Below are 123,956 nucleotides of genomic sequence, written 5' to 3'. Positions count from 1 at the left end.
ACCGTATTAATTAAACAATTCATACAGTTGTGGTTCACAGCTATGCAACAACAGGTACAGTGTCGCATGGAAGCATATTGTTTGAGGGTTTTGTTTACCTTGAGCGAGAATTCTGCCAAGCAAAAAGACTGAAAGCAATTTTCTTGGTGGCAATTCTGCACCTGCAAGCCAGCTGAAATGGTAGGCTATATGTTGTAAAGTTTACGTAATTTTAACTCGTGAAGTGTAATTTTAGCATTTTCAGTGTAAATGGTGAAACACTGACATTCAAACTAAAGAAGAAAAGACTGAAGTCTTAAAGTTTGGTATTTTCAACTGTGTGAGTGTTAATATGAAAGGAACTTGTTTTGAGTATTAAAAAATACAATAGATGGTCTAATATTTTAACACTGCACACTACTGTAGTGTAAAATCAGTGGTTTTAAGTCCATCTCAGTGTAAATGATTTGAATATTTAGTGTGAACCAATATAGACACTTTTGAAGGGTTTAATTCAAGTAGGTGTTAAATTAACACTGACTATTTTTGCTGTATATAGACACACTAAGAATAATACTAAATTGTTTTCCACCATTTATAAAAAATAAAAATAAACCTCCACTTTACATAGTAAAATTACACGATGAAAAAATGATGAATGGATTCCATAGACCGTGTCCTTTCATCATGAAAGGTTGCTGCCTATAGATGTGAAACTTGCTGCCTGGCTGACTTGCCATTATGTTTCATGTATGCTGAAAATGAGTGTGCAAAGCTGAAAAGCGATTTATCTCAGTGTCGTGCACAATCATATTGCTCAATCATAAAGGCTTGGAGCTGTTGGCTGAATATGGGCAAAGATAACATTTGAAAGCATATTTCAACGCCTGCGGTGCTGATGACCCGTGATATGCAAAATGGAACTGCTTTGCTGAATTGATGTGGCTGCAGCCCAGAACGCTCTTCCTCGCAAACACAACCTATGATGAGCTCAGCAAGCTGCAGCTAAACCCTCAATCATGCTCCTAATGGAGTCATTTAAATGGATTTTTCTCTGAATGTTGAGTTTCAAAGAAATATTTGTCTCATAGGCAAACACTTAAGCGAGTGGCGTAAACCTTCAATCATTTTTCCATTACTACGCCAGTACATACAGCCATCAATGTTCCTGTGAGAGACGGTCCCTGCTGCAAAGAAAATTACAACAAATGTAAAGTCATTTTGAGCTATTTAATCTTTACGCAGTCGTTCTTAATCACATCCTGCCCATGCGTTTGATCAAAATAACAGTCTTAGGAAAAACCACGGTAATCATGCATCCATTAGATGGGCCTAGATCTCACAGGTATGCGTTTTTAAAAGCTACCGAATAATTCCCAGGGCATTGAATCGATTGCAACTGGACTGTTCTTGGGAACCAGAAGAGTCCAGTTAAAAAGCAATTACCGGTAAATGACCTGGGTGAATGAGAACATACACAAGCATCACAGATATTATTCCAGGGCAGCTTTTGCCCATTGCAAATGGTGGCGGTCAAATAAACAGTGGTATGTTCAACTACAATTCACCAAAATGGCCAGGCTAAAATAGTATCAGTAGCTTGAATTTAAAAAAAAAAAGGATGCTCTTATCGTTTAAAATCGAACGTAATTAATGCTCCACAAATTGTTTAGAATTTCCCTAGCAAACCATTTGTGAGTAATGAATTAACCCATTATAAGGGTAGCGTTATTGTACAGTGGCGCTGATATTGATATAGAATTCCCATTCACTGCGGTCTAGGATTAATAAGCATCTGCTGTATCTACAACCATACATTGTTTAGCAGCTGGTGTGTTGCTTCGTGTGAAAATATTTCCTTGCCTGAGGAATTTCGTGTTTCTAATTGTGTCTTGTGAAGTTAAGCATGACACACCGTGTGTGAAGCTTGATGTTAATGAGCTCCTCCTATCCCCTGGAGTATGTTTTGACCCACATCAGAATAATTAACATCAAACTCAAATGTCTGTAAGACGGTCCTTTCTGTTCACTGTTTCACTTCACACAAGCAGCATCCCTTTGTGTGTTTGTAAGCATGGGAAGTCCACATTTTATTTGCACATATATTGGTCCATAAACCTTGCTAACAAGTTGTGTTTTCCATTCGTTCTAAGTCCAATCGCCTTGCTGTTAGAAAGGGAGACTTAAAGAGTCCTTATTTCCTATTTTAAATCTCCGCATCTACAAGGACAATGGCGCCCTGCATCCGGTTGCTCTACTCTTGCTGATTGAGTGCACCTAAGGTAGTCACAGTTCCATTAGTGCTGCTTTGTGGTCATTCTTAATGCACAGAGGCGCTCGGGTATGTGTGTTTGTATATACACTACTTATGTTTATGTACAGCTGGGCCTCTGAAATTGGGGGTTAGTGAGATTATGTCTCACATAGTCCTGGCATAAAACTTGATGTCAGCCATGTAGAAGATGTGGTTGATGACTTCTCAAGCCACTCTTTGTGACTGGCTGCACATCTCTTTGGTATATGCAATATTTGATGATGAATTTGTACAAATCGGTAATTATATAACATGACTGGAGCCTCATCTTACAAGAGGCTGACATGTTTTGACGCCATCTTCCTGCTACAGATGCCCAAAGGACAGCTGCATGAACGTAGCTAGCCCTGCTTACAGATAATGTCAAACCCAATGGATCGACCACCGCTTACCTTCCACAGCTGGGGCCGGTAGGTGGTCGTCGCTAATTTCCGTGATTTATGCTCCCACCGCTTGTCGCCCTCTGCTTTGCTCTCAAAAGGTTTCACTAGCTTCTTCTACTGCTATATAAATAAAGATGCCTTGACTTAACTTGTCTGGGCATTTTTGTTAGCCGCTCAATACAGCCTTTGGCTCGGCTAACTCCAACTAGCCGCTGTTGTTAGCTGCTCCGGCTAACTCCAGCTCGCTCGGTCTTACAACATGGGTTCTCCCCGGCTGCCAAGTTGCTGTCGCTCACCAAGATACTCCCTCGCTTATGCCAAATAATAATATTGATGTTAGAATTGAGAAGTGGGGTGTCTCTAAGTCACCGTAGTTTGCCTGTTTCGAAATGCATGCGCTTCGGCTGTACGTATTCTATTATTTGGCAACATCTAGTGGTCAACCATACCTTAAGCTAATGTCCAATCTCGTTCCTGACTTGCAATACAATTAGATATATAAAAGATATTGGGACTAACCTACATGGGCATCAATCGCTAATGCTAAATACTATCTTGTTTGACTTTTCAACAGCGATAAATAAGTCAATGCAGTGCTCTCATACACTCACTATGATCCAACAGTTTTTGCTCGGTCCCGACAGCTATTGGAAGCTGGCTGTGCCGTTTACCTCGCGCCAGCCAAGCATAACAGTGGAAATACAACTTATATGACGGACGAGCGATTGTAGTACTACATTTCTCATGATTCTTAGATGCAAAAGCCTGTCTATCCGGCTACCGAATAGATGTGGATGCGAATGAGAACACAAAGATAAATTTGGAAGAAAATAGGAAGGAATTTAACAGTTAAATTCCCTTTTAATTGGTTTATCGTATGAATTGCCATGACAACTGTGTTGACATACACATGGCAATAATAGTGGGACAAAACAATGAGGTTGGTGAAATCCACCGGGAACTGGGACCCAAGCCTCAAAACTACTCAACTGTCCCAGTCAAAACGGGATGTCTGGTCACCTGAGGCTTAATTGAACACTCCAAATTGTCCGTAGGTATGATTGTGAGTGTGGATGGTTGTTCATCTCTGTGTGCCCTGCGATTGGCTGGCAACCAGTTTAGGGTGTACCCCGCCTACAGCCGAAACCAGCTGGGATAGGCTCCAGCGCCCCCCGTGACCCTTGTGAGGACAAGTGGTTAAGAAGATGGATGAATGGATAAATCATATTAAGTGCCAGAAAGGATTTTGCCAAAAACGAGGCTCGAACCCACTCACAAAATGAACATTGGTTCGAGTGGCGTATGCCGAACCACTACACTGAAATTCCGCACTTCCATCTACCCTATAAATGCCATTTTATCGAACGATTTCTCATTCATTTGTACCAGACGACGTTTGTTTTCTCCAACTATCTCACTAAATTAAATGCTAAAGCTACTATAAAACTTCACTATCTATATATTTTAATTACATGTAAACTGCGCTTAACTGTGCTGTTAGTAGGGAGGTGCGATTTTGGAGGGGTGGGGGGGGGGGTTGTTGTTTCATACTTAGTGTTTGTGTTTTTAGATTTTTGCTTGCGCTTACTTTTTGTTTTGTTTCATATTTTGTGTTTGTGTTTTTTGTTTTGTTTGCGATTACGTTTTGTTGTTTTGGTTCGTATTTTGTATTTGCGATTTTTGATTTGGGGCACAATTATTATGAATACCCTCCAGACAGCATTAACTTGCCCCATATATTTGGATAAATTCACGTAGCATTGCCGTGCATCCATTCATTGAATGGCGCCCGCTGACAAGTATTACCATAGGCAGCATTTACAGTACATACACATACAGTAGACGGCAACACCCTCGTAGTACGTTGATGCAGCAGCCATATTGGATGAGGCAAAGTGAAGCTATTTGTAAAGATGCCTCGTTCACTTTTTTCTTGGAGATGTATCATCAAGCCACTACCTTTAATTGTTTTATCCCATGAATCCCGTGAATACAATTGCCACATCCAATATGGCGGATGCGCTGACATATCGCTTTGAACAAGCCACCCGTTTGAACGGTGTCTGCAGCAGAATGAAAAACAAAAAAAGGAAAGCAAAATCCAACCTCATTTTAGATGCCCAAATGATATGTGGCTCCTTTTTTCAAGTGGCTCTTTACTTGCCGACACTAAAGTAGTATGTCCCTCCTTACTTGCCGTACGTTGGTCGTGTGCGCCAGCGTCCTCTGAACTACATACATGCCACAGTACACGATACCAAACAACAAAACTTCCAGCTTCACTTTGAAAAATTTACGTGACCAACACCAACATTGACTTATTTGTCGCGTATTATTTTTAGTAAGGCTGTGATTGGCTGTTGCAGATAAGACTGGCCATCAATCACACCACTGTTTCTTCATATTTTTTAATGTCTTAGTGATAAACAACTCAATATTAGTATTTTAAAACACAAAATGAGCTACTATGAAGTATAGAATAATAATAAAAAAATTATTTTAGGGATCCATGCCGCACAATCATCTTGGTGGGCGGGCACGGACCCCTATAGCCCGCCCATGGCGACGGGTGTGAGGATTGGTCGTAGAGTTAGCACTCGTTAGTTAGCACTGCGTGGCTTGTTGACCCCAAATATCTGAGGTTGGCTAAGCCGGGAGACATTTAAGGACATTTGTAATCAAATCCATGTGCCTCTCTGCTGTCGAATAAAATGGTTTGACTGATTTACAAAACAGCAGAGAAAACGATACCATTTGATGGCTTGAATCACTCTGAGACAGATGGATGGAGTGATAAAAACTAAACCAAACTGCCAGCAAGGTGCTATGATTTATGAGTAAATTATCTATTTTGTGAAACATGGGAGTGCAATTTCCATATAAATGTGGGGGAAAACAATGCAGCTGAGAAATTGCTATTTATGTGTGCGCTGTGATCTGTGTGGATTTAGAAGATAACAGTAACCAATCATATATACATAAAAACGCTATATGAAGATAAGATTGCATTAAAGTTAAACACACACGCACGCGCACACACACACGGTCCATAATGAGATCATCTGCAATGAAAATTGAGGGCATGAAAGCTGTACAAATGACCAACAACAGCTGTAGTGCTGCATGCAGACATTTGTTCCACTAATCAGTGAGGGGATTGTCAAATGTAGTCGCCTAAAACAGTCTTATGGCATTAATCTGTGTGACCAAACCTCCACCGAAGCATTTCATTTCCACACACAAGTGGATGTGTGTGTTGTTGTCGATCACCTCCTGGACTGGTGCTTACACACACAGTGACAGCTGTCAGTGAATTTAACACATGTGCTACCAGAGAAAAGGGATTACATTTATCCGCAGGATTCCATGAATCATTTGTGGTTTAGACCAGGGGTGTCAAACTCAAATTAGCTCAAGGGCCACATGGAGGAAAATATATTACAAAGCGGGCCGGATCGGTAAAATCATGGTATATAACTTAAAAACAATTGGCGTCAATTACACGCAGATTTTGGCTATTTGTGGGCCAGCCCTCCGTTATGGGGCTCAACTGTAATTATATTCTTTCAAAAAATAACCTAAATGCAAATGGAACACAACAACGCTTTGCCTGTATGAATTCCGGACGTGTTGTAGCTACCTGTTTTGCAAATATATTGTTCCCAGAATGCATTGTGTGGTGCAGTTAATAAAGTTATAAGGACGTTAATTCTTGTCATAGTGTAATGCCTGTTATTGTTGTGTGTGTTTAAGGGTGGGGCCAGTTAAGGGAGGGAGACATTAGGGAGAGGGGAAGCGGCAGTTGAGGAAGTTGGGCTCTGTTAGTCAGTCTGTGGGAGGAGTGCATGAGCGTGAGTTGCGGCTAACAGCAGCTCGTGTTGATTGTGTTTGTTACCGCTGTTATTTTAAATAAAAGGCGATCAGACTGAATCAGCGACTGTGTGCATCCTTGATCACACGTAGGGGCATTACATTTGGTGTCGTTCACCTGGTTTTGCGTGCGAGCATGTTCGGCAACCCACTCAGCACTCGGCAGGAGATAAAGGAGGAAGCCGTGGAGTGCGTGATTGACATGCCTGCATCAAGTTGCACCGAGAGCAGTCGCCATAACGCTGGTATTTCGTGCCTTAGTGAGCCCGCCAAAATCGGTCTGCGTGTTGAGGGGCCCGCCAAAATAGGAAGGCGTGACAATTTGAGTTGGTGGCTGATGCAGCGGGGTGGTCGGAAAAGGCGAAAGCCGTGCAGTTAACGGAGGACGCTACGCCACGAGGAGAGACTTGATTACGGCGCACTGGTGGGAGCGTTGCAAAGGTGGTTCAGAGAGTTTAACTCGAGAGACTCGCTGTGCTGTGAATTTAAGCAGTGTGAATGACAGCCAGGTGAGCCGCTTCGTTGCTTCGTTGTAGCTCTCAGACCGGATGAGCTGCGCATGCACGTCCTTCTCGCTCACCCATCAGCCCTGGGAGAGGCGCTTGATCTCGCCATGGAGAGGGACATTGCATCCAAGGGGGCGCTACAGACATCTGCTTGCCCCGTTTTGGCCACGTCGGTGACAGAGAGGGAGGAGCGCAGACCTGCATGGGGGAGGAGCTTGTGTGTGCAATAAAGACCTGCCCAGCACAACAGGAGGAAGGTAATGATTGGAAAGCACGCCCTGCTGTCTGCGTGGACAACCAGGTTATCTGCTTTGCCGCTGTTCAAAGATGGTGACGCAGCAGGGAAACGAAAAGGGTCCGTGTAGACCGGACTACTCGGACCCCTCCAGTTGTTTACAGGGAAATGCAACTTGGGGACGTTTCCTGCACATCCCTGGTGTACACTGGGTCTTCAGCCACGATTGTGAGTTCTGACGTTGTTCACACCAAGGACGCGAGGCCAGTCAAGGTACACCCCGACAGTCCGTGGGCATCTGCCGTGGTCATGGTGCCCAGGAAAAAAAAGCAACAGATCCCGGTTCTGTGTGGATTACAGGCCACTCAATAAGGTGACCAAGAAGGACTGCTACCCACTCCCGCGGATCGACAAGACGTTGAATCTGGTGTCCGAGTCTGTGTGGTTCTCATCGCTCAACCTGCGCAGTGGTCTACTGGCAGGTCCCCCTCACTGCTGAGTCGAGACCTAAGACGCCGTTCTGCACAGCCAGAGGACACTGGCAGTTTAAGGTCATGAGTTTTGGGCTATGCAATGCACCAGGGACATTTAAGCGACTGATGGACACAGTGTTGGCGAACATTCCAACAACAGAGTTGCTTGGTGTATTTGGACGATGTTCTTGTTCACGGTGGATCTTTCCGGGCCGCGCTAGAGTCTTTGAGGCTGGTGCTAGGAAGAATTGCGGTGGATGGACTGAAACTGCACCCAGAAAAGTGCCACTTCATGCAATGAGAGGTGGAGTTCCTGGGCCACCGAGTGAAGGGTGAGGGCATCAGCACGCTGGAGGAGAAGATCAATGCCATCAAAGACTGGCCAGTCCCGAGAGACCAGAAGCAGCTGAAGAGCTTCCTCGGGCTGGCCTCGTACTACAGGCGGTTTGTGATGGGATTTCCTTGCATTGGGGCACCCCTGTTCCGCCTCCTCCAGGATAACCAAACCTTCCCGTGGGCCTCTGAGGAAGCGTTTTCCAGCCTAATAAGGGCCCTCATGGACACTCCTGTTCTTAACCCGCCGGACCCAGCATTGCCCTTTGTGCTGGATACGGATGCTAGCAACGTCGGCATGGAAGCGGTGCTGTCGCAGGTGTGTCCGCAGGGTGAGTGAGTGGTGGCCTACTTTAGCCGCATTTTCAATAAGAGTGAACAACGCTACTGAGTCACAAGGGGCGAACTGCTGGCAGTTGTCCTACTTGTGCGGCGTGCCCTTCACCATCAGGACAGACCATGCCGCACTGCAGTGGTTGATGTCATTCAAGGAACCAGAAGGCCAAGTGGCACAGTGGCTGGAGGAGCTACAGGCATTCCATTTCACTGTGGTGCATCGGGTTGGGACTCAGCACACCAATGCTGATGCACTTTCTCGGCGGCCATGTGCTATGGACGGCTGTAGTTATTGTGATCGGCGGGATTCCAGAGAGTTGGAGCTGCGTGGAGAGGAGGCTGCGGGGGGAACCACATGTTGCACCCTCGAGGCCGTGAATGTCACAGAGTGGGCTGCCAAGCAGGAAGAGGACCACAATCTCAAACCAGTGCGACAGTGGGTCCAGAGTGGCAGGAGGCCACCCTGGGAGGCCGTGATGGGACTTTCTGTTGGCACCAAGGATCTTTGCGTGTTGCAGCGTGCATGGAAGGAACCAGCCACCGGAGAGGAGAGATGGAAGGTGGTGGTGCACGGAGCTCTCAGAGGCTCTGTGCTGAGAGCATGCCACGGGGGCACTGGTTCAGGACACTTCAGCAGCGCAAAACCCCTCCGACGGCTGCGCCAGGGCTTCTATTCGGGCCAACATCGACGTGATGTGGAGGATTTCTGCCGGCAGTGTGATAAGTGTGCAGCTTACAAGTGGCCCACACACCGCTTCAGCAACCAAGGGTTGGCACACCCATGGGGAGGGTTGCTCTGGACATTGTGGGTCCTTTCCCTGTGACGGACAGAGGGAACTGTTATGTGCTCTGTGCGATGGACTATTTCACAAAATGGCCAAAAGCATACGCACTGCTGGACCAGGAGGCGGAGACAGTAGCGGATCCACTACTGGAGGGCATGTTTGGGACTAAACGGCGATCAGACTGAATCAGCGACTGTGTGCATCCTTGATCACACGTAGGGGCATTACAATATGTATTTGTGTTACCAGTTACTAAATGTGTGTGTCGCTTTTGGGATAGCATTTGATAGTTTTTTTTATCAGAATTGACAAGCCAGATGCTTCATTTATCATTCTGTACACATTTCAAACATTACCGCGATCATAAAGTTATTAAATCCGCTAAGCTTACTTAGATGGCTGCAGAAGTTACACACATCATTCATTTGAGATAGACATACAGGTTGTGTACAAAGATAAACAACAGAAGTCACTTGATGTCAGTCAAGTACATAGAGTCCGTTTATGTCCCGAATTATGTAGACTTCAGATTATTTACGAGCGGCAGGATTCTTGAGGATAATACCGATAGTGACCGCTGGAGGGCACTGTTGTACCGTATAACTTCCAAGGGGCGTCGTTTCCAAAAACACATGGCTGATTCCTGTGGATAGACCAGACCATAAAAGTGGTCTGGGGACTGATAAGCAGTCTTATCACAAGTCTGCTAGCTAAACAGACTTTTAGATCTCGGTAGGCGCTGAGGTATGTGTTTCCTGTGGGTTGTAAAAATGAAATCCAGTCCCTGCTGGAGGGAAATTAAAAGAGTTTTTCCTTTTTGAACTGTCTCTGGTTGGTTTGAGAAAACACAGGGTTAAGGCACGCACACACATTCCCCAGGGGGAAGTGTTTAAAAAGGCAAAAAAATAATTAAAAATGAGGGTGACGGGCAATATTCGTCGTATTTAACACGTTAACACTTCGGCCTATGATTTTATTTATTTATTTATTTATTTTTAAACAAACCATAAAACCGTTAGGTGGTGTGTCAAATAATGACAAAAAAATTTGGCAACATGTAATAATAAAAAAAAAAAATATATATATATACATATAAAATATGAAGTGGGTGGTGTTTTACAATTAGGCTAAGGGGGATTTTCTTCTTCCTTGTGGATGGGAGGGGTTGGGGGGCGCGTTTAACAAAAATAATGAGAAGCACTGATTTAATTATACTAGTTGCAGTGGAAACAGATATTTATATACCTTTATGATCATTAATTGACATCAGGAAAAACATTGAAAAGTGTCTTTTCCAGTAAATAATAGATATTCAGATTGCACTGTCTAATTTTTTCCATGGCGAAAACCTAAAATGTGCTGTGTGGGATTTGAGCACAAGTTAATTTGCTGCTAACAATATTTGAGCAAGAGCAACAAAAGAAAAATGCAGATAGACATCCCTAAAGCATTATAAATACAAGAAAACTTGTTTGCATCACGTACTATCTCCGGAGGTAATGAGAAAAGTGATATGAGATATGCTAAATGGTCCTTTTAATAGTGTGCTTGTGCTTTGGCGCTCTCCATTGAGACAGAAAGAGTGCTGACACACTAGCACGCACACATTCAAATATGCACACACAGTGACACACAAACAAATAACAAGGTGCAAACAAGCAGGACAGAGGTGTTTGTCTCGTCCTGGATATCCCCTGATGGCTTTTCATTTGTGATTTCTCAGGAAGTCCATTACTATTGCAGACGGGCATCGTGCTCCTGCACCACAATCAATACTCTTCCATTAAGGTGATGAACGGTGCGTTTCCCCAACCTTCTCGAGTCAAGACAAATTCTCAGGACCTACTGATCCAAATCCGTCAATGGGTGTATGACAGCACATTAAGCCAGAAGGCCGCATGCAAGCTGAAGAGAGCGAGAGAGAGAGTCATAGATCCGACATGACAATAAAACAGATTTTTTTAATTACACTTTGGAATTTTGTTATGGTAATCTTAAACTCCTGCTCACGTGACAATATAATACTGGGTGTAAACAAATGTAAAGACGCTCACTCACTTAAGGGATGCTCATTAAAACGTGACTTTACTCAAGTCAATTCTTTTCTAAAGTCTCTTAAGGTGATTTGGCAGCAGTTCTTTACTACATCAGGGAAATTGAAAGTCAACCATTAGAAAAGAACAATCAACTTAACTTATGGTTATTGACATATAAAGGGAAGCTCGGGAAATTTAATGCCATGTAAAATCAGTGACTAAGTTACCTCCTAACAGAAAGCATTTCCTTCAGTCTAAGGGCTGTCATGTTGCATTATCACTTGCTATTTGGGGAAAATAACTGTGAGCACACATACTGAGAGGCTCAAGAGTGAACACCCCAAACAACAGCGGCGGTTCAGTCCTGTTCAGCGTCGTGTTAATTTGACTTGTTGCTTTAAAACTTGCTATATTTGCTAATTATGTTCAAGTTTGAGACTAATTGCACACAGTGGAGGCGTAATCTGAACAAGTAATTGAAGGCTGTGCCACGCATGGTTAAATTGGGTTGGTTTCTCCAAGAAGATATAAAGAGAGATTTTGACACATAACAGATCTTTGAAATCAATATTTGATTTGTAAAGCAATAAAATGTGCCCTCGGGCTTTTGTGATGCTGCCTGACTCTGCCTGCTTGCCACACTGTCAATATAAACGAGTGCCAGTGTGGCATATTATGCTGTTATATTACATCCAGTTTCACCCACGCACATTCATAATATTAAATCGTGATTCAAGAGTGCACGTAGCAACATTACATTATGTCATTTGTGACACAGCAGGTGTTCAGTACAATCTAGCAAAATTATTGTAAGTTATTATAATAATAATGCATTGGATTTATATAGCGCTTTTCCATCCAATCAGATACTCAAAGACGCTTTACATTATTCATGCACATACACATCCACCCTGTGGTGGCGGTAAGCTACATAAATAGCCACAGCTGCCCTGGGGCAGGCTGATGGAAGCGTGGCTGCCAGTGTGCGCCTACGGCCCCTCCCACCACCACCAAATATTCGCAACTTCCATACACCAGTGTGAGTAGCATTGGAGGCAATGTGTGTGAAGTGCCTTGCCCAAAGATACAACGACACATGACTTGGGGAGAGCGGGGATCGAACAGCCAACTTTCTGGCTATTGAGCGACAGTCTCTACACCCTGAGCCACGGCCCCCACTATAGAAAATAGAGGCTTGTTATGTATGTTATAATTATTGTATGGCGATGGAAAAGTGATCATCTAGAAAAATATCGGATTGTTGTTGATTCCTCACCACCGTTCAAAAACATTGTTTACTCGCAAAAGTACAAAAACATGTAAGACTCTAATCAGGCATTTATGAGTGATGCTTTTCTGACCAAAGGAACTATACTCCAGAACTAGGAACTTTTTTAGGACGTCTTTTCTAGGACGTTGGCACTCGGCATAAAAACCGGCACGTGCTGACCAGCATCAGATTTCTTGAAATACAAAGTATCTCAAGGCTTGTGTAGCTATACATGCAGCGGAAGGAAATAAGATACATCGACTCCGTTTACTCAAGTAACCTTTGGATACATTGTAGGCTACTTGTCAAAGTAGTTTTAATGCACCATAATTGCTATTTCTACTTGAGTATTTTTGTAAAGAAGAAACTTACATTTAGATATTTACTTTTACTCTGCTACATTGAGCTACATTCTGCTCGCCACCAAATTTATTATTGCATGCACAAGCTATCACTACAAATCAGGTATGACCACATATGACCACACAATTTTCTGCATGTGACTCATTTACATGAACATGGCAGAAATCTATGCTTACCTTAGAGAGAAATGGACGACAAAAAAAAAGAAAATAAAAAAAAAGAAAATAAAAAAAAAGAAAATAAAAAAAAAACTCCGACCCTCGACTCCCCACCCAAAGAAACTCCGCACACTCTACTATAAAGGTAAGATAAAAGCTGATAGGTGCAGTCAGAGTAAAACAGTCAGGGCTCTTCGTACTCATCTGGGCATTGGTGGAGCATGATTGATGTAGAAAAAGCTTTAACATTACCTTTTCAAACGGCACAATGCACCTTTATTACTCTATGGAATCAAATCGGCTCAAATCCCATCAGACTCATTAGAGTTCTGTGTTCATCGCTGTCGAAGGTGCACAATCAAAAAGAGAAAAGCTATCTGCAATGTATGTGCATCACATAAGATAAAGATGCCAATTGTCAGAAGTAAGTTTGTGTTTGACTAATGAAACAAATGTTAGCATTGCTGCTCAATGTGTGTGAATCAAGTGACCTTGGCTTGCAATATTTGAATGAGCATATTATTATGTTTCTTTATTGGTCTATTTGCCATTCCTGCTATTTTGAAATGTAGAACTGACTGTGCTGTGAAATATTGGAGCAACCCAGTCCAGGTCAGAGCGTTTCTGTTTGATTTTATTTTTAACATATGAATCATTTGAGAAATGGCATCCAATGTAACGTTTGCATTCAGAATACCATAAGTGTAAATTCTTGCCAGTAGCTGTGCTTTAATAGTTGGGATGAAACAACAAAACCTGTTTGGCTTGTAGTACTTAACCTTTTACACAGCCAACAAACAGGCTGATTTATGATCGTCTGACATCAGGATAAAAGATTGCACAGCGAACTAATTCATCTTGGCCAGTGTTTGGTGATCTGAATAACAATAACACCCACTCGCACCAACCTTATTAATAAAAGTGTCAAATTGCTGAGTCATGCGACCACTTTGTTGTTTATTATAGGACACAGACATGTAGGTTGATGTTGTACAACTGTGTGCAACATTCTGTTCTGATAGCAGCAGGCAGGCAGGCTTCCCAGAAGTTATAGTCACCTTTTAGACTAAATGCTACAATGATCTCGAGGCTGCAAAAATTGCTTTCTGTCAGAAAATGCGATTCCAGTCGGGGAGACGTCCTTCAGCCGCACACGCGCACACGCACACACACACAATGCAGTACCACTCTACTGCAGTCCACTCATCACTATGAGCAGCATTTGACCATTATAACCGACACAACCGCTCTACATGTTTGTTACGGGGTTATTTTAAGATTGTTTTTGTTTTTGCTTTTTGGGACCAGGGTTCTTTCTTCTCCCATTCTTGCCTTCCAAAACAAGCTTTCTGCAGTGAGCACTTTACATTACTGAGACGCACAAGTGAACAGCAACAAAATTGTTGTGAATGGTCAAGTTCGACAATAATAAACAATTTTGCCGTCTACTGTTTATTCAAGCATCTTCTCTTGGTGGCACAGTGATGGATGGCCAATGAACTGACCTGGAAGAAATAACTTTAATGTGATATATCCAGTTGTGGTGCCACCCCGTGGCTGAGTAGTGACTGTGAGTGTGTACAGTGTTTGTTCTGAACAACAGACCTTGTCACTATTACATCACACGCTTTATTGTTTGTTTGGTTTATTGGCTTGAATAATAGCCTTCTTCTAACAAATTGCCCAAAAATATCTGTACAATAGCCTTTTTATTAGACCATTTATAATTTCATAATTTCATTTTTAATGAGTAGATTAAAGGGGAAGTCAACCCCCCAATTGTTTTTGACAATAATATATTCTTTACAGCCCCACTAGTCTAAATATGGTATTCTGGTTAATATTGCGTTAGTGGAATATGAATTAAGCAGAAAAATCCAGACATTTTTATCCATCTCAAGGGGCGGCCATTTTGCCACTCGCTGTCGCCTGAAGTTGACATCAATGTTGCTCAGGTCTCAGGTAACAACCAATCACAGCGCAGCTTCACAAAACAGGTGAGCTCTGATTGATTGTTGCCTGAGCCCTGAGCAACATTGATGTCATCTTCAGTCGATAGCAAGTGACAAAATGGCCGCCCTCCTGAGATGGATAAAAACGGTAGGATTTTGCTTCATAACTCTTATTCCACAAATGTAATATTAATCAGAATGCCATGTTTATAATAGTGAGGTCACATATAACATAATATTGTCAAGAAATGTTCAAGGTTGACTTCCACTTTAACACCTTAGCTGTTTATAATGGGAACTAGTGATGGGAAAACGAAGCTTCGTGAAGCACTTGTGATTTTTTTGACTCCCCTAGATGGTGCTCTTGGTTTAAATATAAAGGCTAGTGCAAAGGAAATTGATTACATTTCCACTGCATGTTTCAACCAAGAGTGGCATCTAGAGGAGTAAAAAAATATTACAAGTGCTTCATGAAGCTTCAATTTCCCATCACTAATGGGAACTCCTGCAAAACTCTGGCCAATAGTTTTCAGACAGGATTTGGGTTAGATTTTCCCGCCCTCTGTCTGCGGATGTGATGTCATGTGGGTGTTGTGTATGTGAAGAAGGAAAATGCAGTTTAATTTTTCAGCCACAGGTGGCAGTAGCGATTCAAAATTCAATTCTCTGCGTTCAGCAGCTTTAACATGATCACTAAAGGAATGCCTAATTGATTGACTATGTTGCTCAGGGTTACATAGACATGAGCGCTGTGAACTGGATAGCACGCTAGTGTCAACTAGCAGGCTAGCCATTATGTTTTGCTTCGGGTGACCAGATGTCCTAGTTTGGCCGGGACAGTCCCTGTAGCGACTAACCTTGAGTCCTGTAGTCGGCGTGGATGGATGTAGGAGATGTTTTTGGCACGCTCGACAAAGCAAATAAGCCACAAAAAAAAAATTTGCTTCAATGGTTCAATCCAAAAAACGTGACAAATTATGCTGCTAACTTTATAATTGAAATTCTATTTGTGAAATGAATGTGTTTGCGAGTGGTAAAAAAACGCGTGACCTTCCACTCCATCAACCTAATCACCTACACCTGTGCTTAAAAGGATTAGGGAGGGAGGGTGGAGAGGTCCAGGCAGTGCCTACACTGCCACCTGTGGTCATCTACTGCAAATAAAAGGAAAAATATCATGTGTCTCCTACAGTCCCGTCTTTGAGCCATGGGTTCCGCATCGCGGCGCATTTCGCCAACCTCATTGTTTTGTCCCGTCATTATAGCTGTACGTGACAATGGAGCTGGCTGGGTTATTTATTTTATAAAATGTCATAATTTCCTAATTCTTTACATGATGACAGAATTAAAAAATTAAACATTTTATTCCTTTATTCAAGCTCTTTTCGGTGACATTTGTTTAGCTGATATAATAATAATAATAATAATAATAATAATAATAATAATAATAATAATAATAATAATAATAATAATAATAATGTTTTTGGTCCTTTATTCAAGCTCTTTTCGGTGACATTGGTTTGGTTGAAAAATTTATATTTTTGGCATCCATTTTTTTTGCCATGTGTACGTCAACCACACAGCTGTCATAGCTATTCATACGATGAACCCATTAAAATGGAATTTAACGGTTAAATTCCTTCCTATTCACTTGAAAATTCATGTTTGCATTCTCATTTGCATCCGCATCTAGGCGGTAGCGGGAAATCAACATTGACCAGAACTAGAACTACCTCCTGCTTTCACATCTAGGAATCATGGCATCATGCAGTCCAATTTTGCATTTGCCAGAGAACAGTTGGCAGTTACCCTGGTGCCCTGTTCTCGTCAAAGATGACAGCAGTTTCACACTTCTTGTGTGACAGAGAGGAAAGAGAGAGTCTGGGACAGGGAATGTTCTGCTCCTTGCAACATCACAACAGCATGACAAACAAGCAGGAACATACGGGGCACCAAATTCAGTGCAATAATTTGAGATGGGGAGGCCACTGATGTGTGCGATTTTAGTTGTGATAGTTATTCTGGGATAAACAAAAAATGATCTAATTATGTCAATCTTCAAGCTACTTTAGGATGTCATCTTTGCATTGCCACTGAATTAAACAAGACGAGCATTGCATAAACACATGCAGCAGGATGCATGCTCAAACTCAGACAAGTCACTTGGCCAGCCATGTATACTGCAGCCCCGTGTACAATAATGTGTGTAATAATAACAATTGTGTGTATTGTAGGGCTGGGTCTAAAACAATCTAATAATCAATATTGAATCAATTTTCTTTTTCAAGCCGGAAATCGATTCATAAAACCATGAACCGATTATTTTAACATCTACCCCCCCCCCCCAAAAAAAATTCATAAGAAAAGTAGAATTTTAAATGCCATATTTTTTTTGTATCTGACTTTTTTCTTGAAATTTACTGCACATGAATTTAAAAGTATTTTCTTACATTTATGGAAGACCTTACTTATTGTACTTTAAGATAATTCAAAATATAAATTTATATTCAAAATTATTGAATTAGAATTATGAAAATATTTTCATCTCATCTTTGCAGATGTCAATGTTAGGAAATCTAATCAAATTGAACTCTTACAATTGAGACCAACCCTAGTGTATTGTATATAAAAAAGAAAAGAAAAATATTTCAAAAAGGAAAACAAGGTACTACAATTAAAATACAATAATAACAACAACAACAACAACCTAAACAAAGAAGTCCAAAATTTAAAAAAAAAAATCACACTCCACAGCACCAAATCAAACAGTAGGAAAAAGAGTCAGCATGGCATGACATAACATGACAAGACTTGACTTGGACAAGGACTGAGACAGCAAACAATGAACTGACAAAGACAGAAAGAAAAGCAGGAAGTGGCTAATCTGGGCATGATCACATTATTTACATTATTTATTTATTCATCACACAAATGCAGATCTTTAAAATAGATTTTATTTATCAATGTAATTTAACAGTTTTACAACATACAGCTGACAGGACTAACACATTTCAAAGTATTTTGGCCCTAAAGGTTGAAGAAGAAGAAGAACACTCACAGTTAGATAGAGATATGATAGAAGGTACCAGAAGTGCTCTTTTCATCTGTGCATTTCTTCTCAAATCCTACCATGTGACATTTCACACATGGTACAAACACAGAAGTTCACAAACTACACTTGGACCATTTCTTTCAGTAGAGTAGGACCGCTGGATTATTATTATTTTTTGGGAAATGTGTATTCATAATCACTTTTCTCTTGTTGCTTGTATAAAAAAAACAACAACATGTATTTAAAGTGAGATAAACATTGGATACATGGTCAATTAAAGAGACAATGTTGCAAACAGGGTAGTATATTTTTCTTTCTTTCTTTTTTACAGCGTTAGCAACATTTTTGCTGCTCAGTGTGCTTTTTCTATTTTCACAAAGCTAAAATGCAGTGCGGAATTATATTGTAGACACCCCATGCAGAATATACCACAGACTGTGAAATGAAAAATGGGTCCTGAAATCTGTGGAATCATTCTTCACCAAGCAACTACTGCTGTTCTAATTGATCGTGATATAATCATTATTTGGTGTTGGTTTTGCTCAGGTTTTAGCATTTTGAATGTTTGCGATTAGTGTGACAATTAGTAGCCACTGTCTGTAGTGAGCTTTTACCACATGTAACAAATATCAAACAAACAGAAACAAAGTTATGTTGCTGCAACCGCTGTCCATACCCGAACTCGCTCACTGTAAAAACGGACCATTCTTCTGTAGTTCAAGTCTCAATCCAAAGCTTTTTGTTTGGCAATACTCATAAACTATCAGCTGTCTTATCTTGTTTTTTTTCTGAGGATATACTTTTTAAAAATAAACAAAGTAGTGTCATGAAACACGAAATAAACAATGACTCAAATCGGGTGGTGGATTTCGTTCTCTTATTTTAGTACAAAATTGTTCTAAAAGATGGGCTCTATATCATTAGCAGAGTAAGAGTCAAGATTAGAGGTACATTGTCATTGACACTACGTCTGCTCTACATGCAGACTCAGCAGTAAAAGCTAATCCACTACATGCATTTCACGGTACACATGACGTCTACATTAAACAACTAGAAATGACAAATCATACTCGCCCTCCTCACACAAAAGATGAACACACACGCAGTCATTTTTTATAATTATATTTCTATACAAAGGTCAGAAAAGTTGCGGGCCAGCTGAGATGGACAAGGGGTTGATATGTTTTTACTTCTAGCAGCATTAACACAGAAATAATTTGAACTATGAGTAACCCAAACACTGAGAAAAAAATATATATAATTTGAGGAAGTAACACATTTCCACCAACAGATGTTCCATAGAGCACCTGTTTTCAAGGATTCAATTAAAATACACATCAAACGAAATATATAACCTTGACTTTAAGAACTTTAATAAAGGCATCCCTCTTCATTAATAGAATTTTTTTTAGCCTGTTTGTTTCTATCATCCAATAAGCGTCTAAAAGCACGTTTACAAAACCATGTTAGAAAGATATGTGTGCTTCTTTTGTCCAAAGTCTGCGAACATTGGGACCGTTATTGTGCTGTCACTGCTGTGCATGTCAACAGAGGCCCATCTTGTGGATAAAAGGCGCAATTGCACTCTTCGATTCATCACGTGGCAAGCAGACGAGAGGGAAAACAATTTCATTAGCCAATGATTAATCTGGCATGATGGGGTCTTAGGCGTTCACAATTTCATACTTATGGCCTCAAGTGTACACGTTGAATGTCCATGAATAAACAATATTAACTCTGTTTACATTGAAATATACTGTATCAACATTGCATATACATGCTCTTGGTATAGTGTTCTGGCTCTGCAAATAATCTGAATATATGGCAGTTCATTAGCTCACACTCGAGGAAGTAGTTAATTCTCCACCTGTGGACTTTCAGGTGTCCACAAAACAAAGATGGAAATACAGAACAATCACGTGAAACACACTTCCTGGTATTTTCGTTTTGTGCAGGATTGTGACAGGACAAATCTCACATTTCCTTTGAAAAACGTCAACATCAAGTGAAAGGGTAAGGATGAATATATAAGATTCGGATTCAAGTTTTTACTTTTGTACATAATAAACTGTCCTAATGACTGACTACAATATTACAATAGTGAGATGATTAAATTATACTTCTAGTACAAAACTATAATAACTACATTTCACATTTATGATTAAAAAAAAATAGTTGGTGCTGTTCTGGAAACAAGCTGCCTTTTCTTTTCTTTTTTTGCTTGAAAGATCACATCGCAGCCGGAAAACACGACCAACTTGTGCAGAACTGAACACAGAGCACACCACATGGGGTGGACTGCTACAACCAACCACACAAAGTAAGACCAGTTATAAACCAGTGATGCCTTCACTGGCATTGCCACCATTCAAGACTCTCCCTCATGTGCATCCTAAAATTGCATTTGACACAAAAAGGAATGCTGGAAGACTGAGAAAGCGATGTCACTTCTTAATACTTCTGATACTGTTCACAGACACATCCAGTGGGCGTGTGTGTTTATGCGTGTGCTGTCTGATAATATAGAGAATGTTGTCTTTTTCAACAATTTCATTGATACAAATTCTCCCCAAGCAAACCACAAAGTGTTCTCGGAACATGACAATGACCCTGGCATTTCTTTAAAAAAAAGAAAGTACCTTTATGTGCAATCACTGTGTGCTATAATCAATTCAACCAGCAGCTTTAGTACATATTGGAAGCTTGTGTTTGTACTCGGTGTCATTAAAAGAAGCATCCTACATAAGGACACAGTAGGGACTATTCTTTTAAATCAACTTTGTGCGAGGTCACTGCATTGTAAAACGTGTATAACGAATGCCCCAGTGTAAATTAGTGCTTGATATGCTTTCTAGCTGTAGAAATGTGAAATCAGCAGGTCCATAATAAGATGACAGGCGTGCATTTCTGTGCTGCTGCAAGCCCAACACAACCAGTCTTACAATCTACCATACCTTCAACTGCATGAATATGGCATATACATGTTTTTACAAACAAATGTAAGGAAAAACAAACTGAATTATTAAATTATGTGCAACACATTTACAGTCCACGCACACACGCAAACATACAAACTAAATCTTTTGGACAGTGACCCAATTTGTTTGTCTTCTTTTTTGTGCCCTAAAGATAAACACAGATAGCTAACAGAGGTTAGGATGGATATAATAAGCCTTTACAATATGTAAAGGTCTCCCAGCAAAAAAAGGGATCTTCCCCACAGACGACTGTGGGAAAGTGTGGTGCGGATAGTGGAGAAGGGAGGAGAGGGGACAAGGGGGGAGACGGCGTCAGTAGTGGCTGACAGAGCGAGATGCCGTCTATGCACTCGGGTTGGGGCTGTTGTGTGTGTTGGTGGAGCCGTTGCTTCCCTGGATGGTGAGGCTGATGTCATCCTTCCTCTCATTCTCCTCCTCCCGCAGATCCTCCTTCAGCTCGTCCTTCTCCTTGAAGGGCCGAGCCTCCACACTGTCTTCGGAGGCCGTGGGGGCGTAGCGGCCCGTGCGGTGCTCCCGCAGGGCTGGGCCCCACTTTGGGTGCGGCTGGCATGCGTGCTTCAACCGCTGAGCAATAAAGGGAGGAGGACAGGTGGATTAGAAGGGGATTCAATCAATAAGTGTAGTCCAAAGCCATGTCTAAAAAGTATGTATTTCGATGTGCCTTCAGTGACATCTTGGTGACAAGCAACTGAAGGGAAGTCTTCATTCCATCAGGCCATAGCCTTGTCTAATCGAAAACAAGTGTTTTGCCACCATTTTGTGGCTTTCACAGACAATAAGGTCTGCTACACTAAGTTTACAGAAGAGTTGATGCCTCGCTTCAGAGGCCATAGTAGGTACTGTATAAATGAATACAATTAAAAAGTGACATTGGGAGGGTGTCAATTACCCACAGATTTTCACTTTCGTCATTTGTGAACAATGCACACAAATCGCCCCAGATATTCCAACAACTTCTTTGTTATTTTTTTAATTATTGAGTAGAATGATCACTCTAAAACTATGCCATTATGTACAATTGTACTCCTCTGTTGTACGCTTATTATTGCATTTGCCATCACAATTACCGCAGTATTACTTAATGACATTGATTCATTCTTCCAAACCGCTTATATTCACTTTGTAAATTATATATATATATATATATATATATATATATATATATATATATATATATATATATATATGTGTATATACATACATATACACATATATATACATACATATACATACATATACACATACATATATATACATATACACATACATATATATACATATACACATACATATATATATATACATACATATACATACACACATATACACACACACACACACATACATATATATATATACACACACTTGGCACTTGGCACCAGGACACCCTAGGCCGCAGTTCGATGATCGACTTTGTAGTCGTGTCATCGGATTTGCGGCCGTATGTGTTGGACACTCGGGTTAAGAGAGGGGCGGAGCTGTCAACTGATCACCACCTGGTGGTGTGTTGGCTCCGATGGCGGGGTAAGATGCTGGTCCGACCAGGCAGGCCCAAACGTATTGTGAGGGTCTGCTTGAAACGTCTGGCAGAATCCCCTGTCAGAAAGAGTTTCAACGCCCACCTCCGGCAGAGCTTCTCCGTTGTCCCGGGGTAGGCGGGGGACGTTGAGTCCGAATGGACCATGTTCCGTGCTTCCATTGTTGAGGCGGCCGATCGGAGCTGTGGCCGTAAGGTGGTTGGTGCCTGTCGGGGCGGCAATCCTCGAACCCGCTGGTGGACACCAGCGGTAAGGGATGCCATCAAGCTGAAGAAGGAGTCCTATTGGGCCTTTTTGGCCTGTGGGACTCCGGAGGCTGCTGACAGGTACCGGCTGGCCAAGCGGAATGCGGCTTCGATGGTCGCTGAGGCAAAAACTCGGACATGAGAGGAGTTTGGTGAGGCCATGGAGAACGACTTCCGGACGGCTTCGAGAAAATTCTGGTCCACCATCCGGCGTCTCAGGAGGGGAAAGCAGTGCGCCATTAACACTGTGTATAGTGGAGATGGGGTGCTGTTGACCTCGACTTGGGACGTCGTGAATCGGTGGGGAGAATACTTCGAAGACCTCCTCAATTCCACAAACACGCCTTCCTTTGAGGAAGCAGGGTCTGGGGACTCTGAGGTGGGCCCCCCTATCTCTGGGGTCGAAGTCACTGAAGTGGTTGGAAAGCTTCTCGGTGGCAGGGCCTGGGGGGTGGATGAGGTTCGCCCGGAGTTCCTAAAGGCTCTGGATGTGGTGGGGCTGTCGTGGTTGACACGTCTCTACAACATCGCGTGGACATCAGGGACAGTGCCTCTAGATTGGCAGACCGGGGTGGTGGTTCCCCTTTTTAAGAAGGGGGACCGGAGGGTGTGTTCCAACTTTAGAGGGATCACACTCCTCAGCCTCCCAGGTAAGGTCTATTCGGGGGTGCTGCAGAGGAGGATCCGTCGGGAAGTTGAATCTCGGATTCAGGAGGAGCAGTGTGGTTTTCGTCCCGGCCGTGGAACAGTGGACCAGCTCTACACCCTCAGCAGGATCCTTGAGGGTGCGTGGGAGTTCGCCCAACCAGTCCACATGTGTTTTGTGGACTTGGAGAAGGCGTTTGACCGTGTCCCTCGGGGAGTCCTGTGGGGGGTGCTTCGGGAGTATGGGGTAACGGGCCCCCTGATACGGGCTATTCGGTCCCTGTACGACCGATGTCAGAGTTTGGTCCGCATTGCCGGCAGTAAGTCGAATTCGTTTCCTGTGAGGGTCGGACTCCGCCAAGGTTGCCCTTTGTCACCGATTCTGTTCGTAATTTTTATGGACAGAATTTCTAGGCGCAGCCGGAGTGTCGAGGGGGTCCGGTTTGGTGGCCTCAACATTGCATCTCTGCTTTTTGCAGATGATGTGGTGCTGCTGGCTTCTTCAAGCCGTGATCTCCAGCTCTCGCTGGAGCGGTTTGCAGCCGAGTGTGAAGCGGTTGGGATGAGGATCAGCACCTCCAAATCCGAGACCATGGTCCTCAGTCGGAAAAGGGTGGAGTGCTCTCTGCGGGTCGGGGATGAGGTCCTGCCCCAAATGGAGGAGTTCAAGTATCTTGGGGTCTTGTTCACGAGTGAGGGTAGGTTAGAGCGGGAGATCGACAGACGGATCAGTGCAGCGTCTGCAGTGATGCAGACGCTGTATCGGTCCGTTGTGGTGAAGAAGGAGCTGAGCCGAAAGGCAAAGCTCTCGATTTACCGGTCGATCTACGTTCCTGTCCTCACCTATGGTCACGAGCTGTGGGTCGTGACCGAAAGAACGAGATCCCGGATACAAGCGGCCGAAATGAGTTTCCTCCGCAGGGTAGCCGGGCTCTCCCTTAGAGATAGGGTGAGAAGCTCGGTCATTCGGGAGGGACTCAGCGTCGAGCCGCTACTCCTCCACGTTGAGAGGAACCAGTTGAGGTGGCTGGGGCATCTGGTTCGGATGCCTCCTAGGCGCCTCCCTAGGGAGGTGTTCCGGGCATGTCCTACCGGCAGGAGGCCCCGGGGACGACCCAGGACACGCTGGAAAGACTACGTCTCACGGCTGGCCTGGGAACGCCTTGGGATCCCATCGGAGGAGCTGGCTGAAGTGGCTAGGGAGAGGGAAGTCTGGGCTTCCCTGCTAAAGCTGCTGCCCCCGCGACCCGACCCCGGATAAGCGGAATTGAAGACGGAACGGAACATATACACACACACACACATATACATATATATATATATACACACACACACACACATATATATATATATATATATATATATATATATATATATATATATATATACACACACACACACAAATATATACACACGCACACACATATATATACATACACACACACACACACACACACACACATATATATATATACACACAGTATATACACACACATATACATATATACACATACATATGTACACATTCACAGGCGGGAAGCGTGCTCTGCCTCTCAGTGTGGCATTGGGTGACAGTGAATTTCTGAACGCACCTTGTGTTGACGGTTCCGATTGGATTAGAAACTTCCACTAAGTACTATGGAAATGTTTTTATTCTTAGCTTAAAAACCTTACCTTAACTAGAATCTGGCATTAGATTGTGACCAAAGGTAGAATCCTGGGCGATTATTGCACCTTTTTGGTGCTGTAAATCCTTGTTGTGGTTGAAAGGAAGCGCTAAACATGCTAAAATAGTGATAAATCACACTGTGTTGCCATGACTACTACTTCTTCTTCTTCTTCTTACACCTGGCGCGAATGCACCAAAAGTATTTGCCAACTACCAAAAGAAAGTCAACACCATTAGGAAACGGGGATTTTGGGTGCCAGTCTGAGCTCTAATGTTACAAGTTGCACCTTAGCATAACTTGCAAACTTAAGGGGGAAAAAAGTACAGCGTGTTTGGATCAATAAGTAAATATCAAAGCCGTAAAAGTTCACCCACAAAATCAAACCATTTTCTTTAATCTATAATTGATACTATCAAGATTGCAATAGTGTAACAAAATAGAGGTCTTCGTTAGACCTGGACAATAGAACGTGTCTTACCTCTCTGAAGGTGGCACCTGGGGACCTGGAGATCTTGTAGAGGGCATAGATAGGTATGCAGATGACTGAGGACAGCGACATTAAGAAGCCAATGGCCAGAGACCAACCGGGATACACGTAGTCATTATAGGTGATAGGCTTGTACTGGATCACCGTGAAGATCAGGATGAACTGTGAGGACAAAAGAGAATCACATCAACATGTGACTGATGCAGAAAATTGAACAAACATACAATCACTGGCCACATAATAGTCGGTTGTGGCCAGTTAGAGCCTGCAAGGTCTTCTGCTGGTCTACATTATATCAGAAGCACTGACGTACAGTTACAATTTAAATGAAATGAAATGTCTTGGTTGCTTAGCATCCAATATTGTGTATATAATGGAAGATTGTCTTTTTGTCCAATCAGATCTCAGCATCTGTGTGTTGACATGTCAATGTAATTTGCCCAGGGCCTTCAGACTTGTAGGCTCATAACATTCAATATAAACTGGACATTGAGAGGATATGGTGGCACCGATGCTGGCTGACTCGTTTCAACCCAGAAAAGGACTGAGCACTACAGCTCGCATACAGGCAGGAGGCGGGTTTTATCTAAGTATGTACAATATGTTTTGGTCATATTATTAGAAAGAGAAATGTGTAGAAAAGTGCCCACACTCTCCATCTGAAACATTCTAAAGCTAAGCCATGTGTTTAATTTACCTTAGAATGCAATGGTAACTTATAGTTACTAACTAACTAATAGTTGAAATTGTAAAAGCAGAAAAACAGAACGGATCGAAGTTATGAGCATAAATAGTCGGCTGCACTGCAGGCCTTGGAAAAATGCCTAGAATCTGACCAGTAATCCACAACAATGAATTTATTGGTTGGCCCAGAAGCTTAGTGGACAAATTCTGTATGCGTGGTTGGGAAATTCTACTGATAGCAGCTGCACACACCCATTTCACAGTCAGAAAGATTTGCACTCCGAGGTTGAAACCCTAAGCCCAACAGATTATCTTAAAATGTAGGTCATATTCCTAAAAAGCGCTAGTGGTATGCAAACCTTGGTTTGTTGTGAGGGTAAACTTACAGAGATAATGACAGGGGAGATGAACCTCCAGCAGACTTTGAAGAAGAGCGGGGGAGGGAAACCCAACATCATTTCAACATCTTTAAAGTAGTTTTGGTGGCCTGAATAAAAAGAAAACAAGAAAGAAAAAAAGTGAAGATGTGATTTAAGAAAATTCCATATAATCAAAAAACAAAATTAAGTTCAAAATGACTTTTTAGCGAATCCATGATTACCACAATTTCTGACTTGTTACCCTGGATAAGGTGTAGAAAATAAATACATTAAGTGTTTAAAAAAAAAAGGCACTTCACAGTACATTTTAAGACATAAATTGTAAGTAGTAAGAACAATTTGTAACAGGAAGTTTGAGGGGAAAAACTGAAGTCAAATGAGCAATCCTACAATTTATACTTTTAGCCCCACATTATTTTTTTTTTATGTAACCAGAAAATTAAGACCCTTGATGTTCAGATCACGGAAATGACTTATTTCCGTAATAGCTGGCCAAACATTGAAAAAGATGATAAAATTAGGTCACCAACTCAAAATGAATCCTAACTCAAAAGCCATTGTTTAAAAACAGCTTCATCCCTCATCCCACATGAACAATGAAGAGTTTTGGAACACTTCCAATGAATACCGCTTCTTACCATAAACATACATAACGCAGACACACATGATGCAGGAGATGATGACCAGAGAGAAACTAGCAGCATAGTTGTCCATCAGTAACAACCAGTAGATTCCTGCCTGCATACATTAAAAAAAGAAAGGTAAAAAAGAAGAAAAAAATACAAGAAATAAATGTCTGTGGATAATCACAGCGTATCGCTGGACATACAGTTGTTTATGACATAATACATGTTTCATGACTGACAATCAGGTTCCAATGATAAGGTCAAAAGAAGTAAATAAAAATCGGACTCGACAATGTCATTAGACTGTCCGAACATGACACTCAGGAAGCGGATAAAATGTTTGACCTATGGCGAAATCTTGATTCATATTACCTAAAAAAAAACTAAAAAAAACCTGAACATAATTCAAATAAAAACGTAATCAGTTTTCTATTTGGGTGAAATATGACTCTTAAATCAAATGTATATGGGTTCCCACAGTAGGGAAAATCAGGCATAGTGTGTTTTGGTCTTACCTGAGTTGTTAGTGGGACTCCCAGGAGGAATCCAACAACAGCCACGGACAATGTAACCACAGTCTTGTTCCTGATGATCCAGTCGGTGCCGATCTCATCAACAACGGCCGTCACCAGCGTCTCCAATAAACAGAACTAAAGAAAAAAATGAGTTGAAAAAGAAGGAGTGAACAACCTATTTTATAATGTGTATTCACTTGTTATACTGATTATGATCCATCGAAGGAAATTTTAATACACCGTACTTTATAGTTTTGTTGCACACCACACGGAGAATTAGAACACACATTTTGTCCTTCCACAAACAAGATTAGTTTAATGAACGCATAGCTATTGTATTTTCTACATCAGGGCTGGGCAACTTCCTTGATGGAGTGGGCCACAATTTTCAGTTCTAGTACCATGCAATTCCAGACCAGATGTATGACAAAAACGCCAACTTAAATATATCCTTTGCTATTCACTGAAAAACTCACCTGTTGTCTGTTTTTGTGTCATTACAAAGCGCTGTCTAATAAAGTGTAAAAGTGCGTAAGCAAGTAAGTAAGTGTTGTTGTGGTGTGCGTGTGATAGTGGACCCAAATGCAGGAAGGCGGAGTCAGGTGAGGCAAGCGTCCTCTTTAACGTAATTTAATTTAAAGAAAAACAAAAAGCAAACAACATACAAAACAAGATACAAAGTACAAACCAAAAACTGGGAATAAACTCACTAGTATCAAAATAAAACAGGTAGAACACACAGGAGCAGGAAACCGGGTTTGACAAAGACAATGACTCGACAAGGACTGAAAGAAAGCAGGGAACTAAATACACACAGTAACGGGACAACGAGAGAAGCCTGACAAGACGTTTGTGGCTTGGAGAGCTGATTGGGTAACACCCGGGAGCGGGATAACAATACACAGGAGGACATGATAAAATTTGACGAGACATTGACAAAGGGAGACACACCAGGAAAACATGACCAATAAACCAAACCAAAGCACAGGCAATGACAAGTGTAAAGCTTTGGCGCCATCTTGTGGCCTCTTGGTGCCAAGCAACCATGTTCAAATGAGGGGAGGAGCTTAATTTAGACAGTCCATCACCCTGTCTAATAGAAAAGTAGTGTTACTTTTATCATTATCTAGTGCAGTGTTTCTCAATTATTATTATTTTTGTTACGCCACCCTCAGGAAGAAGAAAATATTTCGCAATTCCCCCCAACTCTCCAACACGACTCCCTTATTTGAGCAGCAGTGATCTAGTGGCATCTGCAGGCAATCAAAAACTTAAAAAAATAAAAATAATTTTAGGGGTGGTCAATTACTTGCATTTTTGAACTCACAGTGAAGAACACCGTTATGGATTTGTGACCCCACAAAAATCACTTTGGTTTTCACCACTTTAATGCTACAAATTGAAAATACTATTTTCTCAGATTCTTGTTTGTCAAGGTCCCTTAAAATTGTCATCACTGTTCTCCATCTTATAGAGCCCCTGCGTATACACACACAATCTCTCATACTATACAGTATTGTGTGACCAAGGCGGTTGGTTAAGGTAGATGGAGAGGAGTGTTTTATTACGTGACGGAGCTTGTTTGTTTGATGTGCGTTTTTTTCTTATTATTATTGCTGAAAAGTGACTTCAGCTAGCATTAAATGAGGTTTATTCTTGACTTGAATAGCATAACACAAAAGACCTGGTGTAACTGCTGAGCCTGTGGTCTTGTGGTATACAGGTAATTAAAAGCCATTTTGAGCGGTGTGAATTATTCACAGTTTTGTAATATTTTCAGCAGGGCTCAACCCCTATACACACTTCACTATACACAATATATATTTTTAATCTCTTACAGAAAAACTACCTCAGTCTACATGACATTGACATTTGCATACATGATACATTTAGTGATGGGAAAATGAAGCTTCATGAAGCACTTGTAATATTTTTTGACTCCTCTAGATGGCACTCTTGGTTGAAAGATGCAGTGGAAATGTAATCAATTTCCTTTGCACTAGCCTTTATATTTAAACCAAGAGCACCATCTAGGGGAGTCAAAAAATATCACAAGTGCTTCATGAAGCTTAATTTTCCCATCACTTGATACATTTAACTGACTTAATATGTGGTGTATAGAAAAAAATTACAATGGTTAAAGACTTGCTTTCAACCCTTACCTGAGTTCCCAGTCCAAGAAGGATTAACATGAAGAAGAAGAGAAGCGACCACAGTGGAGAAATGGGCAGCAGAGTGAGGGCTTCTGGGTAAGCTACAAAGGCCAGTCCTGGGCCATGGTCAGCTACGTCTGACACGGGAACGTTAAGGTGGTGTGCCATGAAGCCCAGGATCGAGAAAATGACAAAGCCAGCATAGACGCTAGTTGCACAGTTGGTTATGCTGATGATGATGCTGTCTCTGTACATAGAAACACAGGTTGGATGGAAATTAAACAGCTGCTAAAGCGCAAGTTATTGCATATAAAATAACCATACCTTTAAAGTCCATGCTTAAATGCTGGGGTACAGACATGCTGGCACAGAAAATTACCTTTCCCAAAATGTAGGTATAAAAAGTTTACACTACACACACCTGTCCAAATGCCATTTTTTTGTGACATAAAAAACATATTTCACAGATCTGTTCGATGGAGTGACAGAGTGGCTCTCCAGTCCTCACGTTCACCTGCCACCAGTGACACGTATAAGGATAACCTTTACTTTACGCAATAGCTGCATATTATCCAGCCAACTTGAAACATGTACATATTGAACAATAGGGGTATCAGGATTGAGCCTTGAGGAATCCCACAGGTCATAGCCATTTGGTCTCAGAGTTGCCAATTTCAAAAACAGCAACCGATTTAGCAATTTCATGTCTTTATGGTGGGAATAGGAGTCATTTGAACGTTCACGTAATTTGAATATTCCAAAGGTGAAGAGGTTAACTGAAAAGAGTTGCATATCATGATTGGCTATAAAAGGAGTATCTGTGAAAAGCTCAGTTATTCAAAAACAAGGATGGGGCGAGATTCACAATGTTGTGAATAATTGCATGAGCAAATAGATCAGCAGTTAAAGAATGTTTCTCAATGTTCACTCGCAAGAAAGTTAGGGATCTCATCATTGACCGACCATATTATCATCCAAAGATTGAGACAATCTGGAGACATCTCTGCATGTAAGCGGCAAGACTGAAAACGCCACCGGCTTCTTTGGGCCCGAGTTTATCTGAAATGAATATATGCAGTGGAAACGTGTGCTGTGGTCTGACAAGTTCAAGATGACTTGATTTGACTTGACATTTGTTATTAGAAATCTTGGATGTCATGTCCTCTGGGTGAAGGAGAAAAAGGACTGAGTTGTTATCAGCGCAAAGTTCAAAAGCCAGCATCTGTGATGGTATGAGAGGGGGTAGTGCCTTTGGTGTGGGTAAGTTGCACATCTGTACATACAGGTGTTGGAGCAACATATGCTGCCATCCAAGCAATGCCATTTTCAGGGACGTCCCTCCTTCTTTCAGCAAGACAAAGCCAAGCCACATTCTACATATCTTACAACAGCGTACTAGACTGACCTGCCAGCAGTCCAGACATGTGTCCTAATCAAAATGAGTGCATTATGTTGCGCAAAATGCAATAATGGAGACCCTGGACTGTCTGGCAACTGAACAGAACATAAAGCAAGAATGGGAAAAATTCCACCTACAAAGCTAACGATTACTGTTCTTAGTTTCCAAAGGCTTATGTTTTAGTGTTAGCGTTAAAAATAAATATGATGCAACACAGTGTAAACATGCCCCAGTCCCACCTTTTTTGGGAATGTGAAATTGAAAATGAGTGAATATTTGCACAAAAACAATCAAGTTTATCAGTCTGAGCATTGTATGTCTTGTCTTAGTCGTGTATCCAATATGGGTTTAAAAATATTTGTAAATCATTGCATTCTGTTATTTACATTTTACACAAAGTTACATCTTCATCTGAATCGGACAGTACATTCTATTACATTTTAACTCACACAAATTGATAGAAGATTTACCCTGTGCATCAAGTTAAACTGCATTATACACAGTTGATATGACATCATAGTTGGGGCGGGGCATTTCAACAAACCATTCAAACAATCCTATGCAGTATATACGGAATTTATGCTAAGGAAAAACAATGGAGTATTGTTGACTAAGACCAAAAGAATAACAAGTGGGAAGATGGATTGGAGAGCGATTCTGCAAAATTTTGTTTCGGGATTAAGACGGGGAGGGGGAGGGGTGTGTGTGTGATTATTTCTCAGGGAGTAAGAGCGAGAGAGTGAGAGACAAAATCAACTTCTTTGTCAGCCTCTAGCCGAAAGTCAGGACTAAAAACGGCAAGGCTGTATTTCAGTTTTATGCTGCTAAAATCTCAACATATTTCATCCGTCCTCCTCTTTTAATTAAATTAATGATTCTTTTTATGTGTTATGGAATGCTTTTTTTTTTTTTTTACCTACCACTTTTGTACAAATTGTGCTCTACAAATAAACTTGCCTTGCCTTATCCTGGTCTCATTATCTGATATCACAAAAATTTGATATTTGAACAGGGGTGTGCAGACGTTTTATTTTCACTGCTGTGAGACAAATGTCTTGTTTGTAAGCAATTAATATTACGCAAGAATCTTGTCCTACTTTACACCTGTTCCAATTGATATGTGCCAATTTGTGAGGTTGCAGCAGTGGGAAGACTAAATCCACTGGGATGATGCCTCAGAAGTAGATTAGCCTAAAGTGCAGCTTTGTGCACAGATTGCTACAAGTCAGTTCCCGCCTTCTCTCTCCCTGGTGCCCTCGCTCCGCCAGCAAGCTCAGGGACGAGCTCAGGAGAGTAAATGATGTCCTTTTGTTTCCTTATTGCCTCTCTTTTCATTCCATTTCCACTCCCTTGATGTCCAGTACTGTTACTTGACACAAGTAGAGAAAACCCAATAATCTGTCATGCTCCTCCTGTCTTACCTCATCAGAACTTCTCCTCCCACCACCTAAAATAACAAATCACCTTCAAGTTTGCTCCTGGCTGTATGGCCTTCGTTAAGGGAATGCCACATATTCCTGTCCCTCTCACCAGTTGACTCAAGGCTCGAGTAGCTTTACTTTCCCTCCCTCAATTTGTTTTTTCTTTTTGCCTCCTCATCATTTTGTGCCTATCTAGCGTCACAGACTATTGCAAATAATAAGACCCTGCTGTGTGGAGCTCAGTGCGATCATAACTTGGAAGAGTATATTCACACTCACAAGGCAGAAACACTTTTTACCACTCCAACACATCAAGACAGAATTAATTGCACAACATGAGACATGACATGTAACACAAATAGCTTTTTCACGCTCTTATTCGTTTATCACATACTGCACGCATTCTTTAGTGTAGTCATTGGACATAATAACGCTTCAGTTTGAATGACACTGTTTGATACAGATTTAACAATTAGCTTATTTTTATTGTTGTGGTTTAATGTATATTTCCATCTTCAAATGTGGCCAAATAAGTTGACCCAAGTACAATACAGAATTATAAACACCTCTATTATGTTGTACTTCCAATTCATTGTAAACTAGAATGACAATAATACAACATTTCTGTTTTAACCAGAATGCAGCATTAACATTTTTGTTAAAGAAACTATTTTAAAGTAGCTTTAAAAAAAAAAGTATATAAAAAAATATCAATTATATATATCATTATTATTATTATTATTATTAAGTATCATTAAGTATTAGTGCAAGTGGACCTTATGGAGTGTACATGAAGATTTTTAAAATTATTTTTTATTATTACTATTAGTAATATTCAAATCACCTGAAACAATTGTTGTGGAACTTGTTGTAAGAAGCCATGGTAATAAGGCCACCCCAAGCACATCCGAGAGAGTAGAAAATCTGCGATGCAGCATCTCCCCACACCTAGAAAAACAACAACAAATTGATGACAATAAATGAAAGTTTGTGGATGAAGACATCTTTATGTATTCATGGATGTATGGATGCATTTTTCTTTCAGGCAGAAGTTGTATAATTCATGTCTGTTGATAGACAAGCATACTAATGTAGCGATCTGGTTTGATAAGAACAATGCATGCTTCCTTTAATTTTGTTAAAGTACTAATCATTACTACTTATGATTAATTTCTGACCCCAAACAATTTTTCACTGAAGATGGCATGTTTCCAAAATCACTTCCAAAATGTCAGCTGGTCCAAAGAAGGGAATTGTATACATACCGTACATAATAAAACAATTAAGCTATATTCAACAATAGATGTTTTGATAACAATGAATCATTTCCAGTATTAAAAATCACATTTAACTTAAAGACATTCTCAAACACAGTGTATCAGCCATGATAGAAACACAAAACTGACATGATTCCTTCTTCAGCAGCAACATCAAAACCTATAACGAAACCTCAAACCTGTGTCATCAAACTAATGGTGTATATATACAAATGGAATGTATAATTGAAGAAAATACCTTTGCATCGAGGACTTTCTGCCACTGAGGAGTCAAGTAATACATGATGCCATTGATGGCTCCATCCAGGGTAATCCCACGAATGAACAGGATGGTCAAAACAACATACGGGAATGTGGCTGTGAAGTACACCACCTGCAAATGAATACATGTACACAACCACTTCATGACTTCAATAAAACAGCATAGAGGAAATGTACTGTCGCTTGTTTGATCCAATTTGGACCTGTGACCGCAAACGTTTGACTGACCTTTCCAGAGGATTTGACACCCCTGATGAGGCAGAGGAAGACGACTACCCAGGACACAGCCAGGCAGCCCAGGATGGGAAGGCGAACTTCTCCAACGTTCCCAATGTCATCAGAGATGTCCAACACGTAGTGTCTGAAATAAACACATTCACTTTTCTTTTTCTTTCTTTTTTACATAAAAGTAAAGACATCTATGTTTTTATTTTTACTGACTGTGTTTCTGTCTTCTAAACTGCTGAGTGAGCTTGATTGATTTGTGTATCTACTTTTTTTTCAAAGCAGCAGCAGCAGCAAACATTTGCATAACAATGGAATACATTTGATTTACAGTTGTTTGTTTTGTGTAGATTTTATTTTTTTTGTGGGCTTAACAAAGGTCATTTTCCCATTTGGTTCATATTAGTATTCTGTGTTTAAAATAGCACTGTCAGTACGGACGTACCAGAGACGCATAAGACCAAAGGTAAAACTTAAAACATGTAACGGTACAAGAATAACTTGTTAGGGAACGAAGTTGCTATTTCAACAAATGAACATCAAAATCTCGATACAAGAATGAACAAGAACACAAACGTTTTTTTTCTCTGTCTTTCCCGGAACCTGCTATATACATTCATTCGTTTTGAGTCATTATCATGTTCATGGTTGCAGGTGGGTCATAACACTCACATTCATGCTATGGTCACCAACGCGGGGCTGTTCATCAGTGATAGGACATTATGAATTTCTAGGAACGTTGTAGAAGAATTAAAAAAAACGTGAACTGTAAATAGCCTTGCATAATTATTGCAAGAAATAGTTAACTTGATCGTTGACCCCTGGTTCGAGTCTTCAATAAGCCCAACAGTCTTCCGTTCCGTTCCGTCTTCAATTCCGCTTATCCGGGGTCGGGTCGCGGGAGCAGCAGCTTTAGCAGGGAAGCCCAGACTTCCCTCTCCCTAGCCACTTCAGCCAGCTCCTCCGATGGGATCCCAAGGCGTTCCCAGGCCAGCCGTGAGACGTAGTCTCTCCAGCGTGTCCTGGGTCGTCCCCGGGGCCTCCTGCCGGTAGGACATGCCCGGAACACCTCCCTAGGGAGGCGCCCAGGAGGCATCCGAACCAGATGCCCCAGCCACCTCAACTGGTTCCTCTCAACGTGGAGGAGTAGCGGCTCGACGCTGAGTCCCTCCCGAATGACCGAGCTTCTCACCCTATCTCTAAGGGAGAGCCCGGCTACCCTGCGGAGGAAACTCATTTCGGCCGCTTGTATCCGGGATCTCGTTCTTTCGGTCACGACCCACAGCTCGTGACCATAGGTGAGGACAGGAACGTAGATCGACCGGTAAATCGAGAGCTTTGCCTTTCGGCTCAGCTCCTTCTTCACCACAACGGACCGATACAGCGTCTGCATCACTGCAGACGCTGCACTGATCCGTCTGTCGATCTCCCGCTCTAACCTACCCTCACTCGTGAACAAGACCCCAAGATACTTGAACTCCTCCATTTGGGGCAGGACCTCATCCCCGACCCACAGAGAGCACTCCACCCTTTTCCGACTGAGGACCATGGTCTCGGATTTGGAGGTGCTGATCCTCATCCCAACCGCTTCACACTCGGCTGCAAACCGCTCCAGCGAGAGCTGGAGATCACGGCTTGAAGAAGCCAGCAGCACCACATCATCTGCAAAAAGCAGAGATGCAATGTTGAGGCCACCAAACCGGACCCCCTCGACACTCCGGCTGCGCCTAGAAATTCTGTCCATAAAAATTACGAACAGAATCGGTGACAAAGGGCAACCTTGGCGGAGTCCGACCCTCACAGGAAACGAATTCGACTTACTGCCGGCAATGCGGACCAAACTCTGACATCGGTCGTACAGGGACCGAATAGCCCGTATCAGGGGGCCCGGTACCCCATACTCCCGAAGCACCCCCCACAGGACTCCCCGAGGGACACGGTCAAACGCCTTCTCCAAGTCCACAAAACACATGTGGACTGGTTGGGCGAACTCCCACGCACCCTCAAGGATCCTGCTGAGGGTGTAGAGCTGGTCCACTGTTCCACGGCCGGGACGAAAACCACACTGCTCCTCCTGAATCCGAGATTCAACTTCCCGACGGATCCTCCTCTGCAGCACCCCCGAATAGACCTTACCTGGGAGGCTGAGGAGTGTGATCCCTCTACAGTTGGAACACACCCTCCGGTCCCCCTTCTTAAAAAGAGGAACCACCACCCCGGTCTGCCAATCCAGAGGCACTGTCCCTGATGTCCACGCGATGTTGTAGAGACGTGTCAACCACGACAGCCCCACCACATCCAGAGCCTTTAGGAACTCCGGGCGAACCTCATCCACCCCCGAGGCCCTGCCACCGAGAAGCTTTCCAACCACTTCAGTGACTTCGACCCCAGAGATAGGGGGGCCCACCTCAGAGTCCCCAGACCCTGCTTCCTCAAAGGAAGGCGTGTTGGTGGAATTGAGGAGGTCTTCGAAGTATTCTCCCCACCGATTCACGACGTCCCAAGTCGAGGTCAACAGCACCCCATCTCCACTATACACAGTGTTAAAGGTGCACTGCTTTCCTCTCCTGAGACGCCGGATGGCAACAGTCTTGTTTTTGGAATGTGGTATACCCAACCACACGTGTGGTCAGAAAATATTCCACACAGAGAGCCCACCAGACATATATTAAATTAAGTCATTCATTAAATACTCATTATATATTATTTACTCTCACCCATCGGGCCAATTTTGGAACAGACACAAATGTTTCCATATTCACAACAAACTTAATTTGTGTTTAGGATTGGAAATCATTGGTTGAAGATGTGCTGATGTCATTTTATCTCATTTCCAAACTAGGTACTACTTCCATTACTAGTTTAACTAAGTAACTGCTAGATTAGAAAATACTGAATTCTGGTGGAATTGATTTTGCAGCCTGTGCCAAGAAAACCACAATGTAAATAACGTAATCTAAATATTTATGAATAATTAATGAATGGATAATTAAAATGCCAGTAGTTACACTTGACAGAAGGGAATCAATTAAGGTTGGCGCAATTAATTAACGTCACATTACATTAATTCGTTGTGACAATAATAATAGTTTTTCCTGCATTTTACCCCAAGACACCAGCACACAATTTATAAGGAGCAGCCTATTCATCACTTTACCATATAGACAGCAAACTGAATCAGTCAACATCAGCGGTAGAGCTACGTGGTAGAATCCAAATTTTTAGCAAAATCAGTCTTGAGAATAAAATGTTTGATTCTTGCAGTCAATGTGTATCATGTCGGTTATTTTCACCATAGCAAGCAAACAACATTGCAGAGAAGTCCATTTTTATTCAAAAACTGTCTCAAATAAGTAGCACCTTTCATCAGATAAATGGGGAAAGTCCTGCACGTCTCTCATCAGGCTGTTCGAAATAGTGGAAAAGCCGTTGCATTTCCAGGAATCGAGTCCAATTATTGGAAACAAGTCCGCTGAAGTGAAGCACGTGTGAGCCGACCTTATCTAACAGGTGCATGTTGGACCTTGAGCGCATTGAACCCGTGTTCGATTCAGGGAATTGCACAACTCAATTCCAATTGCATCCTTTTCCACAAACTCTATGTATACATATGCATGCACAACATTCGAACCGTGATTCAAACCCAGAACTCCTTAGTGTGCTGCAGATGTGTTAACCGCTCCCCACCACAATGTTCTCCTGAGACTTACTTCCAGTATTCCTCGCTGGGGCTGGTTCTCTTGGTGCGGTTGACGATCTCACTGACCCCGTCCACCACACTGCGCGTGACGTTAGCGATGCTGCCGTTGCTTTGGGGCACCACGCTGCTGCAGTCCGGCGTATTCCAAGGGTTGTTGCAGTACGTCCATGGCAATACGTTTGTCATGGATGTGAAAAAGTAGTAGAAGGCAATGCAAATAACCACATTGTAATAGATCCCAATATAGGTGGACACCACCATCATGCCATAGCCCACGCCTGCAGGAAAGAAGAGAGGATAAGTTGGTGCCAAAATCCGGTTAGAATGACAGCATTAAACGCGTATAATATATGGGACATGATTATGATGCTAAAAATCATCAATCAGAATGGATCCATCAGTTTTGTGCCTCCAACTGTATGTATTGGATTCATACTTCTTTTTTTTTTTTACTAGTTTCCTGTTGAAGAAAAGTGCAGTTTAAATTACATTTGTGTTTTTCACATGCAACTGTGGACAGTTGGGTCAACGTAACTTTGGACTTTGCCACATCATGCAGTTGAGCCATCACGTTTCCCTTCCACCAATCCGATTTTTGACATACTTTGACAAACTGTGGGAGGTTGTTTTTACGCTTTGAAAACACATATTTTACTTTTCCAGGAGTTTGTTTCATTCACTTTCACCCAATGGTTGTTCAAAAAATGAATCCAGATTTCAACTTAAAAGCAATGCCCTGCATTAGAAAACACATTTTAGAATACATTTGGAAAGAGGTAGGGGTTCGAGCTTTAATTTGTTCCTTTTCTTCTTCTTTTTTAACGAATATTAGGCAAATAACATACCCATATCCTTACCTCTGGCCTTAACTTTTTCAAATTAAAAATTGCTGAAGTTAGTGGAGTATTCAGTGGACCCCCACGCAGATTTTCATATTTGCAGATTTTTTGCAATTTTTTTTGCAATATTTCAAAAAATATATAAAAATATATATATATATAATATACACGCCAAACGTTTGGACACACCTCATTCAATACATCTGCTTTATTTTCATGACTACGTACATTGTAGATTCTCACTGAAGGTATCAAAACTATGACAACTAACGAACACATTTGGAATTATGTACTTAACAAAAAAAGGTGAAAATAATAAAATAATACATAAATAAATAGCCACCCTTTTCTCTGATGACTTTTTTGCACTCTCGATGAGCTTCAAAAGGTAGTCAGTCACCTGAAAGGGTTTTTCAACCGTCTTTAAGGAGAAGTATGACAAGAGTATACAAAAAAAAACTGAGCAAAGGGTGGCTATTTTGAAGAATCTATCATATAAAACTTGTTTTCAGTTATTTCACCTTTTTTTTTTTTAAGTTCATAAATCCACATCAGTTCATGCATAGTTTTGATGCCTTCAGTGAGAATCTACAAAGTAACCGGTCATGAGATGTGAGTGTCAATTATATGCGGATTTTCACATTCGCGGGCCAGCCCGGTCCCCATACACTGTGAATAGCAGGAGTCCACTTCATCATTTCAATTCAGACACAACATAATGCAATAATAACACTTTGCACAATTCAACACTTGCTATGACCGGAACCTAATTGTTAGCTCTCCGAGCGCATCTCAGATCCAGAGGTACAACACGAGTGTCAAACACACAAACCTTTAAACATTGGACTAATTTTCCAGACTCCCAGACAGCCCTGGCTGGCAAACTGCCCGAAGGACAACTCAAGGAAGAAGAGTGGAATGCCACAGAACACCAGCATGATAAAGTACGGTAGCATGAAGGCACCTGGAGGAGGAGGCAGGACAGACACGATTCAGTCAACACAGTCTTGTAAAGGAAAGAAGATTGCGTGCCCGAGAGAATTCTAGATCTATTGTGCCAACACAGAACAAAACTTACATTAAGAGATGGAGGGGGAGGAATTACTTCAAATGCACAGAGAAGATTAAAAAATACAAAACGAACACAATTTTGATTAAAAAACCCAGACTACCATAATTTCTCAAGAATAACGCACACTCAGAAATTTTCCCGCAACAAATACATTTGTAAAATGCACGATTCACTTCAGTTTTGTGTTATTTTGCCCGAAATGGCTCCGCCGGCGGTAGACGAAAGCCTTCACGTCAAAGCTGAACTCACGAAAAAGAAAGCTACACGTCATATCCTGTTTTAGACTCTAGCAAACATTGACATTTATGCTAGTGAATTTGTTAACATTGACAGCAGAGAAAATGCGAAGCGTTTACCACCTAAAAGGTCGGACCCTCGTGAGGATAAAAGGTTTAGAAAATGGATGGATGGAATCACGGCAAATTAAATGACCGTGCAAACCAATATTCGGACCTTCTGCACGAAAGCGGTGGTGAACTATAAAGCCTTTCTTCGACAAGCGTTTCACGAGTGCTAAACACATGCAAAGTGTTGAAAGAAATATGCAGTCTCGGCAAATCACACTTACACGAGGCGATGGAGTCGAGGTCTGTCGGGAGCACCGAACCAATTAAGGTGAGAAACAGTAAGCAGTGATATAACATTTGTATGTGAAATTGTGATGCATTTTAAGCCTAGAGTTGGGCAGTTTTCTGACGTAAATCAATCATTAACCATGTCTAAAAATGTGTAGAATTATAAAATGAAGATATATTACAATATTCTCTTAATTGAAAGTGTACAAAAGTATGTTTTTCAGAGATATCAAGTGGAAACCTAATGCACCTGTAAGAATATTTGCACTTTTGATTTTAAGATATTATTTGTGCTTTTCCGAGTTATGTGAACTTATTGCTCAATGATATACAATAGGTATAATATAAGAGTTAAAAATTGATATATATATATGATTATTATTATTTTTTTTACATTTTCTATGGTTGGTGTGCCTTGAGATTTTTTCAATAAAAAAAGTGTGCCGTGGCTTAAAAAAGGTTGAGAAACACCGCTCTATAGTATATATTGTTGCTGTCAGTCGGACTCCACCCACCCCTGTGATGACAACTCAAGTTGGAACCATTGTCATTGCAAATTCACTCACATCAAATGACTGAAAAGGAGAATATACAAATCATTGTATTCCGTTATTATTGAGGTTTTACACAATGTCCCAACTTCAGTGGAATTGAGGTTTAAAAAACGGATGACTTGACAAAACTGGCAAACTGTTGTAAGCAACACACAGGACGCGTCACCTGTGTCTACTCTGCCCTAACAAAGACAAGACTGCATGTCCAAACACAGCTGAGCTGAATTTATACCTTAATTACAACTGAGAGGTAAGCCGAATAGCCAGGTGAACGCAAAGTGTGCCCTCAATATCTGAATCTATGTGTGCTTAGCTTTCTTCATCAAATCCCTGGTTAAAAAAAAAAGCACACATTATTTTTTCACATAATCTTGTTTGTTTTGTGGGAACTAACACGACTCATGCTCCAGTGAACTAAAAAATTACATTTGATACAGGCGTCATGTCAAAAAATATTGCTAAGCGGACCTGTAAATGCATAATTTACATCCAAATGACGGGTTCCTAATTCAATTTCATCCAATTATACTGAGCTAAAAACGTGTGCGCGTGACTGAGCAAAAGAAACAAAACAAAAATGTAAAGCAAAAGTATTTGTTCGTACTCTTCATACGTTTTTTTTTTTTATATATAAATTGATCATTGCACGTGTTCAGTGAAATGTTTAGTATACAGCAATGCATGCAGCATGGTTGGTTCTCTGTGATGAAATACGAACCTCCTCCATTTCTGTAGCAGAGGTAGGGAAACCTCCAAACATTGCCCAGGCCCACAGCGTAACCCACACTCGTGAGGACAAACTCAATTTGGTTCCCCCAGTTCCCTCTCCGGGAGTTTTCATCCTTCTTCACCGGCTCACCTGGAACTGCTCCATTCTGCAACAAAGACACAGTCAAGGTCATCTCATTTGGCAGCCGATCGATGTGCTTCGCATGTTGCCATTGCAGCGAGTACAAAATACTTTTTTTTTTCCTGTGCATGTAAAACAAAATCAATTTATGTGCCAGGAGAGCATCATGCTGACCAACAGGAATATTCTGTATTCAACCAGAGATTTCACACCCATTTCATGGCAGTCTGAGACGTCACATTCTCATTTTTGGTTGTTTTGTGGTTTTTTGTTAGCAAAATCACCACCACCCCCAAAATAAAATTTAAAAAAACACCCCAAAAAACATTTGGTTTCCATGAAATATAACAGGTCATTACAATTTTACAGCAAATTCAAATGAAACAGATGAATTTACAGTAGTTTCTCTTCCTATGTTGTCAATGAAACGATGTCACCAACTCATTCAAAGTGAATCTTAAAGTAAATAAATCTCTGTGGAGATATATTTGGCCCACCATAATTGAATGAATTGCTTAAATTCAGCAACATCAGAGGGTTTTCCAACATAAATGACCGTTTTTACCCCACTCTATATGCCATATAATGATATATATTTAGTTGCAATATAATTTGTATTAGGACTGGGCAATAAAAATAATGTAAAAATAATTCAATTAATCGTCATTTTAAAAATCGAATTGTTGAAAATTTGCTAAATCATGAAATCGAGGTACACTTTTATCTTTTCCTGGATTATTAAAAGCTGTTGTTCTTATGTTCTGCTACATCCAAATGTTATTGTAAGTTGTAATTTTGCACAAGTGGCAGAATGCTGGGTACGTGGTTTACAAGATGTCTTTACAGTAGCTATAACAAATTATTTGTGGGCATTTAAGCATAAACTATGAATGTTAAGTTTACAATAAAACATTACTGTTGTCTCGACATTTTGCAAAGAAATTATTTTTGAATAAATAAAATCTTTAAATAAATGCTTGTTGGGTTTATTGGATTAAAATCGATAAAAAATGTAATCATCCAGAATTTTGTCATATCACCCAGCCTTAATTTGTATTTGATTTTTGTCATAGTAGCTATTTTTTCATATTGGGTTATTTTATCATTAAGACATTAAAAACATAAATTAATTAACAATGGTTACATTTAGTTTGATTGATGGGAACCTCATGCATAAAGACGCCAGAACTGACGAGGATTACAAAAACAATCCTATATCCTATATGCACCCTATACCAGCCCACGGATACAAAACAACATAATCGAAATGATGAACAAATTTGTGACAGAGGAGAAGGTAAGAAAAGTTGAGGACAGTTGGTCATTTGGCCTAAGATTAAGACCAAGTAGTATGAGCGAGAGAATCCTAGCTGACTTCTTCTCAGAGCAGTAGTGGGCAAACTCGGTCCTCTGGGGCTGGAGTCCTGCAGGTTTTGGATGTTTCCCTGCTCCAAAGTAGCTGATTCCAATCAACATTATCGGCTTATGCCGAGCTTGCTGATGAGCTGATCATATATCAGCTGTGTTGGAGAATCTAAACATCCAAAACCTGCAGGACTCCGGCCCCCCAAATCCGAATTTGCCGACCCCTGGCCTAATAGGATATAGCTATAGTTGTCTGTTTTGTTGATGAAAACTCTGTTGTGTGTGTGCGTCTCTTGGTAATGGCCTCATTACGTAGCACAGTCTTCTTTCACATCGCGCAACTCATCATACAACTTTTAGAGCCGGCTAGCAGACTTCTAGAATCAGAATGTGTGGAAACACTGTGTATAGAATATAGTCATACAACCTTTAATATCCAATTTAAATGTTTAAAAAAGTGAATAATCCAAATAACTTAAAAATTATACACTGGTTCTTGTTTTCTTAAAGGTATCATTCCATTGCTTAACATCTAATCAGTGTAATCAACAAACATCAATGTTATGTCTTCTCCCTCCCTTTCCTCACATCCAGGTGCTAAGGGCAATAGATCTCATATGGAAAATACCTCCATTTGCAAGTTTAGCATGAGGGGAATGCCGTGGAGCAGACAGGATCTAAAGTGAAATTAGCGTTTTAAGAGGAGCCCATAAGCATTTGGTCTTGTCGTCCCGATTTCAAGCTTCCTCTGGCCTTTTCTTTCTCCTCCCTCCATCTGTTGCCATCAGATGGTCGCTCACTCTCACTCCTGACCTGTTCTGTGTCCTCAGCTATCGTGCCGTGTAAAAGTATTTGCCCACTTCCTGATTTCTTTGCCATATTTAGCCCCCTGGACTCAGCAATAACTGAAATCGAGCTTTTGTGATGTTGATGATGAGTCTTTTGTATTCCCGTGGAGGAATTTTGGCCCACTCTTCTTCACTGTTTTGCAGTCAAATTTGGAGCATTTTCTCGCAAGAACTACAGCATATCAATTGGATTTAAGTCTGGACTTGCCCACTCCATAACCTTCATTTTGTTCTTTAGCCATTCGGAGGTAGACTTGCTATTATGTTTCAAGGTCATTGCCCTGTTGCGTAACCCAGGAGCCTCTTGGCAAGAATGCTCAAGTATAAGGGCCCAGACTGATAGCTGGACATTTGCCTGCAGGATTTTCTGGTCAACAGCAGAATTTTTTGTCCCATTAAGCACAGCATTTCCTTTAGGTCCTAAAGTAGCAGCCCCCAATTACCGACCTTGCTGCTGCCATTTTTGACTGTTGGCATGGTGTGCTGCATCATTTTTTTTATGCTGGATGCCGGAAACTGCAAACGTCAAACCTTTGCCTCATGACATCATAAGTCTACAGAATATTTCTCCAAAAGTCACCTGGATCATCAAGATGTGTCTAGACAATTTTATTTCTCTCTCTCTCCTCTCTCTCCCCTAAAGATGCCATTTACAAAAAAAAGTGTACCGGGTATAATATATGACTGAGTCATGAGCACTGACTTGATCTGAGGCTAGTTAGACCTGCAGTTCTTTGGATTGCTTTTTGAGCTCTCTTTTGCGATCTCCTAGATGAGTCGACATTGCACTCTTGGAGTAATTTTGATTGGCTAATCACTACACAAAATGTTTGCCTCAGTTCCCAGTTTCATTGTCTCTGACTGTGGTTTGTTTGTCTTGGAAAAGCCTTTTTCCAGATCACTTTGTTTCTCATTTGTTCATGAATGAAGCCCCGTTCAGACGGAAGCAAAGCCGGGTTCGTTTCCTCAAACAAATCTCGTACACACGGAAGCATTTCAGGACTTGCGTGTGTCCAAAAGAAGACGCTGAGGACGTGTAATGGCTGTAATGTATATGCCAAGTCTGGAGTGGCGCTGTTGGACAGCCACAGGGAGTTAACGGAAAGCGTAGAAGAAGAATCAGCGAAGAAGACAAACACTTTTTTTTCCTAACTTTATTGCAATCTACAGAACAAACATGGCTTTGCATGTATCGAAACAACATGAAAAAGACGAACACAGGGGAAGTGACAATGGCGGGTGATTCAAGTACAACACCGCGTGTTAAACGTGGGAATAAAGAAGCAAAATATTTTGCTGCAAAAGGATGAGCAAGCTAACTACGACACGGCTATCCGCCATTGTTGTTGACAGAATGACGGTTCGCGCGCGGTCACGCGAATTGGCGCATACGTCATCAAACTGTGACAATGCAGGAGTATCCTGCATATGGTGTCCAGACGGACACGTAGACGCACCTGTAACTACAGGCCAACAATTTCAGGGTTTTTACTCTCTGGACCTGGATTCCCCAACCCTGACTGTAGCATGATGCGGGATGGGGTTAAGTAAGATTCTCAGCTTGAACATTCTCATCCTCTAAAAATATGAATTAAATGAATATCTTTCACAAAGTAAGGGTGGTAGAGAAAGGTGTTGAAAGATACAGAAAGGCGATAAAGCAGGATGAAGAAGACATTGTGGAAGTGTCAAATTCAACAGTAAGCTTTTGACTGCCACAAGCTTCGAGCGTTGCCGTTCAACCGTCTACAACAAATTTTGGCAACCGAGTGAATAATGTATATACATTTTGCAGCCAAAGGTAAAAGGCCATTCACTCCTGTAGTGCCTTTTTTTTTGGTCCTCCATACCTTTCTACCACTAGGTAAGGCACTTTAACACTGTCTCCTCATTGAAATACGGATGACTCATCAGGAGCAAATGGATAGCAAGACAACTTTTAATCAGTAAAAAGAAAGAAAAGAAAGAATCCAGAAAAACGACATCCATTGCAGCAAACTCTACAATATTGCTTGTTGGTGCTGTAGCTGAACTGAGAGGAGTAATGAGGGAAAGAGACAATCAGCTGGACAGCGAAACAGCAACAACTTCAAAAAGTAAACAGCAGGCATTTTCTCAAAGTCTTTTGAGACTGGCTGTGCTTGCGCATCAGAAAAGTAAAACAAAAAGCCTGTTTTCAGCATCCCCTGATCTTAGAGCAGGTGGAACACACAGGGAGCAGAACAAACAAGTGTTGGTGAGGCGATTGCTCAGAATTAGACCCATCACAGCGGTGTGGATGTGCTCTCGCAGCGGTTCACATATTACGTGGACTCTGTCTGAAGTTGATTTTGGAAAGACAGGAAATGCCAGAGACAGAGCAGCTGTGTGTGTTTTTTTTTATTGCAAGCGATGCATAATGTACTTGGCTATCAGCAACCAGGTGTGTGCCTTCACAAGATACACACACACACAGATGCATAAACGCATAGGCCGATATGTTAGCTCAGGCAAAATTCAAAATACAAATCAACAATGGGAAGCTTACAAATTTACATCACTCACTTCCTAAGCATTCAAATCCGTCCTGAGCTATGTCAGCGGCCCAGTAGCTCACTGGTAAAGTTATGTGCTGCTAAATGGAGGGTGTGCGTTCGATCCCGACTCACCCCATAAAAAGAAAAAAAAAGTTGGGTTTACAACAAAGTCACCATTTATCAATTTGTAAAGTAATACTTCAAACGAGAGTTATGTTTTTGTTTTTATTTTTTACCCATACACGGAAGCTAAATCAACAATCTATGCAGAAACCTGATAACGACCCTATTCCTGATCATTTGAGTCAGGTGCGTTAGAGGAGGGAACGCTCTAAAACATGCAGCCAGGACTGCGGCCCTCAAGGACCTGCAGTGAGACCTATGATCTATTCTAGATGTTTACTCATTATCTAAGATGTCTGGAATGAAATTAAAGCATTCAAGCTCAACATGTAATGTACTGTATCTGCAGCATCACATAAATACAATCAATTAATTTCACCAAACAGATGCTATGAACTGGAAGCATTGTGAAATGTTTACAATTGGATGTGAAATCTATCGGTGTTAAAACAAAATGATGTTTTCCTCCAGGCTAAGAGCCAACACAAATCAGGAAAGGATACACTTTGCTTATTCGCTGGACCCCCCTGGGCCAACCTCAAAATGTGAGTTTCTCATGACATGTTCTCTTATTTAAGTGACCCTGATGTCTCCACCCAGGTGTTGTGGCCTATGGTGTTGGCTCCTGTGAGCTGTGTAGTCAGTCAGACAACAGTCACTGACTCGATGTCTCTGTCACATGCTTTTTTTTTGGGGACCATCTGGGCTTTATGTAAGACCACACATGGCCTTGCCTTTTTCACTCCCTAGTTCTAGCGACTTTCCTCTATTTTCAAGGTCGCTTTTGAGTCAATGTTTACTTTTTTGAAACACATCTGTCACTTTGCTGTCCCTGCTTCGGGACATCATAAAGTCAACATGGAAAGAGTTACGTTGACATCAGCAAAGCATCCCCACTATATAGGCATGGATGTTCTCACACGCTGAGCTGAAAATTGTATAGTTGCCCTAAAGATGATATTGGACGTGACCCCCCCCCCCCCCCCATCCTATCAAATAACGACAATATTATACCAACTTGCATTTATTTACTTAAGTGTAAAGATTCTGGCTGCAAACACAAAAAAATAAACTGGATATACAGTATTTAAGTAAAGTTGAAAATATTACAACACTTGTGATAAACTACAATCTAAAGTCGATGTCAATGTTCACCAACCAAGTCAGTCAATACTACTCAAAGTCTGTCAACAAAGTTCCAACACTGGAATCAAATCCAAGGCCAGCAACGTGACGGGACAGGAGGAAGGTTGAAAGATCACACCTGAGCCCCATGCATCATTTTGAGCGAGCACGTGCCTCTCTGAAGCCAAACATTGCGTAATATGTTTGGCTTCATAACATGAATGCGTTTCATTGGGAAGCTCATTGACAGGTCGGAAAAGGTATTTTTCCGGGTCACATTGAGACATCTGTCCAAACAAACCAAGGGGAACAAATCAAATAAGTTTGCATATGGCACCTGGGTCACAGTCTGCCCATGATTAGGATTTAGCAGGAATGGTCACTTATTATAGGTTGTGCACATATTTTGTACTTTAGATTATGACCTCTGTAGGAATAGCTCCCCATTCGCACCTGATTAATAATAATAAGGATAATAAAAATAAAAGAATTGTGACTGAACTTTCAGATTCTCCTGCCAATCAAGCACCTTATCATGTTCAATCATGTTTTCCATCAAATTATTCTGACTACATTTAAATAACTTCTCCGTAAACCTCCCTTGTGCTTCCAATCATTTGGTGGAACACAAACAACGAGAAAAAAAAGACATACACACGTATTATTTCACGCTGAGTAATCACGCCTCAGTTATTCAAAGCGGCACACGTAATCTTCACTCTTCAATCGATGCTGAATTTTGCCAACATGTCTGTCTGCAACGACTGAATCCACTCAACCATTGTGGGACAAAAAGCCCACCGGATCCCACCAAAAACAGACTGTTCAAAGCTCTCTTTATGAGTGAGCTGTGAGGTGAGAGTAATAGGCCTAAAGACGGCGTAGACTGTGGCTTCTCAACCTGCTGCCATTGGGACCACATACCAAAAGATTCTGTCGGACAGAGACTGAATTAATCCCCCCCTGCACGGCTGAATAATAGCCATCAATGCTTGAGGTGTCAGGCATAGAAGTGTTGAAAATGATGTCCATAGTGGATCGTTGATCTAGAAATTTAAGGCACAAAAATATATCTCAATAGCTCAGTATGGTATGTGCAAAGTGGGGTTCATCTGCAATGATCATTGTGAGGTATTTTCATTTCTATCAATTGCTGTAACAATTAAAAAATTGTCATATTTAACACTCAGGGTTCGTATACCAGAGCACAAAACAGATAACATAAAAACAACTTGTGTTTCTTGCCATGTTGGGCTTATAAGCTTGCAATGGCCATTCACAATATTTCTACAACCTTGCAGCTGTCAAGTCTGATCCTGTTGTGCACATTATATCATACTGTCGCATGTTGGGGGGGGTCTGTAGCAATGTTCCCCAGCATGCTTTGTGGGGTCCAGCAGCAGTGTGATACTGTGATTCAATAAAATGACGTTTAGGAGTGCTATACTGTTCTTAACACGTTTATTGATTTTGCTGCTAGTGTTGATGTTACATGAGCAAGATTATTCTTTATTTATTTATTCTTTATTTATGGAGGACAAGATATGGGCTGGGAACAATGGTCAAGTTGGGACAAGTGATCGTTAGATGTTGTCAAAAACTGACCTGTAAGATCTGTGCATGCGAAGGTACACAGCATTAGAAGACACAAAAGGATGAACAACAGCTGATTCTCAAATTCTTGAAACAGGTTTAACTGACTGAGCAAAAACACTTCCGAGCTGTAGGTTTCTCAGCCTTCTTCAGTTGACTTTTTTTTTTTAAGTCCAGCTTTGTCATTCAGCTTACCTTGACATGATGTTCCATGTTGAGGAACTTGCAAAAGGGGCATCAGCTGCTAATGGTCCAAATAGTGTACGACTGGCCGGTCACCAACCTCGCTAACTTCCTGATACTATTAGGACTAAACACAACATGCTGGAATCCTGAAATACCCCCCAAGGGGAGGGGGTAGGGGGCTAGTTATGTCTATGAGTCTGTGTCTTTGTGAAGAGTGAAACGTGGTAGTGAAGGGGAGGTGTGGCTAAGAAGCAAAAAATGGAATGGGGGTTGAGGTACCAAGGGCAATGAGGGGGTGATCATTTGATGTTCAAAATCAATACGTACTGAAAATAATTGGTAACATGAACAAAGTGTGTTTCTTTATGTGTGTGGGTTATTGTCATATAATTTGATCAGTAGAATTAAAGACATGCACCACTGAAATCAATTAATTTTACTGATACGAGTATTTGAATTGTTAATGATTATCATTCAAATGGTAATAATTGTTTCTAAGAAAAAAATATTCAACAAACTTTTAATGCCAAGATGTCTTTACGTTTTGTATCCAACATTACGTTTTTTTCTTTTTCTTTTTTTTTTTTAAAGATGCATTGTGGAGTTTAAAAAAAATTTGCATCCTCCACCAATGCCCAGATGAGTACAAAAATTAGTAATTGTGCTTTTATACTTTTAAAAAAAAATCCAAATATACTGAGATGATTTGGTTTTACAATCCAGATTGTTCCACAAACTGACACCTTGAATTGAAATATATCGTTCTTTTTGTTTTGATCTGTGTTTAGGTTTGGAAAAAATATTGATTCTTCTTAATTTATACAAATTTTCCCTTTAAAAAAAAATGTGATTTGCATGTCATATGGTAACATTTCCTGATGGGCTTCATACATTATTTTAAGGTGGTTGTATGCCATCAATTCATTCCTTTTTAAGTTTTTAGTTGTATACATTTTGCATTAGTGTGGTTAGTATCCGCATCCGAAAACGACTCCAAAATCTCAGATTTCAAGAAAACTGAAAAAATTAAAGAAAAAAAAACGTTTATTTGACCTCACGTACTCCCTCGTGCACCATAAGCGAGCATAATACAGAGGCTGCAGTTACGCTTTGAGCCAGAGGTGGTAGTGGCGAGTAAAAAAGGGACAAAATCCACAAAACATCTTTAATATGACTTTTGCATGAAAGCTAACGCAATCCATATTTGTGTCTTCAGAGGTTCTTTTGCCTTTCTTTCACAAATGGTCTGTCTTTTTCAGTCACATGTAAACATATTCCATGTAATTAATTCAATGCAAATTTTTGGTTTCTCCTGTTGCACAAGTTCAGACTCAAGGCTTCGGGGCCATATACGGCCCACTACACGTTTCTAATTGGCCCATTTAAACAAGTCATGTGCATCGACTTCTTGTTTCTTGCTAAAACCTGTACCAAAATGGTGTTTACTTTTAATAACTGTAATATTTCAAGTATTTCGTTTTTGGAACTTTTTTTTTTTTTTACCAAGTCTCTCTGTAAGGAATAACTCAATAGTAATACAAACTAGTGTAGTTATCTTAACATTTGTTGTGTACCGTTTGTATAATTGAAAAAAAATGAGTTGACACTCCTTGCTCCAGTGTAAACGTACTTTCACTGATGGTGTAGTGGTTCACTACCTGACTTAAGTGCAAGCAGCGCGGGTTTGGTTCTCAATCAGAATGTGTGTGCGAAAGGTTGCCTCTATACCAGGGGTGGGCACACTCGGTCCTCGACGCAGCTGATATATGATCAGCTCATCAGCAAGATCTGCATAAGCCCGATAACGATCCTGTTGATTGGAATCAGCTGCGTTGGAACAGGGAAACATCCAAAACCTGCAGGACTCCGGCCCTCGAGGAGCGAGTTTGCCCACTACTGCTCTATACAGTATGTGCTCTGAAAAGAAGTCAGCTAGGATTGTCTCGCTCATACTACATAATACTACTACTCTGTAGTTGTTTTTCTCTCTCTCTCTTTTCGGACAAATGTGCATCATTTACAAGGAGAGCAATTTGTCATAATCTTTAAATCGGATCCTGTTCTCTCAAAAGGACTCTGTCAAGATGAGAATGAGCAAATGAGAAATAGGTTGAGCAAGAGCGGGATCCTGAGAGCTGTTTGAGAAAAAGACAGATCCGCAGAAAGTATCAAAACATTTGAGACTGACAGACAGACAGCAATGTTTGCAGACAGTCAGAGCCCGTTCTACAAAATACCCACCCCCACCCCCCTCCACCCCAACCCCCCAGCTTGTTCACTCATTTGCTTAACAAGTTCACTTGTGCGTAGGCCTTCATCGGGTATGGCTGTCAAGTGATGCGCGAGACTGGCCCGCGGAGTTGTTGGCCCGCGCAAGCTGTTCACCTGCATCCCCCTCAACCCTTCCACTATAATCAACACCCACCACACACACACATGTGCACGCAGACACACACACACACACAACCACACCTTTCCTCTTAACACGCATGCTGTGCGCTTTTATATGAGCAGTGGAGCTGAAATGTTATGTGGCTTGCTTTGCCAATTCATTTGCTAAGGTTAAAAGCTAAACGCCACTCGGTTCTGGTGTAAAGTGTGCTACATTTCTGTGTTGTGCTTCTTTTGCTTTTTGAGATTCTTCAGACAAAATTTAACTAGCAAAAATCAGTAATCTGATCTGAAACAACAAAAGCAGTCGAGTAGAAGCATAACTTGGTTCATTTGACTGCTGAAATTAGTAGAACGCTATATATATGGCCAACCACTAGTAATACATTTGATATTGAAGTACTACTTGTTAGCAGTACATTAGATATTGTACATTATTTGTGCCTATTTTTCAATTGAGGTACAATGGCAGCAATGGGAACTTCAACTAAATTCATATAGACCACTGCTAAATCAACTCGTCCGGGCAGAATTGTTCTGCTCAATACAACAGATAGTTTAAAACATTCAACTGTTAAAATGAAGCCTTGATCATTTGACCTCACTTTGATCGCGATACAAATTGATCATTTTCAAATTGGAATTGGAATTGTATTTACTGCAGTGTATTTAATAGGGGGGTGCCAAAAAAAAGTCCTAAAATCGATTTTATTTAAATTATTTTTTTATACTGTCTTGCCTTTGTTTGTGTGTGCCTTTATTGGGAGCGCTGTTCATGTTGTACTGTTAAGTTGTAGCCACATTAGAAAGTAGAAAGAAAAAGTCACAATGAAGTTATTCCAATAAAAGTTGTTTTTTTGCAGCGTGGAGCCGTTCTTTTGAGTGATAAAAGTGCCGCGAGTAGCGCGCTAATTAGCATTAGCGAGTCAGACTGGAGTAAGATCCTTACGATTCTTTGCACATCTATAAATTGAAGCAAAAGTCATTGTCAAACAAATCATTTTTGAATAAAAATTCATTCTTAACCGAAAATCGATTCCGAATCGAATCGCACACCCAAAAATCTGAATCGACATTCAAAGATTCCCACCCCTAGTGTTTAATGCTTCTCAATTATTGTTTTGGTATGCCCACACCCAGAGGAAAAAGAAAATACTGCCACCTACTGTAGTGGATGCACAACTACATTTTATACTTGTACGGTTAAAGGGGAAGTCAACCTCCATTTTCAGTTTTATAATAATGTTATATGTGACCTCACTAGTCTAAACATGACATTCTGATTAATATAAAATTTGTGGAATATGAGTTATGAAGCAAAATCCAGCCGTTATATCCATTTTAGGGGCAGCCATTTTGACTGAAGATGACATTAATGTTGCTCAGGTCTCAGGTAACAACCAATCACAGTGCAGATTCAAATAACAGGTGAGCTCTGATTGGTTGTTGCCTGAGCCCTGAGCAACTGTGATGTCATCTTCAGTAGACAGCAAGTGGCAAAATGGCCGTCCCCGAAGATGGATAAAATGGCTGGATTTTGCTTCATAACTCATATTAATCAGAATGTCATGTTTAGACTAGTAAGGTCACATATAACATATTATTGTCAAGAAATGCTTGAGGTTGACTTCCACTAAAAAAAAAAAAAAACTCCCGTATTTGAGAAGGATTGATTAATGAATACGAACAAGCATTATTGGTGTGTGCAAGTTGGCGTGACCAACAAGCCTAAAGAAATGTTAGCCTCTGCCCTTACAAAAAATATTGTAAACTTGTGAACATGACTCGAATACCAAGCTAACTAACGTCCAAGAACAGTTCAGTTAGTCATGACGTTCTGAGAAGTTGAAACTACAGACCTCATCTTCAAAGCTAGCAGCTGTCATTGCCATATGGCTTTTTATGATTATCTGTGTTTGTATGTCTTATATAGGCCTACGTTTCCCAAACATGGCAATGAGGCTTGAGGAGGCTGAATATACTCAAAGTGGATGGAGGAAACACTGGGACGGCAACAGTAACACCCACATCCAGAATATTTAGTCCAGATCCAACCAAGGGGCTTGTCAGAAAAGTCTTTTGGCAGTTCACCCATGCCATGACCCATTTTCAATCAGACGCTGATTAACTCATTCACTGCCATTGACGGCTATAGACGTCCAAAATTAATTTGAACTATTTCTATTAGTTAAAAGTTCCCACTTTTGTTAACAAGAATATAAAAACCTAGAAAACAAATATTGTACATTTTGAACAGATATACAAATGTTAATTATTCATGACTTAACTATTGAAGTCATGCAATTAATTACAATTAAAAACAATGTAATCACCTGACGCGATACAAAAAAAAAAGATTATTAAAAATTAGGGGCGTTACATTTTTAATTGTAATTAATTGCATGACTTAACTCACGAATAATCACAAATTTTATATCTGTTCTAAATGTACAATAATTTTCCCCCCTAGGTTTTCATACTCTTGTTAACAAAAGTGAAAAAAAAAAGTTAGACTAAAATAAATAGTTCAAATGAATTTTTGACGTCTATAGCCGTCAATGGCAGTGAATGAGTTAACAAAAGAGATACTGTACAGTACTGTAAGTGCTTCTTACAACACATACTGTATCTGCCACGTGTGACTCCTCTGATGGAGAGATAACCTACTTCAATGGAGATAAGACCAGCAACAAAACACTCCTCAAGATGTGAACCCTTTCACTCTCGCCAAAGAGTGTCAGTCTACTTTTAGCAGCACCTCGCTGAGAGCCAACTTCGGATGTTATACCCACCATTTGCTTGTCATTCATTTGATAAATGTAGCCATTGACTATTACAAAGTACTGTACACTCACTCGGTTGCGAGCTGTCATATGAATTTAATACACTTGTACAGTTTGGTTTTAGACACATAAGTGTTACAGTAAATCCTCAAGCGATTCAATTCCATTGTCATTTCTGAATCTTTTCAAAATCAAGTAGAGCTCACATTACTTTGTTCAGTCAATCATGAATGTGTCAGACAGAGCGAATCAGAGTCAACATTTTTTAAGTTGAAGAAGTAAGCGTAAAGTAATTTTAAGAAGTAACCAATGACTAGACGTGCAGTTCTACGTCCAGCTAATTGGCAGTCATGACTTATATTCCGAAGATGACACTATTTTGCCAAGAGATCTGATGACAAGATAAAATGACATGAGAAGTTCCGGTGCCGTTTTGAAGCCGTATGTATGTTCTCAAAAACAATTCTGTTGAATCATTTGAACAAGTAGCACTCAAGTGACGATGTGCAAAGCATGAAAATGTCAGCGGACTTTGCCCAGCCTGCCCATGTAGCATTAGCATTTATGCTAATACTAACTAGCCATGCAGCACCACATCAAAGCTGCAATCAATCATGTCGTCTTTTGGTGATGCCCATTTGCAAATAACAATGGTTTTAAACACGGTGTAATCATTATTACGGAATGGTAATTTTTTTGTAGTTTAGTACTAGTGGTGGTCACTGTGTTATTACTTTATATGTTGTTCTACATTTGTTGTAGTGTGGAGTGAAATGTGTTATTTTTTTCTGTTCATCGTCTTTCTTATTTAAAAAAAATACTTTATATGTTGAAAACATTTGTTTAATCCTCTCTAGTAACCTTAGTCAAATGATCAAATGTTTAAATCAGATTAATCACATTTTAGAATTTTGATTAATCACGATTAATCGCTTTATTGGAAAAGGCCTTTTTTTTATCAACATTTTTTCCCGGCAAATTTGAAGAGCACCTGTTATGTGTTGATTCTTTATACATTTAATGTTATGAGGACGTCTTCAACATTTTTTGATCCACTGCACACGCTCATCCTCCTCTTTTTCTTATCAGTTAATTACTTGGATAATTTTAAATGGAAAAAAAATGACCCCAACATTTTGACATGAGCAAATATTCTGAATGTCATACACAAACATTTATTAAATGCTTTATTTTATTGCATGTAGTTATGTTTAGTGCTCAAACACAACTTGTGCTACCTTTACCTGCCTACCTTTTAATGTAGCCATCCGCTGTCAAAGTGAAGAATAATCTGTGGTCAAAATGAATAGTGTGATTAATCTGCATTAATTACTTGATTAACTCATTCACTGCCATTGACGGCTGTAGACGTACAAAATTCATTTGAAATATTTCTATTAATTTTCCACTTTTTCCACTTTTGTTAATAAGAGTATGAAAACCTAAAAACAATTGTTTTTATTGTACATTTAGAACAGATATAACATTTGTGTTGCGTTAATTATTGAAGCCATGTGATTAATTACAATTGACATGTTTAATCGCCTGACGCGATAAAAAAGAAAAGAAAAGATCATTAAAAATTAGGGGTGTCAGGCAAATAAATTAAAAAAAAATTAAAAAAAAATTGTTATTAATCGCATGACTTCACTAGTTAACTCACGATTAATCAAAATTTTTATATCAGTTCTAAATGTACAATAAAAAAATTCTAGGTTTTCCCACTTGTTGACAAAAGTGGAAAACAAATTTAAACTAATAGAGATAGTTCAAATGAATTTTTGACGTCTATAGACGTCAATGGCAGTGAATGAGTTATTGTGATATTTTGGGGGGATTAATTAATGAGTTAATGCTTTAACTTTGACAGCACTACTTTCAGTACAGATGCTTTAAGACTGTCAATTTAAAAACAATTTAGTTGTGATCGTGATCACGATTTTTGTTGACGGACCCATCAGTGACCCATTTTGTTGACGATTGCTGATTGACAGGAAACTTCGAAAAATTGATGAACCAAGCATTGCCGGTTACATTTTTGTACAAAATGTACAAAAATTTTACATTTTTGTACAAAATGTAACCGTCCAAAATGTAACCGTCTATCAATAAATTTGGCAATCAGTCAATGTTGGACATCACATTTTACTGACATATTGACAAATGACGGAGCATTGGCGCATGGCCACTTTGAATGACGGAAACCTTGACGGACGCTCATTTTGCTGAGCAATCAACAAACGGCAGATTGATGATGATTTGAATGCGGTTGAAATATTGACAGATTGACGATGGCGGAAGGGTGTCCCAACTGTTGCTGATTGACAAATGACGGACGCTCAAAATTCATCGACGCGCCCACATCTGCTCATCGCACCCTATTGGGGAATTGCCGATCCGCAAAAAAGCATGAACCCGTCCGTGGCACAAAAATGGTCGGGGACCACTGTCTTATGTTACTTGCTAAGCCTCGGCGCAATGAGTAAGCATCAACTACCACACCTGTCCCCTGATAAGAGTTGTCTGTACCAATATAGGCCCTTTTGGCCTGCTACTATATACTGAATTAATCATTTATGCCGCTGGGTGGGCAAATGGCAATATCAATGAAGTAGGTGTTAGGAAAAGGCGCATGCAAAACAGCAGGTGGAATGCATACAATTCAAACACACCCAATCCATGCCTATGCCTATAATTCCAGGAGAACAAGCACTTGGTGCACACGTGCATAGTGTTTCTTTACAAAGCAACAGAGCTGCATGGCCCTTCCGTTGATCGTCACTTCCCGTCGATGACAATGGCCACCTTTTGGCAAATGCACATTGGACAATTACTCAAAGCCTTGAGAAAATACACGTACTGAAGCACATTTACAAACATTAATCGGGGTGAGTATAGACGGTCCCTCTCATCCCATGTATTTTTGCGAGGCTTCACACCATTTGCAGAATATACGGAAGCACTCGGCAAAAGGTGGGCATAGTCATCGACGGGAATTGACTATTAACGGAAGTGCGCAGCTACATTGCCAACTATTGGTGTGGCATGCACATTACAGCAGTAAACACTGTTTTGCAGGTCTGTATTAATGGGGAATCTTGTGCCAATATAGATGACAGATGCTGCTTTTTTTTCAACCATGGAACGGAATCCACATTTAGGGCACATTGGAATTCAAAGGTAAGGGTGATTCTAGTATCGCTGAAATGATCGCAGAATCTATGACGAACTGCATACTTGACAGGCTAAAAATGTCTACATATTTTAAGATGGTAGAATAGCGTTGGTAGTGTTGGAACTAAAAAGGATGAATCCCCTGAAATAAAATGTATTTTTCAACACAACAGGCCTCATTATCTTCTTGGCACGGCACCGTGTAATGCAGAAAATCTGCTTATGTACAAACCAATAATTTAGGTCAATCTGTTAAAGCTATTCTCTTTTTCTTTCTCAAATTGTCTATGATGAAACGGTGTCGCTAAAAATATCAATAATCGGGGAACGCAAGGAAATGTTCAGTGATTAGAATACAATGTGCCATTTTCAAAAGGACTTAAATAATACATTAAAGACACATTTGAACTAATAAAAAAAAAGCTAAATTTTTTTTAGGCGACTGTCAAAAGCAATAAATGAGCAATTAGCTCTGCTGATGTTCTGAAGTTCTAATGATCTAATAATTTTATTCCAGGGAGAGAACTGATCGCAAGTGTTCACTTTAAATTAAATTCCAGTCCGTCTGAAGTCCTTATTATTTCAATGATTAGTCGAGCATGTCAAGAAATCAGGGGAACTCAGACAATTGTCCGAACACCTTAAGTTCAGTCTCCCGCTGAGAGGTAGGATGTGAAGACTGCAGTGTGAAACGAATGAAAGGAATTTGAAACATGTTTACAGTCAACAGGGTAGAGAAATAAATTGCAAATTGCCTTAATGGACTGATGTCTTTCTAAAGATTGAGACGGACGGCTATGCGCATAATACTGACTGTTGTTATGATCACTGACATTCATGGTCGTGTGTGACTAAGAAAAATCTCAATTGTGGTTGTACTCTGTGTCAGGGAAAATATATGTTCAGTCAGGTCTAGATGCCAATCAAATTCGTTTTTTGATTTTTATTTTTGATTTTGATTTTATTTTATTTTTTTGCTATCGTACGTCACAGTAATTGATTTCCACAATCAAAATGTGACATAAACTGAAGAATTTTTGCTCAGGAGTTTATCTAAAAAATATGCCATTTCAAATTTAGCAATTACGGCCCTTTAATTAAAAATGTACATAATTGTAACTAGGATGGCTAGAAGAAGAAAATAGAACTTGGATGATTGCACAGGACTGCAAATGAAATAAATTAAATTTTTTAGATTCAGACTTCCAAATCGAATAACGTAGTACATGAAGGAATTTCTTATCCGAGAAATAAATCACAGAGAAATTTCGGACCAGAGAAATAGCTTACTGGAATTAGTGTAATGAGTCTGTGATGGTTAAAACAAATTTAGGATGTTAGTAAAAGAAGAGTAATATAATTTACGGAAGTTCTCAGTCGACAGTTCACGGCTGGTGCACCATCAGGAGTACATTGAGCTCGTGGGAATTGTCAGACTATAATTTGTAGGCAAATGCATCATTGTCATTTGAAATGGCATATTTTTTAGATAAACTCCTGAGCAAAAATTCTTCAGTTTATGTCACATTTTGATTGTGGAAATCAATTACTGTGACGTACGATAGCAAGAAAATAAAATTAAATAAAAATAAAAAATAAAAATCAAAAAACGAATTTGATTGGCATCTAGACCTGACTGAACATATATTTTCCCTGACACAGAGTACAACCACAATTGAGATTTTTCTTAGTCACACACGACCATCAATGTCATTAATGACACCTAGAATAGTTGCATTTTGCCAAGTTGAATTAATCAGTGCAAATTGACTTGTGAAAAAGACAAGAACAATGTCCCGATTGGCCTGCTTGAACAAAGTTACCCAGCAAAGAATTTAGTGAGAATCTGATTTCTTTTATTGACATTTTCAATAGTAATTTTTGATGATAAAATTGATTAATTGTATTCATTTTATTACCAGGATGTCAACTTAAAGTTTTATGTCACAGCGAAATGTATTATTGTGCGTGCCTCTGGACCTTTGACATGACAAAGAGAGCCACTCCATGGGAGTTCTATAGCCGCCATGCCAATAACAACTGGCCACTGCGGACTCCACACTTTGCTCTCCTAATGAATGCAATGAGACACGCAATATTGCTTTTGTGTTCAAATGTGTTGCTCCACATGTCGAACTAGATGAATTGTCCGCACATTTACAATAAACATGCAACTATCATGAATCCTGTCTGCCAAAGATTTAGGGGATTAGCAGACACCTGTGTAGGTGGTGCTTCCATAATAACACGCAAGATGTAACTTTAATTGTATTTAACCTGCTACTCTCAGACGCACGCAAAATGTGTGTGAGATTTGAGCGGGTGAGTTGAGCATGCGTGCCTAAAATACGTGTGCGTATATGTCTCAAAGTGTGTGTGCAAGTGTGAGTATTTGCCCACAGATCTCTGGCAAGCTGACTGAGTTGACAGTAGCAATCGGAAACAGGAGACAAGGACTTGGCCCAAAATCGCAAGACACACACGCACACTCGCTTTTTGTTGCAACCGGCATATCATAAATAACCTGTTTATCTTTAAGTCTTTCAAAGTCAGCTGCCACCTAAAGAAAAAAGGACGTCTGTGCCAACGTGTTTGATTATAGCGGCTTGTGGGTGGGGTGGGCACTGGGGGGCATAAATATCTTCCTTTTCTGGACCCTTCGACTTTTCTACTCTGTCACTCTCATTCACACACACGGCGGTACGGCCCACTTCCTTACCAGTCCCATCTCTCACAGTGCTCGCCCGGACTTCCCACTGCAATTACTTATAAAAACTTTTCAGGGCCGCCACACGTGGTCAGGTTTTTAAAGAGCTGCGTCCCCCTCCTCACGTGGTGCGGGGGGCATTGAGTCGTCACAGACCCCCTGAATGATCACCGAAAAATAAGGCGGCGTAGACAATAGCTCGTCTTGATGAATTCAATTCTTTCAGGAGTCTGTACCGTTGTCCAGGCAGCTCCGGGCAAAACAATCGTTTCTTTGATAGTCTAAGAAACGCGCTCAACTTGGTTGCTCCTATAAACTGCCTCTAACTACTTTCAAATTAGGATCTAGACACAGTTCACCTCTGACCGGAACTCTGCTTTGTACAAGTTCGAACCCTCGCGCTTTTTCAAGAAAAAATAACCCAAGTCGAAATAAATCCAAACTGAAAATGTCAACATCTGGAACTGACCTGGTCTGCAGTAGAAGCAGCAATGGTGTTCGATTCAGACATGATGTGAAGCTGTGATCCAGTGGTGCTACTCAGCTGGACCCTGTAGGTTCCGTCATTCACACCTTGCCTTTCAGGTTCGCAGCAAATGAGAGGGCAGAAAACACACTATTTGCTCCCTTTTGCTCTGGCTTGATTAATGCCGAATTACTTTCACCTCATTTCATCGGATGGAGCTCAGCTTCCTCTCCGCCTCTCTCACTCATTCGGCATGGTAGCCCACTCTCTCTCCCTAACCCCCCCCCCCATCCCCCTCCCTCCTTCTGTGATCCCGGTTCTCCCGCCCCTCGCCCTCTTAGTTTTGACTCACCCCACTCTCTCGCTCTCTCTCGCTCCGCTCATTGATTTACTTTCTCTTTTCTGACCCCTTTTTCAGTTGTATTTCACCGTTTCAGGAATATGCACCCGCCCCCCTCTCCGCCACATCCACCTCCCGCTTTTTCCTGCCTCCGCCCTCCTTGCGCAAAAAAAAAAAAAAAAAAAGACACAGGAAACATCCACAGTCTTTCTTCGCTACCTCCACAATGAATGGCCTGTTGTCACTCCAGCACCTTGGCAGAATACATAAGCGGGAGAGAGGAGGAAGGATGGAGGAACTGGTGTGGTTTGTGTGTTGTGTTGAACTTTTACACTGATTGGCAGAGTAAAGTACACTGGGTCTAGAGCACGCATGGGCTGCGGCCAAGCACTTTTTTCTCTCTCGACAGATTAAAGTTAAGAAACAAAAACGTGACGTCAGACTGGTCTGCCCCCCTTCAAGCTCTTTCACTCTGTTTCTCTTATTTCTTCCACTTGTTTTCAGAGGCAGCTGCTGCAACTCTGAAGACCACCAACAACCTCTTTCAGTGGCACTTGACTCTTCCAAATCCTCGTCTGTCTCTACAACCTGACATTGCCAATGCCCCCCCCCCTCCCCACCCACCACCCCCTGCACACCAAACACACACATACACCCTCCGCCGTAGCATACTGAGCGCAGAGCCCTCCTCCTTGGTCTGTTTTGTCTCACATATTGTGCTTGTTTGTCACAAAACGGCCCATGTCAGCCTTAAAAAAAATTAAGGGGAAGTTAAAAAAAAAAATGTTTTTAAATAATATGCTCTATGCAGCCCCACTACTCTGAATACGGTATTTTGGTTAACATTGTGTTAGTGGAATATAAGTTAAAGAAGCATTGGACAATGGCCACTGCAGCTTGAGTGTACACCCTTCAACTCTGTTTAACAGGTGAAGAGAAACCATGGTAACAAATTAAAGCCTTAAAATTTCATAATGGGATATGATATATACTTGCATTGCAACAAGAACAAGCAGAAACTCAAAGCAGTTGCAGCAGAGGCCTGGCTGAGCATTACCAGGGATGAAATTATTAGAATTGACTGCCATTAAAAACTGACATTTTTAAATTTTTCCCCTTACTTTTTTTGGTCCCTTTAAAAAAGGAGGCATGAATAAAAACGATACAAATTACTTCAGTGTTCAACTGATTTGGATGGAAATACCCTCAAAGTAAAGATGAAAGTCTGCAGTTGAAGCACATTTTGTTTCATTTCAAATCCATCGAGCCAAAAGGATGAGAATTGTGTAGATGTCCCAATATTTATGGTTAATTACAAATGCCATCCATCCATTTTGTATACCGCTTATCATGTTCAGGGTCACAGGTGAGCTGGAGCCTATCCCAGCTGATTTCGATAGAAAGATGGAAGACATCTTGGACGGGTTGCCAGTCACCATTGTAAAGCACGCATTGCAAATGGTTTTGTGAAATGACAAGTACTAATGTCAAAATCCTTGTTGCAAAGCTCTAAATTAGTATGCTTGTTTAGTGCCATCTTTTACATATTATACAAATACTGTTGAACCTCTAATGCTGCACACAATCCTTGCTGGGGCAATTCAGTTAATCCTATTAGCCCAGAGTCAAAATTTCAAACAACAACCAACCGAGAGTTTTATAAAAAAAAATATATAGCATCATAAGTGATCAGTATGGATTTAGAGCAAACCAGTCAACAGGATTAGCTCTCATGAAACTCATGGAGGAAGTAACCACTGCAATGGACAATGAATTATATTCAATAGGAATTTTTATTGATCTAAAAAAAAGCTTTTGATACGATAGATCATGGTTTATTATTGCAAAAGTTGCATAGGTATGGTGTCAGAGGAGTAGCTTATTCCTGGTTATGTTCTTATTCGAGTGATAGATGGCAATATGTATCTTGTGATCAAAATGATTCTGTATCTTTAAAGGTAACATGTGGAGTCCCACAAGGGTCAATCCTTGGGCCATCCCTCATTCCAACCATTTTCTTAACCGCTTGTCCTCACAAGGGTCGCTGGAGCCTATCCCAGCTGGTTTCGGGCAGTAGGCGTGGTACACCCTGAACCGGTTGCCAGCCAATCGCAGGGCACACAGAGACGAACAACCATCCGCACTCACAATCACACCTATGGACAATTTGGAGTGTTCAATTAACCTGCCATGCATGTCTTTGGAATGTGGGAGGAAACCGGAATACCCGGAGAAAACCCACGCAAGCACGGGGAGAACATGCAAACTCCACCCAGGAAGGTCGAAGCCCGGACTCGATCTCACGTCCTCTGCACTAAGAGGCGGACGTGCTAACCAGTCAGTGGTTGGGCCCAAACATTTTTATTTTGTATTTGAATGATGTATGTTTTGTATCTAAATTTGTTAATTGCATTCTTTTTGCCAACGACACAACTTTTTTCTGTTCTGGGAACCACTTAAATGATTTGATTACCAATGTTGAATGTAAAATAAAATGAGATTGGTTAAAAATGGTTTGACCTGAATAAGTTATCTTTAAATACAAGTAAAACAAAATTTTGGATATTTGGTCATCGTAAAATAGATTTAACAGTTAAATTGAGAATAGAGGAAGAGGAAATTGAAAGAGTTTTTTACATGAAATCTTTAGGTCTAATTTTGGATCACAAATTGAAATGGAAAATGCATATAGATTATGTTAAATCAAAGATAGCTAAATCAATTGCCATATTGTATAAGGTGAAGGATCTTTTGAATCATCATGATTTGTATATTTTGTATTATTCTTTGGCTTTGCCTTACATAACATATTGTTTGGAAATATGGGGGAATGCATATCCCGCACATACGAGGTCAATATTTATTCTACAAAAGAGAGCTATAAGGATAATAACAAAGTCAAATAGTAGAGAACCATGTAATGGGTTAGTTATTAATTTAATAAGAGGTTTAAAATTTGAGGAGTTAGTTAATTATAAAATTGCACTTATCATGTATACATTGTATTATAAACAGCTCCCTAGTCATATAGAGAATATGTTTAAGATAAAAGAATATAGACACGACCTCCGAACGAAGGTACATTTTGAAAGAATAAAATCTAGGACTAAATTAAAAGATCAATGTATTACTATGTGGTGTGAAGGTATGGAATCACCTTGATGATGAATTAAAAAAGGGTGTCAGACAATTGTTTTTATTTTAAACGTTTGTTTAAAAGTAAAGTTATTGAAAAATATGAGAATGTAAGTTAATGTTTGGATCTTGTTTTTGTTAATTTTGTTTGTGATATTTGAGTTAATTGTTTTGTGTGGTCTGATTTTGTTAAAAGGGTAGGCAAAAATAAGCGTGAGCTTCAGCCTTTTCAATCTGCATGTTTCTTTTTATGATTTACCTGTGTGTGTTTTTTTTTATGACTGATCGAATGAATTTCATTCATTCAATAGAAAACACTGGAAAAATAATGAATCAGTTCCAGGGTCACGTTTGCCATTTACAATATTTACTGGTTCAACAGTAATTTTAACACTCTTATTTCCCAAACAAGTGTAAAAAATAAAAATGAAATATGCAATCACTGTTAACTCTTTGACTGCCATAAACGTTATAAAACGTTTAGCATAAACCTAGGGAAGGGCGCCGAGGACGTTAAAAGACGTCCCCTATGTTTTTTTTTTTTTTTTTCAAAAACGGGTGCAGGAAAGCCTTGGGCAGCTGTGCTGAAAGTATCAGGCAGATATGATTAGTCAAAGACTCGTTTTGGCCCCTAGAGGGCAGCGATGACTCTCTTTGCACAAGGTTGGATGGGCCGCCCACCGTGGGCGTCAGTAGAAGACGTGAGGCGGAGCTAGAGTGTTGAGGAGACATGGCTGAATAAGCCCACAATGGCTGCCCAAGCAACCGGTTACAAGCAGCTCACGCTTGAGCATTTTTTTCAAAGACGGAAAGCATCAATCAATACTAAAAAGCGCATTGATGTCAACGATGATGATGACAACGAGCTCTACGCCAAAGTTGGAAGCTTTGGCGTGACTGTTATGAACACGTAGTAAGCCTCACCGGTAAGCGCGGCTAGCGCGGCTAGCGCTGCTAAGGCCGGAAAACGCGCACAATAGCCGGCCGGGTACTTCTACACAATCGGACATTCGATCGGGCGATGGAGAGTTGGCATCGACCAATGCAGATTGATGATGATGATGATGAGGACTCCGAGCTCTACGCCAAAGTTGGAAGCTTTGGCGTGACTGTTATGAACACGTAGTAAGCCTCACCGGCTTAGCGCGGCTAGCGCGGCTAGCGCTGCTAAGGCCGGAAAACGCGGAGCTGCACAAGCGGACATTCGATCGGACAATGAAGAGTACCCCGAGTCCAATGCATATTCATCGGAGGAGCGGGTACAGTCTGATCACGGAGAAGACACTGTTTCTGGACTACGATGCCACCATGAATGGAGTGGATAAAATGGATCAGAACATCTCCTACCACCCGGTATAGCAACTGAAGGACACGGGGAAGCGAGACGTAACGAAACCGTAACGTAACCGTAGCATGATCCTGATATTAGACTTGATGACACACTGCAGTATATACTTGCTATTCCCCGGAAAAAAACGGCCGGCAAGAAAGTGGCGCACGCGAAGAGGCAATCTGTTGTGCAAATGCTGTTGCGTCTCTTTGCACGCAGGAGAGTGTTACAAAAAGAAAAACTGTCGTTGAAACATCCACATATTTGTAAATAGCACCACAGTTGCACACATTTGTAAATAGTTTGCCAAATTGTTGTCAAATTGTTACACTGTTGAATGTAAATAAATGTATTTTGTATCAAAAAACACTTTTTCATTCTTGGTGGTAGTGTTTTATAGAAGTAAAGCACTATTTAGGTGTTTGTGGCATCATTCATGGACAAAAAGAAGTGTCAAATTCACTAGAATGCATGAAATAATATCGTTTCACTAAAAGCTTGATTTCTCCGTATTTTGGTCCAACACAGGCGAAATTGGGTCAAACTAACCATTTTCTATTGTTGATTACTTTTTTTTTCTGATGAAAGATGAAAGTCCAATCTTTCATTTGGTAGTACGTGTGTTTCCATAGTCCAAACAGAACATTTTCTGTGGACCTTGAAAATCAGTCAAAATGCTTAAATCGGCTGGCACTGGCGGCATCCCTTTTCTCAAAACGTCTGGCAGTCAAAGAGTTAATAGTAAAACAACATCCATCCAGCCATTTTCTAAACCACTTGTCCTCACAAGGGTCGCGGGGGGCGCTGGAGCCTATCCCAGCTGGCTTCGGGCAGTAGGCGGGGTACACCCTGAACCGGTTGCCAGCCAATCACAGGGCAAGTTAAACATAAAACAAAAAATACAAAAAAGTATTTACTTGAATGACACACGCCTAATAATAACAGTATGCAAGTAAGTTAGACCTCATCCCGCCCCACATAGTGTTCGTCCTGTAGCAGATGCGGATTTTGTTAACCATGAGGACTTCGGTTAAAGCCATGGATGATGCACTTAAACATTGGAATAAAAAAAAAAAGACTGCAAACTAAGAAGCACACACAAGCCTCTAACAGACAGCATGCATTCTATTGTCCCCTTGCGGAGGCAATGTTTCTGGCAGCAAACCACCAGATTACACTTGTTATTTATTGTGCTGACCTGTGACATCTTCAAACACAAATACACCACCATTGCGTCAACAATTGGACATGGTTCATCAAAAGGACATTAGTTCGTACTAATCTATGCATCCAGCAAGATGCAATGCAGCACTTTCAGCGAATGTACTCCAGCCATTGCTTGAAAGTGGCTTTGGGTCATCTCCAAGTCTAGCCTTCTAGTCATGGGCAAACAAATTCAGGGCTCTATTTTTATAGAAAGGCGCATATGCGCGCTGCGTAAAAATGGGCACGTCTCAATTTTTGTGGCAGCACAACACGATTCTGCGATGTTAGGAGCCGTCTTGTGCCTTTCTGGGCATTCTGGCGGACACAGCTTACGTGCCTCAGGCACATCTGAAGATGGGCACATTTCAATTTTGGCTAGGGGGCAAGTGTTAGTCTACCGTGTTTGTAAATGTGGTAGCTGTCGAGCTGCTGCCTGCTGCGCCCATCAGTTGACTACTTTGGAGGTACAAGGTTTCAGCCCAGTGCCATTTAAATTATTTTTTCCCTTCTTTACAATTATTTTACTTCATTGCTTTCTTTAAAAAAAAAACATCTTTAAGAACTAGAGAAACACTATATGAAAAACACAAGAGTGGGTCAAAACGTGAAGAATATAAACAAGTTATTATTTACCACATTGCAGTGAGTGAATGTTTACCCAAGCTTTTATAACCAAAAAAGGTGTAAAAGGAATTGAAAGTTGTTGTATTAACAGTACATATTAACCAACAGTCACTTCCTATGAACTGGATGTTCTTTCATACTTCACTGAACTGGACTTTACTGTTTACGACTCAAATCGTTTAACAAAAATCGCAAAATACAACTAGTGGCGTAATAACCTTGAAAACATTGAATTACTGTTTACAAATGAAGCTAAGTAACCATATAATAATTCAGAAATATATTGAAGTCTGCTACACTATATATATATATATATATATATATATATATATATATATATATATGTATTTATTTTTTGTTTATAGATTTTTTTTTAATTAGGGAAAGAAACTGCTTTTCCACCAAAAACTCCAACTCAAACGAGGCCAACTTTGAGCTACACTGATTACATCTTCCTCAATCTGTATATACGTCCCTTAAAACAATTAGGCTAATATCCCTTCACCTCTCATTAGCCCAGCATGCCTGTGATGGGACCTCTCACTGTGACAAAGACCCTTAACTGAAGGAAGCAACCGTACGACTGATTTCCTTTCAAGAGTGCCTCACATGGTAAAATGGCAAGAGAGGAGAGCAGAGCAGTAGCGAGAAGACAGAATGACACAAGTGAAGGCGGGCTAGCGTTAGAGATGGCGAGAGCAGTACGGACACAAATGTGCAGGGTTGAGGTTCATAACAGGACATGCACTGTCAGAGACGTTGAGAAGAAGGAATGAGAGAACTTAAAAAGCTCCGTTTTGCAACAGCAGGTTGGCTTTGTTGAACATAATAACTAAGTGGACACAGTATGATAAAGTGCGCTGGAAGCTAACTTAAAATCTGCAGTTTCGCCACCCTCTTAAAATAATTGGCTATATCATTTTTTGTTGTGTGTTTCCTGAAAAATCTGAAAAAATGACTTTGGTGAATATTTTAAGAAGGGGTCGATGTGTTTCTTTGGCTGGCAGTATAATGAATGAGCATCAATGCTGCGAGAATTTAAAAAGAAGCCAATGACATTGATGTCGGGTCATGTGAATGTTGCTGGATACTTGTCCAACATGGCCGCCTTGGATCCCCGTGTAAAAGAAGCACCAAGGGAAAGATGAGATGAAAAAAGTGAACAGGCAGACATTTCCAACGCTTGGTTTAACCTGAAGTTTCCATGATAATTTCTCTACCCATTGCCGACCCCCACTGCTTTGGCTGGGAGGGCCCCAGCTGTTGGGTCTGTATAAATAGCGTGAGGCTTCGGCCTCGGACCCCCAGGGAGAGCGGGGCTCATCGGAGGGAAAACAGGGGAACAAATCAGGCTGGAAAAAGCACACAACACACACATTTTGACAAACATATGGGACCATTGCTGGGAATGAAAGCAATGTACATGTGACTGAAGTTGGACGCACGTGGCTGAAGTCACTGTCGCGCTTGTAATGTGACAAAGGATGGGGAGGGCAAAAATTCATCAGATCTGTCTCTCACAGTCTTACGGGAAAATTGTTTCTTTCTCCTTTTAATTATTTTTTTTAATGATGCCTAAAATACATGACAGTAAATGAATTAAAGAGCTCTAGATCACAAGATATGTGAATCAGTCAGTCCAACAGTCAATGAGATACATTTTATATTGGGGGAGATGTAGTGAAATATGAAAATAGACCGGCAAAAAATATTACTCCCCCGGGAGTCACAACGTCAGGGTGGGAAAAATATACTTAACACCTATTGTTCCAGATCAAGGTAAAACTCTAGTGGTAAATGTATTCTCCAAAGCAATAACAGAAAAAAAAATGTGTTGTGGACTTTAAGGCTCTGGTAGAGTCATCTAGATTACAATAAACCAGTATTAGGTGAGTGACAAGACAAAGCAATACTCAAAAGACCCTCTATGAAAATCCGAAAATAAACAGTGGACTTGTTTTTCCCTTGCCCCCTAGGGAGCAGGCCCTGGGGTGGGCCGACAACATGGAGCACCTTCCCACGGGCTCACCACCCGTCAGAAGAGTCAGGGGTTCAGGTGCTGTGGGAGCTGAATGGTAGCCGAAGGTACGCTAGGTACTTTGGCATTTCAATCCTGAGCTGCAGAAGCTAACTCTCGGCATGTGGAATGTCGCTTTTCTGGCAGAGAAAGAGCCTGAGCTCGTGTGCGAAGTCAAGAGGTTCTGGATAGACATAATGTAGGTGGGCTCACATACAGTACATGTCTTAGGATCTGGAACCAGTCTTCTTGAGGGGTTGTATGTCGGGGTTTACCCAAGTGAAAGAGGGTAGCATCCCTCCGCCTTCCGGTAATGGTTCATGACTGTTGTTGGTGCCTATGCATCAAACAACAGCTCAGAGTACCAATTCATTTTTGAGTATTTCATTATTTAGGGACTTTCACATTGAAAATGACAGTGAGATATGGACGGGACTCACTCTCATTCACTTCAATTGATCCATTGAAGTGTGCACTGCCCATGAAATTTTTTACCACATTCTAAATGGCACTTCAATTTATATAGCGCTTTTCCACCTTACAAGGCCCACACACAGGGGAGCAGGTTGAGTTTTCTGAAGGCTTTTGAAATGGTTTCAATTGGACAACGTAGAAAATGGTAATACTAATTGAAGCTGAGGGAGATTTAAGAACCCTGTTGTGTCAAAATTGTGTCAGGGCCCTGGGCATAATTGTAGAGTCTTGAGTGAACAAGAGAAGAAGATAATAATGTTCCTTTTTTTTCTAAGTCACAACTTTTTTTGTTGAGTAGGAACAAGACTAATTGACTAAAAAAATGAGAGGAGGAGGAAGAAAATCATAGAAATTTTTTTCAGCACAACTGTCTGATCAGAAAAAAAAAAAAAGAAAGGTCCAAAGCAAAAAGAGGCTTTTAAGTGTAGGTAAGAAATAGATTCTGGTGGTGATGGATTACTTTTGTGCCCAGCAGTGAATTTGCTCTGCAATTGTAGACCTTGTCCATCAAATGTACATCAGCCAGCCCTGGTCACTAGCTGTGCTTTATGCTCATGACTTTTAAGACTGTCTGAAATCTGGCACCTGTGCCCTGTATGATTGCCAGTGACCTGCACTGCCACCTGTGATCAGTTCGACTACTTTACCACGGCCATCTATAGCCGTGTATCCATTACAGGTGTCCGAAAGACCTGGGCCCGGCATCTCTTCTCCATACAACAAGCCCCAATCAAGTGGAGAGAGATCAATTGAAGTTCGCAGTGTGTGGAGTTCTGCCAAAAGATTTCACAAGTGGTCCAGTCGTGGTCACTGGTTTTCTGGCGATTAAAAATATGAATCGCAGATAATCACAGAAGATTCACACAGATTAAAAAGAAAATATATATATATATTTCTGGGTTTAGAGAGTCAGAGCCCACATCATAAAAAATACATTATATAAAGTGCATATTGTGTTTTATAAAATTAGGTAACCATATATACATTATTTGGGGCGGCATAGCTCAGTGGTAGAGGGGTCCTCTCACAACCCAGAGGTTGTGAGTTCGATGCCATGCCATTGTGACCACATACTGATTCCCCAGTTGCTCCTGATGCTGCGTCATGAGTAGGTGAATGAGTAGTCCACTTTAAAGCGCTTTGAGGGCCTTGTAAGGTGGAAAAGCGCTATATAAATGAAGTAGCATTTACCATGTGGTAAAACACTTCAATGGGTCAATTGAAGTGAATGAGAGTGAGTCCCGTCTTTCAATATACTGTATCCGCATTTTTGTCTTTATTGCAGACCAAGCCCTCTTTCTGTAGCAACCGTTGTGTTCCTTGACTGACACTAGAGCCATGTATTCTGATGAGAATGAATCCGCATGACCAAACGGAATGAAACTGCGTCATATAAACACCTCAATCGGAATGAAAAGGCTGAATGCGACTGAAATCCGGATTGACAGGGGAGGTATATTCATTGCGTCATGTAAAGAGTTGAATAAGAATAGCCAGGCTGCATCCGTCTGCGCATGCTATGTTGATATATTTTCCGGCCACAGGGGGCAGTAGCGATTCGAAATGAAATGTTCTGCTTTCAGCAGCTTTAAAGTACTTGGGACTTGTTCTTATTAAAATGTTGCTTTAATAAAACTTAAACTGTTTACAACTACTGTGCTAAGTAGACTTATGAACTCCATCCTGATAAATTACGTAAAGAATGTAAATAACAGATTGGAACGGATCACTTCTTTTGGAATTATTTCGGAATGACAAAAAAGTCTCCATGTGTCTGTGCAACTGATTGTCCCTCACATGACATCCTGTACAACTGTGCTCTATACACAAGGCTGCACACTGTGAAATTGCGTGTGACCTGTTCAAACGTTCTAAAAACGTGCATCTGCGACCCCTGACCAATGCCGATACCCGATGCCGCTGCCTTTGCCCTTTCAGACTACCTCTGACCTGTAACACTTTCCACCCCCTCTACTTTGCCCTCACAGCTACCTCTAACACTTACGGCTGCTTGCATTTGCTTCCCCACCTCAGCTGGTCAATCAGGTGGGTGAGATCAGCCGCACAAATCATGTCTGACTCTCTTCAACCCCCAAACGCCTGCACAGCACTTTCTCTCTTCATTCACATCTGCTTGTTTCCCCCTCGCCCCAGAGGCAGTCAACACGGTTGCTGAGCATTGCTGTTAACTAAACTGGCAACTCAATATGTCCGTTACATAATCACAAATTGGAAGGAAGAGATAGCAACTGTCGAATTATACCTGTAGTAGGTGTACACGAACCACATATGCAGTACACTTGCTAAATATACTTCAAACCCTATTTTGGTTTGCGTATTGGTATGCAAATAAAATATATTTATTATGTATATATATATATATATATATATATATATATATATATATATATATATATATATATATATATATGTACATAATAAATATATTTTATAAATGTCAAGCTCATATATATATATATATATATATATATATATATATATATATATATATATATATGAGCTTGACATTTTAATACTCCAAGCGCAAATATGCCTTGGAATCTGAAAAAGGCTTGTGTTGTTGTGGACTTGATGCGCGTATTTTATCTGTCAGTGTGCATTGTGACCCTGGGGAGGTTAAGAGCTGTGGGTTCCACTATTTATTAATTTTTTTTTCACTTCACAGCCTACAGCACACGTTAGCCATGGTGCCCCAGGGATACACCGCATGCGCGTGCACGCACATACACAACACACACACAGAGGGTATGCAGGGATTGTGCAATTACAGCCTTGTAAAAATCATCTGGAAAAAGAGGGCAGCCACGAGCCGTTTTGGTAAAAATGTGGCCTGTGACCAAATGGCTTCGTGTTCAACTCCACCAACCCGCGTAGAGTCAGGCTCAGGTGTCCTGAAGTAAGGCACACATTTTCCCCAATAGACTACCATGGAAAACGGCCCACTGCTCCTGTGTGTGAACCATGGAGCAGCATTGATGACTACACAATATGGTAAAATAAAAAGGCCAACGTGTGATGTCAATTAACTCATATTTTATCAGCACAAGATGTATTAATACTATTTTTAATGTCCTTTTATTTCCTATATGGCTTGTCCTCATGAGGACTTGTCGCCAGTCAATTGCAGGATGCTCACATTCCCAACATTGGACAATTTACCGGTAGAGTCTTCAATTAACTTTATTTTTGGAGTGCCTGGAATAATCAAACACAAGCCAAAGGAGAACATGCGAGCATCACATCGGAGGCCATGATTTGGACCCAGAACATCTAAAGTTCTGAACAGTGCAGCAGAAATGCTAACCACTTGTACATCTTGCTGCCCGTCATTTGACTTACTGGTTAAAATTCTGACTTTGACCTTCCAAATAACAGCCAATACTTTAGAAGCAATAAATGACTGAACTTATTCACACAAACACAGTACAAATTTAAATTTTTGACTAACTTTGACTCTTCAAGGATTTATACGGCTTTTAAGCTATTAAGCAGTTATACAACTTGCTTGGAAGCAATTGACACAACAAATATGCACGTAATATAGATTAGAATACACCATTGTGGGCTCTGTTTTCATGTGCAAGTCTGGTATGAGGTGTGGTGAAAATCTGCACAGGGGCAGGCTAGAATAAGGTTTGGTATTTTTGTAGACGCGTGCAAGTTTGTAGATTTTGTTTAAAAATACAAATGAACAAACCAACCAACCAACCAACAGTGCTTTCATATGTTCATGCTGAGAAGACACTTTTTCAATTACTTTGTATCATGCCCTTTTCTCCTGGGCAGGAGCCAGGTGTACTACATGTATATAAAAACAGTGTTCTGCACAAAATGGCCAAATTCTCAGTTGAGCTCCACTGTACATACATCTAAAGACATTAAAAAATAAAAATAAAAATAAAAGGCACGGAAATAAGTAACCAGGGAGTAAAAAAAACAAACAAATCTATCCATTCTATAAAGGCTTGTGCCAGTGCACCATCTGCTCATCTGTTCAGTGGAAGTGGTGACTTCCAGAGCAGACAAAGACACCAATGTAAGGAAGATTGACGGTGCGCGTCTCCCTTCCAAACGGGAATTAAGTTTGGGCAGAAAGAGAGGCGGGAGAATTCTACCAGCCAAGCAGGAAGCGAGTGCCTTGTGTGTTAACAAGATTTATAGTGATGGGTTCATCCACCAACCATTTGTAACAGCGTAAATGATTCCAGCCAGACTGTGAAAAAAATATATATATACTACTACGACTATCTTACTACTCCCAAATAAAAGCAAATTGATCAAATGGTAACTTATTTTAAAATGAACAAATACATAATGTTGATATAAATGTGAAAAGGCAAGTGAGAAAAGGGGAACAGAGAGAAAAGAAGAATGGAAAAGAAGACAATGCAGTGCCAGTTGGTGACAGGAGCGCGGGCACACGCGCTCGCACACGCACACACTCACAGATGCAACACAAATCAATTGTGTGTGGACATGACTTAGCATGCTTTGTATTTATTAATGTCTTTATGTTATTTCAGTCTTATGGTTGCATTCAGGTTAATTTTGACTGAAAAGGCGTTTACAATCTCCAACTGTAAAATTCAGCCTGTCATGTGTTTATCTAAGGCTTTCACTTGCCCTGTGAACTTCGTACTATTGACCGAATATTGTAAAATACATTAAACTAGATTATTTTTATAGATATTAAAAATAATACATAAAATACATCTGCGAAAATACTCCTACAGTATCAAGCACGTTGGTTTAATAAGAGGTACAAAAATTGAGTTCATCAGTCAGCTGCAATAATTACAAAAGTTGTTATGCAACCACCACATAGCGGCTATATTATAGCCCATGTTTTGTTCACCTCAACAGATAAGCTTGACATGTTTTTTGTGTGTGGTTTTTTTTTACACTCCAACCTCTGCTTAGAAAAACATTATTTGGATGGCGTGAAAACAAAACAGCCAGGCACTATGAACTTTGATAAGGCATTTACGTAGAAGAATTCAATGATTAACATATTTAGCCCCCCCCCCCCCCCCCTCTTCCCATCCTGTCCCCCAATCCCTTTCAACCACCCCCACCCCAGACACACAAACACTTAAAAAAAAAAATATATATATATATATATATATATAAATTTTGTTGTTTCTGTTTTGGTTTTAATGTCCGGTGCCTCTTCTTTGGACACAAGGAACACACTTTATGTTTACCATATTTCTACCCACTGCCAGTCGAAAAGGAGTCTGTTATGGCCAATGCGTTTATGAAGAAGGGGCCTTCTTTGTACAACTCTATTAAAACAATTAATTATCTTTCATTGTTTGTACTAATCTAATAGTGTTTTGGTGAATTGGTTGATACTAACATCTGCTCGTCTTTGCTATCTTTGCTGAATAAACTCAGCCCGGGCAACTCTAATCATTAGTATTTATGAACTGATGTAGTTATATATATATATATATATATGTCACCTTTTCTTTCTTTTTTTCTTCAAAAGCAGTCATCCAAATGGTGAAAGATGCTTAGGTGAAACTTTGAAACTCACCTCCATTCCTACAAAGTTATTTGCTTTTCAGCAGTTTTTAACTATGCCAGAGATTGTGGTTCAATCATCCACTCATGCTCTCCAAAGGCTCTGAAAGCAGAAAGCTTATCTTGGGGTCTCCAACGAACTCCTAATATTTAAAACTGAGAGAGAGAGGCAAGCAGGAGAGACGGATAACATGATCGTGTGAAGTTAAAAAGTGTGTTTGTATTTAAGGTTTTGGAGCCGGAAATGATGGAAAGGAATAGACAAAATGGCATTATGGAAAGAAGCCAGGCTTCAGACAAGCGTGAATGTCAGAGTGCTGAAGTCTGGGTTTTTTGTCGCTATCTTCTGATGGACTGGAGGACTTGGACTAACCGGAAAGGAACGGAGAAGAAAGCGGTGACTTGAGTGCCAATGATGCCAAATCTATAGATTCAACAATAGTGCAGGCCTTTCACTGACATTTCCCTCTTGACCAGATCACTGATCAAAAGCAAGAAGCAAACAACCCTGATTTAAATAGGATGAATGAATTATTATTAATACACACTGTTGAGTGCTTTTGAAAGTGTGTATAGATATAATCACTGAACTTACCAGGATCCCAGCAACCTGCTTCTCTTCCATCCTTCAGGACCTTGAGGCCAAAGATCCCCACCTCGCTGATGCTCCCTCCCTCTCTCGGGTGCACTTGTCTGCCCCTCGCTATCAAGAGTTTGGAGGTTTTTCGGAGGTGGCGGTCGATCGAGTGTCTTCGCCCTGTCGCGTCACTCTCTCGGTCGCTGTCCCTCCTCCGCCTCTTCAAGTGTTGTTTGGGAATGTAGCTGGAGTGGCGTCGCCGCTTTGTGTCAATTCTGCCCTAATCCAGAAACTTTTCTATGCTGTGAAAAGAGCATGTGACAGGCAGAGAGGGATAGGGTGAGTTGAGGCGTGAGGATTGGGGGGGGGGGGTTAAAAAGACTGAGGCAACACTTCCCAAACACATGACCCATGCTCACTTTTTGGACCTTATGCTTACTTAAATTAAGTGACCACCAAATGGAAAAAGTTGCACACTTGAGCGAATGGTGCGGAAGCTGTTCTCTAAGAAAGAATGCGGACAAAGAATTTACAAACATGTAGTATTAGATTTGCATTTTGAGGCAAAGCAGCTGCAATAACAAAGTGGCCTTTTGTGTGATGAGATTAACTGTTGGGGGAAACGTTTGGACTAACCCTTGACTGCCGCTGTAAAGAAGTGGAATTGGAATGGCAAGCAGCATCACTCTAACACTAACCAGAAATAAGGATTGAAGAAGACAATGACAATAAGAAGCATTGTTTGATTTGTCCTATTTACTCCCTTTCACAAGTAATATTTCAAAAGAACAAACTGTTCTGGAAACACATGAAACTTCACTGCCACTCCATATCAGTATCTGATTTGTAGGTTTTGTTTTTTGGAGAGACCCACTGGAAATAAATAAATAAATAAATGAATAAACACACAGTCCACAGTGATAAAAGATGTGACAAATCCAAGTTAAAAACAAAAAAAAGAAAGGAAAAAAAGATTAAATCTTACCATTCAATGTTCTAATATTTGAAGAAGGAAGACAATGATAGAAAATTTCAGCATCAGCAAACTGACTGGTGTGTAGTCTGACACAGAACAAGTCAAGAGTGAACTAGCCCCATGCAACGGGTCGCCTCCGCTAATATGTATGTACAAAAAGCATGTGTGTGCAGTGGAGGAAAGTCTATTGGACAATCCCAGGAGGAGTGGCAGTAAGCGATTATATTAAAGTTCCCCGGAAACCTGATGTGTTTGTTACCTCTGTGAGATTCTTGTTGACAAAGATTAACAGAATGCTTTAAAAAAAAATAATGGGGGGGAAAGGGGGTGTATCCTACTTTCATCAAATTGCAACATAAAATGGTCAACCTTTGCGGATGACTTATTGCAAATATTATGCTGTATCAGAAATCACACTCACTCCCACCCCCTAATGCAAAACGCACTTCTCACCAACACTGCAGTATGTAACAATACACAAAATGATTGTGCATAGCGATGATCAGGATCAGGTGCAGTTCAGTATTTCTACAAATAATTAGGGTTGCAACTTAACACATAGCAACTGACATTTGGGCAGTTTTCCTCTCTGCCAGATGAAGTCTGCAAAGGCCTAATTGTCAGATATCTCTACAAGATTATCCTGAGCGATTATCCTGTAGTCCGGAGAGTATCACAAGTGATTTTTTGCTTTGCTGTTGGGGCGGACAATCGTAAATGTTACACTTGGAAACATTTGTGATCACAAATTCTGACGTGTGAGGTCACCTCGATTTTGCAGTTAACGAAAAATAACCAAGAAACCAAAACTAAAATTCAAAAAACAATTTTGTTAATGAAATAAAATTGTAATTAAAATGCTTTTGAAAAGACATCTCATGTTTACAAAACTAACTAAAACTATAACCATAGCTTTGTTTTAGTCTTTCATAATTATTATTATTATTTATTTTTTTTAGAGCTCAGTATTGTTCATTCGGAAATGAAGACCCGAGGGGACCAAAGAAAACCAAGGAAGGTGAAATCCAGCACCGACCAGACACCACCCACCGGGCCACCCACCAGAATTCTTCACCAACCCAAGAAACATCCAGACCCCAACAAATCCAAAAAACATAAAATCAGGGAGGCCTCAAGAGACCGAAGGAGAGACCAAGAAAAGGAAGGAAGGACAGACGAAGCAGAGTGAGATCCACAGACATCAGCTTCCACCGATTCAATGACCTAAGGAGGAAACAGATTGTGTCTGAGTTTCGGTAGATGCTGGTGTGGTGGATCTGGCATGCATGAAAATCTCCACCAAAGAGGGGAGCCATCGACCCCCGCCAGGACAGAGCAAGCGCAACACCTCAGGGCCAAAGGACGACCCCCGGGCCCCGCCAGGGCCACCGGCCGGAGAGCAAACCCAGGAGCAGGAGCGCCCCCCATCCCAACACGGCCCGCGCCCCCGACCCAACGCAGCAGGACGGGGCACTGCCCGCCAGGCACCCCACCGGCCCCCAACCCCCGCCCCCCACAACCCCCCCCCCGCCCCCCATCCACCCCGCCACCCACCCCAACCCAGCCCCAGCCGCCCCCAGGTCCCCAATACCCCAGACACCCCCCCACCGCCAGCACCCCCCCACCCCGCAACCCCCACCACCACCACCCCCCCAACAACGCCGCCCCCCCCCCCCGACCCCACCCCAACCAACCGGCAGCCCCCCAACCTCCGACCCCCAGCCCCCGGGGACCACCCGCACCTAGGCACCGGCGCCGAAGAAGGGCCGGACAGCGGAGCGGAGAGGGCAGCCGCGCCCACCCCACCCCCCGCCGTGTGGAGGGACGGAACACCGGGGGCAGAAGGGGGAGATGGGGGCACCGGAGGGCGGCCGACACCCCCGAACCCCAGGCCCAGCGGGGGAAGGCCCCGGTCGTCACCCCAGCGTTCTTTGTGAAAGTTAATTAATTAATTTAATACATGAGCCTTTGGGGATGATTTAAAATGTGATTTTAAATTTTAAATGGGATTTTTTATTTTAATAATACAAAGACGTTTGAAAGTATGTCACACAGAAGTGACGTGATCTAACAGCAGCCAATAGAAAAGCACCTTCAGATGACGTCGCTCCTCACAAACAAATTTGCCTGCTTGACTTTTGGCTCCAATGGCTCGGCTTGCCTGCTTTTTCATTTAACTCGGCCGAAACGCAACACTGTGTCTATTAAATATTGCGCACAAGTAATACACTCTTTTTTTTTAAACTAAAATTAAGCTTTTTTTTTTAAATAGCTAAAAACGAATTAAAACTACATTTAAAAAAGCAAAACTCTAAACGAAATAAAAACTAACTCAAATGAAAATTCCAAAACTATAATAACCCTGGTCCGTTCTTGTCAAAACAGAAACAGAACGATTTCTAAGTTCATACTGCTGCCGCACACAAATAGAGGAGCAACTGGTTGTCTTACAAGTCATTTCCCTTCATAAAAATTGACAAAAGTTAAAATTATCCCTTGCTGAAATAATGAGTCAGAATGTGCAGAGGGGTGACTAGGCTAATACCCAGTTAGGCCAATGTCAGTCTAGCGACTAAATATACACGCCCAAGGAAGCACAGCGTTGAGTATGCAACAGTATTGACACTCACTGTTTACATTCACTTGACAGGAGCAAATTAAAATATTTATTTGACTCGCCAGAGGATTTGTGGTTAGCATGTCTCCGGTGATCTGGATTGCAATCTCTGTTGGTACATCTGTGTGGAGTCTGAATATTCTTCCCATGCTTGCATACTGCTGTTTCCTACCACATCCCCATAACGAGTTTCTTTGGTTAACTGAATGCTCTAAATTGCCCATGGTTGTGAATGTAAGTGCGAGTTGCCCTATAATTGCTCTACGATTGCGTGATGACCAGTCCAGGGTGTACCGCCCTCTCCCACAGTCAGATGGAATATTCTTCAGTGGCTTGCAAAAACAGTGAGGACAGGAGGAATAGAAAACGGATGGATGGATCTTCCGATAAAAATGAGAGGTTTGCTCTGAGTGTGGCTCAATGGTAGAGTGGTCATCTCGCAACCCTGAGCTTGTGGGTTCGATCCCAGTCCAGTGTGACTATGTCAAAGTATCTTTGATCATGATACTGAACCCCCAGTCGCTCCTGATGTTGCGTCATCAGTACTCAAAATGTAAAGCGCTTTGGGGGCCTTGTAAGGTGGAAAAGTGCTATATAAATTCCCCTTACTTTTCGCAAAAAAAATTATAATAATAAACTCCACAGAGTTCCCACCCTTCTAAACACTTGTTAACTTTGTAAATATAAGAAAACTAGCAGCATAAATAAAGAATATAGTAAATCCAGGAAGGGTGGGGGGCGGCGCGGGTGTGCAGTGGAGTCGGGGGGTGGGGGTGTAATCATCTCTGAAAACCCCACGAAATAGCAAGGTGCAACCCAAGATAAACCCCGTAATGTATTTAAACATGAACTCCTTCTCAATCTACACCGCTGGGCTTTTGTTAATGTGTGGTGGTGATTTTGTCCTCAACAACAAAACGTTATAATAATGCACGGTCGAAAACGAGAGTAAATCTTGGCTTGGCATTTACACCTGGCAATAAGTGAAGCTAAGCGAAAATGCTGGAGCAACCTTTGGGGGTGGCTTGCGGGTTGGGTAGTTTCCGACGCTCTGGACGGGCTGTGAAGGCATCACAGACTGTTTTTTGGGAAGCAACGCGCTATTGGCTGTTTTGTTCTTGAAAACTGCTGTTAGCTCCAGACTTGTCCTGATTATTTCACCATCATTCCAAGGCGAATTAACTATAATCCCTGTCGGTGATCGGCGGTGTACAGTCTCGGATCAGCAATGTGACCATTTGCAAGATACCTCGTCACTCACTCTCGCAGCTTGCTTGGCTGAGTGCGGTCAGAGGCAGGGGGCGTGAACGTTGAGCTGGTATGGGTTGAACCATGGGAGGGGTCCGTTTTGAATTGTTTGATTACAAACAGAAACGGTTTGATTACAAACAGAAATGGTCAAATTCCGGACAGTGCCTTTAAGCTTTTTCACGATACAGTAATACAATACAGTATGTATATATATATATATATATGGCTGGGCTCATCAAACTCATACGTCATCAAACTCATTTGAATTAATTACATAGATCTCTAAGACGCTGTGGAAACACAAATTATAAATTCTCTGCGGAACTTTTACAACCAATAACTTCCTTTACAAAGAACTCAAAGATCCTGGGCTTGTTGGTGGAAAAGCAGCAATTTTGTTTTACACATTCCATCCTAAATTTAACTCATATGGAACTAAGCAAAGTGTGTGGACGGTATCTGGCTTGTCAATGTGATTTGAAACACGTTGTAATTGCTATTAAAATATATAAGCAGTGATCTACTCACACCATCAAAAAAATGATCGCTGCAAATCCGTGAATACTTTAGTCCTTTAACTTGCTATGCATCGCTGTCTTCTATCTTCATCAGCAGGCATGTGATTAAAAAGCCAAGTTTGATTTACACCCTTTCTATTAGTAAAAGATACCGTACAGCAAAATATGACCATTTTAGAAGAGAATAATAATAATAATAATGCATCAGATTTACATAGCGCTTTTCTTGACAGTCAAAGACGCTTTACAATGGAATGGATACATTATTCATGCACTCACACATTCACACCGTGGTGGCGGTAAGTTACTTAAGTAGCCACAGCTGCTCTGGGGCAGGCTGACGGAAGCGTGGCTGCCACGCCAGTGTGCGCCTACAGCCCCTATGACCACCAACAAACATTCGCACCTTCCATACACCAGTGTGAGTAGCACTGGAGATAATCAATTAGATACTGGACTATACACTGTATTAAAAAAATGACTTTAAAAAACCTAGTGAGGTTTTCTCACTCTAAGTAAATTTTACAAGGAGAGTTTTGAGTACATTTGATCAATTTATTAAAAAAATGAAAAAGAAAGAAAGGCTACTCAAGGATTGAGGAACAAACACACAACTTTCAGGTTGGGGGGCAGCCGCACTACCTTCTGAGCCATGTCGCTTCTGCTCTGTGCTAAATATATTACTGTTGCCAGGTAGAATCTTCGTACCTAGCTCCAAGAGTGTTTTGGTGTCATTTTGCACAGATGCAATGCAGTATAATGGAAAACAAGAGTGGGATAGCTCAGGTGGTAGAGTGGTTGTTGTCTCCCGAGCTGAAAGTCCTCAATACTAAGTAACTTTTTTTTTTATATAAACCCATTACTCTCCTTGTAAAATGTCATAATTTCTGAGTGAATTTTTTTTTACTAGTTTTTTCTCACAAGTAAATATCACTCCCCATTTTTTTACAGTGTGTATATCTTACATTAGATGCATTTTTCGGTTAGTGGCAAAGGTGGGAACGGGGTGATTTTACGATTTTTCGAGATGCACAGGCCAGTGGGTTAAACTCTTTGACTGCTTAAAGGAATAGTTCAGGATTTTTGACATGAATCCTCACCTACCATGGTGTGCATCAACACTGACTTACCGCGGACAGCATCCTGTGACCCGAGATCTGGTCCGGTTTTGGTCGAGACTTATGTAGTCCGGCGAGTTGGCTGGGGTCACGGAAATAAAGCGTTTTTCTTCTAAAAACAATTTGTGTTCAAAAGAGTAATAAATTTGCATCACAAAACCGCAAACTAGAAAAAAGTCAGACTCCGCCTGGCACCATTTTTGGGTTTGTATCACTGCAATGGCACCAGCTGACGACCATGCAGCTGACCACAAAGTGAACTGGAGGAGATGTGACAGGAAGAGATGCCAAGCAGCTAAACCTTTACTATTTAAAAATCCCCAAATAAAAATATTACACAAATATATGGCTACTTTCACACTGCAGGCAAAAAAATTTGCCCAAATGTAACCTGTATCTGACTTTTTTATGTCAGTCTGAACAGCTCAATTCCGATTTTTTCATATCCGACCTGGGTCACTTTTATATGTGGTCCTAGATCGGATACGTATCCAAATTTTTGCAACACGACCGCAGTCTGAACGGCCAGGTCGCATATATCCGACCTCGACGTCATCAAAAGTCCAATATGCGCTCCGCGCGGGCGTGGGCATTCAGCTTGATTTATGCTTGACGCATCGGCGAAGTCCACGCGCCTTGGCACGGGAGACGTACGTGAATCGGTAAAGTTGTTTTGAGTAGCAGTTGTGACTTTATATTTGACTTCAATTTAATCCCACTTGAAACATGAAGTCTAAAGATGACATTTGTGGTGGTGATATTAGTCATTTAGCCACGCAGACGGCTCATTTATTACGCGGGACAATGACGTGACGTCATCGTTAGGGGGGGAGGTCTCCGTGCCATGAGGCGCTCGAACAGGCTCGCCTCATTTTCGCAAAATATTATTTCTACCTCCTCCCGCATCACTCCTCTGTAGATATGAGATGGGGGAAATATGAAATATTTCACAAAGCAGGTTTAGTGAGAACCCTGAGTCTGTTAACCCTGAAATGCGGAAAACTCAGTATTTTCTGTTTCAGAAAGGGAGGTAACTGAAACCAGAGAAAAAGAGGTCATTTAAGCTCTCGGTCAGTTACCGTAGTAACATAGTCCATGAACCTAACCGAATTGGTAGCAGGTTTATCACAATGAACCTCGAGTTTTTCTCTGTCCCCGCCTCCTTTCAGCCACACACGACATTTCATTTTCTCATTCATAAAGTCCGCTGCGGCGAGTTTTTGTGTAAATACGCCTAAAGTCTATAACGTAAAGTCCACTTTTGTCACGAACATGGCATGTCCTTTTGACAATGACTCTAATGATGAAGCTGCCGCAATATTACGCAGGGAATTAAATATTCGTTGTGAGATTGTTATCAGATCGCGCATAGATATGCTGGCATTTCCGGGTTTTTTTTTTTAACGGTACCGTTTCACATCACAGTCCATCATCTACATACACAACTTAATCCATCCTTACATTTGCAACATTACCGGCCGTAGTCATGCACTCACATCACAGCATATATTTTTATATATTTACTTTTTGTCTTATACCCGTTTGAATAATGTTTTTACATTTCATCTTAAGTCAAGTGCGCTTCTCCCCCGCAGCATTGCACCTAAATTAAATGAATTAATAAGTTACCATTCAACAGATTTCCCCTGTAATATTATTGTGATAGCAAAGTACTACATTTAAATGTATGCATTGACCCGAGCAGCAACGTTCTCCCACGCCGCCTCCTTCTATGGGAAGCTGCTGCAGTGTTGCACTTTTTTTCTAAAGACATATGCAAATTCGCTTTATAGTCGCATTAGGATTTCCAGTTGAGAGGGGTAAAAAAGGCAGAAGCAGAGGGCGGCGCCACCCTCTGCTTCCCCGAAGCCATGGTGACTCGTCGAATCTGGGATATTTTCGTGTTGAATGTTGTAGGTGTTGTAACACAATCGTGACCCTGTACCTGCTTTTTAGGAACGTCTTGCAGCCATAAAATTCTACGTTAATGATTATTTGCTAAAGACAATTGAGTTTTTCACTTTGAACATTAAATATCTCATCGTATTCTAAACACTGGAATTGGATTTGTACTATAAAAGTTAAAGTGTTAACTCACTAATTAATCACAAAAAGTCATCACATCAATCATGTATTACAGTTTTTCTCCATAGGTTTGGCACATTTCTTTAAAGTGAAATGACATTTTCAAAACCACAAGCTCATTTGGCCAAACAGACTTATTTGTTCATTAGCAAAAGTACATATCTATCCCAAAACTGGTCACACATGCATCACGCCATGTTCTTTTCCCAAACAAAGAGTCGGTACTGTCACACTGGCTCAGGGAGTAGATCGCTGTCTCCCACGCTGAAGGTCATGAGTCCGTTCATCAACCCTTGAGTGACTTTTTTTTAAATTCTTTATATTACTCTCTTCTAAATATAAATATTACTCTAAAACTGAGTCTTTTTGGTCCCACTCTAAATAGAGTCAAATGTACTCTACAGAAAGTGGAAAGTGTTACAGTAGTTGGTTGTTCATTTACGTTGTGCACTAGATATCATTTTAGTGATTAGTTTTAAATTTTTCATAAACACACTTTCTTTTGTTGCCCTCTAATCTGTAAGTAACTTTAAAAACTGCTCTTGTAAAATCCTTTCCCCCTCAGTTTTATTTATAATTGTATTTTGTTTGCGGCACCTCTGCCGTTGTGACAAAACATCTAATGATTTTGACATGCAGTGCTCACAGAATGCCAAAGGGACGATGCATTGTGGGGGCACTGACTACTTGTATGATATTCAAATTTGATTTTGACACATTGATGAGCTGTTTTGGGAGAGATATGAGCTTTTGCAGATGATCCATGGTGTTGTGCAAAATCATCCAAGTTATTTTGGGCAAAAGTGAATGCAGATGAGCCAAAGCAATTGAGAAGGATCTTTGCAGTTGTGACAGTACCGACTCTTTGTTTGGGAAAGGAACTTGGAGTGAAGCATGTGTGACCAGTTTTGGGATTGTTATGTGCTTTTGCTAATTAACTGATTGTGCACAAATGTAAGTCTGTTTGGCCAAATGAGCTTGCAGTTTTGAAAAAGTCATCTCAGTTTCAAGAAATGTGCCAAGCCTATGGAAAAAAACTGTAATCCACAATGGGGGGAAAATGGTGTGAATGTCTCAATCATCCTCTACACTGATCCTCTGTGATATGCTTGATTAATTTTGACAATTGAACAGATGATTTTGCATATTATGACTTACACACTGAAATCCTGCTGACATGTTTTGGAGAGGACAACCATTAGACTGAAAAACAACTAATTCAGTTTGATCAGCAAGATCTATTCATTTGTAAAATGTGCTAAATGTGGGCACATCGTGCTAACTGTAGGCTAAATGTACACAACCATTTGCACAGATCCACTGAGGCAATTGAGACATGTACAAAGACATTGGCAATTTGATCAGAGCAATGAGGAATGTCATTTAGTTGACACCAATTGTAAGGTGGTTTAGGGATTTGTAGTGCAGGTTGTGTTTGAGCAATAACCATAATGAATACATTAAAGTAAAACCTTTAATATATGTTTGCATATGCCATTCAGAATATTAGTTCTAGTCAAAATATTTGCTCTCTCTTTTTTTCATTTTAAAGTATGCAAGTAATTAACTGATTAGAAAAAGTGGAGGACGAGAGCGTGCAGTATAAAATGTGGAACACATCCTCGTAACATTATATGTAGAAAGAATTAACACCTAACAGGTGCTTTTCAAATTTGACGGCCAAAAAATGGTGATAAAAAGCCTTTTTAATTAAGCGATTAATCATGATTAATCAAAATTCTAATATGTGATTAATCTGATTAAAAATTTTAATCATTTGCCAGCTCTAGTTTGTACATTTATAAGGCTGGGAAGACGTGGAAGCATGCAACTCCCAGCATCACAAGGTCTGTTAGAAAGTGCAAAGAGAACCATCAAAGAATACGATTCACAATGTTTTAACTGGACAAAAGATGCCTTGTCAAATTATGATTACACCCACCTCTGACTTGACGACGCTGAATAGCCACATGAATACATCTCAGAATTCATCAGACTGTTAACATCAGCCACAAGATGCTTAACATTAGAGGTCCAGGACTGTCTACTCCAAAAACCGGACAACCATATTCACCCAGAGATGTGATCCTGGAGAAAAAACAAAACAACAGCATTGAAGAGACTGAAACAAGCCGCCTTGGCTCGACCCATTTTAAGTAGCACAAGAACAAGCACTCAATAGGAATTGGCGATAAATCCTCAAATGATTTCACAATATTTGTCATTGAAAATACTTGAAAAAAAATGTGCTTTGTTTTTCATTTTTGACTGTTTTGTTTCATATTTGTTGTTATAGTCAATTTAATGTGCTAAAAGAAGGTTATCTTTGAAAGGTGAAGTTACTTAACCGCCTGATAGCATTATAAATCTTTTCTTCTTCCCGCACAAGCCCGTAACTTGTGCCACATCCTTGTTTTTAACCAAAGTAGACAAATCCAATGTGATCTGAAAGCCGTAAGAGGAGAACTGGAAGATGCTATTCTCTCAACACCGCTAATGACCACCATCAATAGCTTGTGATGGCCTTCATTGCCTGATCAATGCTCCAGCAGTCCCTTGCCAATGGTGTTCATCAAATAAGATTAATCGCTGGGTCTTTGTTTACCTGGACAACATTCTAATCCTTGGATGAGCACCAGCAGCATGTACTGGCTGTCCTCCAGAGACTCCTTGAGAGTTCTCTTCATGGAAAGGATGACTTTCATTCTACTCTTATTTCTTCCCTAGTGTTAATATTTTTTTATGACTCACTATACACAGACCCATCCAAGGTGGAGGCAGGCAAATCCTCACCTATAAAAAGCAACCGTAAAGCCCTTTAAAAGTTCCTGGGCATCACCATCTTTTATTTCTCACAACAAAGTTAGGGACATTTATCCTTCGATAGATTAATGAAGGAGCCACTTCGAGAATGGCCGGGAGTCGGCTGTGTTCCCGGACCCGTTGGCATGGTCGGGCACGGACTGCAGTCACCGGTGCCCGCCCTTGCTCTTTTAAGATGCCTTGCCAACCATCTATTCTTTCTATCAGTTACGTAAACTTGTTTCAAGTAAAGCATGGCAAGCCAGCCAACCACAACCTCCTTTTAAGTTTGGCTTTGATTGACAGCTAAAGCTAGCCAATGACAATCGGGATTGAAAGGGGTGGGGGTGGAGGGAGACGTGCGCTCTAAAGACTGTACCCATACATCGTTATTGTATATTATCGACATATCTCAACTCAACTTTATTTATAAAGCACTTTAAAACATCCATTGCTGCATACAAAGTTCTGTACATGGAATAGAAATCAGTCTTGCAGTAGAGATAAGTGAAAGGAAATAACACAAAATAAAGTTATAATATCATAAGTAGGTAAATATACAAACAAATCAAATTAATAGGGTGCACCGAAATGAAAATTTTGGGCCGAAACCGAAAATCAGAAACGCTTAGCCGAAAACCAAAACACCAAAAAAATTAATCAAGTCAAGTGTAAAAAAAAAAAAGGTATCAAAATAACATTCAGACTCACCATTAGCTACATTCCACTCCACATTTTCAACATGTATTACTACAATAACGATTGAGAAATAAATGAGCTGGATGAATGAGAATAACCACAAGCACACATTAAGTACACAGTGCAGTGTCATTGCGTTTGTTATTCTTTGATAAATAAAGTTGTCGTATTTAACACACAGACATGGTGCTTTTCTGCACATTGTTGAATGTAATAATCTGGAGATGAAGCTTTACTTTGGTTAACTTTTTCAAGTGTCGTCACTCGTCAACTTCAATTGATTTGGGTTACTGCTGATAACGCAGCTCTCGTCTCGGTCATGTGAAATAAATACAGACGAAGGAACCGGGCATCGTGTTGCTTATTCAACGGGGACTTTATTCGCATTCCAGCAGCAAGCAATTTGCTATTTCACTTCAGTTGCAGAATAAAAAGTTTGATCACTGTAAGCTTGCCTCTCGAAGAACGTACAGGACAACACACAGAACGCCTTCGATTCCATGTTTTCCGATCCCCGTTTCACACCTTGGTTCTGGGACATCCCTGGTTGTGTTTGCACAACCCACGCATAGACTGGCGCTCTGGGCACATCATGACTTGGGGAGAGGACTGCGTGGATCATGGACTGGACGTGCAGCCTGGGCTGCAGTGAACCATGTGTCTCTCGCTTCCACCAAAGATGACGAGTATCAGGACCTGAACTGACTGCCCCATCAACTTGATCCCAGGGTCTACCATTCCCAAGGTTAGATTGTACTCTGTCTCGGAACCTGAACGCAAAGCCCTGAACGACTATATTAATGCATCCTTGAAAACCAAAAGGGGCCGGATTCTTCTTTGTAAGCCAGAAGGACGGCTCCCTTTGACCATGTGTCGGCTACAGCCCACTGAATGATATCACCATCAAGAACCGCTACCCCTTGCCCCTGATGTCATCCGTATTCAACTAACTGCAACAAGCCAAAATCTTCACAAAGCTGGACCTCCGGAATGCCTACCATCTCGTCCAGATTAAAGAGGGAGACGAGTGTAAAACCGGTTTCAACACTCCCCAGGGCCACTACGAGTATCTATTCATGCCTTTTGGTCTCACCAACTCTCCGGCAGTTTTCCAGGCCATGATAAATGATGTACTAAAAAATGAAATTGATTACTTCGCGTATGTATACCTGGATGACATTTTGATATACTCCCCAGACCTGGCGACCCCCAGGCAGCACATGACGCAAGTCCTTCAACGATTACTAGATCACAAGCTGTACGTGAAGGCCGAGAAGAGTCTCTTCCACCTCAACACCATCTCCTTCTTGGGTTTTGTGGTATCACCAATAAAGGTAGAGATGGAGCCTGGCAAGATCAGTGCAGTAAGGCACTGGCCCACGCCAGAGTCACGGAAGAAAGTCCAACGGTTCCTGGGTTTCACCAATTTTTACCGTCGCTTTATCCGGAACTTCAGCTCCATCGCTGCCCCATTGTATGCCTTGACCTCTCCACAGGTGCGATTGCGCTGGAACCCTGAGGCTGACATTCAATGCTCTCAAGCAACGTTTCACCGAGGCCCCGATACTCAAGGTTCCGGACCCCAAGCGCCAGTTTGTAGTAGAAGTGGACGCCTCCAATGTCGGAATCGGGGCCGTCCTATCACAACGTTGCCAGGAGGATGGCATGGTCCATCCCTGCGCATTTCTGTCCAGGCGGTTCTCCAAGGCCGAGCGCAACTACTGCGCTGGCGACCGTTAACTCCTGGCGGTAAAAGTAGCACTCGAGAAGTGGAGGCACTGGCTTCGAAAAGGCAGAACAACCCTTCGTGATTTGGACCGATCACCAAAACTTATCTACGCAAGGCCAAATGACTCAACCCCCGACAGGCCAGGTGGTCCCTGTTTTTTAACCGATTATCGTTCTCTGTGACCTACAGGCCGGGGAGCCAGAACACCCTGTCATGTATCCATGACCCCGAGGCTGCTGAGACGGAAGCAGAACCCATCCTTCCCCGGAACTGTGTGGTGGGAGCTGTAGGATGGTAAGTCGAGGATGACGTTAAGGAGGCCCTCAAGGACTCGAACCCTCCCGAGAATTGCCCACCCCATTGTCTCTATGTACCAGAGGGGCTGCAGCCACAGGGAATCCACTGGGCACATGCCTCACGTCTGTCCTGTCACCCCGGAGTCCGCAGGACTTTGTTCTTCATTGCCCGGAGAGACATAGGTCCTGCTGCCGTACGCCTTCAACTGCCTTGATCCCACCGCGTCCACCCCACGTTCCACGTCAGTCAGGTGAAGCCAGTCCAGGAGAGCCCCATGGTCCCGACGGAACCAGCACCGCCTCCCCCAGAAATGGTGGATGTGGCCCTGTTTGCCAGGTCAGGAAGTTGCTGGATGCTCATAACTGGGGTCGGGGAAGACAATATTTGGTGGACTGGGAGGGTTACGGCCCCGAAAATCGGCAATGGGTTCCCTCCCGATTCATAGTGGACCCCACGCTCATCGAGGATTTTTATATAGACCGTCCTGACCTACATGAGCCGTCGGAAGCTGGCCGTAGAAAGGGGGGGATGTCACGTCGCAGTAAGCGGGCCTGTGCTGCTCTTATTTTTTTGACCATCCATTTACGGTCTTATTTAGAACGTACTAAGCACCACTCTCACTTCAGGTCACTTGCCCTTCCTCCTGCGCTGCTCAGTTCCTGATTGCATCCACCTGTCTCCAATACCCACCTAATAAATGGACTGCTTCAGCCAACGCCCAGTGCTGAAGTGTCACACCCCGTGCATTGAAGCGGTCGCACAGCCCTTGACCCACAGCCCTTGTTTGCCTTGCCTTGCCTTGCCTTTGTGCCTTGTTTTTGTGCCTTTTTCCCTCCTTAGTGGAGGGCCTTTAGTTGTTCTTTTTTTTTTTTTGGAGTGCCCTGTTTCTTCTCCAGTTGGGAGCAATTTGTGTTCAGCAATTTTTCCCTCTGCAAGAGGTGATTTTGTGTTTGTAAATAAACTGCAGCCGTTGAGGCCAACCTCCTCCCTGCGCCTGGGTCCTCCCTTCCTCGTTGTGTCAGTAATAAATGGACGGACGATCGATGACCAGCCGTCGTAAAAAAGTTAACAGCATGCACACAGAAAATATAACCAGTAAGATTCCAATATTATACATAAAGATATTTTTGGTAACAAAATTAAGTGACCCTTAATTTCACCATTCCACTGTACATATGGAATAAAAGCATGTGGAAAAGTACTTGTGTGAATCATGAATGGTTTGTCCCACAAACGGAAAGAGTTGGTGTACAAAAAGGAGCCCTTCTGAACTTTTGATTTTTTTTTCTCCTCACAACCATTTATATTGATGATACTGTTACAATGCATTTGTGTGTATTTTCGACATGTGCCTGAGTCCTTGATGAAATGAACAAGCAGGCAACCTTCTGAGTGTATAATGATACGGTGGGGGTGGGAGTGCATCTGTTGAGGGTTGTGCTTATCTACTGCCATTCATGCATGTGCAACTTCTGTTGACATACCCTACTTTGACCACCCAGTTCAGCAACCTAGTTGAAATGTTGGAAACCTATAGATTCGCTTGACTAATATTCTGCATAACATTATGTAATCTAAGTACACTATTTATCTCAAAACGTTTAGACATAGATCCGTGCATTGGACAAGAGCCATAAACTTACAGTGCCTCTAATGTTCATATTATTAGTGTACAATTATTAATGTAGTCTGCTATCCAAAATAAACATAATAGTTTCATCCCTCAAGAGAATTTCAGTATAGGGTGTACTTTAATTCCAAAACAAATTAAATATTTTCTTTCCTTTCAATGTCTACTTAAAGCTGCTGTTGTTAATGTCATGAGTTGATTTTCATTTTTAGTAAAGATATGTTCTCAATAAGAAATAATTAACTTAATTTTAAATAAAAATTTCAAATGAGTGGCATACGACAGGCTGGGTCGAACCATTCTGGTTTGAGAAGATTGGGCTTTAAGGACAATAAAATGAATAGCCTATTGAATATAAAATTCATTTTGCTAAGATATATTTTCCTGGGGAAAAAAATACATAACTTAATTATTTTTCAAAGGATTTTTGCATGGAGTTCCTTCATGTACCCCCATTTGAGAACCACATGCTGGCCTGCTACAACATGAGCACCACGTGTTAATCCACTGAAACAATTTGGATCACCATGCGAGTTTCTCAACATAGAGATACATGCATGACACCTGTTGACACTCAATACACATACACACCCACACACGCACGCACGCGCACACACACACTAGCGTGTATACTATAATCTACCCAATGACCATTTTGGAACCTAAAATTAAGGCTGGAACTTTATAAATACATACATACAAACAATAAAAAATAGTACAATTTACACAGTGATTGGATGATAATTCACTCATTACATTTTAAGCCAGAGCATGAAAAGTCCAAAAGTATTATCTTACTCTTATGACGATTCCTCCACGTCGTCTAAATGCGTCATATTATGTATTTCCATCAATAGCCTATCAGTTAAAGTTGCATCATCTTGACTCCTTTCCCCACTTTGACCACAGCCGGGTCAACAACTCCCAAGCCCCTCCTTTTACAACTCTGATCTCCACTGAAGGGTGCAGCTGCATGTTTGGCGCACGCTGATTAACCCCCCACCCACACCAACACGCACACACACAGGCGCGCGCGCACGCACGCACGGACGTTGTCAGGGACGCTTCTGCCTGATTTACAATAGTCTGCATAGTTCACATATACCAAACCATTTAAATGATTTGCCATTATTGAGAAAAAAAAATTGCAACGTATGTGCATTTTAGGTACAAACAAAGCTAATAAATATTAATTGTAGCCTCGCATCGGCTAGTTTATTGTGCGGTGCTACACGTGTTTGGTGGGTGAATGACTGCAGGCATCGTTTATTCTTTTGTTCACATGCAACGAGATGTTGTGTCTTGTGTGCAAATGGATTTTGTGCTGCACGTGCCAGCGGCAGCGAGCATATTCGCATTCACTCAAAAGACACTAGAAAGGTATAGCGCATCTTGCAGATATAGGAATGCGTCAATGCAATGTTGCAGGCAGGTGTGGTAGCCTGGTCCGTGCATGCATGGAAGCGCCGCTGCGCTGACACAATAGTGATGATTGTGTATGAATTGTGCGACGGGCGATGGAAGCAGAACACACAATGACATGACTCTGCGAAGCTTTGGCATGCAGATTTGGGAGTTTACCTTGTTTTTTTAGGAGCGATCGGGTTAGAGAATATTTGTGTGTGTGAAGCTGCTGGCGCGCAGATGGTCAGAAGGTGGGGTGAGAGGACTGAGGAGGGAGGTGAAGGCTCTGACCATAAAGAGGCGTTCAAATGTTGCAGTGCGAGGGAGTACGTGCCGTATACAATCATGTCATATACATCACTTTGGACTCCCTAAAAACATGTGGACATATTGGCAAACATCAAGTTACAAATGTGTATCAGTGCAAATCAAGTTGGGACGTTGTGTGAAACTTAAGATAAAAAGAACGCAATGTTTGCAAATAGCCTACGATTTCAATTGTATACTACAAAGTTAGAAGACAAGATATTTAATGTTCAAACTGAAGAATGTTATTGCGTTTATGTTAATTATCTCATTTTGAATTTAATGCAAACTAAAAAAAATAAAATGTGCCTGTGGTTTATTTCGCTGTCCAGTTCCAGTAAACTGAGGGTGCCAGTTTGAGACTTGCCCAGCAGAGGGTGCCATTTATATTTTGAATTAACGCCTCCTGTTGAGGATGGGCCGACCGTGGCAGGCCTGTTCTGAGTGGAACCTTTCCCGTTAAACCGTTGGATGGTCTTGGCCACTTGCCGCTTTTCCATTAGCCCCGCACTGCACGCTACCACACCGCACCTCACTGAACGACACTGGTCGCCATTGCATTTCCATGACAACAGGCACGCGGCGAGGGAGCGGGATCATTTGAACTGTCCAAGACAATCTTGCACTCTGGCAGTGCGATAACATTTCACGAGTGACAAGTTGCACCTGCATTGAACCGTATTTACAATTTAATATGGACCGCCATGGATTAAATAATAACTCAGCCGCATTCATTTTTTTTAAACACAATCATTACAATTCCATACACAAGTTGTATTGTAACTTGTAAATATACGTTGTTGTAAAACATTATTATATTTATTCTATATACTGTATTTTTATGACATTGGCAAAGAACGCTTAAAACCAGGAAATGGGCGTGTTCCACGGCATTTCTGTGTTGCTGTCGGCCAATCAGATGACAGGTGACGACACGGCCCCGCTCGGCCCCGCTCGGCCCCGCTCGGCCCCGCTCGGCCCTGCTCGGCCCCAGACGACCGGCACTGCAGAACCACCTCCGAGACGGTTCTAAACAGCAGTTCCGTTGTAACCGCTCGGCCCCGTAAAAGTCCCATGGAGACGCAAACATCCGGGGACAAAATATGCCGCTTCGGTGTGGAACCGGTCCAGTGGAAATGTATGTTGCATTGCAGCTCAGTTTCAGAATGTTGGCAATCTTCTTATAGAATAGGCCATATATATTTTTGTAAAGCAACGGTTGTATTTTTCAGTTCTTCAGAGAGTTCTTTGCCACGAGGTGCCATCATGTTGAACTTTCAGGAACAAGAGAGAGAGTGGGAGTAATACCAAATTCAACATACCTGCTCCCTGTTCACACCTGAGACCTTGAGTCACATGACACTGGAGAGAGAAAAGGACTACTGTTCTGTAACTGTGCTCAGTTGGGACATTTTCACTCATGGGTGCACTCACTTTTGTTGTTTTAGCTATTAGGCCTAATGGCTGTATTTTGAGGGAACAATAAATGTGCACTGTCGGTACAATGACTACTTTTCATTGGGCCAAAGTGTCATTTCTTCTGTGTTGTCCCATCAAAAGACATAATTAAATATCTGGAGAAATGTTAGTGGTAACTTTAAATGTGATCCAGCGTGTTGAGACTCTCAGTGCTGCCGGCGCATGAGTGACGCATTGCATTTAAAAGGAATGACAGGAGCCACTTTGATTGGCCATGATGGAAGTCGGCTATGATCACTCTCATAATGGAACAGACCTCCCGTTTTCAAACCCGCTGTGCTGTGCTTGTCTGAGAAAATTACCAACACCGGGTCTAACCCAGGCTCCGTGCGTGCCATACAGGATATGTGCCATTCATGAAAGTAAAACCAAAAAGGTAAGCAGAGCTGCATTTCGTTTTGTTGGATGTATATATTTTTAGCATTAGCCAATAGCATTATGTTATATAAATAATCTGCCTTTACAAAGGAAATAGTGTTCACAGTGGCAAATCCTGATGGAATAAGACAAAAGTTGGTATATAATTTGAATTTCGTTTGTTTTTATTTTATGTAACCACTGTTTCAGGTTTCAGTTCAGAGAGTGCAAATTTGACTTATGGCCTAGTGACAGTTGACAATACCAAGAATCCCTTTGGTTATGTAAACAAGGCTACGGGGGCACACATAGCTTAGCCTCCATGACAACTCAGATCATTACCGACGCGGAATACAAATATATTCTCAGTAGTGGCATGGTCATATAGGAAAATTCTTGTGCGTTTGGGTGTGCTGTGTTTTCCTTTCTTTCTTTCTTTTTCTTTCTTTCTCTCTTTCTTTCTTTCTTTCCTTCTTTCCTTCTTTCTTTCTTTCTTTCTTTCTTTCTTTCTTTCTTTCTTTCTTTCTTTCTTTCTTACTTTCTTGCTTTCTTATCATACTTAAGAATGTTAAGCCCTATAGAGTACCTGCTGTAATTAATAATTAATTAATTAACAAATTAATTAATGACTTCATTCATCCATTCAGCTGTGAAAAGGAGTGAAAATATTATAACTCGTACTGCTAACATGTACAGCTGAACCAAGGTGGCCATCTTGTGGTAAAATAACAGAATACAGTCATGCGGTACAATTGTTCATACAGTCAAGTCATCTTTATTTATATAGCGCTTTCAAACAGCCGTAACAGTCAGTGCATAGGACATGTGCATCTCAATAAATACAACATAGAATGGAATGTCTTAGAAAAGTTTGTTTATTTCAGTGGCTCACTGCAAAAATATAAATATATTACACATAGTTTTAATGTATTACTTACACTTTTCCCATTAAAAACAAAGGGAAATACTATATTGAAAAAAACTTACTTTAAGGCTAAACAAGTTACATTTTTAAAATTGTAATCCTGCATGAATTGAATCAAGTTTTCAATGATATTGTAAATGATTGTGATGTACCTGTACAATTTCTGTGAAAAAGCTCTAAAGAAACCAAATATATAATCACTTAAATCTAATTAAATATGAATAAATCAAAACAGTTTTGTTATTTTAAATAACAGCTGATTTGAAAGGGTTACAGCAAACATCCTTAAATCTTAACGCTGTTCCAATCCTTTTGAAAAGGACGGCAACAAAAACAACGGTGTAACTTTTAATCTAATTGTTTATTACTTATATGTTTAGGGAAAATGTACACTTTTCTGTTTTCATGAATAATTAGAGAAACACAGTATATGTTGTAACACTGTCACTGTGAGATATATAATTTTAAATATTAACATTTTATCTGCGTCTAATTTAGTCACATAGATCCAGAAATTTACAAGAAGTTTTCTGAGTAAGACATAAATAAGAAATTAATACTGTACTCAGTTTTAAAGTTTGGTGTAAATCTAGGTTAAAATGTGCCTTTTACCAAGACCTAAATAACTCAGAATCGACACAGACATAATGAAAACAAATAAAAGATGTGAAAGATTATTAAAATATATTAAAACAATGATTGCCGTGTTCATACAGCAAGAAAGTTATGCATCCCAAGTTGTGTACGGTAGAAAAGTAATTAATTGGGAACGTTCTTAGAATTACCACCAGGGGTCACTGTGACATTTCGTGGATCAGAAACCCGAGACGGAAATGCTTATAGAACCGCTCCAATATGGAGGGAAATTAAAAGAGAGGAGAAACTTTTCATTCCTCGTTAAAAACAAAACAAAAAACAAGTACAGTACTGACAGTAATTCGCATTTACTCGCTTTGAAATCAACACAAGAAAGTACGTTGGAAACTCAAAGAGGACAGAACCAGACACTTGCTGTTTTGTTTTAATTCGACTCGAACTCAGGTAAAACCACTGCTATGCTGAAGGAAACCACCGACAGCTGACATATTTAGCTTCGATGTCGTTTTAGTTCGCTTCGTTACCTTCTTGGACCGAATCGAACGTTTAATGACGGACTTCGGTAGTTGTCATACGGTTGACTGTGGTGTCGACGTCCTGGACAAATGTGCTCATTGGTAATAGTATTTTTTTTTTGTAGTAGTAGTAGTCGTGCTAAGACGTATAGATAGGAAGGTCCTCGTTTTACGAACGTCATATATTTTGATTATAAGAACTGCGGCACAAGACTAAACGCTGGGATGCTGTTTTTCTTTTGAATGTTTTAAATTAATGGCGTAGAATGGTTCTTATTCAATTAATTACTGCATGTATGGCTCTACTGTTAGAATTCCGACTCGACATCCTAAAAAACAAAATAAAATCGTTGCCATATGTGCAAAACGCCGTCGTAAAACGGGAATCACCGCACCACTTAACCAACATGCATTCTAATAATCTTGCAAAACTGCTGTGATGAATTTCTCAATTTTAAAATGACTTATAATTCCCCTGCATTTTGCTGTTAGCATGAAAGGCTGGGGGACATCCGTCCTTTCGCCTCCCCCCTCTCCAGCAGCAGCCCCACTCCCCCTCTCCTGCTCCCCTGCACTGATACGATGTCCCGAACTTGACCTGTCTGTTATGGCAAGCCCTACCTCCTTACACTCGAAGCGACAAACGAACAAACAGATGCGGAAAAGTAGAAACACAAAGGTGAGCTGTAATAGCATCTAACCTCATTATGACTTTTTTATTCATATGACTGATTATAAACTGTAACTTTTGTTAGCGACTGATGACAACCATTGCCCTCTCCAGGTGTGTTTTGAAGAGCCAGTGGTCGTGAAGGTAACACCTGAGCCACAAATCCAACTGAACAGTGACGCACCACTTCAAAAACCAACTAATAATCGGAGGTGGAGAGATAATCTCCATGAGAACCAGAATCTAAATAGTGAGTGATTCCAATTTTTTTTTTTTTTATATATACTCAAGTGTACCAAATCTTCTGTGGCAAACCTTATTGACTCCATTTCCCAGAATGCACCTGACAGTTTGGCCATACTCGAACGAGGCCAATCGAACCGTTTTGCTTGTTTGAATGCTGTTTCGTACTCCTAGTCTAGCACACTTAGATGAATGAGGTTGCCAGTAGCATTGGCGTGTCATACGATAACTTTAATGTGATCGTTTCTTGACAGACTTGAAATAATACAATCACAAAAAGTCTACTTCTTGTTTAGGCACGTATGGGTGCATGCCCCAATGAACATAAAGCTTCATGAGGCATCAAAGCCACTTCGACAAAGGGTTCATCTTTCTAAGTTCATGTGCACAGGAAAACCACTTGCTGGCCTGGTGTATAATAACAGGCAGCTTCATCGTAACCACATAATGCAAAGTATAGTATAGAGATGGGACAATGAAGCCTTGTGAAGCTTTTGAGGCTTTCGGCTGATTGATTTGGAAAAAGAGTCGAAGTTTCAAAGCCCCATAAGATAGATCGTACCGGTGACATCTGGTGGTCAGCTGGAGTCATAGCAGCTATAATCTTCAAAGTGATTCGCCTGATTGATTTATATTCCAACATAACACCAGTACATTCAGTCTTGCATTTGTGTCTGTCTAATGATCATCAGGTACACATGGAAGTGTTGCAATATTTTGACACTGTACCGGTACTATGGTTCAATGTGATGTCCTGTCACTCATTCGATTTTTATAAACATGATTTGGATATGACACAAGTGCGCTGTGAACTCAGATGACAAGTATTTCAACATCAGTCTTTGGGAGATGTGACTGAGGGTCTTGGAGAAGCGCTTATAGCAACTCGGTGGAAAATACTTGGGTCAAGCCTGTATCTTCTACACAAGATTTAAAAATAATGCATAATTGGAAACTTTAAATGCATCATTGTGGGAGTACTTTTGTTGGAAACATACCGAATAACTAACTTTTCCAGGTGAACATAAAGTGAAGCAAATATCTACATGAGGGAATTGTGCTTGTGCCCAACTTTTTATATTTTTTTGTTTTACAAGTTCTTATTCAAGAACAATATTTGCTCTATTGTGTTCGGCTTCAGCTGACACCGCGCCAAAAGGTTTGAATCAGTTACGTAATTTCCGGTATCTCATTAGCGCGCATAAAGCCGCATACGTCATCAGCACGTGATCACGGAGGTTTGATCGGGGCTTTTGATACATTGTTTCGAGCAGTCTGTCTCACTCGGCTGACACATGCTCCGGAGTCTCAGTGTCAAACGTCCCATCTCTAGTATAGTATCATATGATATGGCAGCTTGTAGTGTCACAATACCAAAATTTGGACTTATACCAGTATGAAGTGCCTCAATATCGGTACGGAGACAATACTAGGGATGCAGCTATCAAATTTTTTTTGCTTTTTGGATATCCTACAGAAAATGTATATCTAATAAACAAGTATTCAGATATAAAAATAAACAGCATTTCTTTGCCTGTTTAAGTAACAATTATGAATACATAACAGACAATAACACATTTTACTTAACAACTTTTGTTTCCTTTTTTTTTGTATAGATTACCACCATTTTGCATAGTTCTTCTCTGGAAACATTAAGTGAGATTTTGGCCTGTGAAATGAAGTAATGTCAGAACTACAGTAGCGATCTTGCTGGCTAAAACACACATTTTTTTAACACACCAGGCTCACTCAAATGTAATCAGCAGGAGCTGCAACTGTGTCAGACTATTAGCATCACAATTTGCAGTCGTTTTTTTCACCTATTAAACTGCCTTTGAAAAGGAATCCGACAGCTCTTCCCAGCCTGTGAGGCTGTCATTTAGCAGATTGCCTAGCTGCTGGCCACCATTTGCTAACGCTGGCAACTAGGGATGTATCACGGCAATATCGTGATATCGCAAAATGAAAAATCGTCGTGTCACGATATTAAAAGCAGCACATCTGTTAAAAAAAAGTCTGGTTGAAATCCATTTGTGCAGTTCTAGTAGCACCACATGGTGGCTATTTTTTTTTAGTGCAGTTTAATTTTCGCATGGCATGTTTTGGCCCTTTTATGTTTAAAATCCACACTAATGGTCAGATGAAGGGGAACGTAATAATATGCTTGTGAACGAGTCAATATTTGGAGGAACTCAATGTGTGCTTGCATTAGCAAGTAAGTGCCTCAATATTATGTGTTATTAGAAATTGTAGGTGGTTTATATGCATTGCTGTTATGTGCAAAAGCACAATATTGTGACCTTTTTTGTATTGCCAACCTCCCCACAATATCGTGATAATTATCGTATCGTGATGTTTGGATATCATTTCGTCCCTACTGGCAGCGGTCGCCATATTGTACAATGTCAGTGCAATTCATTAGAGGGCTGTTAACTGACGTTGTGGCCAATTCTGGAACTAAAACACTTTGAAAAGTACTGCAGAAAATGGCATTTTGAGTAGACTGGACACTATTTTCTGTTTGTTATGTTGAATTTGGGATCTGTTGGTTGCTGTTCCACATGTAAGTGCATAACATATGTTAGGCCATCCCTTTTGTGAGATTTCATGTTAAGACTACCTCTCCTCTGATAGTTGGAACCCGTAACCAGAGGACGGCGCTAACCGCTGCAGTATCCTATGACCATCAAGACATTCTTGAAGAGGTGGAGCTCAACAGCACCTTGGCTCTAAAGGCGGAGCTCTTGGCATTGCAGGTTTGTCTACTGCCTGTCATCAATCAAAAAAGTTTAGCATGGTGACATTTATTTACAGTTTTTAATTTGTTACCAGGGGGCAGAGTTTAACACCCAGAAAGCTGTTCAGGAGAAATTACAGAAAGTGGAGCAAACAAAAAGACTGATAAACAGCAGAGCGACACAAGGTGACCTGACTCTTTTATTCAAGTCCCTGTTAAGTGAAATTGAAAAATTGTCTTATGAATTTGACCCACCACACCAAATTTGAGTGAATAAAAAAAATTGCTGAGCATGTAAGATGAGGCTCCCAAATTGTGAAAAAAACAACCTGTAATTTTAGCTACGCTTCCATTGTCACCGCTGTCAAATTGCTTACATCACCGTCAGCAGTCCTTTAAGTGGGGGAAAAACGAGCACTGATACTCCCCTTAGTCCACTGTTGCCAATTCAATTCACAATGGAAACAATTAATATTCACATACACAAACACAGCATTAAAGTAGTTAGCATACTAACTGTAGCTGAAATAGCATAAACTTTAACAATTATCTCCTTGACTCAAACATTTAATAAACATAAAAGTAACATCGTGTGAGTCTCTCTCTCTCTAATTATGTGCCTAAACAGGAAGTAACTGTATGACCCAAACCGGAAGTAATCATTTACAAAATAAATAATATCACACAGAATCCCACAACCATAAATGTTTATATGCAAATAAATACACACGCATAAAATATTAGTCTCAAACAAATATTGTAGATTTGTGTTGTCAATGGCGAAGTGAAGTGACGTCATCTTTACTAAATTCATGCGGTTCCGCTTCCTTAGCCAATCATAGCCGGCAACGAGTATCAGTAGAGATCCGTGATTGAACACAGGAATAGTGACTCTCGCGCACACATTTTCGTCGCCGGTTTTTTAAGTTTCTCGTCATTCCACATTCGTCAGCAAAACTCTGAGGGGTCCGTCGAACGTCATAGGCTCTTTCAGCATTTATCAGCCATTGAAGTTGTGTAATACGTCATCTATTTTTTCCATTCGTTTGATTCCCCTCCTTTTATGCCAGTTTCCCGCCCATCATCACTTTACCAATGTCGGTACTCTTTTCACAGGGATCAACGTCTCTCGGTCTCAGAGCCTTTTCACCTCATTGGTCAGCGTGGATGTGCCTGAGAGTGAGCTGATAAGTCAAGCCGTTAAGGACAGGCTGGTTTTGGCCCCACCACCACGGAATCTTGACAGCAAAACAGCAGAAAGCCCCTCCCCCTCAATCTTTTTGACCCCTGACTTGTTTAGGCAGAAGCCCCTCCCTACGGAAGAGGAGCTAGTCAATAGAAACCCTAAACCAGCACCTCGTCCCGCCCCCTCGACATTTGACCTTTACCGACGAAGAAATCGCTGGGAAGCCAGCCCGTGATACACTTTTTATTTATTGACCATGTGATGATGATATAGCATTTATTTATTCACAGAGTGATGTCAAACATCAAGGTCACTCCCATTAAAGTTGCTTTCTGTTTTATGCAGCCATTTTCCATACAGCTTGTCCTCTTAGGGTCACGGGTAAGCTGAAGCCCATCGCAGCTGTCTTGCACTGGCATGAAACTGGGCACACCCGGGATTGGTTGTATTATTTCACAATAAAATATTTTTATACATGTCTTGTAATCGTGCAGTTTGTGCAAGTGACATATTTATTACCGTGTGATTTCAAGCAAGTTGATTTGCTGCCAAATTTCAAGCAGGTTGAGTCAAGTTATATTACGTATACTGGAGTGATGATGAAATCGATTTTTACAGGTCATAACAAAAAGAATCATCATTTTTACCGTTCGCATGAGATTTTACAGCTGCCAATGTAATGTGTGTGATATTGATGTTATGTTTCACAATATATATATGAGAATGGGTATGTGCCGTAATCAGGGGTGTAGGAGGGATTTTGGAACTGCGGTGGACAAGGATCAAGCTTTGAATAAGTTCTGTAATATAAAGTTGCGCCCATAATTGTTATCATCAGTTAAAAACTACATACAAACCCCAATTCCAGAAAAGTTTGGAGGTTTTGTAAACAATGCAATGACTTGCAAATCCTTATCAACATTTATTATATTTGATTCACTAAAATGCGAAGATATTTCATGTCAAACTGATCAACTTTATTGTTCTTTTGTAAAGATGACGTGCATAATAAATAAATAAACTACGACCACACGAATAGACATAATTGTAAATTAATGCGTGTCTGACTGTCAATCATCCAAGAAGCATGATGTAATCAACCGCAATCTGATAAGAACCTGAAGTAAATACACCAGGGCTGATTAGACAAGTGGAATGCAGAAGGTTCGGCAAGGAGTTGGGGCAAGTGCGTGAGGGCAAGGAGCAATCAGTATGTAAGTGAATAAAAGTGGAAGTATTTTTGTGTGCAGTTTTTTTTAATCAAAATTGTGGGCTTTTTAACGACATTTCAGTTTGGAGTTTAATCAGTACTTGCTATTTTCACACGAGTGTCTGTACTTCTACAATGACAAATGATCACTGGTATCAAGCACTGTCCATGCCGTTAGAGCATCTTTTACAAACCACGTTTTCTTTTACAAGACCAACATAAAGGTTTACTGTCATTTATTATAGGAATCATAATGGCAGAAAATTAAGTTAGAACGGAAAATACACTGTTGCAAATGTAGGAATCAAAACTGCACACTGGCATTTCTTAAAATAGGCTACTTTTATTTTGGAGCCATGAGTGAGGTCTGCAAATGAATTGATTTCTTCATTTAAAAAAAAATACATGTCCATGCAATCTTAACTGATTGCGCTTCACTTTCCCTTTGAACCCTGAATTACTCCTTCACAATAAAATTAAGGCACGTTACATTGATCATGTTGCCCACACGGATTAAAAAGGAATGCAGGCTACAGCAAAATGTAACTCAAGCAGTATCAACTGTAAACATTAAAGGGTAAAAAAATACACATTTGTGCAGCATTCTGGGTCCTGCCCAATGTGCAGTTCCTCTTTTTGAAGTCTTCTTAATTAAGGCACTCGAGCAACAGTTAATAACTTATTTGGAAGGCACGCCGAAGTGGTCATAATTTAACTCAAGATATGCACGTGTATGTACAAAAGGCTTGCAATGTCAAAGTCTACATGTGCCTTTTCATGTGGAGGGCCAGGTGGTCCGAGCGGGAGAAGGCCCTCTCGCACAGGTGACACTGGAACGGCCTGTGACCGGTGTGCTTGCGAAAGTGTCGGGTCAGCTCGTCCGACCTCGCGAACTTCCACCCGCAGCCTTCCCAGTTGCAGTGGTAGGGTTTTTCACCTGAGGAACGACAGCAACACGTTTATACCGCTGTGTATTTTGTGAGAAAATGATGTGACAAAAAACGCGGTACTCACCCGTATGCGTCCTCATGTGAGCTTTGAGATGCGAGCTCTTCGTGTACGTTTTCCCACATCCCGGGAATTCGCAGTTGTGCGTGGCAGCGCGCTTTCGGGCCCACGTCCTGCGCCCTCTCTTCTGCTTGAGCCCGCCCGCCTCGTCTTGCCCGTAGAAGTCCATCAGAGCCGGCGAGGGCGGAGGAGTGAGCACGACCCCCTGCGCGGAAGCCGCCTGCCTCTGATGCTGCTGCTGCTGGTGGTGGCGGATGTGCGCGGGCTCTGCGTGCACGCCGTACTGTCCTTGGAAGCGCGTGGACATGTGTTGCGCGTAATAAGGGCTGCTCGCGTAGTTGTTTTGGAGGTGATGATTCGAGAGGCTGAGCTGCACTAAATGACAGTCTGTGCGCCCCAGTTGCGCCTGCAGTTGCGCCTGCTGCATGGAGTGCGGAGCGAACCCGACACCCGGAGTCTGATTGTGTATGAAAGCAGTATGCCCCGTAAAGTCCCCACCGGCCAACATACACGACTGGCCACTGGGCTCGGTTTTAATTTTGTATCCAAGCGATGATGGCTGGCAGTGGTGCGTAACCGGATTGAGCGCGCCCAGCTCGGTGTACTCTCGGCCGCCTCTCGGCGCGCACCCCGGCGAGCTCTCCCGCGGGTAGTTGTCGTCAGGGGCGAGGAGCTCCGCCATGAGACTCTGCAAAGGGTTGGGTTCTGCGAAGCGGACCGAGCCGTGGTAGTTGAGCTGCTGCGGGGGAGGTCGATCGGCGCACTCCGACGCCGAGCTGCCGCTGCAGCTCTCCGGGGACTCCGGGAGCGCATATGCGCACGACTGAGGCGGAGATGTGTCCCCGCTGGCCTCGGTAAAGCCGCTCACAACTTCAGAACCGAGAGTGTTCGATAAGATGAAATCGAGGTCCAAGAATTTGCCCAGTTCGTCGTCGTCTTTGGAGGACAAACCCGGAGACTTGAAGATGCTGAACTCCACTTGGATGTCCGTTGCACTGCCTCGTCCGCGTTCATCTTGACACCGCTGCAGATCATATTTTTGTTAGGAATCAAAACACTTCGTCCAAATTCTTTCGTAGCAAGTTTGACAAGTTTGCAAAAGTTTGGAATACTCACATTGGTGAACGGACCCATCGGATGAAGGCATGGAAACGACGAAGTGGTGGTGGGCATCGCTATGTCAGTCAAAGCCATGCAGGCCACTGAGCTTAAGTTAGACGAAGCAATAATAAAATAAAAAGTTAGCAATGTGAAAACAAAGACAGACTTCTCCTTCAGTCCACGGAGTGCTGCTTGGATGCCAGATGAGCGGTCGGAGCCTGTTATAAGTACCGTGGCTCGTTCTGGGGGAGGTGGGGGCGTGGCAACGCCCCCACCTCACATTCCATCCCTTCAACGCACAATATCGTAAGTATGAGGTGCCATGCATGCAGGTAAGATATCCAAACTTTTAGCGTAATATTAATTCCGTTTTAACACGTCAGCTCTTGTTTTATTGACTTGATTATCGAACATTCTGTACTGCAGTGGGAATAAGACAAACTATTTTGAGCCCACACATTAAAATACCCCCTTAAACTGGCTGCACGTCATATTTAAGATTCCATTTCGGTCAAATGTTTTAAATTACCCGTTTTACAATCCCAACTCCGCCCTTGCCCTGACCATAATTAATTCCGTGGTTTAGCGACAATCTTTTGGAACACGTCACGCGGCTTTATTAATTTGTGGTATCCGTAAACATACGAGGTGTGAAGGGCCCATCGAAACAAGCCGTTAATCTGGCTGTCAAACAAAAGGACGACATGTTTCTTGAATGATCCCTCCCCCGCCCCAACTGCCCCGCAGCCATTGCTATGATAATGTTGGCCAACAGGTGCTTGGCTAGGGGTCACCCACAAAAAAAAAAAAGTAAATTGGAGCTAAAAACTTTGGGATGATTTGACTATTGTTTTTGTTTGGTTGTGTTTGTTTTATTGCAGTCAAAGATAATCAATATTTTTTTTTTTAAATGAAACAATTTAAAACAGGAGGCTTCTTATATATGAAAAAGAACATCAACACTCAGATTCAATCACTTCTGAATATTTTACAAATTTTTCAATTCTATTTTTGATGTCTTATTTTATTGGCAATTTTTGACTTACATTGAAAAATGGAGTATTTGTTGGTGTTATCTTTAAAAATATTTAAGTGTTATCGTATAAAAGAAATCCAAATTACGTTGAAAAAAAAAAGATCACCATTTTTAAAGAGCAATGAGACCAAGTTGTGTAAAGCAATTAATTTTATCGTCTGCTAGAGTTGTTACACAGCACAGGCCCTTGGAGGTTTTTTCCTACCATGTCATACATTCTAACTGACTGGGCTTTTATGCAAAACTAATTACATCTCTGCTGCCTATCACCAAATCAAGTCTTCAAACTTGAGCAGGAAAAGCAGCCACTTATTTCCTGTTTCTTAAATTTAATAGACATTGAAAGTTGTTTCTGCAATTCCATAAAATACAAACATTTGTTTTGTTTTTTTGTTTTTGTCTTGAGCCCACAAAAACATGCCTGCACATGCCCCCCACAGTGGAAAACATCCTCTATCATGTCCCATCAACGTTTTGCTCAAATTCATGTTAGGTAGAACCCAACATGGCGAAAACAGACCGAAAGACTGAGATAAAGAACCACCTCAGGCTCAGGTTTCTCCCTTTGTGACTCTTTTAAAAAGGAGGAAGCTGTCCAGCTTGAGTGTTTTCTAAACACAATTACTGAAGATTACAGTCAGACAGAGCTGAGGCATGCCATCTTATAAACTGCTTCAGAGTTTACAACTTTACAAGGATTTGGTTAAGATTGTTTTTCTTTTATATATATATATATATTGTGTGTGTGTGTGTGTGTGTGTGTGTGTGTGTGTGTGTGTGTGTGTGTGTGTGTGTTTTAAAATAAAGCTAAAATTCAGATAAGAATATCGTTGTCTTCAGCTACAGCAATAAAATAAATAAATAAATAAAATAAGCAAAAATAGAAAATAAACTCATTATCTTGGCTTTCATCTCAGCTTTCCCGTTCTGAACAAATATAGAGAAATTATACTTTAACTCCTACAGGAAGCTGCTTTGTAAGTGTGCCAACATGTTCAGGCAATGGAAGAATCAACTGCCGTTCTCCCATTTAGGGGGGAAGTTACTTTATTCACACATATCCTTGTTTGCATGCATGTGTGAGTTTGGAACGAGCATTGAAATGCACACTCTAAAAACAGTTGGGTCAAAAATAATCAAAATTGGGTTAAAAAGGGACCAGCTCACCTTTTTGGGGTCATTCAATTAACCCAGAAAGTTGGGTCAAACGAATAACCCACAAAATAACCACAAAATTGGGTTGCTTTGTGGGTTATTAATTTAATTTTACCCAACTTTCTGGGTTAGATCATTTAAAAAGTTGGTTTGGTTCATTTTTCACCCAATTCAATTGGGTTATTCAATTTACCCCAAAATTTGGGTCAAATAAATAACCTGTTAAAACATAACAAAAAAATGGGTTGCCTTGTGGGTTATTAATTTAATTTTACCCAACTTTCTGGGTAAAATAATTCAAAATGTTGGGCTGGTTCATTTTGCACCCAATTCAATTTACCCCAAAATTTGGGTCAAATAAATAACCCATCAAAAAACAAAAACAAAATTGGGTTGCTTTGTGGGTTATTATTTAATTTGACCCAACGTTTTGGATTAAATAACTCAAAAAGTTGGGTAAATTCATTTATGACCAAAATCAGTTGGGGTATTTCATTAACCCCAAATTTTAGGTTAAATAAATAACCAACAAAACAAGGAAAAAAATATTGCTTTGTGGAATATTGTTTTTAACTTATTTTACTTTAATAATTTTATTAATTTAATTTAATATTTCAAAAAGTTGGGTTGGCCCATTTAAAAAAAAAAAAAAAAAAAAAAAATCAAATTTGGGTTATTTTTGACCCAACCGTTTTATTTTTATTTTTAGTGCACACATGTGCAAACAGCAATTACACTTCATCCAAAACAATGCAGTGGAACCCCATCTTTTATCTTCGATAGCTTGCATGGCATGAAAAGAACATCTTAACAGTTGCTACTTTATGGGAAGATATCAGAAGATGGGGAGGAGAAGAAATCAACTTTATTAAGGTGCTTCCTGCGTCAAGCTACTGCATAAAAATCCTTTCAGGATAAATCAAGTCTTCATATCATGTTTGATATCAGGATTTGTAGCACGTTTGAAGCATGACATGATCCCGTATGCTAATCAACCCACTTGATATATCAAACAAAAGATTACCGCCCCACCTCAGTGTTTAGCTAGCGATGGCGCTAAAAGGTTTATCTGCCACCATTAAGCAGACGGCTCAAAGTGGCTAAATGGTTTAAAAGTGTTCAGCACTAATGAAGATATCACCAGCTAGCCTAATGAGATCAGGTGGCCACATACTAAGCAGTATTTAGCGTATTGGTGGGATTAAATAGTCTATGATCGGGATGACATTTATTGTCGTGCACATGCCGATACATTGAGAAAGAGTTCATATTTTAACGCAACACAGAGCTCACTCAGCATTTTCCAGTTTCAAGTAGTGATGGGAAAATGAAGATCATGAAGCACTTGTGATATTTTTTGACTCCCCTAGATGGTGCTCTTGGTTTAAATATAAAGGCTAGTGCAAAGGAAATTGATTACATTTCCACTGCATCTTTCAACCAAGAGTGCCATCTAGAGGAGTCAAAAAATATCACAAGTGCTTCATGAAGCTTCATTTTCCCATCACTAGTTTCAAGATGATGTCAGCAGATAAGGAACAGTTGAAGTTACAATTTACCATAAAACATACACTTCAAAATCATGATCATCATTTTTTTACGAGTTAAAAAGCAGGTTTATTTCACCAAATGAAAAAAGAAATCGAAAATACTTTTATCTCCCCCTTTTAGCACATTTGCACAGCTTCTTTAACTTTGATGTATTTTTACTGAAAGTATGAAAAATGTTAACTGCCCTCCACAACATCCGCGACTTCATTTCTTCACGAACTTGAATGACCCCATCAATAACATGACTGATCTCTCTGTTAAAAATGTATTTAGTGACTAGCACATATAGGCTGCCAACTTCATCTTGGTTTACATCGGTGCTGTAAAATAATCCAAGAGATCACCTTGAATCGCTATTGTAGCGCCATCATAGCCTTAATCCCCAGGCGAAGCGAGTTCCTGCTTAGCCTGGGGATTTGTGGCAGCTTGAACACTGACACTTACTTTAATCTCTGCCTGGTTTCTTGCATTATATGCATACACTAAAATGACTGCGAGAGCTTTTGTGTCTTCCTTGGAGTCATATTGCTTTCATTTGAAATTAGACTCAATAGTCGTATGGCCTACCTTTGTAATGGTTTTGGGACCTGGTCCACAGGTTGATTTGTTGAACTCTAACACAATATCCACTCCAATATATATTAATGATTGTTTAGGTTTGATTTACTCATTGCATAATAGAATACAGCTTCATTTAAGGTATTGTAAAAATATATGACCATCCGTACTTATCAGTGTATACAAAACCCCCAAGTCAAGTCTAGCAGCTGTTTTTCAACCTGATCTTGCACTTTTATCCAAAGTAAAATAGGGACGAAACCGGTCTTGCTTCTTCACCCCCCCCCCCCCCCTTTCAGCCTTTATTACCCTCCAGAAGACACTGAGGATGTGACCATTGCCTTTTACCAGCTAGCTCATACCTTCAGGGCGATTTACCAGTTCCACTTGTTATGTGTGTGCTTTCCATCACAGTTGATTCATGTTTATCCTAAAAAGGTGCATCAAATGTTCATAAAAATGCTAAATGTAGTGAGAATCTTGAAGAACACAGAATTAATTCAGAAGAAAAACTGGAATATTTGGAATTGCACAGTGTGTAATTATGCAAAAATAACTAATACGTGGTAAGTTTTTTCACATTGTGTGCGAACTATCAGTCACACTGGAAAAGCAGTAGAAAATATTTGATCTAAATTTTGCTTTGACAAGTTATTTTTACTTTACATAAACTTGTCAGACAAGATCATTGTGCTTATTTTAAGATCCTTATTACGTGTCAACTGGGGGTGTTAATGGGCTCAATCCCTGGCTGGGTCATACCAAAAACAATACAAATGGGACCTGTTACCTCCCTGCTTGACATACAGGCTAAGTGGGCCAAGCGAAAATGAACAGTTTAGTATTTTATTTTTTCTTGTTTTTAATCTAAAAATACTATTTTCAAGACCACGGTGGTTGATATGTGCCTAGTATTATTTTCTTATTTTAAAAAATCTTACAGGGAAATTTAAGTCAATTTTTTTTCTATTGGCTGATAATTTTGCTAATCTGAAATTATAATATTCTCATTTTACTATATTTTTTTCTTAAATTTTCTACTGCCCCTTTGCAGTGATATCAGATTAATTTGAACTGATCTTAATTTTCACACTGAGAAGGATCAAATAGTGTCGATCAAGTTCCCTGTCTATAAGGCTCAAGATAACAAGAAACGTCACTAAAAACACTGGCTGATAACACATTAGGTCGTTCTGTGTGCAATCAATTAAAACAAGTGGATGAATAAAATATCTTTACAATAAGTTTCTTCTTCAAGAGGTAAGAGGGAAATGGTATTGGGTTGCTGTGGAGGCATAATGTGTTCGGGAGCAATCTGTATGTTTTTTTTTTTTGGTGTATCATAGTATCTCATCTATCTTGGCTAACCTAGCTCGTCTTTCATTGGCTTAGCTGCCTCACCGCTAACCAACCATGACATTCTAGACACACGCCAAAGGGTCCAAATCAGACCCATTGTTGTGCTTTTGTTGGACACACAAGAAAAAAACCCGCTAATTGTGCCACAAATGCAGCCAAGCTGTTCAACTTGAAGAAAGGTTACATGCGTCAAATGATGAAGCGTTCTCGGAAAGAAAAAAACAACACTATTCTTTCGGTCCCTTCACGGGCCATATACGCTCAAGACAGCTGGTTCACTACGTGGGTGAGCGAGAGGCCAACAAGTGATATATTGTAGTGCAAAACTTTGCGCATTTTTGTGTCACTTGTTCCTGATCCATCCCCACAGGGGACACACATGCACATGTGAAATCTAAAAGTTAGATTGGTGCCTGCCAGTCAAACAGTCAATAAAACGGGTTTTTTTTGCATTGCTAAGGAGTGCTTGAAAACGATCCTTAAAATCATCATCCCCCATGTGCATTTTATCAACTAAACCGGGCTATTTCGCCATTTGAGATTGAAGAGGAGACGGACAAATAAAACACTGACGTGGTTTACAGCCTACTTTGGGTTGTGTATCATCAACACTTTTTGTCATAGGACTCCCCTCAGTTGTTGAAGTCTTTTCCAAAGTAGAATGTAACAAAACCGTTTTTATTTTGATTCCTCAATTTGAACATATCATTTGTAGGCAATTACTTCTTTTTTTTTTCTCAAATGAAACAATGAAACAAAATAATATTTTGTCTTAAAAAAAAGGACTAAAAATACAAAAATATACAGTACATAACTCTTATGTAATTTATCACACACAAAAAAGAAGCTAGTCCCCTTTAAACTGGCATTTCAACTTTCAACATCAGGAGCAAAACACTTAACAAGAATAAGATTCTGCCCCACAAAATCAGTTTTCTTTTCTTTTCATTACTCATCTGATCTTTAATGAGCCCCGTTGAGCTGAGCTGTTTTGATGTCGCTTGCTGCGCTACAGGTTATCGATTCTCAGGAAAAAGAAAAAAATACAATTTTCACGTATCCCCTGCAATGTGCTCTTATACAGTAAGAGGAAAAAAAACGTTTAGTTTAAATAAAACCATATTCTTGACATTTAAGATGAAACATTAACAGCTTGATTATTTTTTTTTTGGTGAAGTGCAACATCAGTCTTTTGTCTTTTTTAAAGGGGAAGCCATTACAATTACCTATTCTGTGCAGCCTCACTCATCTAAACACTGCGTTCTGATTAATATAGCATTTGCACAATATGAATTAAGCAGCAAAATCCATCTGTGTCTATTTATCTCAGGGGGCAGCCATTTTGCCACCTGCTGTCAACTGAAAATGGCATCACAGCTGCTTAGGGCTCAGGTAAGGAGCTTGCAAATGTCACATGACCAAACTCAGAAAACAGCAGAGGTGGGCATTCTGTCAGTATGGACGGAAGGTCCATCAATCCGTCAATGACAGACAGCCATTTTGTTGACGATTGATGGGAAACTTAGAAAAATTTAGCAATGACGGAGGCGGGCTTTCGTCCGTCAAAGTAATCGCCAATCCGTCAATAAATTCGGTAAACTGTCAATGACGAGTATTTTGGTGATGGATTGACAAATGACGATTGACGGAACACTGATGTATATATTGAATATATATTGAATATTGACGGATTGACGATGATGGAAGGGTGTCCCGACTGTTGACGATTGCCGAATGACAGATGCTCAAAATTCATTGACGTGTTTCCTGAGCCCTGTACAAGGCAAAATGGCCGCCACCTGAGAGAGACAAAATGAGTTTGATGCTTAATTCATTATCCACAAATGTAATATTAATGTAATGTAATATTAATCAGAATCCCGTGTTTAGACTAGTGGGACGACATAGAACATACTGTAAAAAAAGAAAAAGAAAAAGAAAAAGTTTTTACTTGACTTCCTTTTTAACGGAAATTAGGAATACAGCCATTAACAGTTTGGACAGTCAAAATTATTACCTTCTCAAAACACTGATGATGGAATCTACTAGGGGTGTGCCAAAAAATCGATTCTCATAAGAATCGCGATTCTCATTTAGTAAGATTCAAAATCGATTTTATTTTAATTATTTTATGCCGTCTTGCCTTTGTCTGTGTGTGCCTTTATTTGGAGCGCTGTTCATGTTGTACCCGGTTTGGCCACTGAGGGGCAGTGTGGTTCCACGCGGTCTATTACACTGTTAAGTTGTAGCCACATTAGAGAGTAGAAGGAAAAAGTCATGATCAAGTTATTCCATTAAAAGTCGTTTTTTTGCAGTGTGGAGACGTTCTTTTGAGTGATAAAAGTGCCGCGAGTAGCGCGATAATTAGCATTAGCGAGTCAGACTGGAGTGGATCATTACAATTCCTTGCACATCTATAGATTGAAGCAAAAATCATTGTCAAACAAATGATTTTGAATCAAAAATCGTTCATAATCGAAAATCAATTCGGGACCAAAAATCGGAATCGAATCGTGAGACATTCAAAGATTCCCACCACTAGAATCTACTATTGCTTCTTTTTCTAACATATGGCATCCAGAAGTGGAGCTACACTTTATTTGTATTTGGACAAGTACTACGCATACGACAAGAGTGCGAGGCAGTTTGTGGGAACCCGAACAATTGCCACTGATTTTATGGCTAGTTTTAACCGGAACTTAAGGGCGTTTGTAGGCCAAATACTAAAATGACTTGGGGGGGGGGGGGGGGGTAGCTCTGACTCGTGGGCCTTGAGTTTGAGGCACTGCAACAGGGTGAGCCAATGTTAGCTTGTATCATTTCTCGAGCTCTCAGCAATGTTTATTTTTTGTCACACATACGGCATCCGCTAAGCATGCTTGGAACTGCAGCTGACCAGGTATGAGGAAGAGAACCAGAGAAAATGATGGGTTCTTAAATAAAACAATTCTAAATTTAGTATCGATAACTGCAGATCCAGGATTTCTTTTTTGCACTTTTCCCCAACATGGCAAGATCTGATTGCTCAGCTTTAGCAGCGGTCCAGGCTAACATTCTAGTTTCTGTTTCTTTTCAGACAAGGCAACTAAGTGTTCTGAAAGCTAGAAGACAGACAGGAGTGCAAATAATTACCTTTCCCAGGTATCTGGGCTGATTGTTGGGGCTCAAGCATGAGTGAAGAGGGCTCTGTGTCTGACTGTGTGTGTTTGTCCGAACACGGCGTGTCCTTTTAACCTTGCCACACTGCAGACACACACTGGGAGACGGTTTTGTGTCCTGAGACAAGAGGTGAGCTTTCACCTGAGCAGGCCCAGCCAATTACACCTTTTACCCCCCACCCCCAACGCACCTCAGAAGACACAAGAGACAAAAGGGAACAGAAATGGTTGAGTGACTGCGACAAGTCTTTGAGATCTTTCATTAGATGAGCGAGGAGGCTGGGAATTTCATGAATATTGGAGGATTTTTTTTTGGTGGAAAAAAAAATGCATTCCACCTTTACTGAGGCCCAAATTCCAAGTGAAGAAAATTAGGCCTAAAGCATGATGCTGTCACCACCCTGCTTCACGCCAAAAGGGTCTTTTTAAGTTATTGCCAGAACGGCAAGGGTTCCATCTTGTCACCGTACTCCACAGCACAGATATTTGAAGAAGATGGAAGATTTCTGTCACATCACAACCAGTACTTTCAGAAAATTCTGAAATTCTTCAATGTTGCTATCGGGCCTCTTGGCGCAGCCTCCCCCTTTTTGACCTAACTATTTCTAGTGAGCATCCTAGTATCAATAATTGATTAGCCTAGTTGATACTCAGTAGATACTCGGGAGAGTGCAGTGGAACCTCGGAGTTCGAATGTCTCGGAACACGTACAAATCAGACTTGAACCCCCAAAAATCCGAGAAAAAAAATGCCTCCGATTTTGACCTAATTCTCCGAGCCCGAACACCGAACGTATATAGTGCCAATGGCAGCAAAGAAAAACATAAAGTGCTACGAACCAAAGTGGATTAAAGGAAGGAGATTATCACGCCGTTGTAACTACCGGGACTACTTCTGTAAATATTAGCGCGAGGACCCCCCTTAGCTGTTCAGCAATGTGCCTGACGCTAAACAGCGCACGCATGGACCCCTTAGTAACAATATGCCCGATGTAAAATACACAAACTCAGCACTGAACTAAAGTAAGCATTAACATAGCAATAATGAGGAAATTAATGTACAACAAGCCCCGTACATTTGCGACTGCATTTTTCATCCACTGATGCCATCACACTACAACTAAAAAGGTAAGGTATTTTTTATTGTTTAAATACTGTACAGGATGTACATGTTTTTACATAAATATAAATTAAATTAAATTAGAAATACCTGTACATTAAAATAGAACATTTCCATTTTTGGAGCTTGGGAATGGATTAATTGCATTTACATTGTTTCCTATGGGAAAACATGTTTTGGAGGTTGAACAAATCAGACTTTGAACACTTCACAGGAACTAATCTAAACTCCGAGGTACCACTGTATTGATCCATCAATACCACAAACTCGATATGCCCATCACTACAGTACAGGTTATAGGTCACATCACTGTTAGACATTTTGGTCTCCCTTTTGTAATGTGACAAAAACCTGGCAATTGAACAGGGGTGTAGACTTTTTATATCCACTGTATATACTACATATGGCAAAAGGCAGGCAAGGCAAACAGTAATGAATGGACCAGTAAAGCACATGAGGATATTGTGCATCCAGCTTTTGATCCAATTTACATCATGCTACTTTTTTCCTAGTGAGCTTTGTGGAATTGGTTGGTCTATCTGCAAAAACGTAGCATTGCGAATGAATGAATTGGTTCAGCACCATTCATTTTCATGTTGCTTTAACATCTTTCCCTGACTGAAAGCTTTGACTTTGCTTTTCGTCACAAAAATACAATGAAACTTTTTAAGCAATACAAAAATAGCTTCTCTTCTAATTGCTGTACTTGACTATTTATTGGCTAGCCTGCTCTCACGAGGACATGCTATGTGTAGTGATGTTATCTCCCCGTGTCATCAAGACAAACACATGCACGGCTCCGCTAACCTGCACCAGAAGACCCACTTTGCGGGCTCATCAGCGAGCACATTTATCAAGAACGTCACATTTTGCCCAAAAGTTGTCATTCTGGCCGTCGTTTGTCATTATTCCTGGTTAATGGTGCAATTTTCTTGAGATTATAGAGCTGACGGGTTCAAACGCTGAGGTGGTCTGTAGACGTTTTGCACACGACTTAGCAAGCATTCATTCATCTTTTGGCCTTTTAAATGGGGTTGACACGTTTTCTCACCCGCAATTTGTCATGATATGTGCTCACTGGCTTTGCTATGTTAAAAACCCTCCTCCCCCCAACCTTCTGTCACATTTAGAGGCCTAATGGGATCCACTTCAGATAACTGTTGTTTGACCAAGTCTGCCTCCAACCTTTAATGGTCTGTTTCAACAAGCAGAGCAACAAAAACAAACTTGAGAAAGGAGATAATGCACGGCACCATTACGGGGGACAAGATCCTAACAGAAACTCACGTACGTTATTACTGACCTTTTCACCTTCACGTGGACATTTGAATATGTCAAATGAATGAATGATTCATGCGAACACTGGAGTATTGTCGATTTCTGGCTCATTCAGGTTTCAGTCATCCCCCAATCCATCTCCCGAATAAAGCATCACAACCTCTAAATTCACCAAAATTCTGCTGCCCTAATTTAGCTGCTTCAACTTTTTTGAAGAATATTTTCATGTTTCTATCTTGCATTGAAAAACAATAATAAGGATTCAAGCAGTTTAACTCATTCACTGCCCTTGACGGTTACAGACATCAAATGTTTATTTTAAATATTTCTATTAGTTTAATTTCTTTTCCACTTTTGTTAACAAGAGTGTGAAAACCTAGAATTTTTTTATTGTACATTTTGAACAGATATACAATTTGTTAATTTGTGAAGTCATGCAATTAATTACAATTTTAAAAAAAATTAATCGCCGGACACTCCTAATTTTGAATAATCTTTTCTTCTTTTTTTTTTTTAAATTGCGTCAGGTGACATTAATTATAATTTAAGTTTATATACTTTCCATATTAAGTAAATTCACAAGTAAATGTTCTGCTAAAATTGTTACAACTTTGCCATTATATAAATAATAAATAAATAATGAAAACATTTAATTAGTAAAAATTATTAGTATTATTTTTTGCAGAAAATTTTACATTTGGTGTTCTCGTCCATAAGTATACAGTATTCTCCTAGTTAGTGGGGGACCATAATAAAAGGTATTAATTTTCTTCAAATGGTTGAATAAACATAAATGCAGGTAAGTCAACAGTTGAGGCCTTAAATAATGTAAAATTGTATTTGCTATGTCATCACTTTACACCATTAGCTGTACTGTACTAAAAAAAAGAAGAAGCCCAAAGCAAAAACGTATGGATCAGTATGGTATATTATCACCACCTAAATTCTGGCAATTCAAACTTTCGGTTGGTCTAAAAATTCCGGATAAAATTAGTAACTCTCCATGAAAAGTTTTGTTGCCTTTGAAAGCAAAAATAGATTTTCATATTTATTTGAAAAAAATGTTTGTGGTTCGTGTTAATGGAAGTTGTTAAGCCACTATTATTATTATTTTTTTTAAAGGAAAGAGCGAGAGAGAAAAACTATTATTTAAAAAAAGAAGAGAGAGAAACAAGATACACAAAATGAAACATCTTGAATACCTGGAGTTTCTAAAATTGGCCTTTCGTTTAGTAAGTAGGCAGTAATAAGCAGAACCTCAAGGTCAATGCAAAACATAGGGACTAATAAAACAACAACAACACAAAACATTTGACAAATATCTGCTAGACTTTCAGTTGAAAACCTGGAACAAAAAAACTCCAGTGCAAACTTGAAGGCAAGTCGTCATGAATTGTGAAGCCTCCGCCAATCAACACTTTGTGCTTCGTCATGTTTTCTATGAAGCTGGCTATCACCCCATCCCAAAAATGTTCTGCAGAAGGCTGGTCTGTTATCAGAATCTGACCTCTTGCATTTCCGTTAGAAAGAGGACGGTATCGCTCCTCGTTCTACGCTCTGGCCTCCACAGATTATACAGATGGAAATTGGACACGTGTCTCGTTTCGTTTTGTTTTACACTCCAAAGAACTGCCCAGGAGACATTATAATAATAGATCATTGTTGTTGATCTTTTTTCAAAATGTCAAATCTTTGCTTTTTTAGCCTCTAACAGTTAAACGTTTTTTGGGTTGTGGTTTTTGTCCGTTAAAACAGTTTTGTGTACATAGCACAAAAGCGCATGACATCCAGAAGGTTGGAAGGAGAGGTTGAAAGAGTACTGATAAGACGCATGCATTGCGCAGCCTGATCGTTGAACGCCGTTACCTCAACTGTCGTATATTATTCAAAATAAAAAAACGGTTTTTAATAGACTTAAGAACTACTTTAAGATTATGAGGAAACACTGCCAACTCTAACGAAGGAGTGCATAGGCCTTCAACTTGGCATTTCTGAATGAAGTTTTAAAGACAAAATGCAATTGAAGGACAAATTGAATGTAACACAATCGTGATCTCATCTTATAGTCTGTGTTGTATTTTCTTCTCATTTCCTTTTCCCGTATATTTTCCGTAATATTTTAAGTCTAAATGACACAAAAAAAAAAGTGTTTATGTTGGACTTGACATTTAATATGTATTTAGATTTGTATGTGTCACTACTGATGTTTGCCATCATGTACGTATAATCCAGTGAACCAAAAAGACAATTATTTTGAATATTCCTCAGACTGGATTTTTATGACCGCCAATCCATGAGAAGTACAGTATTTAAAGTTGTCAGTGTCTCTCACACACACACCCAGACATCAACAGCAACAGGCGCCCATCTTTCATTAACAGACTGAGACCACACATTTGGCCACAAAGCAGATTAGCAGTTTTTGTATTTGATCCAGAAATGGCGCCTGTGGTTTGGAGATAGCATCACTCCCCGTGACCACATGAAGAAGAAGAAAAATAAATAAATAACAAGAGTCAATTACAACATATTAGGACTGCAGGATGGCTACATGACAGCGCTTGTGACATTAGCAGTAGATGCTACCCACGTCAAACGACTATTCAACTTTTAAGCTGTAAACAAATATTTTTTTTTTTAAGTAGCAATGTTAAGAACAATATAAACAAAGGTTGCAAATTGTTGGGTGGCACAACTTAGAAAATGCCACAGAAAAGCAGCAAGGAAACTTTACAATTACTGCTCAGAAGGCCAACAAATCTATGTTAAAAATGTGTTTTATTCTTATCAAATATTTTAGGGGCACCAGCCAAAGTAAATGCAGAGGATTGCATCAGTAAGGGCTTAAAACATTTGCCAAACAACTCTTAGCGTTCATCCGAAGAATTCGATAGAATACTGAAATCCAGCTACAGTGAGTCAAAGACGAAGGAGAGGCAGCATGCAGGTTCATAGACAGAAATAGAAAAGGAAATCACACAGCCTAGACCCCAAAGCTCAGATTTTGAGTGTTGAGACTATGGCAGAAAAAAAATAGGGAGTTGGCTGACATGATGATTTGGAGAAAGATGAATATATTGTGTGCCGAGGAGACCAGGTGGAGAGGCAATCAGCCGAAAAGTGTGTCAGATCGAGTGAAATTGAGGGTGCTATGTTTAATGTCATTAGTGGCTATGACCCACAGGTAGCATGTGAACTAGAAGAGAAAGAGCAAATCTGGAAGGAGTAAGACAAAGTATCGGTAGTTCTGAACGTACTAGGGAGGAGAATGAAGTTGACCAGCCACACAATCAAGTTATGGGAAAGAGTAGTGGAGCAGTATGGTTTCATGCCTTGGAAATGTAGCACAGATGCATTATTTGCCTTCAGGGTGTTGACGGAGAAGCACAGAGAAGGCCAGAAGAAACGGCATTGTGACTTTGTTGATCAAGTTCAAGCCTAGGACAGAGAGGAAGTGTGTCATCAAGGATTTTATCAATAAGAAATGACTTTATTCAAAATTTAAGAGTTTGTCATAATGTTCATCTAAATGTTTTCATCGACCAATTTAGAATTTGCTCTCATCCCAATCCCGTGACATCTTACTGCTCTACCATAAGTCAGGGTATATTTATGTGTTACTCTCACAACTCGATGCACTGCCCACTGTTTTTTTTTTTGTTTTTTTTGTTTCCCCTTTCGGACATGTTATTACAACACACCCCAACACAGCATTTACTACAGCGCAAGATCCGAAAAGAAAAAGGGTTGAAGCAATGGCTTATTAATCACTGTCCCCAAAATACATTTAGGAAGCGTCAGTCATCAAGACCTTGATTCATACATTGATATAACAGACACTGCGGCACATCATTGTCATTCAGTCCCGATAAAACATTTCTATCAGTTCTTCTTAAATTGCTTCTTACATTCTCTTAGTATAGCATTTCGTTTATTTCTGCATTTTACCTTTAGGCTGCCATCCCAGTCCTACCACTAACAAACACGTAAGCTATCAGTTATTTGTGGTTGCTCGATGTTTCAAATTAAAGTTAAAATGGTCTTTCGAGTTTGATGACTTCTTTTTTTTCTTTTTTGTTGAGAGAGCTCAGTATTGTTCATTCGGTAATTTTACCGATTCGACATGTCATCATCATTGCTCTTTGTTATTTTTTAAATTTTATTTTTATTGTTCATTTATTGTATGTGCGTGAGTATGTGCACGTGCGTGTGTATGTGTGTGTGCATGTGTGCATGCGTGTGTACTCATTAATTCACCCAAAACCTATTAAAAATCCCATACCTTTCACCTAAACCGAACACTTCAAAATCCAGCTCGAGTCGTGAGGTTGTCAGGAGACCCGAGGAAGGATCAAAGAAAAGAAAGGAAAGTGAAATTCAGCACCGACCAGACATCACCTACTACCCACCGGGTTACCAACCAGAATCTTTCACCAACCCCAGAAGCATCTAAATTCCAACAAATTAGGGAGAGAGACCTCAAGAGTTTGATGACTTCTATGAAATGTAATTAGTTGTTTACCGCGGCCATGGTAACTTAAAAAAAAATAATCTTATATTGAGGCCGTGTTTGCTTACTGCCTTACTATACTAAATTACTTTCCAAAAACAATATACAGTATCATATGGTAAATTTCAAATACAGGAATAACGTGAAAAATGGACATTTACTTAGAAAGACAGTCCATTTAGAGAGTCAATTTTCTCCACTACGACGCATAGAGACTGGAAAAGTGCCCGCCTGTCCGTCACACCATAGGTGTCAAACTCCGGTCCTGGAGGGCCCTAGTCCTGCAGGTTTTGGATGTTTCCGTTCTCCAACACAGCTGATATATGATCAGCTCATCAGCAAGCTCTTCTGATAATGATTCTGCTGATTGGAATCAGCTTGTGTTGGAAGAGGGAAACCTCAGAGTTTGACACCTATGCATTACAGATTCAATGTTATACTAAAATAATATTGTTAAAACAAGATTACTATAAGAAGTTTAACAAACAAGAATGACATATCATGGCGACAAATCTGATAAAAAAGTTTGGGTTTTTTTCAATTAAACTTTCCTCTATAGCTTCATAGAGGACAAGCATGACGCAACAAGCATGACGCAACAAGCATTCTCTTTCCATTTATTGAACACACAAACACGCACAATAAACATTCACACACTAGTTCACAAATCTGTTTAATTTGTTTGTAAGTAGTATGATTAGAAAGTTAGCTAGTTGGCAAACCAACAATGAGTACACGTCCGTTTAAACAAAACAAGTCTCAATGTGATAATACAGCAACCATCATTACAGTTGACTGCTTTGATTAACATATAGCATTTACACTCAGGGCTGATTTCCCGTCCGTTGGCAGCTTTTTCCATTTGTGTGCAGCATAACAGCTAAATGCAGCTTCACCACCTTTACCTTGGACTCTACTAATTGACCCAAGTCTTTAGATCTCATAGGGTTTATATTCAATCAGCATTTCTATAATGTATTCAGGATCCATATTTGTTTTTATATACCTAATGTTACTATTAGCGAGAATATTCACCAGATGATTTGTTTAGCGGTAAAAACAACTCTTTTTGAACTCTCGTTTTGATATACTTTTCATCTTCAAAACTGTTGTCAAATGAATGAAAGGCTAAGATGAAATAAAACAGTCCTGAGAAAAAAAGCCCCAAAGGCTTGCAGAGACAGGTGAACTCTGATTGATATCCTTGACCTCTGACCTCTTGACACCTTGTACGCCCTGGGGAAGACAGCAATTAGTTAGATGACTCCTATAGTCGAGTCACATGTCTTTACACCTTCCATCCCTGTTCAAAGAGTCATCTACCTGTTGTGTTCTGTCTTTCAACTCCTGGAAAATAACATTCGTCTGTTCTGTTGCTATTTGGTAATAGCTATGAGTTGAAAGTATTCTAAAGTTAGTCGAAATCTCGCGTGAATACTTGTGGCGTTCCAATTCTTGCATAGTTTTTGTGTGTGTTGTCGAGTGAGTGTATGTTGGCTATAGAATAGTTGTAATCTCTGCCTTTGCTGATATTGAACTGAAAACTTGTCAAAACTGGTGAAAGTATGTTGTCATTATCACTTAGAGTAAGTGTACAGCCTTGCATTCTTTCTTTTTTTAAGAGTAACTCTCAATGACATGTTATGCTTTATCTGTGTTGCACCTCCTCTCACCTGTCACCGAGTGACAGTGAAACACAGCCTTCTGGATGAAGTGACCTCTCCATTCTCCATTTTCTTGACACTTTGTGTTCTCTGCCGACGGAACCAAAGCCCTTCAGAGTAACTTCTCACTGCCTTAACCCCCCTTTTCATTTTTTTCTTTCACCACTATGGTATGGTGCCTTTGTTTTCCCAGCGTTGTGCGCTCTCAGCGTCCTGTTTTCTCAGTCAGTCTCACCGGCTGCCCGCAAGAGAATGCGGTATTCTCGTGGGCGAGCCAGAGGATCAAAGAAAATGCTTCACCTGTCAAGCCAATCAGAAGTAAATGGATGCTAAATCTCTCCTCTGTAGGGTCCTCCCACTCCCACAAGCCTCTTTCATGTAACCAACCGACAGTTTTGGTGTTTTACGGCTTCATGTACAA

General features: G+C 40.7%; 3 protein-coding genes across 7 annotated transcripts; 1 reads left to right on the top strand and 2 right to left on the bottom strand.

The window, feature by feature from the left end:
• Positions 1–17,929: 17,929 nt before the first annotated feature.
• On the bottom strand, positions 17,930–94,135 carry slc6a9 (solute carrier family 6 member 9). Of its 4 annotated transcripts, none has more exons than XM_086095966.1 (15): positions 93,991–94,135; positions 87,195–87,340; positions 76,706–76,989; positions 42,029–42,185; positions 39,942–40,073; positions 38,281–38,548; positions 34,574–34,706; positions 34,323–34,457; positions 33,652–33,755; positions 29,997–30,234; positions 27,835–27,969; positions 27,332–27,431; positions 26,700–26,800; positions 25,621–25,791; positions 17,930–21,608 (listed from the first exon to the last, which is right to left on the bottom strand). In XM_086095966.1, exons 3-15 carry the CDS (start codon positions 76,733–76,735, stop codon positions 21,366–21,368), a joined length of 1,947 nt encoding a protein of 648 aa, XP_085952092.1. In that variant the 5' UTR covers positions 76,736–76,989; positions 87,195–87,340; positions 93,991–94,135; the 3' UTR covers positions 17,930–21,365. The 4 variants fall into 4 exon arrangements, with proteins under 4 accessions (XP_085952092.1, XP_085952083.1, XP_085952076.1 ...); XM_086095957.1 differs by lacking the exon at positions 93,991–94,135 and adding an exon at positions 93,208–93,340; XM_086095950.1 differs by lacking the exons at positions 87,195–87,340; positions 93,991–94,135 and adding an exon at positions 77,673–77,831.
• A 1,694-nt stretch (positions 94,136–95,829) lies between these two features.
• ppp1r35 (protein phosphatase 1, regulatory subunit 35) lies at positions 95,830–103,307 on the top strand. 2 transcript variants are annotated; one of them, XM_086095884.1, is made up of 6 exons: positions 95,830–95,974; positions 98,485–98,671; positions 98,777–98,912; positions 101,540–101,661; positions 101,738–101,828; positions 102,759–103,307. In XM_086095884.1, exons 1-6 carry the CDS (start codon positions 95,955–95,957, stop codon positions 103,061–103,063), a joined length of 861 nt encoding a protein of 286 aa, XP_085952010.1. In that variant the 5' UTR covers positions 95,830–95,954; the 3' UTR covers positions 103,064–103,307. The 2 variants fall into 2 exon arrangements, with proteins under 2 accessions (XP_085952010.1, XP_085952018.1); XM_086095892.1 differs by lacking the exon at positions 95,830–95,974 and adding an exon at positions 97,697–97,921.
• A 476-nt stretch (positions 103,308–103,783) lies between these two features.
• Positions 103,784–106,838, bottom strand: klf17 (Kruppel like factor 17). The gene is made up of 3 exons (XM_086095873.1): positions 106,163–106,838; positions 105,053–106,070; positions 103,784–104,975 (listed from the first exon to the last, which is right to left on the bottom strand). Exons 1-3 carry the CDS (start codon positions 106,238–106,240, stop codon positions 104,800–104,802), a joined length of 1,272 nt encoding a protein of 423 aa, XP_085951999.1. The 5' UTR covers positions 106,241–106,838; the 3' UTR covers positions 103,784–104,799.
• Positions 106,839–123,956: the final 17,118 nt, after the last annotated feature.

Source organism: Leptonotus elevatus, chromosome 1, assembly GCF_054856555.1.
Source record: "Leptonotus elevatus isolate MCC_2025b chromosome 1, RoL_Lele_1.0, whole genome shotgun sequence".
NCBI classification, from domain to species: domain Eukaryota; kingdom Metazoa; phylum Chordata; class Actinopteri; order Syngnathiformes; family Syngnathidae; genus Leptonotus; species Leptonotus elevatus.
Note: the sequence above shows the minus strand (reverse complement) of the source record. Positions and strands in the feature narration are given on the sequence as shown.

Coding starts and splice junctions, on each gene's coding strand:
- slc6a9 (XM_086095939.1), bottom strand. CDS start 61,482: ATGTCTGAATCGAACACCATTGCTGCTTCTACTGCAGACCAG. Junction 42,186..61,440: donor CTGCTTCTACTGCAGACCAG/GTCAGTTCCAGA, acceptor TCTTTGTTGCAG/AATGGAGCAGTTCCAGGTGA. Junction 26,801..27,331: donor CTGCGTTATGTATGTTTATG/GTAAGAAGCGGT, acceptor CTTTTTATTCAG/GCCACCAAAACTACTTTAAA.
- klf17 (XM_086095873.1), bottom strand. CDS start 106,240: ATGGCTTTGACTGACATAGCGATGCCCACCACCACTTCGTCGTTTCCA. Junction 106,071..106,162: donor CGATGGGTCCGTTCACCAAT/GTGAGTATTCCA, acceptor TATGATCTGCAG/CGGTGTCAAGATGAACGCGG. Junction 104,976..105,052: donor TCACATGAGGACGCATACGG/GTGAGTACCGCG, acceptor GTCGTTCCTCAG/GTGAAAAACCCTACCACTGC.
- ppp1r35 (XM_086095884.1), top strand. CDS start 95,955: ATGAAAGTAAAACCAAAAAG. Junction 95,975..98,484: donor ATGAAAGTAAAACCAAAAAG/GTAAGCAGAGCT, acceptor TTTTGCTGTTAG/CATGAAAGGCTGGGGGACAT. Junction 101,662..101,737: donor CGGAGCTCTTGGCATTGCAG/GTTTGTCTACTG, acceptor ATTTGTTACCAG/GGGGCAGAGTTTAACACCCA.